The 144179-nt window shown below is 36.9% G+C and overlaps 6 protein-coding genes and 1 long non-coding RNA gene across 18 annotated transcripts in view; 3 read left to right on the top strand and 4 right to left on the bottom strand.

Moving 5' to 3' along the window:
* Positions 1-2056, bottom strand: part of LOC108612092 (uncharacterized) — a 2936-nt gene extending 880 nt beyond the window's left edge. Inside the window, exons 1-2 of the mRNA XM_018004993.2 lie at positions 1894-2056; positions 1-431 (exon numbers count right to left, since the gene is read on the bottom strand). The exon at positions 1-431 is cut by the window's left edge and continues 478 nt beyond it. Coding sequence (XP_017860482.1) covers positions 1-428 — 428 coding nt within the window. The 5' untranslated portion in view covers positions 429-431; positions 1894-2056. The remainder of the gene's footprint in view (positions 432-1893) is intronic.
* Positions 2057-2607: 551 nt separating this feature from the next.
* Positions 2608-3723, bottom strand: LOC108612094 (uncharacterized). Its single transcript, XR_001915750.2, has 2 exons — positions 3468-3723; positions 2608-3132 (listed from the first exon to the last, which is right to left on the bottom strand). It is a non-coding gene; the product is annotated as an uncharacterized LOC108612094 (long non-coding RNA).
* Positions 3724-40806: 37083 nt separating this feature from the next.
* Positions 40807-129728, bottom strand: side-II (sidestep II transmembrane protein). Its single transcript, XM_089465875.1, has 20 exons — positions 128953-129728; positions 116666-117286; positions 78880-79006; positions 74879-74996; positions 72534-72627; positions 72261-72374; positions 71591-71794; positions 70564-70709; positions 68311-68455; positions 62533-62663; positions 61458-61617; positions 56759-56861; positions 54319-54430; positions 54146-54227; positions 52987-53128; positions 50649-50830; positions 48939-49126; positions 48675-48783; positions 47860-48122; positions 40807-41877 (listed from the first exon to the last, which is right to left on the bottom strand). The coding sequence occupies exons 2-20, from the start codon at positions 116904-116906 to the stop codon at positions 41209-41211; spliced, it is 3330 nt and encodes a 1109-aa protein (XP_089322001.1). The 5' UTR covers positions 116907-117286; positions 128953-129728; the 3' UTR covers positions 40807-41208.
* Positions 81692-85592, top strand: LOC108611715 (Polypeptide N-Acetylgalactosaminyltransferase 4). 2 transcript variants are annotated; one of them, XM_018004484.2, is made up of 6 exons: positions 81692-81823; positions 81954-82054; positions 82272-82880; positions 82953-83295; positions 84326-84754; positions 84822-85592. In XM_018004484.2, exons 3-6 carry the CDS (start codon positions 82348-82350, stop codon positions 85482-85484), a joined length of 1968 nt encoding a protein of 655 aa, XP_017859973.1. In that variant the 5' UTR covers positions 81692-81823; positions 81954-82054; positions 82272-82347; the 3' UTR covers positions 85485-85592. The 2 variants fall into 2 exon arrangements, with proteins under 2 accessions (XP_017859973.1, XP_089320042.1); XM_089463916.1 differs by having other exon boundaries at positions 81787-81823; positions 81959-82054.
* Positions 88599-89356, top strand: LOC149269816 (uncharacterized). The gene is made up of 2 exons (XM_089463917.1): positions 88599-88671; positions 88734-89356. The coding sequence occupies exons 1-2, from the start codon at positions 88627-88629 to the stop codon at positions 89274-89276; spliced, it is 588 nt and encodes a 195-aa protein (XP_089320043.1). The 5' UTR covers positions 88599-88626; the 3' UTR covers positions 89277-89356.
* A 4196-nt stretch (positions 129729-133924) lies between the features above and the next one.
* Positions 133925-134859, top strand: LOC108609489 (uncharacterized). Its single transcript, XM_018001209.2, has 2 exons — positions 133925-134115; positions 134182-134859. Exons 1-2 carry the CDS (start codon positions 134053-134055, stop codon positions 134686-134688), a joined length of 570 nt encoding a protein of 189 aa, XP_017856698.1. The 5' UTR covers positions 133925-134052; the 3' UTR covers positions 134689-134859.
* Positions 134860-135603: 744 nt separating this feature from the next.
* mol (dual oxidase maturation factor 1 mol) overlaps positions 135604-144179 on the bottom strand; it is a 19521-nt gene continuing 10945 nt past the window's right edge. For all 11 annotated transcript variants that reach the window (XM_089465882.1, XM_089465877.1, XM_089465880.1 and 8 more), the window contains 3 exons: positions 136978-137409; positions 136339-136909; positions 135604-136272 (listed from right to left, as the gene is read on the bottom strand). In XM_089465882.1, the coding sequence (XP_089322008.1) occupies positions 136230-136272; positions 136339-136909; positions 136978-137409 (1046 nt within the window). In that variant the 3' untranslated portion in view covers positions 135604-136229. The remainder of the gene's footprint in view (positions 136273-136338; positions 136910-136977; positions 137410-144179) is intronic.

Genomic DNA, 144179 nt, shown 5'->3' with positions numbered 1-144179 from the left:
TTCTTGGGGCAACAGCCGTCGTCCTGGTCATCCGTATCATCCGCATCATCCGCATCATCAGCATCATCAGCATCATCAGCACCATCAGCATCATCAGCATCATCAGCATCGTCAGCATCATCAGCATTATCCGCGTCATCCATGGCGTCCATGTCCTCGTCTTCACTCTCGCTGGCCTTATCGCTGCCATTCTCGCTCTCCTTGCTGCTGACATCATTATCATCCTCGCCATCGACCTGCATAAACCGATAGTTCTTCCGTTGAGATGGGGTCAGCCTGTTCCACATCTTGCCACCGGTTATCGCATCAGCTACGTCCAGCCCACGTGCCTGCGCTGCGTAATCTCGCATGAAGTTTACAAACCCATTGTTGGTCACGGGCCCTCTGAGAAAGCTCTTTTGAGCCAACAGAATCGCGCTATCGCCCATTTTCTGTTGAGAAAAATTATAATAAAATCAATAATTTATTAAATTAAATTATATTAAATTTGATTGAATTTAAAGTGTGGAACTAAAATGGATAAGCCAAATATAGATAATAACTCTCGGAATATCACAGCCAGAAGCAGATTCGGAGAATGTTATAGCCCAAAGACCCTATAATTTCCATTGTTTAAGGCGCAAATGAGTAGGAAGGGCAGTGGCAGATAGGGATCTAAGAGTCCCTAGAAGCTTTTCTCTTCAATTGATATGGGCTGGATTTCTGCTTCTATATGAACTCTCCGAATATGTAACATATTATATATAAATATTTCATTTTATTAACGTAAATGCCTTCAATATTCTTATTCAGAGGCATTTGGCTTTGATAAGAATATATAGTCAATCACAAAAGTATTCGTCTCTATGGGCTCCCTATTAAAGTTCGTTTCTGCTCGATATGTAACAATGAAATCAATCGTTTTCTCACAAAATGGGGTAGATTAAATATTTGTACGGCAATTATTGTGCACAATGCTTTGCCTGACAGAGGATTTGTTGTTTTATTAATGGACTAAATTGTGAGAGTAAACATCCCATATGAAGAGAAAGCCTGTCAGATGACTGCAAAAGACGAGAGAGGCACACTTCAAGGCTTACAAAGAAAAAGTCGCTAAAGCCAAGTGGCTTGTAATGGAGCAACCTGTGCTTGGAGAATATGTAGAGGAGAAGTGCATCAGACAGCTAGTTGTAAGGGGCTTCATGCTTTTGATTAAGAAATTGACAAGCAGCGGCAACATTCCCAGCTGAAGATGCGAGAGCTGGGTTGGAGCTGAAAGAGGAATTAACAGCACAGAGGGAGCCTGGCTGATGGCGCACAAGAGGTAAGTGCAGAGGGCGTTGAGCGATTATCATTAGCCGCCAGAATAGTTGCCATTTAGCACGCACAACGAGCAGCAGCATCAGCAGTGGCAAAGGCAATGCAACGTGCAGTTGCAACAATGTTTGAGTAATTGTTTGCTGTTGTAGCAGCAAAGGTAGCAGCAGGAGAAGCAGGAGCAGCAGCAGCAGCAGGAGTAGCAGTGGTAGCAGCTCGACTGATGCAACAAAATTTGCATGCATTGAGCCCTTTGGCCACCCAACCACCCACTCGGCTGCACTGTCAACTGTTGTTGTTGCTGCTGCTGCTGCTGCTGTCTGGTTTGCTGCACGTAGCCGTGCAGTGGCAGCAACTGCAGCAGTAATTGCAACAAACAATTAGCGTCACTTGGATTTATGTTTACGAGCGGCTGCCTCGACATTATCCCGGCAGAGCCAAAGCCCACACACAGAGCACCCTTCACATTACTGTTGATGTTGCGTGCATGTGCAAAGAGAGAATTGATTCAATCACAAACTTTTTTTTGCTCAAAAAAAAAAAAAAAAAAAAAAAAAAAAAAGGAAAAAAATCCCATTTTTAATATATTGAACTTACCTATTTTTTTGTTTTATAAATATTTATCTTGATACAATTTTAGAGCACATATACAAAATTTATTACACAAATTTCCAAACACAAACTAAAGGGATATAAAATTAAAAAAAAAAAAAATCGGTTGTTTGTTTCACGAGCTGTGACTAAATACTGAACTGCTTAGAAAATGAGTTCCGGTAGCTGTTGTGGGTCACCGATAGATAAAGCATGGAGTACTATGTTTTTAGACTACTTATGTTTTAGACTTAAAATATGAAACCCAGCTACTTTGATTGACCTGGTTTCAGTATACCCCGTAGTGACGGTAATGGGAGTTTAGGTTCATGTTTGTGGTCCACAAAATTTAATATCAACAATGCCAAATTGCAGAGATAAATGAAATATACTTTTTTGTTTGTCTTTATATATCGTATTGGGTTTTCTTATATTTGCTTATAATCGATGATGATAATGAGGTTTTTAGGCGTATGTTAAATGCCGTAAGCACCTGGGATTTCAAGCGTGGAGTAATACGTAAACTGAATAGCAATCTTGTCTTTAAAACTTATCGGGATGTTTATGTATATTAATATTGATAAATAATCATATTAAGTACTTAGATCAGCGCTTGTAGATAAGCAAATTCCTTTGATTATCCTGACGAAGGTCTATGAGACACTATAAATGAGTTTTCGATCTATCAACAACTCTTCAGACAAATAAAACCAATTCAACTTCTTCTTTTGATTTTTATTTATGTGTAGTAGTGGACGTCTTAGTGTTAAAATAATGCTAACAATAAAAATAACAATGAATTTTGAAACATATTCTCAGCAATGCAAAGATCATCGAGTGTTCGGCTTGACATTTGAATGCGCTTTGAGTAGCATTCATTATTTGAGCGGCTTCTTATCGACGGTAAGGGGCATTGCTTCGAATGGACAGACGTACAGATTTATATCCAACTGGGCATAAACAGAACAGCGACTGTTGGTTCAATTTGATGGCGATTAGGATTGTTCTTCTTCTTCTTCTTCAGGTATCAGTGGCTCGCAGCTTGTGAGAATTACGGTTGTCTCTGTGCCCTCTTGATGCGCCCCCCATTTGCGATTTAAGGTAGATTCTATATACTTGCAGCTTGCTCGCCCACCTTCGATAGAAATCGAGTCGGCCAATTGGATTTACTCTCGTTTCATAAAGATCAAGCCCAGGTCTTTGTGATCTTCGTGAAGTTAAACTCAAGCTGCCATTCTGATTGCGCTGCAAGAAAAAGTAGAGTAATGGGAATTATATTTCATATCCCAATCTATCCTTGAGTTGCCGCCAGCTAAGCCCGTTGATTTATGAATTGGACGCGATTGCAACATCAACGCCTCGGCCCAACCAAGCCAAGGCAAGGCAAGGCAAGTCGAGCTAAGCCAGGCGCTAGCGATTGCTTGTAATGAATGTTGTTGCACCATGTAAATGACGTCATTACATGGCAGTGGGGCGTGGCCAGGCGTCCAGCTGAAGGCGGCTTTACAGTATATACGATAGCTCGCGCGCGCCTTGATATTTATCCAGCTAAAATGATTTCTATTTTATTTTTCACTTACCTCAGTTGCAGCATTTGTTCGACTTAAAGTGAAAGCATTTAAAAAGAAAAGTTAGGACTTAAAAAAAATATATATTATTCTTTCATAGGAAAACGTTATGAACTATCCGTGTGTTGAATTGATACTAAATATTTGTGAACAAATTCAGTGCTTAGTTGTGCCAAGTGATGATTGATAAATCGTGGGCTACTATGCTAAGAGAAGAAAATTAAATAAAAAACCGAAGTATATATATTTTGTGTATATACCTGTTGTATCAAATAATGATTGAGAAATCGTGATATTCATAGAGAGATTCATAGAGAGATTTTCTATAGTCATCTATCTAGCATTTGTTAGAGCAGCGTTATTTGAGGGCAGCAAGGAAATCGTTTTTTAGCTGCCAATCAGGCATAAAAACAACAGAAGCAACAAGAAAGGCAAAAACTATTAGAAACTCGGTTCGTTTTGATTGGATTGAATTGGTTGGGCATTGTGGTTCGACTTCGGCGTCGGCTTCCGTGCGACGCCGGCGGATATAAGGAGCACATCCTGTGCGAGCGTGTGCTGTGGTCAGTGCCTTGGCCTCAGCTTGCGCTTAAATTATGTGCGAGAGAGAGAGAGAGGAGAAAAACCTTTTCCACTTTTTACACTATGAAGTTTTTTCTGATTTGACTCCTGCAGCTGTTTATTAAAATTGTAAGCCGCAGGCTCTGCGATTAAAACACACACACACACACACGAGGCTCGAAAGGATACTGGATACATGATTCAGCATTCAAGATTTCATATATGCCAGACGGTTTTCTATTATCTGTAAAATGTTATGATTTATTATATGCGGGTTCAAGTTTATGTTTGGGCCATAAATTGTCTGCCCCCAAGGGGGAATCAGAGACGCTGCCGGTTCTTGGCCATAGTCAGAGTCAGAGTCAGTCTTTGGTTTCTCTCTCTCTCTCCCTCTCACTCTCTACCGGCAGCGGTTAGGCCAATTAATTGGCCTTAGATTTATTAGTTTTATTTTTTACAAGCCTTTTTGCCTTGCAACTCTTTAATAGTGAGGCGCGTATGTGTTTTGATTTATTGCGCGAACTATTTCACCCGAAAACGGAAGTTTAGCTCCTTTGGCACGCACACAGGCAAAGCCAGGTAATAATAGTACATGTGTGTGGGTGTATGACTCTCCCTCTGTATGTGTGAGTTTGTTTGCCCGGAAGGCGTGGCATTTGCATATAAATAGATATGTCACCTAAAATATTAGATACATGCGAATTGCCTCGCTTCGCTGAGCCCTCGAGCCAGACAAGTTGTTGCGTGCTCACCCAGCAACAACAACAACAACAACAATAACAACACCAAGGGCGATAATAATAGCAGCAATAGTGGGAGCAAAGACAATGTCTTGACGGTTTCCCATTAAATTAGTCTTAGTGTCAAATGTGACACCCAAAATGCTGCTGACACTCATCTTAGCCATTCATTGTGTCTAAATTATTAACTAGGTCAAAAGGGAGCACGCGATATTTTTTTTTTTATTATACATATTTTTTTTATTAAGAGTCCCGTAAGGAACTGTCACAACTTGGCAGGTGACCCAAATGTGGGAAGAGCAAATTATGGGATAAGCTGGCCTGGTGGAAAAGTGCTTCATAATTGCAATGTCACATCGTAAAACATGAGAAATATAAATAATTGCTATCTGTAAATGTTGAATTGAAACTGTATTTTATTTACTTACTTTGAGTGCAAAGCACCCAAATCAAATTGAAGAAAGAAAAATTTGTCTAAACTCTTGTAATTCTCTTGTAAAGCTATATTATTATTTATATTACCGGAATTACTTTTTCATATTTAATTATGTGAGGTAGATTAAAAATATTATAACTTTCTAGATATATTTTAGAAATTTTTAAATTTTAATTATGGAATACAAAACATTATTTTAGGCATAGTTCAAATTATTTATTTTAAACTCAATGATTGCAAAGAATAAAAAAATAATAATAATAATAAAATAAAACATTATTTCATTTTTTGTGTGATAAAAAAAAAATATTACTAGTTTATATTTTATAGCTAACTTATTAAATTCGTATTTTTTGTTTTGTTTTTGTTTTTTTTTTTTTTTTGAATTTTTGAATTTTTGAATTTTTTATAATTGGTAAATATAAAAAACACCTTTCATAGTTTAAATTCCCTTATACTTTTATTCTTTACATGATTATACTATACTATATTTATTATTCGTTGTCCACCAATTTCTATGAAATGTACCAAAAATCTCTAGACTTGCTAAGCTTATTTAGAATTTGTAATTGAAATAAATTTTACTTTTTGTGCACTCAGTGCAAAACCCTCTTTGACCTTCATCTTATTGCACCTAATTGAATTACTTTTTTCGTTGTCTATTTTCTGCACTTGTTATGCTTTTGGCTTTCAGCACAAATGTCACATGTGCGTGTGTATGTGTGTGCTTGTGTGCGTGAGCGTAATGCATGCTCAATAGCTTAAATTATGCGTGCGTGTGGAATATGCAATTTGAATGCGAAATAGTTGACATTGGCCACACACGGGCAGAGCCACAAAGCAGAACAGAGCAGAGAAAAGCAGAGGACGACCTGCGCGGCACGAGCCAATTGCACAAAATCAACGCAAAAACCTCAGCAACATTTAGCAACGATGCATAAATCATGGCATACTTAACAGTGCACACGCACACACACTACACAAACACACACACAGACACACACACACACACACTATACACATACTATACGCATATAAATTGGTTGGATGTCCTGCTGCGTAACTGGCTCGCGGTTGTTTTGATTTCGTTTGCAACCTTTAATTAGAAATAGTGCCACATTCTAAATGAGCCGAGGCTACACACCGGGCCGCACCAAAAACAAATTAAATATTGAAAAACGGAATAATAATTATGATGGCAATCGAAACGGACTGGGGCTGGTGGTTGCAGGGATATGGGGAGTGCGACCACAGTCATATATGTATATTCATTTTTGCATTTATGCACAAAATTAACTAATTTAAGTGAAATACGAAATATTTGGTTGCATTTCGGTCAGCAGCTACAAAAACCAAACGACAAATTCGTGGCATTGCATTGAATTGCCCGCCAATCGAGTTATAATTGACTTAGTTCCTGCAATATAGAACAGCGTTTGCACATTCAGTATTCAGTATTCAGTATTCACTATTCAGTATACAGTATTCAGTGCGTACACATCAAAACATGATAAACAGATTCATGCTACAGCCATCAATTACTAATTAAAATTGTATAAGTATGTTTTAATTGCCAGCGATTGATGTAGTAGATGTCAAATACATGAATACAAACATAGATTCTTTCTGAGGTATTTATGATGTTAATGCCGATAACAAGGTTTTAATATTATACTTATTAAATATATTATTTTCGATAACAATATTTCAGCTATTGATAAAATTATTATATACTTCAGATTAATTCAATGACTGAGTTTTCAGAACATCCAATGTGAATTGGCATTTGATATCACAGGTAAGAGGCATGAATAGAAAATATAATCCAATGCATTAAAAAAAAAAAAAAATAATAATAATAATAATAATAATTAAAATAATACTTATAATATTAGTAATAATAATGTATAAAAAATGTTTTTCTATTTTGATATATAATTGATTTTGCTATAGCTCTTATTTTTCCCCCTATATTATTAAACTTTTACTTTCTGAAAACAACAATTGAAATGATTATTAATTGAAACGATTTTATTAATTTTATTATGATTTTTTTAAATTTAATTTAATTTAAATAAGTAAGTATAGTATTTAAAAACTTTTGAGCAGCCTTAAATGTCTATTGCTTTAATTCTTTAAATACCACTTTGTTAATAAACAAGTTAGAATAATTTACATGTTGCTTAGCAAAAAACTTTTTCAATAGATTTTATAGTGTTTTATTCAATATTTGCTAAATATTATTCACAATTTCACCTTTGTTATTAATCAAATAAGAACAAGTCTATCTGCTCAACATATTATTAGATTGTATGAATTATTAAAAGACTTTAAACTAACATTGAGAACACTGTTCTAAAATAAGTCATATTTATATATACAATATTTATTATTTTAAAAAATTTAATGATTTTTCTAAAATTTGTCCATATTTTTTGACATGTTTTTTATGTAACATTTTTAGCATTTATTTTATTTCAAAATGCTACTAAATAACTCAGTGAGTTACTCAGTGAGTTATTTAGTAGCATTTTGCAATAAAATTGGCATAGAATTTTTCAAGACAAATTTCGTAGCCCGAGAGCAAGATGAATAGTGACTTGACAATAAGAATGCCTTCGTGACTTCAGCATTCTTCAGCTACGCAGGCAATGCAAAGACAAACGATGAGCATGGCCACTTCAAGTTTCACTGGCAGACAGAAGAATTTGCGCTCGTTGGGGCTGCGGCGTCTGAGCTGAGCTGCAGGTTAATTGAGTAAGAAATATGCTCACAATCTGGTATGGTATCTGAGCTATGAGACAATGCGGAGCAAGAAAGCAATGCAGCTCAGCTGTGCGATGTTGTCTGCAAATGAGGGCTAAGCGATATGGATTTAGAAGCAATGCAGCAGATGCTTTCGTTGCCTAACAAATGCCAGCTGAAGCCTACAAAACAGAAATTAACAAAAGAAATAAGCTTAACATTTCCTGCCTGAATGCCAGTCAACCGAGAGCATATGGAAGAGAACAACAAAACAAATACTAGGAAAATGCCAGCTAATAGCCAAAGTCTATTGTCATAGTTGGTTAGTTCGTGACCGGGGTCTACTCTCGAAAGACATTCCAATAACTGTACAACATCCGGCCGGGCCACACAATGGCAAAAACGTTTCCAATTTCAATGGCGAAATATTTCTATTTGAACATGAAAATATTTTTAGCAGCAGTTAATATGAGTGCACGTGTGCGTGTGTGCACGCGAATGTGAACGTATGACTGTATATGTGTGTGTATATAGAGATCTAAACGACTTTTCACCTGGCAACGACGAGATAACACAATGGCAAAAAAAAGAGAGGTTTAGCCTCTGTGACTGAGCGACTGAGCGGTACCCTAAGTACGAGGAAATGCTGCTTCATATCTCTCCTTATATTCGCTTCATGATTCAAATATTATTTAAGGAGAAATACATGTGGATATATATTTTAAATATATATATTTGTATGTTGAAGTGAAGGATCTCTTCGATAGATTTCTACTTGAGGAAGTATATATAAGATGTTAATTTTAAGAAAAAGAAATGATTTCGTCTTGCTGCAGGATTTTCTGATATTATAACAAACATTTTTTCGCATGTTACATACTCTTCCACAAAAATAATACACCAAATATGACAAAAAAAAACGCAATCTTAATCCACTCGCTTTACAGGAAATTTTTGTCGCAGACAGAACTAAATATAGTAAAAGCGAAAACGAAATGTTAAAACGAAGACTGAATCCACTTTGTTTCTTAACAAAAATATATGTATATTTACTACAGTGTAAGTCTATAAATGCATATAAAAATAAAAATAAAATTGAATATAAAAAAAAAATAAATAAAATTAAAAAAAATGTATTTATCTATAACAATAATGATCTCAATATGTCAAATATCAACTATGTCTAGTCTGGGTTTCATTTGAATCATCGTCTTATAACATTCTCCAATTCACTAACAAATTTTTAAAAGTAAGTAAAGTTACACAACTTTCTCAATTCTACATATTACCATTGAGCAGAAAGAGTACAGACAACCGACTAACAGAAATGACATGCGATGCACTTACTTCTCGGCAGAGGTTGGCTGGGTCATGTGTGTATACATATATGAATGGAACCGGTGACGTATGCACTTGACTTGACTTGCACATTTGTGGCGAAAGGCAGCAGGACGAGGAAGAAGTCAATTCGAGCCGCAGTCAAATCCAAAGAAAAATAGTTATTGTTAGGCAAGAGCAGAGATGAGCAGATAGAGTGGGTGAGAGAGGAAGAGAGATAGAGGGAGAGAACAAGCAAGCAAACCTCTCTAACAAGTTGGCAGCAGTCAGTAAGTAGCTTTATTATGGGATTTTAAGTTATTACACCAGAAGAAGAAGAAGAATAATAAGAATGGAACGACAGAGAGAGAGAGAGAGAGTATGAGCTGAGCGTTGGCAAACAGGCAACTGGGTGCCATTGCGAGCCACTCACATATGCAGCTCTTTACACTTGAGCGAGAGAGGCTTACGAATCTGTGATGATATGCAGCCACAGCTGCAGAAGGCTGAGCATTTCTCAATATGTAGGTTTTCGATAGTTGTGAGTAACCAGGATTAGAATTGATGTTTGCTTTTCGATGCTGATAAGTCAGTGTGAGAGATTACTTCAAAGATTGTTATCCAAATTTCATTCGTCTACAGTTTGAATACCCTCTTGATTAATATTAATAAAAAACATTTTAATCCTCTATTATATATTTTTTAATTGCCAACTGTTTGCTTGCGGTTCTCAGAATTCACTTTATCTCCTCTTAACCGTAAGCTGAATAGCAACTTGTTACGATTTTTTTTTTTTCGCCCGTCAAGCCGATGCCAGTTGAGTTTTAATCCTCGAAAAGCTGTAGCCTAATGAAATTGCACCGACTCACTGCACAGAGTTTGAGATATTGCTAAGAGCTGGCCAAGCAGACCAGCCAGCAGTTAATCCTGCCCGCAGCTATTATTATTATGGCATTTTGCTATTCTGAATATTGCTATTGATGTTGCGGGCTTAGCCGCAAACCAACTGAATTTGCAGTTCATTTTGTCTGCAGTCTTCACTTCACTGAGATATTTTGGTTGCCTTTGGCAGAGGCAAGAGTGAAAGCACCGACTAGGCAACTACCTTGTAATGGAAGAAAATGACATTATTTTTTCTATACATTAATTAAAGAATTATACTTTACATACAAAATAATGACGTCAGTAGACAGTGCTTTATTAAATGATTATTTATATATATTTTATTATTTTATTATAATATTAATACTAACTAAAAAAATGAATAAAATAAAAAATATATTTAATAATTTATTTTTAATGACATTAATATTTTTAATATATATTAACACTAACTAATATAAATAAATTAATAAAATAATGTATTTAATAATAATTTATATGAAATAAAATAAAATACTGAAACGGTTCAGGAAAAGTATTATATATGTTATATATTTTATGCCGTGCTCATAAAAAATATATTCTGGGATATAAAATATAATAAAAATTCAATACAATCTTTGAATACCCTTTTATCATCATTTTGTAAACAAGTTGCATATAAATATTATTAATTATATATTATTCTGGTTTTAATAACAATTTTTAACTAAGTACAGCTTCTTCAAGATAATTTTGTAATTAAACTCCAATTCTATTAATTGAACATCGACTTTACTGTATAGTCTTCTAATTATATTACATTTCTTTTGATGCTCAACTCCTGCATATAGATATGTATCTATAAATAAATATGTATGTGCGTATATAAGTAAAGGATATTCCCCCGATTCACTTTGTTCTCCTTTGCAGGCTATTATTATGATTTTCCCTTTTATGTGCTGTATAGCCTCAACCTATTCTATTTTCTGTTTCATATATTTTTTTTTCGGCTTCCTGCTTTATATTTTCTTTATTTGTATGGCCTGTAGGCAAGGTGCCTGCTGCTCTAAACCTGTATTCTTTGTTGTTGTTGTTGTTGTTGTTGTTATTATTTTGAAGCGCTGTGCGTTGCCTTTTCCGACTTATCGACATAATTATCTTAAAAAATATGAAATTATATATCGCGCATAAAAAATGCCAACATAAAGAGAGGCTGCAGGAGAAGGAGCAGGAGCTGGAGCTCCCTTGTAGAGGCAGACGAAAAGGAAAGTTCAAGACGAGTGCTAGCCACGCCCCCAGCGCCCTTTGATTATGTGGCCGTGATAGCGGCGCTGGGTCGTCGCTGCTGCTATTGTTGTTGTTGTTCTTGTTGTTGTTGCTGTCCTTGTAAGCTGGAGAAAAGTTAAGGAAACTGGCAAGCACTTCTCATTAGAATGCTCACAGCGCAGATTTGACAAGGCAGCTCGCCTAAATGCAGGTAACGTTTTTCACTTTCCCACACCTACAGCTCTATGTGAGTGTGAGTGTGCTTGCTTCGTCCTTTACGCGCAGTCACGCAATTTCCCTTTTCGTGCCCTACAATTGCCGTTGCTGTTGTTGTTACAGCTGCGCATTTTTAAACAAGATTAAAGCGCGCACGTCGCCAGGTTGGTAAAAAAAAAAAAACTCTCGTGACAGGAGACGGCCGGAGTGTGGGGTGTGGGGTGTAAAAAGAAACGGAGATGAAATATTGTTAAAGACACAGGACACAGGAGCGTAGGAGGACGCAGGATTTGCTGACGGCAATTTGTTGACTTGACTGCAAATGTGTCGCATCTTAATGCGTTCTTATTAAATATTTGAGAGTAGCAACAACAACTACAACAACAACAACAATGAAATAGAAATTTGTAAAACATTTCGAACTAGAATTCTTCAGAAAATATATATTGCATAATTGTATGGGAACATTTTTGTTAAGAAATTACGAATTTCAGATTCCATTGAATTGTTGGATTAATTTAATCAAGAGAACATCAAGTATGACAAATTAAAATGGGTAGAAAATCTCAACGTCAAATATTTATCGTAGGTAAAGATATTGTAGGGCATTACTATATTTCGTAGATAACATATTTATAAATAAATTAAAATAAATAAAGTTATGTTTATTATATACTTTAAACTCAAACTGTGAACTTCAATTCGTAATCAGAAACAGAAGGTTAAAATTTTTTTGTAAACAAAATTCGTGAATTTTTTAAATAATTTTATTATATTTGTTTATATTTTATTTTTCATATTTGTTCACATTTTAGCTTACAATGCTTGATCTGAGCCAGCTTAAGTAACTCCATTTCATTATATTTAAAATGTCGATTCGGTCACTTATGTTGTCAAGCCAATACATCAAACATTGTGGGCGTAAATTCGTTGAAAATTCGCCATAGCTTGGATATATATATGCTATATATATATATTGCTTAAACCAATGTACACATAGTATATAATGAATATGTTGCCTTCATTGATATAATTAAGCAACAAAAAATGTCGTAGGTGTGCATTTCATTGATGACCCAAAAGGACATGTTATGCAACTTTATATAAATATATATGTATTTGAATGGGGTACGTTTATATATACATATATGTAATACACATACATATATGATTTTTTATTTCTCACTTAATTTACATTTTTGCTGTCTGCTGCGCAATAAATTCGTTTAATGGAGTTTAAAATCGGTTGGACAAATTTATTTAAAAAGAAAACGCAACAGACTTGGAATACCAATGACAAATACCCTGTAAATATGTGAGTGCATAATCATAATGATGAATGCTGATGAATAATAATAATGAATATATGAAAAATATATAACGGCAAAAATATAAATCGATCATAGCACCAAGGGCTATCTATTGAGCATAGCAGTGAGCCAAGCATACTCGTTTCTGGCAGAGTATTTATATAGTGAGCGCACATTTTAACTGGCAATGGGCGTTACGCTGTGGGCATGGCTACCTACATGACACTGCGCCCATACATTAAATGTAATTATTTCTTTAATTAAAATATTTAGCACAAGAGCAAAAAATAAGAATGAGAGGAGCGAATAAAAAAAAAAAAAACAACTTTGACAGTTTTTTTTCCGTTGGATTTAACTGTACACTGTTGTGCATAAAGTTAAATAATTCCCATTAATTGAAATCATTAAAAATATGACTGTATATCTGTAAAAATCAATCTGCTTTGCGTATTCATTATGCATCTGAATGTTCAATGAACAGAAAATGTTTTTTCTTTGAGTTTGCTGAATAAAGGACTAAAGAAAATACATAATTAAGCGTTTTATGTATTTTACGTATTTTTTGTATTTAATGAATTATGTTTAAACATCTATATACATATGTATACATAAGTCACTTTGCATGGGCAGCTTAAATCTCTTTTCAGTTTCTTCGATGCGAGCACGTGGACATTCTTAGAATCTCTTCCTTATCAATTGTTAAGGGAAGTCGACTAACTAGATTCCCACGAGCTTTATCTGCTGTCCACAACACCTTTAGGGTTTCCGCTTGGCATCTGGGCACTCAACAGTAAATCAAATACAAAATACCGGCACGTGCGTGCCACAGTCACAGAGCAAGTCAGTTGCCTTGACCTAAGCCTAATCAGAAAACTTGCTTTCGTCTCGTTGGTCTTTTCTTGGGAGTAGGGGTGAGGGGGCATCGAAAGGCCGCAGAACTTATGACAAAGCAGTTTGCAAATCCAATTGATAAATTTTTTAAGTTAAATATGGCCATGATAGAAGGATCTTAGCGGCGGCTATCCTTTTAGCTTCCAGCCGCTTCGATTGTAGCCATCTATAAATCACAGGCCCAAAAGCAACTCGGGCTCTAGGTCTGGCTGTGGCTCACAACTTCGACTCCTGTTGCTGCTGCTGCTGCTGCTTGGGCTGTTCCTTCTTCTGTTTTGTGCCAGTCTAATCGCATTAAAATCTAAACGGCAAAATCTTTACTACGTGTTCTTGTTAACTTTTACCAGGTTCAGACGAAAGTAGAGACGACTCTTTTAACAGCGCCTTCTGTTGTGTCTGGTCATGAATAGAATATGATTACTAAATTATGCAGTTAACAGGGTACCGAACTATGAATACGCTCTTTTTTATACTTTATTCAAAATTGTTAGATAAAAAAGTTTATTTTAAGTTTTGAAATGCTTAATAATAATTATATTATTTTTTTAAATTTATTTATATTTAACTTCATTTATCATATTATATTCATATTCATTTAATTATTTATTTGTATATTTTATAGTATATACAATTATGATTTTATAGCCTTATTTCTTATAGACAGAATTATTGAAAAAATAAATAAATAAATAAATAAAAATAAAATAAAATAAATAAATAAAAATTTCGAGTCATACATAGCATATGAACATATTTAAATTTAAATTTTTATATCCATATATAATAATATATAATTGAAATATTTAAAGCGCTTTCCGCAAAAAAAAAAAAATAATAATAAAATAATAAAATAATAAATAAGTAAATAAATTTATATAATAATATATTTTAATTAAATAATTAAATTAAAAAATAAATAATAATAAACATTCAAATCATTAAAATTAAAAATTATTAAATTTAATAAAATGGAAGACATGGGTTAAAAAAATTTACAGATTTATTTATTTATTAAATGTAAATCAATTTCAAAACATCAGTTATATTATATTTTTAACTTAAAATTTTATTTTAAAAATATTTTAATACATATATACTTAATTAATAGTTATAATAATAAAGTCTTTTTTCAGATTTGCATATCAGTATTATTTGACAGTCATACGCTAATATTTTGAAGCATACGCATTTGATATGCCTCAATTTCACCGAATTTCCTTTCCCTTAGATATTGTTTTCAGTTTGATAATTTGTTTTTAATTTTCACGAGAAACTTGGACAAATTATTTACTTATGTTGGCTGCTGGAAAAATATTGATGAATTTAGAGCTGCTGCCAACAGTGAGAACTAAAAGTTTTACAACAGGCGCAAATTTAATTTAAATTTGTTTTTCAGCTTGTCCGTTTGTCACCATAGAATGAGAAACAGAGTGAAAGATAGAGAGAGATAGAGAGAGAGAGAGAGAGAGAGAGAGAGAGTGAGATGGAGAGAAGGATAGCGTAAAAATTACCCCAGGAGAGAATGAGAAGGAGATGGGAAGGTTAGTTAAGGTGCGGGCGGTTGGTAAATGGATTTTCTTTTATTTCTGTATCTTTGTTGCTCCAGACTTTCAGACCAACACCCGCTAGCCCTGGGGGGCTACGAACTTTGAACTTGCCGCAACTTTCTGGTCGAGGGTTGTTTTCCCTTTTTCCCCCATTTCCCATTTCCCATTTCCTCAACGCTGCCCCAGTCCAGCGCAGCATCGGTTGCTGGTTGCCGCATGTGACATCGTTTGATTGCTCATGAAATCGATCGATTGTCGAGACGTGTTGATTGTATTGTTGCCATTGCTGTTGTTGTTGTTATTTTTGGTCCCCCGCAAAAGCGAAAAGGTCAAAAGTTTCAGCTCGTAAAATTTGGCATACAAAATGAAGTCCCGGCTTTATGATGAAATTATTTAAATACGCTGCAGCAGCATCAGCATCAGCATCAACATCAGCCGTAGGAGCAGCAGATGGTCATTAAAAATGCATGCAAAGCTCCCCTGGAGTGGGTGGCTGTTACACCCACAGCGCCTGCCACTGCTTGGCTGGTCTCCCCACTCATTTGCCAAGAGTGTGTGGCCCAGTTTTGTGTGCATGATTAATCACAGTCATAACTGATATGATATGATTGGAGCCACTTTCGTGCCGTGATTCTGTGATTTGTGCAACTGTTCGCATTAAAATCATATTGATAGGCTCTTCTCTCTCGCTCTCGCTCTCGCTCACTTGTCCCAAATGATGGATGCCCCATTTGGCAGCAGAGCTTGTCCCATGCACTGAAATACTCGCATACTCAGCTACTCGAATACTCGCATACTCGGATACTCGATACCCGACACACGACACTCGCTCTTCGTTCCATTCACTAATTAGAGTGACACCCAAGTGTCAACGACATTTCAGGATTGTGCGAGTTCTATTGAGCAGTTGGGCGTGCCGCTGTCGTCACATGTTGCTCAGCTCCTTAGCAGGAGTCGAGCAGCTGAGTGGTTAGCTAGAGTGATTGATTGATTGTTGATTCTCAAATGCTGAAGCGCTTAGATATGCCATCCACTATGCCGAATACTTGTAGCTAGCTGACTTGGCAGATAATCGAAATTAATTAAATGTTTCGTGAGTTGAATGAATTTAAAGCAAAATAGATTTTTATACAAATATATTTAATAAATTGATGCAATAAAAAAAATAAAAATAACAATAAAAAACAAGTAAGAAAGCTCTAGTCGAGACTGCTCAACTACGAGATCCCCTGAACCCTTGGAGTGTTAGCTATTTCAATCATTTTTCGCGTCTTTCACACGCACGTACGCACACACAGGCATACATACACACACACGCATACAGACACAAACGCATACACACACTTACATACACACACACATACACAAACACATACACACATACACAAACACATACACACACAAGCACCCACGCATAAACAAGCATGGGCTGCAGGGTGCGCTTGCTATGAGAACTTAATTGTTTAATAACTTTTTTTGTGGACGTACGATCTTCACGAAACTTTCAGATTATGATTATAACATGGATATGCATGTAATTGCCAAAGCACAAGTCTCTAGTATTTGAAATACGCTTTTTACAAAAGTGAGGGTGAGGGGGTGAATTTAAGGGTGGGGGGTAAATTTTAACAAAAACCGAAATTGTATAAATTGCACATAAGCATACATTAAAAATTTGGAGACTCTAGCAATAAAGGTGTAGAAGATATAATTTTATAACTGGTTTTCGATAAGGTTTTCTATCGATAAAAAAAGATTGGGATGAGTTATCGATTTTTAATGATAAACTCGATATCCGCGCTGTAATTACGAACATTTTACAAACAAGTAAGAACGTTGCAGTCGGGCGTAGCCGACTGCGGAATACTCATTCACATCCCATCAACAATTTAGTAGTTAAGTTTCGTTCTAATACTGTAGAATATACAGGTTTTTCCGATTTGCCACGCCCCAACTGGGCGTAGACACCTCATTTTTGGTCAGTTTTTAGAAAGAGATAACGTTACCCTAACTGCAAAGTTTGAATGCTTACCCTAAAAAAATGTGAAAATTACAGGGTATTTTTCGATATACCACGCCCCTAAAGAGGCGTAAAAATTATTTTTGGGGAATCGATAGAGGAGGCTACCAGTAACTCAACTATCCAAATTTGAAGCTTCTAGCTATTATACTTTAGGAGATATAAACTTTTGCGGTTTGCCACGCCCCCTGTGGGCGGACATATATCCGACAAAACTTTTTGGTCTTGGGTGATCAGTCCGAGTATATATACAAAATTTGAGGTCTCTGCCATCAATAGTGTCCAAAATATAGGAGAATTTAAAAAATCACTATATCTTCAGGTCCGATTTGCCACGCCCCCAACGGGCGTAGACTTATAATTTATCTTCAGACTTTATAGAATCATACCATTAGCTGACGTGCAAAATTTCAGCATTCTAGGCTTACAACTTTAGGAGATACAGTTTTATCCGATTTGCCACGCCCCCAATGGGCGTAGATATATCCGCCATAGCTCGTGATCTTGGGTGGTCAACGCGGACCTACATACCAAGTTTCAGCTTTCTAGCTCTTCAACAAACATGATTTCTGGTATATCGGAAAATGCATTTTCCGATTTGCCACGCCCCTAGTGGGCGGATCGGGAAAATTTTAACACTTTATAAATCGGAGATATACACGAGTATGTGTTCCAAATTTCAAGTCTCTAGCTTCAATAGCGCCGAAATAGATTGCGTTCATACGGACAGACGGACAGACGGACGGACGGACAGACGGACAGACGGACAGACGGACGGACAGCAAGACGGACATTGCACAAAACCAATATACTGATTCACTTTCGTGAATGAGTATAAAAATTTGAAGTCTCTAGCTCTTATATCTTCGGAAATCGACGCGTTCAAACATACGGACAGACGGACAGACGGACAGACGGACAGACAGACAGACGGACAGGGCCAAATCAACTCAGCTCGTCACCCTGATCAAGAATATATATACTTTGTGGGGTCTGCCACGCCTCCTTCTGCCTGTTACATACATTTCAACAAAACCATTATACCCTGATTTCCCATTTTCAATGGGTTCAGGGTATAAAAAAAAACGAGAAGCTCATGGAAAAACTTAAATTTAAAATATTTAAAATCGAATATTAATTTTATATATTACATTTAAATACATATTGTCTACATTATTAAAGCCATGCATATATATCTATGTATTTACTGTTGTATTCTGTGCATGTGATCAATATGCCAATTGGATTCGCATTAGAACTCAAACAAATTTCGATTCTATTAGCCACCGCCCCTAAAAAAAACTAACATTTTGGCATCATTAGCTAAAACACTTTGGGTTCGAGTGTGATAAATGCACAAAAACTGTTGGCAAATGGCGTCAAACATTTTTGTGTTGCCTCCAAACGGCTCATTTTGTGTGCATGTGTGTGTGTGTGTTTGCTATTGCTTCGGCGCTATTAGGCCTCGCTTTTGTTCCGCGACTCTGGCTTCCTCATTTTTGCCTAGTCGAGCTTTGTAAACAGGCCACAAATTAATTGATTGTACATCATTTATAAGGCACGCACTCGCCTCCTCCCGCCCCTCATGTTCGCCCTTGTTGTGTAGTGCAAACAAAAGAAAAAATGAGAACGTTGCGTATACGCCATGTGCCACAGCAGAGCATAAAAGTAAATCAAAACTCAACGCTCAATTGCTATGCAAAGTACACGTAAATATAATTTACTCGAGCAGTTTTGTGTGCTGTTTCATTGGCTTCCACTTCTCCAGCTACTTTCATCAAATACTACGAGCATGCTTCTAGCTTCCTGCCCGACAAAAATGTCAAAAAATCAACACAAACGAAAATTTCTCACACATTTTTATGGCCGCCGTTGCCAATGCTTTCTGAGTATTTCAAATCTAATTTATGACATTGAATCAATTTCAAGAGCGTGTCGTGTGTGTGTGGAGTGGAGTGTGTATGATTTTGTTGTTGTTGTATTTTTTTTTTTTTTTTTTTTTTACATTGCGGTCAGCAACGATTTTTCATATTTTGTGCGAATTTTCTTTTTCTTTCTTTTTTTCATTTTTTTTTACGCTTCGGTTTCGACCTGGTTGGAAGCCCTCGTTTGATGTCTGCTGTCGTTGGCAAGAAATCGCATCCCAGCTTTTGCCGTTCGTCCCAGTCTATTTATTTCTTTTTATTTTCCATTTCTCTCTTTCTCCTGTTTTTGTATTTTTTTTTTTTTTTTTTTTTTTTTAGTTTTGTGGGACTTGGATGTTTTTGGCTATCGCTGGTCGTTGGCCCTTCGTTCCAATGCCAAATTGAAAATTGATGAATGTCCTTGATTGAATTTGATAGGTGCCAAGCACTCAGTGCGGCTATTAATCTCCGCGTAACTTATGATCTGCCAAATGCCCATCGCCACCGACTGCTTCTTATTATTTTCGATTTGTTTGTGTGTGTGTTTCAGTCTGCTTCGGCTGACACTTTAAGCAGACTAGAGCGATTGATATGCGGTGGGAGCTGATAAAATTGTTATTTTATGGCCATTATATTAGGGTGTCTGCCCTTGCAAGCTGGGCTGAAGAAGTCACTGGCGACTGTATAGAGTATGTATATGCATGTATTTATGTAGTACAATCAGTATCAACTCATTATTTTATTCGTTCTCCTTAATGCATTTATGTTTATATATATAAAAGCTTCCATATCTGAATCTACTTGTTTTGTGGGTTTGATATTTTAATATATTTTATATTTTTCACATTATTGTTAATCACTTTTTATATAACTGAGCAATCTCTTAACTCTGAAGAGATATTCTTGCATGTCTATGTTCTTATTGTTTTCTAAGGCATGCAAATAATGGATCTCATCTCCGTTTCCCGTTTGTAATGGTTTGAGAGAGCGAGTGCGATAAAGTATGTTCAACTAGATTTATATGTCTCTTAAAATATATAACAATTAAAAGTAGAACTTATCTAATTTACAAGCAAAGCAATTCTATTGCTAGAGAGTCTAGAAAGAGTCTCTGCAATTTATAGCATCTATATAATATTTTATATATGCATTTTACTTTTAGTGCATTGAGGTTAGAGAACCTCTCATTAATTTAGCTCTCAATATCTTTTCAAGCTCATTTGCTTTACTCTTGATTGTAATTATTCTATATCATCTATAATATAGAGTTTATAGTTATTTTTATACTCCAACTTGACTCGTGTTGCATTAATTCATCTCGCAATTACAGCTCCCAGAGTTTAGTGCTGTGCTTTAAATATTCTCGAGAGTCGTCGACAATTAGACATGTTGGGCACGTCAGGTTTCAATGGCAACGATTGGTGCGATGGGCGGCAGTCACGTGCCGCAGATATTGAAAATTGAATCGGTGCCATTAATGCGCACAAATCTTGACTTTAGCTAACGTCAATGCGATAATGGAAGCAGCAGCAGCAGCAGCAGCAGCGGCAGTAGCAGCTTTACCTGTTTGATGTGAACAGTGGGTGGGGGGAGGTGGGCAGGTGTTGAGACATTGGAGCGACAGATGGCGGAATCTGCTTTGAATTTTTCAACATTTCCGCTTATTATTTTACGTGTCGGATTTGCGTGTCACGCAGCTCCATGCAATGCAACATACATATATTACAGATAGAACGGCTAGCGACTGCTGTTACGAGGGGAGTCTTATAATTTGATTCTTTTTATTACACCGCTAGGCAGGGGGTATTAAATGCCAGCATTTATTCAGTGCTCATGTTTATGCAAATTAAAATATGTGCATTCGTATTCAATAAACTTTTAACACAAATTATTTGCATATTATGGCAATGGTCCAATTTAAATTCAATTTTTATTAGCGCATTTAAACAAACTATAAATTGTAACTGTAACTGGATAAATAGCTTTAGCGCAAAATTAACATAAAATTTCAATAAACTGATTTAAAAAAAGAATACATAAAACTGTTAAATGAAGAATTTATTTAAATAATCGGTCTGCTTAATAATGCAGTTAGGTTTTCATGATTGCCATTAGGTTAATACAATACATAAATAATTGTTAAACTGATTGTAAGCTAATCTAGAACACCGGCAGTTGCAGTTGGAGTATTTATATAAAGACACATTAATTGAGGGATGCAATTGTAACAAAATAGAGATATGTTCAGATTGTATGTTTAGCGTTCATTCATGCTATGTAAAACAGTCAGAGAATGAATTGGCGTCTATAATATTCCAATCAGTTAAGTCTTTTTTCTGATCAAAAAAAAAAAAAAAAAAAAACACAGCTGGTGATTAATTAATTATTTTCTTTTAATAATTTCTACCAGCATTATTTCACCTTTAAAATGTTTCTGATTTCCAATGAAAATCTCTACGAAAATGTTTATTTTGCTTCTGCCAAATTGCACGCTAGTTTATATTTTGTTTAAAAATATATTTGATCGAGTGCTTCAATGGCTTTGGCAAATTTTACCAGTTCAAACTCTTTGTTTTTCTTTATCTACGAAATGTAGAAATATTTACATAAGCAAACCAAACAAACCGAAATTTCTAAGCAACAATATTGCTCTATACAACACTCGCTCGCTCTCTCTCTCTCTCTCTGTCTCTTCTTCCGCTTTGTGAGTGAGCGAAAAAGAGATAGCGAGGAAGAGAAAGAGACAGGGAGAGAGAGTATTGCCCAACGTTTTTATGACTGCAGTAACTTTGCGCCATAAAATAGGATTTCCTACTGAGCCTATTCACAACTTTTCGCATTAGACTTAAGCGCAAAGCTCGCCGCCAGCTTCCGTAGTAAACGCCACTGCTTTCCCCTCTGGCCGTTCTCAGAAAAAGGGGTCAACCCGTGGCAATTGCAAAGACAGCAGCGCCAAGCGTTTTGCCTTCTGGCCCACACACACACACATGGTAATAAAAAACCTATACACATGTGAAATGCTAGCGGGATTTATGGACGTCGCGAATTCACATTCACAGCGCAGCTCCCTGCGTTCAACAACCGCCCCGCCCCGCACCGCCCCACCTCTTGGCCCACACACGTCTTGCGGGCCAGTTCCTAGCCAAAGTTTTGTGTTTTCTCTTTATATTTCCTTCCTTTTTATTTGTTTTTGCTGTATATTTATTTTTTATTTTTTGTTTTGTTTTTAATAACCAGTCAGATAGCGAAAAGAACCATCAGCCGCTTGTGGTCGCCAGCGCTGCGGTTAGCTCCTTTTTAAAATAATAAAAAATAAAATAAAAACAAACCAGAATAACATTAAAAATATTTTTAGTGCAACGAAATTATGGCACTGAGCTACACAAAGTAATAAAAAATATTTGAACTATACTTGGGCACCTGAACTAAATTTATGTATATATGTTAAAGTTTGTAAGCACTCAATAAATTTGCTTATTTCTATAAAATATATGTTTATTATTATTATTATTATTATTATTATTATTATTTATTTATTTATTTATTTATTTTTTTTTTAATATTTCAACTTTGTAATAAAGTTCTCCAATATGAAATTGCCGATATTAATAAATTCATTATTAATGCATTCCTTATTTGTTTGTTTTCCGCTTTAAAATTTATTTTTTAATATTTTTAAAAATATTTTTTTAAAAATCAGATACTTTTTATACAATTGCCAATAAAAATATTTCTTTAACTGTTTTAAAATGTCAAAAATTAGATTTTCTTTTTAACTCAAAAATTTGCAATAATCTGGTTGGACAGTGTGCTCGTTTTTTTTTTGTTTTTTTTTTTTTTTTTTTTTTTTTTTTTTTATGTTTTTAGTGTCGCTGCGTGTGACGTTGACTTTTATGAGCGTTAACAAAAGCATTTTAATTAAATAAATTCGTGCAGAAACAATTTGGTGTATTTGAAAATGTGTTTTATGCGAACGGAACGCATATAAAAAAGGGAAACTCATGAAACGTGTTTCGGTCAGCAAATTGCGTTGAAAACTGATGCAAGGCAAATGAAAAGAAACATCAACAAAAACAACAACAAGAGCAACGAAATAAAGAATAAAACAAAGGCTTTAATCCAATGGCAGCCCAAACATTAAGCATTTTCCTAACAGCCTAACAGACGAATAAATCAACATCGATAATATCGTGCGTCCTTTTTCTTTATAATAAAAATGCTTTATATGTATATGCGATGATGGCAGCTCAGCGTCTCTGCCTCCGACTCCCCACTCCGACTCCGGCTGTGACTCGAGTCGAGTTGGGCAAATCCCAATAAATTGAAAAACAAAATCATTCAATTCAATGGCAGCAAATCAGGCGTAGGCGAGAGAGCGTCCCATAAAAAGGGTTGAGTAGGCGTGGGGCTTGGGGCGTGCGGCATGAGGCGTGCTATTGGCGTTGAAGGGGAATTTCTCTGCATGGTATGCTACAAATAAGACATCAAGCTTTAAAAGGCAGTGAGATAGCGAATAAAGCTTAGCTCGCTCTTGCAGGAAATTTACACAAAAAAAAAAGAGAAAAAAAGAGAAAATAAATAAAGACATATTTTTAAGAACTCTTTATTTTTGATTAGTGTCAGCAAATTTTCTCTTCGCTCTATTATATATATTTTAATATTAATTATTATTTTTATATGTCTCTTATGTTAATATAAATTTTCTTTAAATATCTTTCCGGTTCTATATTCTTATTTATTTTTATTTAGCCCCTATATTTATGTATTTTACCTGTAAATATTCTCTTTGTTCTATAATATATTTATTTATTATTCTTTTTTTTTCATTTTTGTATATAATAAATACTAATTAATTTTCTTTAAATATCATTTTGGTTATAAAGCTTTTTTATTTTTATTTTTATATTTCTCTTTTATTTATGTATTTTACCTATAAATATTCTCTTTGTTCTACAATATATTTATTCATTAATATTTTTACAGTTTTTTATATTTTTATATATATTCATTCAACATTTAATGTTCAAATCGAATAATTTGATTCGTGAATATTTGCCTGGGTCGAAGTTTGCCTCACGCTAACTCACTTTCGCAAAAACCTCTTTCATTAATTTAACTTTTGAACAAATTTGCACAAATTCGAGCAAAAGCGAGCAAATAATACCGGGCCATAATTGTGGTTAGACTTGACCTTTTAAGCCGACGGCTTGCATTTACCTTTTGGGCTTTCAGGGCCGCGCCTGGTGCAAAGGTCATCAATGTCGTCGTCAAAGTTTTCGTCAAGTCACGGGGCAAAAGTTTGCCATAAAGTTAAGTAGCAAACAAATACTTGACTACTGCTCTCCTCCTGCTGCTGTTGCTCCTTCTCCTGCTGCTGCTGCTACTCCTGCTGGCTGGCTGGCAGGCGCGTTGTCCAAACATGAACAAAGAAACTAATTGACTTGGATTAACGCTTCGGCATTCGCTCATAAATCTTTCAATCTACCGGCGGATGCGGGTCATACAATCTTCTTTTCAAGGTTGTCCACGCTTAAACTCGGCCACAAAATTTTCAAATTGAAATTGCAAAATTGCGCATACGCCATGTGTGGCTGGCTCTATATGTGCTGCTGGGCTTTGTGCTTTAAGTTGCTTACAAAATCAATAGGCAAGCGAACCGTATACGCATACGCCCCCTCCCGCAACCAGCATTGCCACACAGCTGGCCTTTGCCATCTCTCAGTGCACGTATCCGTTTTCGTATACGATTTTCCTGCAAACGCTGGCAAAAATTTATTGTGTGTGAAAATGTGTTGACTTCAACTCAAAAGTTCTCACTCCACCTCACGCTCTCTATCTGTCTCTCTTCTCCGCTTGCTTTCGCTCTCGTTCTCGTTCTCTTGGTATGTCTTACGGCTGCCAAGTTGGATTTATATCTGTGTCTTTCGCTCATTGTTTGGTCAAGTTATCGTGCGTGGCGCTTTATGTGCTCTTCGCCCGCTTCTGCTTAATATTGCAAAGTGATTTTCGCATTTTCACAGAGCACCAGCTCAGAGCTCGACTCGACTCGACTCGACTCGACGCGACGCAATGCGACTCGCCTCGACTCGTGTCGAGCAGTCTACAGATTTATGGCCGCCTTTGATGTATGTTTATCCCTTTTCGCTGACTCTGCATTTCAGAAAAGAAAAAACTAAAGCGAAAATCAAAATAAAAACGCGTCTACATGCAAGCCTCTCCCGCTCTCTCGGCAATTCCTATTTCCTTTGGTCCGCTGTAAGCATAAACAAATGATTGCATGGGTAATAGGACGAGGGAGCTTAGTCTTCAAGAAACCGTTGTCCCGCTATTAAAAATCACTTTGAGCATTCGGCCGTAACTCAACAGCAAAAGAAAGCAACAACATGTCAGAGCAAAATATACCAAAAAAAAAAAATGATAAATTGTAGTTTAATCTGTAGAAAATTATGCAAATGTTAAAAAATAACTGATGAAAAACGAGAGCACAAAAAATTATTCAATTTGGCTAGCTGAAATTGAATTACTCTTACCAAACAGCTGAAATTGGCTTTTATTTTGAACTGGAAAAACCTAACATATAAAAAGATCAAATATTTTTCATATATAAAATATTGTGTATTGAATTTTATATTTATAAAATTTAAAGTAGAGAATTTAAGGGTAAACTTGAATCTAGGAAGAATATACTCCACACTAAATAAGGATTTCTACATTTTCTCTATGTTGCTTAAAATATGAATTATTTTAGTACTAAAATAATCTTTAACCATAAAGTCAAGCTAACCCTTTGAAGTTAGTGTACATTAGCTCTTTCTCAAAAATGTTTCTCGGTTAATGCCAAGAAAAAAGGAGATGGACGTCAAAGAGCTGTTGGATAAGGAAAAAGGGTTAACGTAAAATGGTCTCAGTTTTGGTCTCATTATTTGAGCATTTCATTTATCTTCTTGAATTGATGTAAACGTAATGAAAATTGGATTATGTTGTAATCATTAGGGTGGGTCGTTGACCGACCCAAAAACAAAAGCAAAGAAAAATGGGAAAAACGGATTGAAATTATTTTAGTTGCTGTTTTACTTCTCTTTTCCTAATATATATTTATATATATAAATATATATTTTTTTTTCGATTTTTGTTTTTATTAAAGTCTGCGCAATTTGCTGGAGTTTTCTTAACGGAGTCGTAGCATATTTACGTGATTTATGTGCTAGCCATAACAAACCGACAATGTGCCAATAAATCACGCCCACTGGGCGCGCCGAGTCGGGGCTGGGTGGGGGGCTGTGCCGTGCGGGGCCATTCGCGTATCGAGTTGTTCGCCGTTCTGACCGAAAGGTCTTACGACAGCTCAGCCGCGCGCAAATCTAATTGTAAAGTTTTGTAAACTGAGCCAAAAGCCCGCACCACCAGCAAAAAGCCCCAAGACACAAGCCACCATGGCGTCATTATCAATGCGACGGAGACGCGTACGGCGTACGGCGTACGGCATACGGCGTACAGCGCACTTCCTCCGCCAAAGCACAATTTCGTGGCAGCCCATTTGGAACCGCACACAGAAGAGGGCAGGGCCGAGCAGGCACGCCCCCACTTTCCGTTAGCCGCCTTTCACTTTCAGTGGTGTTCGCTCCGCTGGGGTCTGACTTTACGCTAATTTTAAAGCCATCAATTTGATGGCATTTTGAGTGTTTAAAGTGTGTTTTCAACAATGTCTGATATTTGATATAACAATTATATAAATGCCGTATGCTTATGTCAATAGACAAGCAGCCAGAGTCGATAACAAGGCCAGCGACTTAAGCTGCCACGCTCTGCTGTCTCTCCCTCTCTCTCTCTCTCTCTCTCTCTCTCAGTCATTCTTGAATCAAAATAATAGCTGCAGGCGAAAAAAACATTGACTTTCATTCCCTGCGAAAAACACAATATTTTTATTACGTATACGTTATCAAGCGTAGCAAAGGAAATATAATATATATACACATATATATATGTATATATATATTTATACACTTATATACATATATATATTTACTTGTTAGCTCAGGGCTGAGCATTTAGACAATAGCAAATTAATAATTCGAGCTGGCATACAGATTCCATCAAATAATACTCACATGTAAAGGCAGCTATAAATATTTAAAAAACAAAATTAATTTTTAATTAAATACAAATATTTTGCCAGTCAATACACGAAAAAAAAATGAAATAAATTCCCAAACACAATATAATAAATATGCAAATAATTTGTAAAAACAAATGCAGACGGACACGAGACAAAAAAAAAATCAGTTTAAAAATAAAATGGCTGAATCAACAGGATTAAGAGGAAAGGGGAAGGGGCGAGAGCCGAATGAATGTCGATGCTGACATGGAAATGCCTGCACACACATGTGAGCACCGTATTTTATAGGGTATTAGGCACATGTGATTGGCTTAACCATCAACATTGTTGGCCAACTCAAGTCTCAATTATTCAGACATTAGTTCGGCAGCGGGCAACTATTGCAAATCACTTGAGTGGGAATTCGTGCCAGCCCTGGGTGAGAGAGCCAAAATTGTAGCCAGGGTGTCCTTAGTGTCATACTAAAGATGCGCAGCAGCAACAAATCCCCAAATCCCCGCTAGCAAATTTATTTTAATTCACTTTTGGACGCAGCCGTTGCTCGTTTGCCTTCTTGTTTTTTTGCTTTGTCTTTTTCTTCTTCTTCTTCTTCTTCTTTTTTGTGTGAGGCTTTGACATTGCCAATTTCCTGGACTATGGCTACTAATGCCCGCTGCTGCTGCCACGTCTTGGCGGCTGACACTTGGCGACATTGAAATGAGCACTTAAGGCAAATACGCCAAGGGCCAAAGGGGATGGTGCGGGCGTAGGCTGGGGCTAGGCCGATGGCGAGGGCGAGGGCGAGGGCGAAAGCTAAGGCAAACAGCAAACAGAACGCGCTGTGTTATCAAATGTATTTTTATGCTCTTTTGATTTTTATGGGCCTCCGCCAACAACAATAGAAACACGAACAACAACAACAACAACAAGTCTCTAGACAGTTGATAAGTGAGCTGGGGGAATTGAAGAGACGCGTCCAGCTTTGCGTTGCGACTGCCGCCGGGCTGGACACAAAAACCCATGGACAAGCCAAATAGTGCTCCTACAGCTACTTAAAATTAAACAAATTACAACACTGGAGTCGCTTTCGCTCTCCCCCTCCCACTCCCCCTCCCGCACTCGTTGTCTATGTGCTTATGCTGGCCAAATATTTCACAAACTGTCGTCGAATTGTCCTCAAAGCTGTCAGTCGCATCGTCAAGGATATTCGGGCTGTGCCGTCAAGCGCGTGCTCGAATTAAATGTGCCGTGAAATAAATCCAACAAGAATACCCACACACACACACACACAGAGAGAGAGAGAGAGCATGTCCTCCAGCAATTGCTGAGCAACTCCAGTTTGGCAAATCTCTTTTTGAATGTAAATAGATATGTGTGTGTCTACAAACATATTTCAAGTTTATTTTTATCTACAGCAGACGCAAAACAAAAGTCAATTGAAATTAAAAAAAAAAAAAAAAAAAAACAAATAACGTTCAACAAGAAAAACAAGAAACTAAAAGTAATGAAAATGTGAGCAGCATATGGAAATAATTTTAAAGAAACTTTATTCAATTGAAAAACCTCAAGTCATATCACATATTTTCTTAATATTTGCCCAAGTTAAAGATGTTAAAGCATTCGTCAAATCCACACTTCATAATTATTAAGTAAAAGCCAAATGGGAAAGCATTAAATGCCAATGCCAGAGCCAGAGCCAGAGCCAGAGCCGGCATGAAAGTGGGCGTGGCCACTGTGAACGCTGCCACATGATTTACTTAATACAATTTTGCTTAGCCATTGCTAATTTATGTGGGGCCCAGGAATGGAACTCAAACTTGAGCTCGACCACTTAATGCCGCAGCAATGTAATAAAAATTCTGGCCAAAATGATCAAGGACAAAGGACAAAAGGCAGGAGGCAGGCGGCATAGTACATGGCAAGCAAGCCAAATAAATGTGCCGTTAAATATTTAGTTGATTTAATTATGTGGACAGTTAGGAAATGAAGAAAATACATGAGCTGGGCATGGGAGAGGGGCGTGGCCGGGAACAGTGACGGAGGGGGAATGACCATTAAATCAACCCAAAACTACACATAAAATTTACGAGCGCTCGCTCAGCCGCTCGATGGGGCCTGCCTTGCTTACATGGCATGGAATGTCTTTGGTTATCTGTTGCTAGATGCTTATTTATTACAGCTGCCATATGCCATATGACATAATGGGGGAGGGGCAAGCTATTGTTCTTATTGTAGTTGTTGTTGTTGATTGTGTTCTGTGCCTTTTTCAGCTTGTTTTTGTTTTTTTCTCACCCTCTCTCCCTCTCTCTCTTGCCTCTTGCCTCTTGCTTTGTAAATTAATTAAACAAATAAAATAATATGTCAGCAGCAGCAGCAGCAGCAGCAGCAGCAGCAGCAGCAGCAGCGGCAGCGGCAGCAGCAGCAGCAGCAGCAGCAGCAGCAGCGGCAGCGGCAGCAAAAGGCAATAAATACTAATTTGCCTGTTTCAACACAAATGTCATCTTTGTGTAAAGATAACCAAGGCGTGGGCTGAAAATCTTTGCCTAAATAAGTACAGACATATATAAACAGACACGCACGAGGGACTATGTATATATATATATGTGTGTGTGTGTGTAGGGCAAACAGCCTGTTGTCAAGCCAACAACTGCAGCTCTAGTCAGTCTACTCTGACTTGCGGCTGAGCTGAGTACATAGCAATTTATACACACGCATACACATGCAATATATATAGATATATATGCTTAGCCATATCAGTTATGATGGGCATTGGCTGGGTTATTAGTTGCTGCGGTAAACCAGACATTGTTCTTCGACCCGCCTACATGCGATTGGTATTGGGAATGGCAATTCAATCGCAGCTGGCTTTATGTGGCGATGACAGCTTCTCGGCTATTTACACACACACACACATAGCTACTTGCATACAGTTTGTAAGCGTCTTAGGCTTTAAGCTCTTATCAACATTTGATTGGAAAACCATTGAGAAAAACAAAAATGAATATCAAATGTCAAATGTTTTTCTATTATTAAATTGAGCTTGAAATGCGAATAAATATAATGTCGGTCAATGAAATAGGTTTGATTATTAAATTAGCATTCGATACATTTTTTTTACTCCTGCCAGTCGATTTACAGCTTTCATGATGCTGGTATCCAGATTAAAAATTATATATTTATTAAACAACAATTTATTTTATGTTTTGAAAGCTCCAAGTGGACTTAAGTAAGAAATTTAAATAATAATATTTTTTTTAAATATGAGAGGATACAGTCATTCAATTGACCACAGCTAAGATCTTAAATTAGATCCAAAAACATATTAACACAATCCAAAAAAAAAAAAAAAAGTAAAAATATATATTAAAAAAAAATTAACTAAATTTTAAAAATCACATTAAGTCAAAATTTACAGATTTTAAACACTTGTTCACCCAACTGCTTTTTTTTTTTTTTTTTTTTTTTTTTGTTTTTTTTTTTTTATTATAAAAATAAAATTATTATTTACCATAAATTTTTTTTTAACTTTCAAAAATATCGAACCTATTCAGATGCGCAACACTGTTGATGAGGCTATCATATTTGGTAAAAACTGTTGCCTGCAGCTATTGTAAATATTAAAAAAAAAAAAAGGAAAATAAATATTTATATTTATAGATATTGATATATGCTAAAAATATTTGAACTTCTCTTTTCAAAAAAAATCTAAAACTTAAAGCCAAAACATTTTTGTACCCACACACATACACACTCACGCATGTACAGTAATAGGAGTCAAGCGCCAGGCATCGATATGACCACACATTCACACCCACTCTAGGACACACACACCCCCACGCACACACACACACACACACACATGGAGAGAGCCAATGCGCAACGTGTCTTGTGCCAAGGTCGACATTTGGCGATGTGGGCCAAACGTGAAGTGCGTCAAAGGCAAACCGAACGGACGCCCACAACAAAACGCAAAAAGAAGGCGTGGCACACACACACACAGACACTAATGTGGGTGTGGGCAAAAGTTATTGTTGGTAATATCAAGACAAAAAGTGTTTATGATATGAAAAATGTTGACAGCAACTGCAGAATAGATATGCTGCGCCCTCAGAGAAGGGGACAGCCAATGGCACACACACAAGCACACATATATACACACACTCACACTCGCACACAGAAGCACAGCTAGTGGCTTGTATTATTGCGGCCGTTGTGTGTTTTTGTTGTAGTTTTTATCGTTGCTGCTGACTTTGATGAAAAATATGATTATGTCCTTTATGCGAATGCCTTGCAGTAAAAATAATAATAACACACCACACACTAACACACACACACACACCAGCACATACACCAGCACACACATACATACAGCTGCCTCGTTGGCTTCCGTATCTGATGCGCTCTTCATTTTTGGCAACGTTTTTCATGACTTTGTTCTTGACTTTATTGGCTGCTCGTCTTGGCTGCCTTTGGCTGCCGGCGTCAAAAACTTTGTTGTTGCTGTTGCTGTTGCTGCTGCTGTTGCTGCTGTCATATGTTTGCTTTATTATCGCCATTCGCTCAACCCGTAACAGCGCTAACACTAACCATAACAATAACAGCAATAAGTGCAGCCAAGCCGTTGACCCATAAAGTGACAATGTTGCAGGCGAGCAAGCGCGAGCTGTAACGCAACAACCAGCTTCCTTAGGCAGCCACGCCCCTATGCGCACACGCCCACACTCACACACAGCTTGTCAAACGCTTGATTTCACTTGTTAAATGGCAGGTGGTGGTCCACTAACTCCAAGAACTTGAAATATCTAGCTGGAAACACTCTAAACATTTCCCAACAACCTCTTAGGCTAGTCAGATATTGTTTAATTTTTTGTCATATATATAAAAATATAAATATTTTTTATTTTAATAAATTTTTGAGAATTCTTCCAGGAGCTCTTAGCAAAGCCTTGACTTCTATTGTATTATACATATATTTTAGTTTTTCTAGTAGTTGCTGCACATTTCTTTAAAGAAGAGGAGACTTTGTCATGCTTTGTTGCTAATTATAGCACACACACACACATACCACACTAAGATACGATAAGGGTTTTAAATTCCGAGCAGTCATTTGTGAAACCCTTTTTTGGCTTGGCTCTTGCATCACGTGCGCTGCAATAACTTCATTTGCTTTCTATTTGTGTTTCCCCGAAATTTTGTAGATACAGTAGGGTATACACGTTGACATGTCTAATTTGTACTGGTAGAGATTTGGAACACAAATATCTAAGCTTCGCTGCCTCAGCAGTTCACATTTGCCTTATTTATATTATTTATATGTATATTTTCTTAAGTAATTTTTAGCATTATTTAAAATTTGTAATTTATTAATTTATATGTTTTTTTATTATTATTATTATTATTCTTTATTCAAATTGTACATAAAAAATAAATAAATAAAATAAAAAATAAACGCTTCACAAACAAAAAAAATATAAAAAAATAAACAAGAAAAAAATATTTTGTATATAAAATAAAATACATTTTTATATAGTTTTTTATTATTATTATTTTAATTCTTTATTCAAATTGTATAAAAAAAAAAAAAAAAAAAAAAAAAAACATACACTTTTATACTGAAAATGTTTTTTTTTTTAACATTAATCCAATATCATAAAAATTAAAAATATATAAATGAACTTATTGATAGGGAAATGTATATTCAGAAAAATAAATTTTTGAAATTATTTAAGAATACAGAAAAATAACCTAAATCTGAATAAGTGTTCAGATTATACAAAAAAATATTAAAATTGTATAAGAAAGTTTGTAGTGAGCCAGAGTATCTATTATTCTAGCATGCTCGACTGGACCGCACTTACATTGTTTGCTGTTGCAAGTGCTTCCCCTTTTTTTTATAAACATATATATATATTTTTTTTGTTTTGGTTTTAGAGAGATAATTACAAAAAATGTTTTGCGTGCCGCGCACAGCACGATGGGCCGGGTATAATTATGACTCCTGCTGGGGCTTTTCTTCCAAACGGAGATTGTGGCTTGTGAATGGCAGGGGTTGGGGGTTGTTGTGTTCTGTGTAGATTTCAACAGTTGAAAGTATTTCGTATTGTTTTCATTTGCCTTTTTTCTTTGCTCTCTCTCCCTCCCTCTCTCTCGCCTCCCCTCTTCGTTGTTTGTCTGTTGGTTTTTATGCACTGCGCGTGTGTTTTGTGTTAAATTTGTTGCTTAATTTGAAAAGGCAACCCACGTAGATAAGACATTAAAAAGAAACAGATACGACGAGGAGCAAACGAAAATGCGAGAGTCGAGAGTACTTAAGGCAAAAGCTTGTAAGGGTTTGGGTTATGTCAGACAATTGCTGCTGCTCTGCCGACAGCCCAGCTCTGTCCCCCTATGTCCCCCGCTGTCTGTACAAAGACTTGCAGTCAGCACTGTTTATGGAATATTTTTTCAATTTGCTATGCAAATAAATCTATAGCTGGCTCTGGCTACAGATCATGCACACATGTTGCGCTGCCCGCTTCTCCTCCTGCTCCTCCTCCTCCTCCTGCAGCACTTTTGACCAACTGCAGTTTTCATTTTACATTTCGTTTTCTGTCATTTCGATTTACGTTGCGCTGCGGTCTAAAACCTTTACCCTAGCAGTTGAGCACACACACACACACACACACACACACATAGATGAGCATCTCCATCATCCCCTTAGCTCGCTTGCAACCTGATGCCTGGCCATACCTTTGATGGCTTGCCAAACAGTTGGAATATGATTTTTGCAATTTTCGCATGAACTCAACCAAAAAATTAAACTTGACTATACTGCAAAATTGTAAAGTTTTTAATACGTTTGGGGCAGCAGCGCCCACTCTGTATCTGTGTGTGTGTGTGTGTGTGTGTGTTAGGGGTGCTTTTTGGGGGCGAGATTGGTCTTTGGGGGCGTGCCAGTTGCCTCTGTCATGCTTGTCAATCTCTGTCCCAGTCAATGAGCAAAAAATACAGAGCTTTGCAATTCTTTCAGTCTCTCTTTTATTCTCAGTCGCTCTTTCTCCTTCCGCTGTCTCTCTTGTTTAGCGCAAACATTTCAAATTATTTTAATTAAGGCATTTTAATTAACACACACGCATACAATCACAACTGCTTGTTGCCGCCGCTGTTGCTGTTGTTGTTGTTGTTATTTTAATGTTGTCGCGTTTTTGCATAAATTGTAGAGCCTACTTCAGCGAACGCATACCTTTCTGCCGCCCACCCCTCCATCAATGCTTAGCTGCATGTTGACACAGAATTTAAATTTATATTTCGTGTTGCTATGCTTCTTTTTTTCCCAAATACCCTTAGACAAGGTATTGCTCAAAAGTCATGCAACATGTGGATCCAAAATCTGAGCTTTGGTCTATTTCAAGCAGGGCTCACGAATCAAACTTTAAAGTGTGGAAACCTTTACGGATTTATTCCGAGTTGAACGTAGATCAGCCGAGATTTCGGTCTAAAATATAGTCGAATATCGATCGAAAATCGAGATGAATCGAAAGAATGCTTTCCCCTTGATAGCAGCTCGTTCTCAATAATTCTCGATAGTTTGAATTTCTGTCTAAAAAAAAAAGAAAATTGATCCTCTTGCCATTTCTTACTATCGGTTTTCTACTGTGCATACATATATTCATAAGCCATTCATACTCTCGGTCTCGCAGTCGGCAGGGTATCTAAATTTCAGTTGAATTTGGTGTCTTCTCTTTATTGCCGCCCGCTGGGCTTGAAGGGGGCGCTCTGGCTCTGCTGCTGCCATTAGTTCAACTTGGCTACGTCTCAGGCTTTGGGGCCTGTAATTTATTGACGTGTTTCTATATAACGATATTCATATATACATGCATACATATACATATGTGTGTGCACATCTACGCATGCAAGCCTTATAAAATATATATACATACATATATACGTTTTTAGGCCAACATGCGCGCTTAGCCATAAATTGTTTTGGCCAGCATATATAAAAAGGCAAAATAAAAAATCTAAATAAAAACACACAAAGTATGGAAAGAGGCCGTTGCGCTAAATTTCATTTCATGCAGCGCTGCGCTTAACAAAATATCCTTGTCGCTCTCTCGCACGCTCGGGGTCAAGTTGACTGAGTGCGTAGAATGAAATTTATGGCAGACGACCACCCAGCCGGTCTACACTCTCCCTCTCTCTCCCTCTCTGGCTCGCTCTTTCTGCACGCTTGACATTTTGCAGAACCCTTTATAAATTTTGCGCGGTCAAGTCAACGGTTAATTGAGTTCAAATATGCAATTACACATGCGTTTGTCACTTGTGGTTGTTGTTGTAGTTGCTGTGCGTCATATGCTTATAATAAATCAAATAATCAAGCTCTGATGTTTTAATTAGAGCTGCTATGAATATATAGAAAAGGCAAAAACTATAAAGGTTGACTAAGAAATACTTTTATATATGAATTCTTGTGTATATAAAAATTATATATCATATAATTCTAATATTATTATTGTGAACTTAAATCATATGTAACACGTATAACATGTATCGATCAATATATGAAGAAAATATAGATTCAAAAATTTTTTTACTACTAGGGATATGAAGTATAATTATTTCTATTTTGTGAATGTTTTTATTAATTTAATATAAATTTATTTTATATTAAATAAATTATTTATAAATTCTAGAAATAAGTACAGAAAATATTTATTATGCCAAAAATATAAAAATTTTGATATTTAATTCTATAAATGGTTTTTCCCACGTTACAAATCCATAGACTGCATCATAATACCCTTTAGGCCAAGTAGGTAATCGTAATTAGCTTTAAAATGCAAATGTTTCATTCATTAATTTAGCTAACAAAAACTGTGGCTAGTTTTTAATTAAAAATAAATTGAAATACTATAAACCAAAACCAAAATTTAATAATATTTTTTTATATATTTATTTAAACTAATAGCTCAATACTCGAGTTGATTTTATTAGCTAAAGCCAGAAAGCAATTGCAACTTTAAGGCTGCAGCTAATTGCGTTGGCAATGTGACTGATAAAAACCTCATTGCTTCTTCCTCGTCCACTGACGGCGCCTTCTGCTAATGAACATCGATTTGCCCGCAGACTCACGTCAGCTGCAAGCTCTCTCTGTGTGTGTGTGTTGCTGTGTGTGTGTGTGTGTGTGGCTGTCCCACAATCGAAATCGGAATTTAAATTGACTCATTAAAACGAGCAAAAAGCGGGTCGCACGACAATTAAACAAACGCGCGAGCCAACATTTCCTAATGCTTCCCCCATCCTCCAGCACACACACACACACACACCAACTGCCCCCTTGATTGAAGCAACTCCCGCCCGCTAAGATTCCTGGCACCTAATATGGGGTCATTAGTTAATTTGCCAAACGGCTTCAGTTGCCCTTTGCATACCCTGGCCAAAGAGACTCTATTGAATTTCTTATGAGATTTACCAGAGCTGAGAATATTCCCTGATATTCCTAATTGCTTTGCTTCTACACAATACAAAGATTTGGAGAACTTTTGAAAGCTTATTTATCGAAAATAGGAAAAGTACATATATGTATGTATGTGTTTATGTATATGTATTTGTAGGTATATACATATATCTAAATGAATTTAGTTTTAGATATATTTATTTGATTTGGTAAAAGACTTTAAAAATCCATGAAAGCTTCAATTGAGCATTAACTAATACATAACTATATTAACTAATACATATATAAAAACACATTAACTAATATATACATGTATCCAAAGATCATTTAAGCTTACAAACTTGTTTAACTAAAAAAAAATCAAATAAATTGTATTATATTGCTTATTTATTTATTTCATAATAATAATTAAAATTAACTTATCTTGCATTGTTAAATTAAAATATTTGTTTTTTTTTTAATTTATTATAATAAATTTTTATAATAAATTAAAAAAAAAAAACAAATATTTGAATTTAACATTGCAAGATAAGTTCATTTTAATTATTATTATGAAATAAATAAATAAGCAAAAAAATACAATTTATTTTTTACATGCAAAATTCATACAGCTTTTACCAATACTTTTATATATTTTTCTTACAACTCTGAACCAATTCTTTTCTACTATTAAAATAGAAATTTTCCCTTCCAATTCTTTAACTTCTTTATTCAATCAGTAAATTTACTGAAGTTTCTTAACAATACTATCTAAACCTAATAGCAAACTAAAAATAATTCTGTTCTCCCATTCACACATACTGACATATAATTGATTTTTCTGTGGATATGCATTGTGGGAAAAATAGAGTCCCGCTTGAATGTAGGTATATATGTACATATATTTTGTCATTGAATGCATAAACTTGAATGAATTCAGTTAAGTAGAGCATGACTGTTTCGGCTAATCAAGGATCTCTGGGGTCCCTTGGTTTCTGCTCTTTTGTTGTTGTTGTGCGGCGCCGTTGCCACTGTCAAGGACGACGTTCACGTCCTTGTTGCCGAATGCTCGTCACCAGCGTCTGTTAATTTATGTCCTCGTACCCAAAGTTCCAGCCAGCGCGACTCTCATTGAGGTTTTTTGTTTTCTTTTTTTTGGTGCGTGCCGAGCCGCAATCTGCCCGGGACTATTAGATTTTATTGAGCCGCTGATTTATACAGCGCGCTTCAATTCAATTTCGGTCGGACGGCGCTCATGGGAGCGGGAGGAGGGACGTCTAACAAAACTTTATAGTCGGGCCAGAGCAGCTTCAAATGGGAATTTAATTTTCACACGGGCGAAAATCGATAAATGCGCAGCGAAAAAAAATGGAAAAATGGAACCACAGAAAGACAACAACAACAAATACATAAATTACCTGCATAATTTTGTTACAATTTTCGCTATGCAATTTCTATAAAAGCTGCCTTCTCTTTTTTGTTTCTCTCTGTCTCTCTTTCTCCCTCGCTCTTGCTGTCTGTCTGCCCAGTTTTTGCTCAGATAACCGCCGACAAATGGGGCGTGGCACTTGGGATAGGCATTCGCGTCCATTTTATTTACATTTATTGACCGCACGGACTGAGTGTCTGTGTGTGTGTCTGTGTGTGTGTCTGTGTGTGTGTGTGCGGGATCTGCTTTGTATGTTGGGCTAGTCGAGTGGCTGGGATTTCAAACTGTGTAATTTGCAGCACGTGTGAACAGTTTTCTATTAGACGCGCCCGCGATGCCAACACTGGCGTAAATGTGCAACGGAAGTCAGCAAAATCGTAACGGAAGTGAATTGAAGTGGCCCGCTCTAGCCGGGATTGTGTAATAGATATATGGATCTAGATAAATTAGGAGAGCACTAGAGCTAGTCGAGCTGCGAACTTGATAACTTTATATGGGCTGCCCAGCCCAGTCGAGCAGATTGATTAGCGGCAGATTGAGATTACAACCAAATCAATTATCTCTGCATATGATATAATACATGCTATATGAACTCTTTAAACAGATTTCCAACTCAAATTCTAATTAGGGAAATACAAAAATTAGCTATGTGAATGAAAGCAGATGATGTAACATGTAGACTCGTTAATTAATTTTCAGGCTATTTGGAATACAACAATTCGGAAATTATGATTTGTGCTGATACACACTATATTTATCGAGAAATTGAGTTCGATAATTATATAGGCCGAAAAAGTGGCTTTACTACAAATTAAGTAGATTGCGCCACATGTTTGCCTTGGTGTCAATTGGTGTTGCTATATAGGTTAACAGCCACACACACACACACAAGCAAAATGGACACTCATGAGCTAGAGAGCTGAGGGCGAGCTGTCAGCGCGGTTTCCAATTATCCAAAACCCAAATGAATCCGAAAAACTTGTCGGCTGAGGCACATTTCCATGGCACGGCCACAAATCAAAGGCAAGTTTCACTTTTCCTGTCAATTTTGCTACAGTCCAAAAAGTTTCGTGTGGTCAACCACGGCTGGTTCGTCGGTTGGGTGGTTGGGTGGTTGGGTTACTTTTCGAACTGCTGAGCTGGCCAGAAATATCTCTCCTGTCCTGTATAAATTTGATTTGCTAATGAGCCGAGTCCGAACCATATGAAATTTAAAATACTTTTTCTCTCTCTCTCTTTCCCTCTCTCTCTCACTGGCCTTGGCTTGCCTCCTCGACAGCTCCTGCGGCTTATCAAGTGTGGTATGTTGGCCAACTGTGGTTTTGGCGCCCCCAGAGCTGTGGCACGTATTTGAGCAGCGGTTTTAATTGGTCCAGCTGTGGATGTGGGTCACCCAAAATTATATTTGAACGTGTGATAAATGAATAAGAAAGCTGCAACTTTTTGATTGCCGAGGGAGACCCGCAAGAGCTGCTAAACTGAAGATACCTGCTTCGTTTTAATTGATTATATTTAATCAATAAGTTACAAAGTGTTTGCTTAAGTTCTGAGCTCTCAACAACTTACAAAATAGTTGGTATTTTGTTGCATCACAGACTTTGCTTAAACTGAGAGAAAATCACAGATTGCTGAACGTCTTTTCAGTTTGAATATGTCAAGCTGGATTTTTTAAGTATAAATAAATAAATAATCAGTGCAATGCTTATATTTAGATAAATATTAAATTGTAGTCTAAATATGTGTCAATACTTCTAGTAAACTTTGCATATTCTATAATGATATATAAATACAATTTACTTACCCATTTATAATTCCCAACTCAACTAAAACAAAACAATTTTTTTTTTTTTTTAGTAATAATTAATAATTTTATTTTTTTTTACCATTTTTCTTAGCATTCTTATTTTTTGTCACATTTTTGATGACTTAGTTAATTTATTTACCAATTTATATGCATAGATTTTCTTTTTATTTAGCCTAACACACTTTCTTTAAACTTAAAACTCTGTCATTAAATTCTGCTTAAGCGCAATGCGCTCTAACAATTTGCATTATAATTACCTTTTCTCTATATATAAATTTACTTTTACTATGCAGGACATTCCCGATTCAATAAACGGGTACACTCACACCGAATCGAACTGCCTTTACAGTTAGCAGTTGGCCATATCTATATAATATATATAAATATACATACAAATACAACAAAAATCGTAGTCTAAATAATTATTTTCTTTATACAAGTATTTATTTATTTACAAGTTGACTTAATCGTAATACATCTACCTCCACTTTCTTCAGATTTCTTTTCCTTTTGTTTTTGCTCGGAACATTTTCGCTACAAATAAAATTTTTCTACTAAGTTTCAGAGTCTTTTAGAAGTTGCCTTAATTTTAATTTTAATTTTTACTGATTTTTATTTATACTTTTAATTTTCTACACGTCTTTTTATGTTAATGTAATTATAGAGAATTTTCAGTTTATTCGACTTGGAGAGATATAGCCAACATATTTGAACAACCGAATATAGTTGTTGCTTTCTAATTTAGCTTTAGACTGAATTGGAATCTGTTTTAAATGATATCCTTTAATCGATATGGTATCGATAAATTTTCGATTTATTGACTGAGTCGCATTTATGTTCTCAAATATACATACATATACATACATTGATATGATTCAATAAGTAATCTTTGGATATGCGCCTATCGATATTTCTCTTTTGATATTGGAAAAGGATATGCCTTTAAATCTATGCGGAAGATAGGCCAGATGGTCATAATAGAATAGAACTTAGCTATGCACAGCACCTTAACGAGAACAGAACTATAACAGATTCATATATACATAGAACTACTTACACACGTATATACATACATATATATCTATCAGTATATATGTATATAATTAACACGATTAGCTGACCATCTAGTCTAGGTTTAGGTCTAGCCGCTTACGTCTGCTTCGCCATAGTCGAAGATCTTGCGTCTAGACGAATTAGACGCAGCTCTCGGGCACACGCTGGGTCATGAGGCAATCTTTAATCGCATTTATATTGATGTTGTCATCCAAATCCTGTGACGAATTGCACGAGGTGGTTGTTGTCGAGGTCACGCCCACGCCCATAACGCTGCCCACGCTGCCCAGCAGCAAGCTGGAACCGGAGCCCGGCTGATGATGTTGCTGATGATGATGATGTTGCTGCTGCTGCTGCTGCTGTTGCTGATGATGATGATGGCGATTCAAGGTGGCCGTGTGACCCTGCGTATGCTGCAGCCTGCCACTGGCATAGGCATTCAGTATATACCCACCGCCGCTGCCCAGGCCGGGCGGCAGAGTGCCGACGCCGCTGCTGTGCGCCGGCTGCAAATGCGCTGCCAGCGTCGCAGTCGAGGACAGCGATGTGGGCGATCCAATGATGGTGCCACCCATGCCCAGTGTCAATGGCTTCCCGCCACCCACACCGCCACCCATGCCCATCCCCATGCCCATGCCCAGGCTGCCCATCATGCTGCTGCTGGGCGAGATGACGGTGCTGCTGCAGCCCCCTCCCACCGCTGCGACGGCGGCCAGCAGCTGCGCTCGCTGTGCATTGATCTGGTTGTAGGTGACCGGCGGATTCGCCGGATCACTGGACAGCGCTGTAGTCGTCGTCATGGCCGGTGCCTGCAAGCATAGATGTGCATGGAAAAGTTAGAAAAGAATCACTCAACTGGAAAGCTTTCAGTTGCTATGCTAAACCAGCTACAGTCTCTGATATTTGTGCCTGAGTTGCGCCACATTTTGGTAAAGGCATTTGAACAATTTGCCAATGTAACGTGGCTAAATCATTTTAAAACTGTTTCATGCCAAATTTGTATGCACTTTCTCATGGCTGTTGATAAAGTTAGCTAGTTATAATTTAATGTTATTATTCATTTTATTATTCGGCATTTAATAAATCTATGCTAACCACACATTATCGTATCTGTGTGATGCTGTGCTCACAGATTCATTTATATTGTGCTTAATGAACTTTAATCCTATTATGATTTCAAGCGTATTCACATTTTTATCCAAATCGCCCCGAAATGTTGTGAGAGCATGAAAAGCGAATGTTTAATTATCGAAAAATATATTTCTTTTTTTCTTTTATTTTTGGCAGTTGAATTGGAAATTCTAATTGAAAACCTCTCGATGCGATTACCAGATTGCTGAATTGCATTGCTGCCTCCGCTGCTGCTGCTCCTGCTGTTGCTGCTGTTGCTGTTGCAGATTTTGCCTCGATTCGCCTGTTTCTGTTATGTTTGCCCATATTTAAAAATATTTAATTAACGAATTGAGTTATGCCCAATATGGGCAACGCTCCATAAGCCACGCCCCCACGCTGCCTGCTTGTAATTTAAATGTAATTGACATCAGTGCAGCCAAACTCCATTGGCTGCCCCAAGTCTCCCAGCAGCCCTGACTGCCTTTTATCTCCGGAACATGTTTTTTTTTTTGTTTTTATTTATATGCCTTTTGCAGTGAATAACTATTGTAGGGTGTATATGAATATAAAATTCATAAAGATTTTGCTTTATCGGTTTAATTAAAATTTAAATGCTGAAGGTATCTGTCAATGAATTATTACATCGTAAAAGCCTTCTCTTTAAGAAACTATTTTTTCGGATCATAGAGGCCAAAGGTTACTGATTACAGGGTGTCTGCTGGACCTTTCTACTTGTGCATACATTTTTCTCATATGTCAGAGCAGGGTATTTTTTAGGGTAGCCCAAACTGTTAAAGCATTTCAACGTGTTTAATTATTTATTAATTTATATTTTAAATACTTATTTGTTTTGTATGTATTTATTTATTATTTATTATTTATTATTTATTATTTATTATTTATTATTTATTATTTATTATTTATTATTTATTATTTATTATTTATTATTTATTATTTATTATTTATTATTTATTATTTATTATTTATTATTTATTATTTATTACTTATTATTTGTTTATTTATTTATTTTTATTTATTTTTTTTTTTTTTTTAATTTTGATTTATATTTTTTTATTGATTTATTTACTAAACTTATGTCTGGACCTGTAACACTTAATTTACTTAGTGTCAGGCTTATATTTTAGTCAAGCACATTATATAAAAAAACTTCAGCTTGATCAACAAGGATTTTTCGTTATATTGCTTATGTGTGATCTTTGAACAGGGTAATCCTAATATAACTGCATTGCGTATGTCTGGCTTAAAATAGCTCAAATTATTTAATTTCGAAGCAAAGAGGTCTGCTTCTTCTGCACTCGTTTCTTTACCTACAGAGTATGTCTTTATCGAGCACACCCCACTTACTCATTGTTCCTAATTTATCATTTATTTTGGTTTGGCGCTGCGAATGGACTTATTGTTCTGTTCTGTTTCAGCTTTCAGGTTAGATTAGTAAAATGCATGCAGAATATTCCATTTGCATATAATGCAATACTATTCATATACATATGGAATATATATAGTATAGTATAGAGAGATATGGGTTGCTCTCTGGTCTGTTGTCAACATGCACATATGGTCACGAGCAGGGAGCACTCTAATCGCACTCGGAACAGCTTATGTTAATGCCGGCCATCCCGACCAGTCGAAACCGAAATCCATAAATGAACTCTAATTGCAAATTTAATGAAATGAAAACAAATGGTTGAGCGGGCGCTTCAGATGCGCAGATGCTGCTATCCCGCATTTATAATTAAAGCCAACAACAACAACAGCTGCAAACACAATTTCGGAATATTTTATAGAACTAATAAATAGTGCAAACACGTTCGTTGTCCCCAATTTATGCATTTATTAAAATCATAATTGTATATAAATGTTTTATTTGTTTTTGGTTTTTGAAAAAAGATGAGAAGAGAAAAGTGGAATATTTTATATAAGCTTCACACATTGGAATTGGGTAAACGGTGTCAATTGTTTTAGAAATATTTTCTATATAAGATAAAATTTATTTCCGTTACATATGCACAGTTAAATTCCAAATATTTATTAAATTTATGAATGTAATGGCATAATAGGATAATGATTAATCAAATTTAAAATAAAGTAAAGTTAAAGTGCTCTAGTCACGAGCAAACTCTTTTAGGGTTTGAGAACTTGAATAGATTGTTAAAACTAAACATGAAGCTCTTAAGCGTGAGAGGATAGATCCAGGAAGTAAAGCAAACCTGCAATTGAAGCACCTACTAATACTTTTGAAATCATTGGGCTTTTGAGAGTTGCAAGAGACACACAGACAGACGGCAGGGCACACAGATGAATTGTCGCATAGCCAGATCGACTTTCCCTCTGAGCGACATCGCTTAGTCAACTACGTTTCCTGCTATATACCACATTCTTTTTATCAAAAACTTTATTCCCAAAGATAGGATATTTCTCTCTTTTCTCTTTCTCTTTTCTCACTTTTACTTTCCTTCTCTCTCACTCTCACGCTCACTTTACTTCTTCCCAGCTTCTTCACTTTCTGTCTCTACTTTCAATTTCACACTCCCTCCCTATTTATCTGTCTCTTTCTCTCACTGTCTGTCTCTCTCTCTCTCTATCTCTCCCTCTCTCTCTCTCTCTCTCTCTCTCTCTCCCTCTCTCTCTATCTCTCTCCCTCTCTCTCTCTCTCTCTATCTCTCTCCCTCTCTCTCTCTCTCTCTCTCTCTCTCTCTTTCTCTGTCACACACAGTCTGCCGCTCTTTCTTTCCCACCCCTCTCTCTATCACTCTTCCTGTCACCGCCTATCCCTCTCTCGCTCTCTTCCCACTTAACCATGACAAATTTGCATATTCAAGATTTCAGCGCAAGTTTTCCATTGTATTCTTTTATTGTTGTATGAAACTTAAGGCGCACACATGTTGCACATTCAATCACATTCAACTGATTTACGGCCACAAAATCCCGTGCTTGCCCTTCTGCCGCTCCCCTTCAGTCAACAAACTGTGAGTTGAGCAATATAAAAATACTGAGAATATTGATTGATTATGGCTAGCTCGACATGATGTATTGTGTTTGTTAACGGGCGAAATAAGGAGCGTAGCTTGCAATTACCTTGTCGCTCTAGCTCTTGGCTGGTTGCCTGTTGCCTGTTGCCGGATGCCTCTTACCAGTTGCCTGTTGCCTGTTGTTTGGTTGCAATGCAGAAATGCTTGCCGCATTATCCCGGGACTTAGTCAATGGCTTTTATTTATAACTCCCGAACAGGGTGGAAGGGAGGGAGGGGCGGAAGAGTGAGCGGCTGTGCGTCCGCTCTGACAGTTTAAAAGCTTTTTTTAATAAACACCCTTTGGCATGCTTTGGGGTTTTCGGTTTGAGGTTTTGGGGCTTGGGTTTTATTATACCCTGAACCCATTGAAAATGGGAAATCAGGGTATAATGGTTTTGTGAAAAAGTATGTAACGGGCAGAAGGAGGCGTGGCAGACCCCACAAAGTATATATATTCTTGATCAGCGTGACGAGCTGAGTCGATATAGCCCTGTCCGTCTGTCCGTCCGTCCGTCCGTCCGTCCGTCCGTCCGTCCGTCCGTCCGTATGAGTGCGTCGATCTCAGAAGTTATAAGAGCTAGCGAGCTGAAATTTGGCATACATACTCGTGTGTACCATACGCAGTACGAGTTTGCTTTATTTTTTCGATAAATCGTCCGATAACTTTTTTATCGAGAATAATCGAAAAATTGATTTTGTTTTTTTGGCCTAATTTGAACATTTTTAGACCTGGAGACTTCAAATTTGCGTTGTATATAAAGTTAATGGATACAAAGATTTTGTAATTTACAGATTTTGGATACCACGCCCCCTTCTCCCCCAAATCGTAAAAAACGCATTTCAAGTACTAGAGACTTGTGCTTTGGAATGTACACACATATTTACCATATGATTACACTCTGAAAGTTTCATTAAGATCATATGTTTACAAAAGAAATTATTCGACAAATAAATTCTCATAATATTGCCCACACTGCAGCGCAGCCCAACCGCAGTCGCTGCTTACTGCGCAGTTAGCAGAGCGCAGGCTTATGCGTGCGTGTGGATGCATGTGTATGTATGTGTGCATAAAAGAAGTGCAGAATGATTAGAATATCAGATTAGAGGGTTCAGGGTATCTCCTAGTCGAGCAGTCTCGACTAGAGCTTTCTTACTTGTTTTATTTTATTTTTTATTGGAATTTGATGCCCGTGCTGCGGTTGTCCACACTTTTGTTTAGCAATTTGGCAATTTGAGTATTTGATTGGTTTTTCGGTGTAAAAAAGAAAAAAAAAACTAACCAACAGCCCCAATAAATAAAAGTGGAACCGAGAAATTGACAGCGTGGCTAATAATAACCATCAAAATATGAACCTGACACGAGGCAGTAATTCGAGACCCTCAAAGCCAGCAAAAATGATTGCCAAAGGCCGAGCCAATCAAATGGCAATGCAAATGTCAAGGCAATCGTCGAGCTGCTGCTTCAATCACTTTTTGCTCATACTCCAAGCAATTCCTGTTTCGCTTGGATTGCCCATTTTAATTATATTCCACAGTTTGCCGCATCTCATCTAGCTTCCCCTTTCCCCTTTGCACTTGCAAAGAGGCCAATTTAATTCTCTTTTGCCTATGCTTATAAACTCTGACAGCCAACTACAGAAATGACTTTTCGATTCGAAGTCTAGTTGACTCGAGGTAAAGTTATTCAGGTATATCACTAAAAGCTCATTCTTAAATATATGAATTGAAGGCATATAAATCAGAGAATTTTCTATTTTTGAATCGCTTCAAAACGTTGAAGCTCGCAATATCTACAGACAAAGCAGATATAGGTTACCATATGAATATTGCTCATACGCAATGTTGTTCAACTTTATAAATTTGCTTAAATCTAAAAAAAAAACCAATTTACCCTACATAGACTTTATTAAGCCTGGCTTATTGTATTTTGATTATGAATTAATCGATTGATTTTCAGTGCCACACAAATGGTGAAATGAGGGATTGCTATATACACATTAATTTCAGCTCAGTTCCCATTTGATTATTTGATTTTCATATTAGCCGAATTTAATTAAGTATTTAGTGATTCTAAACTCTCTAATCTAATCAATTTATATTCAAAATTAAGTCATATTGAGCTTGTGTTTGGATGAGATTCAAGCACATATTTGATTTTGTAAACACACAATTTATTGTATCAAAAGAATGTTACATAAAATTCAATCAAAAATTTTCTATTTAAACAGCTCGTCCCCCTCGCCTTCTTCTGTTTCCATTGAAAATGAGCTCAGAGTACATAAATCTCATAGATAACTTCAGATTTTAATCAGTTATTGAACCCAAGCAAGAGGCATTTAGTTTATAGCTATTGTTAATTTGAATTATGCCTGAAGCAGAGTTATTTTAGACTTTATCCTAATAATAAAATATATATGATATAAACATAAATATAATATATATGAGATATGTGATATATATTATTACTCCTTAGCTCTTTAGCTTCATTTGGCTTCATTGATTCATAATATTATTTTCATGCCATTTGTCAAGAAAATACATCGCCAAATCTGAGTAGGATTAGCTTAATTACAATAATATTTTATTCCTTACTCCTACAAAAAACAGTTATTGCTCATTTGGTAAAGACGTGAAGGGAGCTACTTACATTGCCATTGGGTGACCATTTGGAAATGCTGCCAACGAGTCCAACAGCTGATGGCGTTGCAGCAGTTGCTGCTGCTGCTGTTGCTGATGCAGATGCTGTAGCTGATGCTGTTGTCGCCGCAAACTGATGCGCATCGCGGTCGGCTGCAGGGGCAGCAGCAGCCACCGCTGTCGACGTGCTGCTGCCGGTGGCGGTGCCGGTGGCTGTGGTGCTGCCGACATTGGAGGCATTGCTGCCGCTGCTGCCGGCGCTGCTGCCGCCAACTGTGCGATTGAAATTTATTGATGTTGTGTTGCCACGATTTTCGGGGGTCCGCGCAGGAGTCCGAGCAGGAGTTACCATGTGAGGATGCGGTTGCGTTTTAGATTGGCGTATACCATCGTTAAAAATATTTACGATTAAAAGAAAATTGCATCCGTTGATTGGATTGGATTGGATTGGATTGGATTGGTTATTGGTTCCGTTTCGGGTGGTTGATGTTGTTGTAGTAGTTGTTGGTGGTCGTATTGTTATGTTGATGAGATTGATTACGATTACGCGTTGTCCGCACAGCAAAAGTCAGGACAGCCGGACAGACATGGAAAGTAAATGTCGGAAAAGTAGTCATAAGAATTTGATTAAAGTTCAACATGCACTATAAAATATCAAAATGAGCCCCAAAAGTCGAATTTTGGATACACTTTAAAACTATCTGAATTGGAATTCGAGTTGAGTGATGAACAAAGTAATTTCCATCTTGATGAATATCTGTGTTAATAACTTTGTTGGCCAACTGCTTGAGCTAGCTGAGCTACTCGTAGAGTAAGGGTACTTACCATATTGTGAGGGTATAACATCTGGATCACGTTCATCCTCGACCAAATCCTCAGATGATTTCGTTTTTATGTCCGTGTGCTGCCAGCGCGGCTTCTCCAGGTTGTTGCTCTGCAAAGTGTCATCAAACATTATTAATTGCATGCGCATGGCAAATCAGCAAAATCGCTAAAGTGGAGAGTGGAAAGTGGAAAGTCGAAAGTGGAAAGTGAAAAGTGAAAAGTGGCAGCAGGTGGCAAAATGAATCCTTCTTGCCTCACACTCACCTTGAAGACGTCGCCCGCTTGGGTGACCACGCCCGCTGCCGTCGCCTTGTTGCCGTGCTGGCGATTGCGTCGCAGATTGTGCACGAATGTAACCACAAAGATGCGTATCGCGATGGCCACCCCAATAATTATGATGGTTAGAACGCTGCCAACAATCACCGGCGACAGCGTTAGCGTCACATCGTCGTCTGTGTGTTATCGGTATTATTGTTGTCATCAGTTATTGTCGTAATTGCAGGTTGACAATCGTCGGTCATAAATCATCGTCAATTTTAGATAGATTGCCATCGGTCGTCGCAAATAACACACATATACATCATGTTGGTGTGAGTGTGTATGCCATTTCCATTCAATTTAACGTTTGACAGTTTTATTTTTAGGCGATTCGTGTGAGCAGCATATGAAAATTAGAAGAATTTAGTAATGTGAACGTGAGTTATATTTATATTACAAGACACGGTGCACAGTGGAGCGAGTTGCACAAAATTGTGGGTCAAATATAATTATATGTGTTTTGAAAGACTGCTTGGCTTGGAAAATATGATTAAATATAATAGTATATATTTGATTGCTTTGCTTGTTAATTGTATTAAGTCAACTGCAAGACTCGACTTGAAATTGGAAAAATAATGCCTAGTTTATCATTATGCCGTTAGATTAGATTTGGGAATAAATAGGATTACTAAGACTATAATTTCAGCTAATCAACGTGTTGAAAATTAATCTAGTAGGGGAATCCAATCCAAATCCAAATAAATAAAATTTGGAAAAATTTGGCATGTTTTTATTAATATTGTTGTTTTATTTATAGTAATTATTATTATTTTTTTTATTTGTTTCACTTAATTTAACTTATTTTATTTAATTTTTTTTTTTTAATTTATTATTATTTTTTTAAATTTATTTGTTTATATTTATTTCATGATATTTATATTTTATTTATTTTTTTTATTTATTTTTCAATTATTTTTGCGTTTATTTTCTTTATATTATATATTTTATTTATTTAGTCATATTTTTTTTAAATTTTTTTTATATTTTTTTAATTTATTTTTCTTTTGTTTAATATTTTCTTAATTTTAAATATTTTATTTATTTATATTTAATTATTATTTTTCATTCATTGATTTTCTAAAATTCTATTTCTCTTTTGCAAGCGTAGTTTTATGAATGCTTTATGCATTGAAAATCAGGTTTGAAGGAATCATACTCATACTCACATAGTTGTTATTCGTCTGTGCAATGGAATAACTAACTACTTCATACATATGTATATATGTATATATAATATAACGATATTTTGCTACTGCTGCTCCTGCTGATGCTGCTGCAGTGCAGCTGGCAGATCTGAAAGTAATTTTGCACACATTTCAAGGCAGCAGAATGTGGCCCAAGCAGAAGTCGGGCTTGTTGATTATGTGAGTACTGCAGATGTGAGTACTGGTACCTGTCAAGTGTCGCCGCCATATGTGGAGTTGCAAGTAGGCGAGCAGACAACAACAAGACTGGCCTGGGATTAAAACATGAAATCACTGAAAAGCAGCTGACTCGGGTGAGCTATGCTCTCAGAGGCTGCTTTTCCGTGTCAAATGCAAGTAGCAGCCCAACAATTCCCATCCATCAATCAAGCCTAGCCGAGTCGAGTGTATTTGTGTGTGTAAGTGAGTGTGTGTGTGTGTTTGTGTGTTTGTTATGTTGCGTGCCACTCACCTGTCTTGTAAGCCGTTGAGCCAATTATGAAATCGGGCAACAGATATGCTGCACTGCGTCCCTTTTGATTGTAGGAGTAAATGCGCAGCCTCAATGAGTTGTTCTCCTGCATCATCATCGAGGTGAGCGTGTCCAGATTCTCCAGCGAGAAGAGCGCCTCCTCCGCGTTGCTCAGATTGAATCTGTGCAAAGATTTAGAGCGTCATCATACACATTACGATTATAATCATTATCATCATTATGTATTATTAAATCAGCATGGCAAATCAACAGCTCTAAGCCCTTAATCATGTGCAATCAAATGTCAGCTTGGCACTGAAACCCTCTCGCATATATCTATATATAAATATAGATACCTTCCTTCTTTTTTGGCAGCTTACGCCTTTTACATTTCTGCCTTGGACTATGCGGCCCAAATCAAGCGAAACCCCCCACAGCCCGCCCAATGCCACAGACACACACAAACCGAAGCCCAAATCTAACCAAGGCATTGCTCCAATCATGACCTCAATTTAAATTTGATGCCTTTTGCCTTGTTGCGGCTTTCACTTGTCTCTTGTCTCCTGTCTCCTCTTTTATTTTTTCTCTTCTCTTTATTTTTTGGCAAACTCTGAAATATTAGGGTTCATTGTCTATATACATTTTGCATCAGTTTTTCATCCCCTGGAATGCTCTCAGCTTGAGGTATTAGAGATTCATGAAGCAATACGTAATACACTGAGCGAAAACTGAGTCTGAATTTATAATTATTGTATTTGAGTCAAAAATGTTTTCTTTTTATTATAAAAATGTTTAGTATATTCCTTAGCATAAATCAAATAAGACACGGAAGGCATACGGAATACCCTGAATAAATGGAGACATATATATTTAACAGCAATAATTTCTCCTCTTTTACACAAATTATAAATCATTATTTATTTCATATTCCATTATTCTTTGTATATATATATATTTAACTTTTTCTATATCTCTATATCTTATACCATATTCTCTCTATATAATTTTCACTCTCCCCCATTTTATAGAGTATTAAGAGTTCATCTCAGCCCAGCAAATTCTAATCTCTTCTTCTTGCTCATATGCCATTTACGTCAACAAACATTTTTACATTGATGAGGACGTTTGTTGCGTTTTGGCGCAATCTCTTCAAATGAGGGTCCTTTGATATTTTTTGTGGAGCTGCTGCCCGCTGCCCAACAACACATCTCCCCTCAGGCCGTTTTGGCATTGTTTTAATAAGCAATATTTATTAAATGTTTGCGGTTTTGCTTCGATTCGTTTCAAGAAAATTTATACATTGCCTGCCGCATAATATAATCTGTGTGTGGGTGTGCCTGTATGGGAGTGCCTGTGTGTGTGTGGGTGTGTGCATATGAATACGCTTCGATTCTTTTGGGTTTGAGCTCGGTAATAAAATGCGCATCTTCTTAAACACGCATTTGACATGCATATAAATTGTTGATTTGCGCTGGCAAAACATTTGGAATGGAAGCAACTTGGCCCGAAGGCCCTCTCTTTTACGCCTAATTACACACTCGCCCCCTGCTAAGAGCAGGAGGTGTGGTCGCTTTTGACTCGCCTCCTGCCTCTCTGTCTCCCTCCCTCTTCCTCTCTCACTCTTGCTGTCGCCACGCAATTGTCCAACTGAAACTGATATTGAATAATATCGCATTCAGGAGGCTGTCAAATGCAGATAGAAGTTCCCCCCATTGTATGGGGATGTGGTGGATGCGGCGTGGGCATGGGAGACCATTATAAATATATCTTTAATTTATAAATTTTATGTAAATAGGCTTCTCTATATGCACATACATATATTTGTAAGTGAGTTTCTATAGATATTCAAGCATTGAACTGTTGAACAAACACAAAACCAAATACAAATAAAACTCTTCGAATCCATTGAGTAGTATATATATGTATATTGTATATGTGTATGCCCTATTAAGTATTCGCACCGTACTTAACTATTCTATATTTATATATGATTATGAAACTCTTTTACTATACTTAAATTCAAATTGTAGGAGTTATGAATTCCTTTTAGTTTTCTCAACTCTTTTTCTTTTTCTTTTATGTTATTTTGATTAACCTCAGGTTATATTTAATCGTATATTTGACTTTTTTGACATATGCTGAAAAGCTGAGTCTTGGGGCGGCCGCTAAGCAAAGTTCCCCAAACGTAATCCGCTTATAAGCAATCCACAGAGGAAAACGTGCTTGCTCTTTATGTGTCCCTGTGTCTGTGTACGTTTGTGCTGGTGTGTGTGTTTGTGTGTGCCCATCCGTTTGTTGTAGTTGTCGGTTTATACGTGTGGCTGATTAATATGCTTACCTGGTAATGCCGGTGCGTGTTGAAAACATTTCGAGCACAAATATTTGCGGCAGGCCGCCATCGTAGCCGGGAATGCATTGTATGTCAACACTCAGTTCGGTGCGATTGAAGATGCTGCAATTGCTGACGCCATTTGGCAGAGCTGCGCCCAGATGGTCGGAATCGGAATTTATGTGGTCCAATGTTTACAGATAGTGCAGCAAATTAACATGAATGAGAAAGCGAGAAAACAGGGAAGAAGAGCAATGAACAGTTGTTCTGTTGTTACAGCGAGAGCCCCAGAGTGTTTGCTTGTGGCCTTAACGTGTTCAGGCCAAAAGAAAAACCCCTCAGCGGCAGATTTACACACAGAAATCAGTTGCAACGGTTAAACAATGCCAACGAATGTAAATAATCTGGTGCCTTTGGTGTATTTATATAAGCGTCGCAGTTGAATATTGAGACTGTAGACAACAGATTTATCACACTCGGCTACGAATACACCTAAAGACTCTCACTTAAATACTTTCTGTACTCTTCGCTCTGCTGTTTCAGCAGCACTCAAACTACTTCTTTTATCGCTCTGAAGCCTGACATGCATCTGTTGCATTCACACCTATATATCTTCAGCTCTCCTAACGCTGCTGCATTGCAAACCAATCAGAACAAAGATCGCAAATGGTTGACTCATTTTTCACTCTCTCCACAGCAATGGCTGATCAGCTATCGCTGTAAGCTGAGTGAGAGTGGGATAGAGAACGTTACTTAACAGAGCGGCCACTGCTGTTGAGTGCGTGAGAACAAAAAGCATGCTATAAGTGATTGTAGACAACAGACTTCTCTCTCCACAGCAATTGTCACTCTGTTAAGTTATTCTTTCTGTTAAGAACAGCCCATTTCCTTACATCGAAGACTGATAATGATGTCTGAGTTATATTTTACACTCTCCACAGCAATGCCCGCTGTAATCTCTGTCGTCCATCTCACTTACTCGCACTCATGTTCATTCGTGCTCTGAGCATTTCTGCAGCTCAAATAGAGATTAAAAGCCAGAGCCATTGCTCCAGAACACAGAGTGTGCAAACTGATATATACAGATAAATAAACGTAGCAACTTTTCATGTGAATATTTAATATTATATTTCTTAATATAGCTGTAGTTGAACTACCGATGAATTACCTGCTAAAACAACTTGAAAGAGACAGGGATGCTGCTGTGTTCCCACTTCGTTAGCTGCCCAGCAGGACAGTGTACCATAATCCTGCAAATATGTCAAGTAAGAAATATATTTATATGCATATGTATATACATTTTTGCACGCTCCTTAATTGGTCAAGGTAGATGGCCTTTACCTGATCTGTAACCGGAGTGTACTTTAAAATGCTGCGGCTTCCATTCACGCTGAATCGTTCACTGCCCACGTCCAGAGTTTCGCCTGAGTTGTTAAATTTCCAGCGAAATGTTCTGCATGTGTTTGTTGGTTTTATTTTTATCATTGTTGTTGGTGTTGTTGTTGTTGTTGTTTGTGTTGCGTTGACATTTTGACAGTTGCGTTGTCAGTGGCAAGCGCATGCAAAAGACAGAAACATCAGTCCAGCCAAAAGGGCGAATGTCACATGGGAGAGAGAGACAGAGGGAGAAAAAGAAAGCCATGTTTGAAAAGTCTTACATTTTTAAAATAGCTCGTTAAAATATTAAAGGTTAAGCACATACACAAACACACACAGTATTACAGTTGACCACCGTAGATGAACAGAGTTGACTCCGCTTCGCACATGAAAAGCCTCTTAAAAGGTTAATTATCTCTGGCATATTCGGTTGGACGCTTTCAGTTTTTCTCACGGCCTTAATAAATTATTTATAACTATATGCAAATGTATATAATGAAATCAATCAATAAACAATCTGCAGAAGCATAAAATTGAAAAGAGAAGAGGCGTAACAGCGCTGTTAAAGGTCAACTCTCATTGCCCTGTTAACAGCCACAGAGCGGACAAAGTGCGCTAAAAGATTGCGTAGCAGAACACCAAAAGAACATACTTAAAGCCAACAGCACCGTTAAATACCATCGCTCGATCCCACTGTAAACATCCAGAGAGCGGTTAGAGTGTGCAAAGAATCAGCACAACATTAAACTTATTTATGTTCACAGAAGAGAGCAACAGTGTTAACAGCAGAAAGATGTTATACTACTTAGGCAGCAGAACTAATCGAACTCTTCATGCTGCTCCTTATGTTAAGTCGTAAATAAATTTAATATCCATAGAGAAAAAGTGAAGTTAGTGCTCAGCTACGCTCTGTTAGCATGAACTAACAGCGAATATAGCATATCTATAAAAAAAAAAAAAAAAAACTCAATATTAATCAAACACAATCTTGCAGCAATTTAAAATTAAGTTAACAGCAACATTTAGTAATAAATTTATAATAATTGTACTATTTCTATTCTCAGTGAAAATGTTTATAAAATCAACTTTCAGCTTCATTTACATTTTTAAAGAATTTTCCGCTTTAATTCTTACTCTACCCAATGATTTGCATTTTTCACGAAATGATACTTTAATTTAAGAATTACACACGAAAAAAAAGCAATGCCGACAAAAAGAGGATTAACAAAATGGCTGGCATCGCTGTCAAGCAGTTAAATGCTGATAAATTAACTTGTAGCCGCCCACCTTGGGCTAGCCCAGCGGCGCGCAGCTAGTCCCTCCGCCGGCCTTAAAAAGTATGCAGCCGTTTTTTTTAACGCTCAAGCTGAGCAACGGCCGCGAGTGAAGCTTGCTGCTCCCACTCACACTGCAGCCCGTCCCGCGTCGCCTAGAGCCCGCTCTCGCAGCTGTACCACAACAATTACACAGGGCAGCTGTGCTGCCAGCGGCAACAACGCGCATATTTTGCGCCAGCTAATGATTAATTATTTTAGCATAAAGCGTCAACTCAAGACGCAGCCACAGACACCAACAAAAGCAACAACAGCAACGAAAATAGCAAGCGCTACAACAACAACAAAAAGAGAAAAACAGAACGAAAAATTGAAATTAAATACAAGACAAGGCAGCTGGACAGACGCACAGAGAGAGAGAAAGAGAGAGAGAGAGAGAGAGAGAGAGAGAGAGAGAGAGAGAGAAAGAAACAGAGGGAGAGGAACGACGCGAGACGAGACGAGCATAAAGTCGCTCGACAGGCCACAGCGGTGCGTTGTGGTGCGAAGGCGGCGGCTGGCTCATTAAAAAAACATTAAAGTGGGGCAAATGTGGCAATGCGAATTAACAGAGTCCAGCAGTGAGCGCCAGCGCAGCTGCCTTCCCTCACCCCCACACCCACCGCCTCGCGCTCCACTCACTGTAGCGGCAGCTGCATATTTAAAATAAATTAAAGTGCCTCACATTAGCCAAGGCGTGGCAAGCAGGGACAACGCTTTGAAGTGCCGGCAAATCAAAATATTGCTGAATTTCGCACATTTCCTAACATACAAACAGCATTTTCCGTTTCGCATACCCACGCAATAACACACAGACACACGCACACCCACACACACACATATATATATATATATATATATATATATATATATATATATATATATATAGAATTACAGCCATTTGTCAATTTAGCAAACTTCCATGCAACAGGAAACCGGAAGCAATTGCCTACATAACAAAAAAAGAGCAAGTGAAGGAGAGACAAAGCCTTGCCAGGGGCGCGTGAAGGGTTGCAGAGCAATGAATTTTCTTTTACTGTTTTTCGATTTTTCTTCTTGTTTTTCTTTTTTTTTTTCCTGTCAAAACTTACCGTGGCGGCGGATCCGCTTGTATCTCGCATACTACCTCAACAGTCTCATCCTTGGAGGCACCAATTAGTATAACACGATCCGTGTGCTTGCAAACAGGTGTATCTGAAAGAGAAGCAAAGAGAACAATGTGAATATGTAATTCAACTTTAAAGTTCTTTAAAAATAAAAATCACATTTAATCAAATTTGAAAAAATTATATTAAATACTTATGATTTATTTTAAATATTCCGTATAGTTTATTAAGTCACTATATACATTTTTAAAATTTTTAATTATTAATTTTATTTTGTATATTATTATTTAAATTTTTTTTATTTATTATTTATTTATTTTTGTTATATATATTTTTATTAGCATAAAATATTGAACTCAACTTATAAAGCACTTTATAAAAAAAAATTGATTAATATAAGTTTTTATATTACAATCTATGAAATACAAAATTTCCTATTTATTTATCATATGCAATAAATGTAGCTTTTTAAATGCTATTTGCCTTATTTATTATATATATTATATTTTAATACTTATTTATTATTCACAATATTAATAAATATCCCTTAAGGCAATGACAATAATTAAATAATTTTTACGGCGTAATGAAATTAATCGCGACTCTCGCGAAATCAATATTACCAAAAATAATTCATACCGTAATCAAGAGAATACATCTATAGCTACATTTACAACAGTAACTTAGCTTGCAAATGCGAAAAAAAAAGGAAAAGAATAATAAAAGAACAAAATAAACAATAGCAAGAAAAAAGCGCAGAGAAAAATGAGGCAACTCATTTTCTTTTGCTTGCCAAGTTGCTGGGGCGTTGATCACGTTGAGGCAAACGCACAAAAGTGATTTAGACAGCTGGGCGGCTCACTCATCAGTTAGGCTACGAGTGGGCAGGGCAGTGCGGTGCGGTGCGGTGCGGTGCGGTGCGGTGCGGGGCTGGGCGTGGGAACAGGGGTTGGCTGTGCCAGTGCGGCAGTCAGTCAGTGTCAAAGGCAACGTTGGGTGGCAACGCGTTGGCGTTCTTGTTTACTTGAAATTAATTGATGTGGCAACATGATTTAGTACTCGCAGGTAAATAAGGCGTTCATAAATGTTAAAGGATTATTAGCTGACAGCACACGTGGCGTATGCGTAATTTCACGTTGTTGTCAACAGAACGCCTTCCACCGCCACCCACCACTCCCTTGTACCTTTCATCCATTGCGTTTAAGACCAAAAACCCAACCACCAACCACCAACTCCCAGAACCCCAAAACCCCCAGCAGAGAAACCAAACGCATTAGCAGTCAGGCAAGTTGAATTTTTGATGAATTGTTTGTCTTAAAAATTTACAAAAGGGCGTAATTAATTAGCCAAAAAATAACAGCTCCGCTCTCTTCCTCTTCCTCTTCCTCATTCCCTTCCCCGGCGTAATTGTTGCTGTTGCTTATTTAAATTACGAGTTCACGAGGGCTGTTTGATCAGTCGACAGCTAATTAGGCAGCACTCGAGACAGCACTTGAATAAGCACTTGTTGCTGGCACAAACGCCCAAAGTTCAATGACATCAAACATAATGTAGGAAATTACATTGCAAGAAAGAGAGAGAGAGAGAGAGAGAGAGAGAGAGAGTGAGAGGCAGATAGAGATGGTGGTTAAGAGCGAGAAAGAAAGAAAGGAATAGCAGCAGAGTCATCGAGAGAGAAACATATTAAAAGCTAGACGGAGAGAGAGCGAAAGACATACAGAGAGAGAGAGAGAGAGAGAGAGAGAGAGAGAGAGAGAGAGAGATAGAAACTGAGCGTAAGCATTTGATTTTGCCTTTGATACTTATCGCAGAGATTAGAAATGTGAGAAGGCAGAAATAGCTGAAATTCCTCATAGATTAAATTATTAATATAATTAATTAGCAAATTAAAAGCAGCAATTTCTATAAATAAACTGGAATTTGGTATTAGTAGTTAAGATAAGCTGAGGTGTTTGTGGAGTGACTTTTCCTCTATCGAACAAGAACTTAATCAAAAGCACAACTAATTTGGCCATTATAAAAAACTGTTGTTAAATAATCATCATCATGCTTTTACTTCACAGGATTTCTTTGCTGGCGCTGAATGCACAAAAATCAACAGACCAAAATATGCAAAATATAAAAAATCGTTGCATAACTTAAGGGGCTGTTACTGCAGACAGTGTTTTATTATGTTATAATTATGTTAACTAACTAATGTTACTTTAAAGTAATTATACGGTGTAAAAATTAAATTATCATTCAAAGATCGTCGCGTTCATATATACGAACGGACGGACAGACAGACGAACAAAGCTGAATCGTCTCATATGATTTATGGTGTCTGCCACGCTTTCTTCAGTCTGTTACATACACATTTTAACAAATTCATTACTAGTCAGTGATGAAAATCTGCTTTACACAGCAGCTGAGCTCCCATTATGGTCTGTAAACATGTTTAAATACTCTTACAAATTAAGCATATACATGTATACATATAGACTTGTATGTGTACATGTAATGCTTCTTTAAGCATTAGCTGCAATTGAAAAGAAATATAAGTTTGTCGCTTGAACAAAAACCAAAATGTCAGCAGACGTCAACAACAGCAGCAGCAGCAGGAGGAGGAGCAGCAGCAGGAGTAGCAGGAGTAGCAGCAGCGGGGCTGCTTTGTAGAGGCATTTAATTTATGGCTCGAAGCAATGCGTCAGTCTAGTTGCATGTAACAAAGAGGAGAAGCAAAAGTGGCATTTGAATTGCTGTTGCAACATGTGTATGGCCCAGAGGCAACAAGAAAAAATGAGAAAAAAAAAGGACGGGCAACAGACTATATATGCCGCTAAATCCGGCTCCGAAACTCATTATGAGTGCGATCAGCAGCCGAGCGAAGGCGCTTGTCAAATTGCTTGAATTAAAGCGCAGCTGCAGCAGCAGCAGGAGCAGCAGTAGTAGCAGGAGAAGAGCTGCAGCTGAAGCTGGAGCTGGCAACATTTCGCGGCCTGTTAAATTGAAGCATAATTCCGCGGCAGCTGCAGCAGCAGCAATGAAATATGAGGCAACGCATGTGGCAAGCATATGAAAAGCGACTGGATTTTCCAGATAAGCGACGCAAGGCTTTGGATGATGAGGGTAAGCGAGGAGGTTTACTGCTGCCTGCTATAGCTGCTGTATCTGCCATTGCTGCTGCTGCTGCTGCTGCTGCTGTTGGCAAAATGTTGTATTTATGCAAAAAGCGGAATGAAAAATATTTTCACAGCCTTGACTTGCAACTGCGCCACATCGAGACGACGCCGTCGACGAGAGCGACAACAACTCAACTCGAGTTCAGCTCAAGAGTTCCAGTTGTAAAATGAAAACGGTCGAGCGCAACAAAAATGGAGGAAAAGAAACTTGCAATACATCAAAAAAAAAAAAAAAAAATTTAAAGGTTGCTGTGGCGGCGAGGGGAGTGAGCTGTGGAGTCCCCGCTGTAGCTTGACAACGTCGCTGTCTCACTCTGTGATAAGAGACATGGGTCAAAGGGTCAGCCAGAGAGCCAGACAACCAGATAGATGAGGCATTCCAGCAAACTGCGCATAAGACCAACTGATGCGAAGCGAAAACAAAAGAACTGAATGGGATTACAGGGTATACGTGACTTATCTATGATTTTTATATACAGGAAGATAAAGTACAGGCAACAATGCTCGGAGAACCCTTTCAATATGTCTAAATATATATTTTCAATATATGAATATGTTTTGATAGACAGGCAAACAAATTAATGGAACAGCTCTCTTGGGTCTTGAAGAGTCTTGCCATTCTTCCATTCATTATATGTAGAAAGCTTTGATGTAGAGAAAAAACAGTGTACAGAGAATAATTCGCTAGGATTAGAGGATGTGGAGGTCGCTCTATATGTCTGACTTATAATTTCTATAAATTAGACCTCAAGCTATTCTTTCAATATATGAATATACACTCTTCAATATGAAAAAGAATACGCCTGAACTATTTATTGAGTCTTGCGCTTACTTAGAATATATGAAGAGAGATTTGATAGTCCTAGAGAGTTGTCATGAATATATGTATGAATTCTAATACATATATACATGACAACCTTCTGGGATTTTAGGGTATATGTCTGTTCTGTGTTATGAGAAGAGTCTTGAGTCCATTACGTATTTGAAGAGAACTTTGATATAGAGACAAACAAAATACGGGCAATAAATCTATAGGAACTCCTGAATATCTCTCTATCAATTTGTGAATGTATATAGGAGAACATACAGGCAACAACTTTCTGGTATTATAGGGTTAATGCTTGATCCATTTAATGAGAAGAGTCTTTCGCATCCACTGATATATCATCCATTGATGATATACAGGAAAGCGAATATACCTGATCCATGCTCCCTTGGCAACATCTTTCTAGAGTATATTCCTGATCTATGCATTGAGCAGACTCTGGCATATCTCTTTATATATGTATGTGTATTTATATGCCCACATAATTATTTTACTCACATTGATCTATGCTCTCTGGCAATATCTATGAACATAGATTTGATATAAAGGTAAAGTATAAGCAACATCTCTCTGGATTTATAGAGTATATGCTCGAGCAGATTCGTGCAGCCTCTCTTTATAAATTTATGTGTATTTATATTTATATGTATGTATGCGTGCGTATATCCTTATATGTCCACATATTTGTTCTACTCACATTTAACGCGCAGCGGCAACTGATTGCTGACCGTTTCGCCTTCGTCGTTGATGGCGCTGCACGCATAATTTCCGGCATAGTGTTTCGTTATCTTCTGCAGCACCAGGCTCTGATTGGAGCGTATGACGCGAGCCGAGGTATTGTGTTCCAAGTGAATGCCCTGTATGCAATAGTAAAGGATATTTATTGTTCAAGCAAAAATATTATTATTATTATGGGCTGTGTGGGAATATGGAATATTAAAGAATGGAAACCAACGAAAGAGAGTGGAAGGCCCAAGCCACTTTTTGAAATTTGGGGCATATTTCAGCCAGATAGTAGCCGTTTTCTTGCACATATACAGACTTTTCTTTATTTTCTGTCAGTTGCCGTCAGTATTTGCCAAACATCTATTTTCAATTAATAGACATCCTTCAACCTGCTGTCATAGTTTCGGCAAACGTTTGCAATTTCAATTTTGCCTGAGATGTGCGATGCAATCGAGTCGAGCTTGTTAGGCCATTCAGAAAGGCGAACGCTACTGATAAACCGATTCAATTCGAAAGGCCAACAACTATGGCTGACTTCCATGTCAGTTTGGGCCGTACGTATGCTCTTTGCTGATTGATTGAGAGGAAGGAACGAGGCGGCGACTGCAAGTGAGCGACTGCAGCCAAAGCGTTGCTTAAATCAATGCCGCAAATCCCAAAACTATTTTGGGAAATGGAATGGCATATGGCGGCGTCACTCTGAACTCCCTAGCCTAGCCCCCATGGCCCCGACGCGTTGTCAGCCTTGGTGTGAAATGAATTGAAATGAGCAAATGCAGCAGGGAACAGCAGCAGCAACAGCAGTAGCAGCAGGATCAGGAGCAGGAGCAGGAGCGGCAGGAGCGCAGCTATACGCAACTAGCCAATGCTATTGACACTTAAACAGAAAATGAATGGAAAGCAACCAAGCAGACAGCCGGGGTCAGAGCAGACTCGAGCACGACCTGAAGCTCAGTTCCTGTTGGCACTGCGTATGGGTGTGTGTGTGTGTGTGTATTTGGGGTTCGCCATGAGGTTTCATTTCCAGCTGGCTACACGCGACTTACATTATGTAACCACAACAGTTTCCGCCATTGAGGATTCGATTGTACGTGACACTCGAAGTAAACATCGTCGCCTTCCTTGATATCATCCGGTGTCAGCGTGGAGCCCAGGCGCAGCGTCACCAATGGAGGATCTGCAAACAATTATAGACAGGTATTAGGCGAGAGCTATAAATTGAGAAATGATTAAGTGTTCATTATAGGCAACGACTTGTCTGAGAGAGGATGGGTATGGGTATATACAATTATCTTATATCTGTATACTTATATATTTATAAACTCTCCCACTTGATTCATCTTCAATGTGTTTTAAAATAAAGCCAGGTTCTCTCTCTCTCTCTTTCCATTCTTACTCCTTAACCGTCAACTGCCTAATACACTGCCCACTATAAATATATATGCCCTTGGCCGCCATCAGCTGCACAAAGAATCGAATTTATATTTTTACGAAATTATTTATAATCATAATTCTTTTATAAAATGTTTAAGGTAAATAAAATTCAATGAAAAAAAATATTTAAAAACAATATAAAATAAATAATTAAATTTTTTTTATATGTATATTTAAGTAACTTAGAATGTATATTTTTAGACCCATAAAAACTCCCATCTGATTTATCTTCAATGTATTTTTAAAATCAGTACAGGTTCTTTTTTTCTCTCCCCTTCTCTCCCTCTCCCTCTCTCTCTCTCTCTCACTCTCTCTCTCTCTCTCTCTCTCTGTGCCTTTGTTTCTTCGTCTCTAACCTTCAACTGCCTAATACACTGCCCACTATATATATATGCCCTTGCTCTACAATTGACCGCCATCAGCTGCGCAATAAGTCGAGTGATCTATTTGATTTAATAGTGCTTGGCAAATATGAGAGCGATTTGCTGCAACGACAGCAACATCAGCATCAGCATCAGCATCAACATCAACAAAGAGTTATGGCAACAACACAGCCTAATGGCAGCTGGCAACTGGCAACTGGGGACAAGTAGCAGGGATCGGTTCGCCTGGCCTGTGGCGCTGCTTGCGAGCATGTGTTGCCGCTTAAGTCGTTTGAATTTGCTTAACGAGCCACAAACTTTGCGACAAACACAGCAAAGCACGGCACAGCACGGCAGGGCAAAGCATAGCACAGCATAGTGTAGAGGACCTTAGAAAGGCTGCGGCCAGCATGTTGAACGTTGAAACGTTCAACGTTCAACGGTTTGAAGGAAGGACGTGCCACGTGCCAACCTTAATATTGTTGAGTTATTGGCGGCCAAAGCCAAACGGCGCCAGTCAAGAGTTAGACGACGACAACGACGACGACGACGACGACGACGACGATGGGGCCAAAAGTTTGCTCACTTTTGAATGGCCTCGCAAAGTTTACTCAACACCCCGCCTCTACTCGCCTACTCGGCTATACTCACCGCGCTTCGCGCAAACGTCTGAGCTCTGAGCAGTCGCCTCGCCAATCAGCAAAAGTGCTCGAAAGGGACCCGCTGCAAAAACTCTTTCGTCGAAAGTCGCGACGCCGTATTTCCGCACACATGTTGCAGGCCATTTTTGTGATTATCATTTACCGTTAACTGCCAGCAAACTGCAAAAATGAAACCAGCAAACTCTCCACCCCTGCAACCCCACCACAACTCTCCACTCTGCCGCTTTTTGATTTCAGGCTATCGATCGAGCCTCCAGCAATTTATGTGCAAATGAAAGTTGTCTTATTATATCACATGAAATGATATATGCGCTGCGATTTGGCTGTTTTAAAGCTAAGCTCAGATGATTTTAAAGGCCAAAATTAGCGGTAAACTATTTGAAACTAAGAGTTCAGAGTGTACGAGAATCGCTCAACAGCTATGATTTGAATTTATATTTAATTTATAAAATAGGAGATCATCAATTAATATTATTTATTTGCATACATATTCCAAGATAAATTCTCTTTGTCGTATTTTTAATCTCAGACATAAATTCCTTATACATTTACGCTTTCCATGCCAATGAACAAACCTTCTTTATATATTCCTTCTATATTTTATTCCCTTGAAATAAACATTTCAAATAATATTTTGTTTTTATTCATATAGAAATTGCTTTCAATATTTATTTCTTCTGTACCAGTTCTCTCTTTATCGATTGCCTCTCTATACCAACGCTTTCTCGCCTTCATTAATCATAGTGTGCCCTATATTTCGGGCAGAAGTACAACAAATACAACAACAAAATACAACTGACAATAATATATTTGTTGTATCCTTTTTCAGCGTAGAGCTTTAAAGTATGGAATTTAAAATAATCTTGGATGATTGGCTGGCTGCCTTCTATATATATATATATATATATATATATATATATATATATATATATATATATATATATATATATATGAAAATATATATATGCGCATATATCATATCTAGAGAGCGTAAGCTGGCACTTCTATTGCTCTGCTCTGGCGTGCGTCCACTTTAAAAATATCAACTCAAATTGCAGCATTGAGAAAAATATCGCGATGCTTTCGCTTCTCCGAAATGCGAGGCACGCACACAGCACAAGCGCCAATGTATCCCAGCCATAAACAACGGCCGAGGGACATGCACAGACACACACACGTACACGTACATACACATAAATATATTGTCTGCGTAGTGCGCTCATGGGAATCTCTATGTCTGTGATTGCATTGCATGTTTTGTTGTCCTGCTGCCTTGTTTGCTGGGGCCACATTATAAATTTTAAAACGAGCGTGTCACATACGCACACACACACACACACACACACACATAGCGCGCGCGCAGTCGCTCTTACACATAAAGAAAATTATACGTACGGAATGCAGCAGCAGCAGCCCTGCCACGCCCCCCTCAGGCAGACTAGCTAGCTGGCTGGCAGGCTGGCATAAAGCATGGCAAATGGCCTTGCCAAATGCCGTGCCTAAGAAGCCAAAACGAAGTTGGCATAATAACTCAGGCATGATGCTGAATAGAGATATCGCATAGAAATGACAACAACAACAACAACAACAACAGCAACAACAACAGCAACATCCAGGATAACAACAAGGACATGCCGCACACAACACAGCACTACACGACAGCATAAGCAACAAATGCGAAACGATGCGGAACATATTTGCCATGTGAGCTCAAATTAGAAATAAGAAAAATAAATAATTGAGATGAAATAGACAGCAGCGACTAGAGAGTGCCCCAGAGAAAGAAATCTTTAAGAGAATTTCACATGTGTATGCGAGAGATCAATAGTGCATGAATATTTTTCGCATGACTATTTGCTGTAAGCACAGCTAGAAGTAGTCTAAGAAGATATTCCCTCCATTTAAAGCATACACATGAAGAATATTTAAAAAAAATTAGTAATGGACTCTAAATAAAAAAATAAAAGAAATAAATAAAAAAAAAATAAAAAGATTTACAATTTTAGCCTAAATATTGCATAAAATTTTATATTAATATTAATTCAAGTATATATTGAATAAAATATAAAATATGTATACAATGCTTATTAAGAAATATATATATTTAAATTCATTTAAATAAATCAAAAATAAATTTATGATTCAAGTCCTAATATTACATAAATTTTATATTAATATTATTTCAAACATATATATAAAAATTTATAAAAAATATACACAAACAATAATTATTCAATAGTATATAAACTGTGTCTAATATAAGGGTATACTCGTAGAATTATGTTCCATATTTCAATTACTAAAATATATATATACATAAACATATCCAGGTTTCTCTCCAAATATATGAATTCCTAATGCTTTCCTCTACTAAAACATAAATCAAAAACCCTTAAAGCCTTACCTAATAAAATTTCATTATGTACATCATTTTATCAGCATCTGCCTGATTAAGACTTAACTCAAGACTATAAAAATGCATTATCATTTTATATTAACTTTTTTAAGACATTCAAATGACTGCAGGGTATTACATGCGCTCAAATTAAAAAGCATAATTTATATATAAATATGCATATATTTTACTAGCTTTAAAAATCAAGCGTTTGCCTGATATATGTGTGTATGTGCATGTGTGTGTGCATATTTATATATGAATATACTGTCGTACGTGCTGATCATAAACTTTATTTGCGTCAATGTTACGAGCAGCATTGCCCAAAAGGCAAAAACAAAACAGCAACAAAAAAAAAGAACAAAACAAACAAATAAAAAATAATTTTCTAAAATATAAAATTTGAAGCCAAGAAGTATGTGTGGCGCATAAAAGATATAATAATAACACCTTATATATACATTTATATACGTTTACATACATATGTATGTTTTGTTTAAAATCAGGCCTAAACAACAACAACATGCTTTCGTGCTGTGTATTTTGTTCTCTTCTTTTCTTTATTTATTTATTTCTTTTTTTTTTTTTTTTTTTCTTGACGTCAGCAGATTGCAGTAAAAATTTAATATTTGAGGAAGTGAAAAGCAAAGAAACAACATTACGTGATGTGCCGCACACACACACACACACATGTGAGAGTGTATGTGTGCACAATGTACACACAGTCGAAATAATAAAATACAACGCGACGTATACGTAACGTGAACCCAAACACAACTCTGGCTTTGGCACTTTACGATGTCCGCAGTGCTTACTTAGCCGTCTATTGACCCATTGACTGTACAATTTGGGGCCAACAGCATGGCCGTTTGGCAGTTGGTTAATCTTTAACTACGATCTGAGCTTTGATTTCAGAGCTGTGGCATTAATAACTAAGAGATGTGGCCGGATATTGAATATATGATAAAGTACAGATAGACGTTGTGAAGCATTGAACATAACGAGATGTTTAAATGAATGAACTAGCATAGTAATTAATGGAAATACGTTTTAATCTCGTCATGTAGAACCTATGAGAGTTTTGCCTATATTTCACTTTTGTCTAGACTTCTTCTTACATAATTCTCTTATTCGTCACAGATTTCTCACAAAGGACTTTCAGAACTGTCTAATATCTATATATATATGACCCTTGCCTATCCTCACTTAATCTATTTCATATGCTATATAACCATATATAACGCAACCATATCTCAACCGTCAATCGTTAAAATATGCTTACCTCACCTCAGCCTGCCAAACTTGGCCTAACGAAATCAATAAGTTAGTCTAGCCCAAGCTAAACTGACCTAACCTAAGCACATCTAATCTAACCCAACCTACCCTAACCTAGCGCAACCTAACCTATATCAGCTATACTTGAAACAAAATTACAAGAGCCTGGCCATAACTAGGCAACGAAACATTTACTTTGATATGATTTTGCTTGAGGGGTATGTGAGTCTTCTGCTTTGTCTTGGAGTAGGCCTATGTCTATACATGGGCTAGGTATATGAGTACGTAAAGTCCTTCATTTAATTTAAGCGCCTGCCATACATTTTGTTAGCCCACATATTTCATTTGGGGCGCTGAAACGCTCCACGCCAGCGGTCTGAATGCGAAAAGGTGGTGCGGAGTGGGTGGGAGCTGGGGACTGTTTTTTGGGTGGTAACATGGCGGCTGCCTTCTGGCCCATAGCAAATTATTCACAATTTGTCATTTGTCTTTGATTTATTTGCATTTTAAAGGCTTTCAACGGCGACGACGACAGCGACGGCGACGGCGACGACGGCGTAATAAATTTCAGCTGGCTGTCTACCTTTCTGCTAGCTGTCGGCAAATTCTTACCTTTTTTTTGGGTTATTTTTAGCGATATACACAGTATATATATATATATATATTTTAGACTTAAACACAATTTGTAATACTTACAAACGACATTCAATTTCCACATGGTCTCCAAATAGAGGCCGTTCACATTTGGATTTTCCGCACGGCATGTTATCGATTTGCCATCGTCGTCTGTGGTGGGCACAAAGCTCAGCTCGGAGCGTGTCGAGTTCTTTGATATGTCGTCCTGCAAAATGTGTTTCTGCATTAATTAAGTTTCGGCCTTAGAGCAAGACAGAGAGAGAGAGAGAGAGAGAGAGGGGGACACCTTACAGGGAGAGAGTGGGTGCGCGAGTGTGGATCTCCTTTACACTAAAAAAAAATGTCCTAAGGCGTTCTGCTCATTGTTTTCTTTGTGTGTGTGTGTGTGTGTGTATGTTTTCTTCTTCTTCTTACTTTTTTTGCAAATTTGTCGAAATATTTTATGTTTGCAATTTAAAATTTATTGCTGTATACTTTGGGTTTTATGTGCCTTGTGTGGGTATTATAAATTTTATAGCGCCAAGCAACAGCAACAACAACAACAACAACAACATATAATTAGTTGTGCTGTTGTAGCCGTTATTCTTGCTGTTAGTTGAACAGGTCATAAAATTGTTCATTTTTAAACGTGTGTGTGTGTGTATGTGTTGGCTGTCGCCCCCTAGCGGCCAGCCACCAAAACTTGCTAAACGGCTGCTAAAGCCGTGAAATATGCACATACAACTACATACATACATGCAAAAGTAAATGCGGCGGGGGCTGGGGGCGTGGCTGGCTGCCTGTTGTAGTGCCACGTTTTCTGCAGTCGCTGCTTCGAGAGGTGTTAATAGCTGAGCAGTTGGCGAAATAAATGGGGCATCATAAAAATGTTTTTGGGCACTCGAAAAGTTCTTCAGACGAATTCAAAATATTAAAAATATATACAAAAAATTCAAAATATGCGTATGAAACACTTTCGGGATTTGGGGGACTTTCTGAATTTTTAATTAACTGAACTGCCCCGCCCCATATATATCCCATAAGCTTTTATGTAGAGCTCAACCCAGTTGACAAGTTTAGTTATTTGAAAAATATTTTGTAGTAATGTAAATAACATGTTTTGGGCCAACTCGAAGTCGGACTCGGACTCGAACTATCTAATTAGCTGCAATACGTAACGAGCGACACGATTGTTGGCCGAGTCGTTGGCCCCAAAAGCGTTGATTAATGTCGTGCTCCATATGAAGTTGCTAGACTTTAGTTTTATGCCAGCCATATTCCCATGTCTGCTACACACACAAAGAGGGCAAACGGAGTGGGAGAGAGAAACACACACAAACACACACATCAAAGCCACCCACAATGTCCGCACATTAGAGTGGAAACTAAGGCACCAAAAGGCATGTAGCAGAAGCATGTCTAAAGGCCAGTACATCGGACTGTTTCAGTAATTCTCTCACTCGCTCTCTGTCTCTCACTCTCTCTCACTCCATCTTGCTCTCTCTTTATGCATATGTGTGTTCGTCCGTCCGTCTGTCTGGCTGCCGTAGACTAGAGGGCGGCCTTTTGCCGCATTACGGCAACTTTATGCCACGTGAAAAACTAGTGAAAAACATTTCCGGCCTTTAAAGGAGTGTAGCTGCAAACGGCAAAGCAATCAGCGCTGGTATGCATAAACGAGTATGCATATAAGGCGGACAGACATGGACATAAACAACAACAGTTTTTCGGGTTCCGGACAACGGCAGGCCCGGACAAGTCAACAGCAGAGCGGCACAAAAATGAATTGCAACAAAATTGCGCTAAAACTCCCATAAATTTGTCCCAAGTTGAAACAAAACAAAAAACAAAAACAAAAACAAAAACCGAAACAAAAACACAAAATACTACAGCAACAACAGCAAATGAAATTGGCAAAAGGAAAAGCGTAGCAAATAAAATGAAAAGCCAAAGGATTGCGGGTGCGGGCGGACGCCGGGGGCGTGGCAGCGGGCTGACAAGGCAAGGCGTTGCTGCACGTTGTGTATTGTGGAGTTTATATCACATTATCTGTGTTTATTCTAACGGTGAGTGCGGAGCGCGGCGAGTGTGAGCCACGCCCAGGGACAACAAGTGGGTGTTGCGCCCCCCTATACCCAACGAGCTGCAGCTGCTGTGTGTGTGTGTGTGTGTTTGTGTATGTGTGCTTGTGGCTTGCCTATGCAAATACAATAACTTATCGTGAGTCAGTCAACAGACCCTTTGGCTGCCCTCCCCCCGCACGCGTTCGGCCGGGTACGCCAACTGCGGTCAGGTGCGCGTCAAGCCTGCTCCAGGCCCCCACCTCTTACTCACCTTTGTGCGTCGCAATTGACGTTTTCCCTTGTACCAGGTGATGATGGCATTCGGACGTGAACCGGACGATTCACAGGTGACTTCGTAGCGTCGATCGGCAATCATTGAACTGGGCGGATCCAGAATTTTAACGGTTAATGGTTTCACTGCGAATAGAGCAGTTTATAATTTATGTAACGGCAATTAAATACACTCTGATAAATTGCTATAGATAGTAAAGTGCATTAAACAGAGATCTTAGAATTACATATACGTATATTTAAATTAATATTTATTAACATATCCCTAACATTCTCAATGTAAACCCACTTTGCTTGAAGCCATCCCATCACCTAACTGTAGCATGTCAAGTTTATATAAATAATGCGAAGCCTTAACAATTTGTATCTGCTCTACGTACGATAGCATCTAAGCACCGTCTCAACTCAAGTGCGGACTACACACCTGCTCTTACCTGTGCATACCTAATGGCCAGCACGAGTGCAGCTGAAAATGGAGCGAGGTTAATGTTAGGTCTAACGCCCCTTCATTCATTCATTTCATTGTAAACGTGGTAATTATTTAATGGCTACTTGGGCGATACATATATATGTATACAAACATATGTATATAGGAGCAATATACAACTTGTTCTTTGTTTATCGTGAAATCATGAAATATATTGCATTGGATTTGTTTATGTTTATACAACAGCTGTTGACTGAATGTTCTGGAAATAATTAAGAGCTTTCCCCTGAAACAATCGTATTTTCATTTCACTAATTGAATTGTTTAGATTCAAAGAAAACTTTTCAGCACATCTAGTTAGCCTAGTCTGAGGAAACAGATCAAATTTGATCTAAACTGCATATAATAATATAAATATGTGGATAAATAATGTGATAAATGATATATTGCTTTACGCCTTAATTACTCAAACTCTTTATTCATATACATATACTATACTATATATATACATCGATATACTATACTATATATATACATCGACAGCTCTATCTAGTAGAGTATTGGAATTTGGCCCACTTACAATGCATGTCCAGTATGAAGCTCTTTTCCTTGGGCTTATCTAATTGCGTATTCAATGCCTGACATGTGAATACGGAATTCAAATCGTTGCGCTGCACCGATGGCCACAACAGTCGATTCTCGATAACATCGCCAGAATTGTGCTCGTTTTGATTGTCGACAAGTAGTCCATTTACGAGCCAGCGGACCTGCGGTTGCGGTCGACCTATCAAACCGAGTCGAAAGAGACGAACAGAACAAAAACAATTGTAGATGGACATGTACATATATATGAACAGAGACAAAGAGAGAGAGAGAGAGAGAGAGAGAGGGAGAGGGAGAGCATAGGGTGCGCAAATTAAAAAGTCAAGTTTTGGCAAGGCTAAAATAAAGAAGAAACAAAAAATATATAACGCAAAGAAAACGAAAGCAAAGCAAATACAAACTTTGTGATATTTTCATTTTCGGTCAAACTGAGGCTTGAGGTTTTTTTTCCGATTTTTTACAGTTTTTTTTTTTTTTTTTTTTTTTTTTGCCAAAGCTTTTAAGGAAATTAACAGGAAATTGTCTAGCCGGTCGAGCGGATATAGTCATGTGTAGAGAAAAAAAAAAAAATGAAAGAAAACTGTATAAAGAAATGGGGGCGTGTTCATTGGCAATGGGGTTAAGCAACGTTAGTTGGGCTTACTTACCGCCCACCACACGACAAGTGATAACAATATCATCGCCCTCCTGCTTGGGACCCAATTGTGTGCCATTCAGTTGACGACCCCAACGGTCCAGTATGATGGGCTGCTCCGGAAGTACTAAAAACAACAGCAACAATTGATAGGTAGATAGGTATATACATGTGCTATAGAGTGTGTGTATGTGTGTGTGTGTGTGTGTGTGTGTGTGTGTGTGTGTGTGTGTGTGTGTGTGTGTGTGTGTGTGTGTGTGTGTGTGTCTGCATTTTGGATACTCACTTATTACAGACAAATTGAAACGGAAGCTCTGTGTTTGAGCTGTGCGAAAATCGACACGACAACGGTAAATGCCTTGATCATGCCTTTTGATATCCTGCAAAATGTCATACGTTAAATTATTATACATGTGTGGGTGAAAGGAAACAGATGATTAGCATACACACAGTCTTAGACCTAAACGCCCACACACCTGCACACCTGCACACCTGGCCACATAATACAGTTGTTTCTGCTTGCAGCCATGTAATTTTCAATTATTCCATGTCAACCAAGTCGCACGACTGCTCTGTGGTCTCTCTCTCTCTCTCTCTCTCTCTCTCTCTCGCTCTCTCTGCCAGGGCACTTGAAATATATATCGTAAGCCTCAGTCCGGGCTAAGCGCTCAAGTTGTGGCCAACTAGTTCTCTCAGCTATGGTTTGGTTCGCTTAATTATGCCTGAGTTCAGTCTATGAATGGTATGTGTGTGTGTGTGTTTTTGATAAATGAACTTGTTCAGTAGAAGAGTTCAATGCTAGTTCATTGTTATTAGCAATCCAACAGGAAATTACAAAAGTCTCGTTTGAGCACTGAACTAGTTCTTTTAAGTTATTTTCAGGATAAGTAGAGCTAGTATGGTTCAAAAAGTTCTTTTTATGTCCCTTTTGCTGCCTATATGCCTCTACATTAGCTATTATCCATGAGCTAGTAAGGGCTATTTAGACTAGTTCCGTAAATAATGCATAAGGTCAATGAATAATGAGTGCCTCTTGTATTCAATTTATTCAATTTATATTGAAGAAAACTGAAATTTTTATATTTAAATCAAAAATTCCAATTTAAATCAAAAATTCCAATCCTCCGCAGGTTTATAATTATTCTACTCTCTGCTCATACTCTTTATTGATATAATCAAACGTATCGTATTCGCTTGAGCGGGAGAATTCTCTAACTACTTGCTGGTAATTTATAGTCGACCTGGCGTTAGGTTAATTTCCCGGCAATTGGAAGGCAATTAAAATTCATTTATAAAGTCAACTCCTCACCCAGATGCCAGCCATTTGTCGCACATTATTCATGGGACTATTTGAGTTATATGTGCATAAAGCTATATACATATGTATGCACATATATACACATATATAAATTTCTGGTATAACGCTTTGCATTATGAAGCTTCATGCAACCGCGAATGGCAAATTTATTGGAGAATCCTTCAGGCTGCCTCTTCGTGTGCATTTCACATTCATTTTCAACTCCATAGTTGAGTACGTGTGTGTGTGTGTGTGTGAACATGCAGCTCGTTAGCCTTCCCAGCAGGTTGTCTTAAGCCAGGAATTGTCCAAGGATTCCAACAGCCAGGAACCGAACCCAAGTCATGTTGGCCTTTAAAAGTCAACGGTTTGTGGCGTCGAGGCGTTAGTTCAAGTAGCTGCCACACACACACACACAGTGTAATGCGTATATGCATGTCTGTCTGTATGAATGAGTGTGTGTGTGTGTGTGTGTGTGCATTGCATGACAATAACGGTAAATCAAGTTATCTGTAAACATGCAAGACATTAATAAACATTTCGCGTGCGCGAGGCAATTTAACAACTTTTGATATCTAAATTTGTTTTCGCATTGCCTCAGCCGCAACCGCAGTCACCGTCGCTGTCGCTGTCGCTGTCGCTGTCGACGTCGCAGTCACCGTCACAGACCCAGTCGCAGCTTTCTAACTGTATTCGGCATTCCGCAATCCGACATTTGTGCCCATTTGCAAAATGTTCGGTACATCCGCTTGCTGTTATTCGCGCTGACTTAATTCTTAGCACGCATTCGCTACGCCAATTGCCATTTGCCATTTTCAGATTTTCCCAATTGGAAAGCCCTTTGCAAATGCTATGGGAACCGCAGTTAACTGAATGCAAAGGCAGAAAACTTTCATTCAATTGAATGCCAAAATGTACAATATATATTTGAACTAGGAATGCGCCCTATATCTATATTATATTACACTACAAATCTATTCATAGATTAACGCTCTTCATGTAGATAAACATTCTATTTATAGAGCATATTCTATACCTTTATTCTATCCACTCATACTCCATTTGCATTTTCTTCTATCCATTTCTACTCAACGCACAAACTTCAATTGAATTTTTAAATTGTTGATAGCCAAATATTTGCGCTCCTTCCACACTTCGTGGAAAGTTTCTTAAATAGTCCAAATGCTTCGATTCGAGTTTTGCTCAAATGCCCTCCCTCTACTGTATGGAATATTTAAAGAATTCATTTAGGTCCAAATCGTATTTTCATTCACACACACAAAATGAAAGAAGCAAACTGCGAGCTGCTCTTGGTTAACCATGGCGAATCTTACCTTAATTTCCAATGTAGCTGGCTGCGAGTCAAAATGAAATTTGGCACGAGAGCCAAACACCTCCGGAGCTGACCAATGTCTGGGCTGCTCAATGGCCATGGTATCGCGCACATCGAAGCTGCAAGGAGAGCACAGATAGGGGAGAGAGAAAGAAAATTATTATTATTATCATGCTGGAGCGTAAATATTTTAGTTGCAACAAAATGAAATCGGGTTGATATAAATTCTGGACTTCACACATAGTAGATATAGATATTTTCGAGAAGCTCGGGCTTCAGCTCTTGTTTTTATATGTATAATTGAGCTTTTGTTATTCTCATTTTGAGAATTGCGAGCGCCAAAAATTAGCCTCATTTATATCTGAACTGCTCATTAGAGAGAGAGAGAGAGAAGAAGAGAGAAAGCGGATGATGCTCTTGCCACGGGCTGGCTGCCAAAATAGAATTTATGGCCCCATAGATAAACATTTTTTCAATTTTCTTCCTCTTGCTGCTGCATTAAATGCGCCAAGTCTTACCTAGGCTAAAACTGCATCGGCAGCAGCAGCGGCAGCATCAGCGCACAGAAGGCCATAACACTTAAGACCTGGCTAAATGCTGAGCGTTGCAGTTTCATTCAAATGGCCATAAAACTGCCTCGCATCTGAGCTCTGCTCTATTGAACTTTATGCATTTGCAAACAAACAGAATATATATTTATATGCATACACTTGTATATATATATATATATATATATATATATATATATATATATATATATATTCCTATTGTTTATATGTACATTCCCAATTGGTTTATCCAATTAAAGTTAGTTTTATTTGTTATTTTCCGCAATCATAAATAAATTAAGTTGTTGCCATTTAAAACAAATTCTTTGTTCGATTTCTCGAAATCTACTGCATTTGTATTGCCGTTTTTCAGTATATTATATATTTGTTTTTCATATATTTGATCATATTTCGCTGACAGAGATAAATTTAATCATGGAGCTTAACAATTTTTAGAGAGTAAATAAAATACAATTTATAAATGAAATGTTGAATTGCGAAAATTACGCTTTTACTTTAATTTAATACTATCAACAAAATAAGAATAATTATATATTTTTTATTTCCATAAATAATTCTAAGCTGCAAAAATTCTAAACAGCTTTTGAGCTTGAAAATTCGATATTTATTGTAGCGACTTTTTTAGGTTTCTTTTATTTATTTATTTATTTAATATAATTTCTTTTTTTTTTTTTTGCTTTTTTTTTATACTATATATTTTTTTTTAATAATAAGTATGTGTTACATATGAAGGAAAGCAATAATTGGTTTCATTAATGTTGGATTTCCTTTCTTTATTAGAAATTTCCAACCTAGTTGATCATATAATATTTGTTATTTGTCTAAATATTAAAAAAGAAAAAATTAAAAATATAAATAGAAAAGCTTTCAATGCATAAAATAGTAGCTGCATACAGAATTAGTCGGGTAATTTAGTATCTAACTAAACAACTTCTATTCAATAATCCTTTATATATTAGCTTATTTACAATTTAATTTATCATATTCCTAGTCTTTAAATAAATCATATCAGATAATAGTTTTTGTTTCTAAATTTATGACAACAGTTGTTGGCTGAGTTGCGGAGGCAAAGCTCTTGCCACGACAATGAGTACCAAAAAAGGGAAAGTCAAGTATTGTGGGGGTTAATTGCATTTGTTGTTGTTGTTGTTGCTGTTGTTGTCGTTGTTGTTGCTGTTGCTACTGTTATGGTAGCAGCCACTTTTTGAGAGCCTCTGCGGCAAGTGGGCCGTTAAGCGCACTTTTGTATGCAACACGCAATAATTTATGCGGGCAGCCAACGACAGCGTCGACGTCGACGTCAACGGCAACGGCGACGGCGACAGTGCAAAATGCAACAACTTAATTGCTGCGTGCCAAGCGGACAGCCGTTCAAGTAAAAGCAACAGCCCGAGAGAGAGAGAGAGAGAGATGGAGGGAGAGGGAGGGAAAGAAAGGCCAGGAGAGAGGGAGATGGAGGCAGAGCGAGCACGATTTAGAGTGAAAACGAGAGCAACGTTAACCCAATTCTGTTCCATTTGCCTTCACTTTCTTCATTTTTTTCTTGTTTTTTGCTGGCTGCCATTTTAATTAAAAACTAAAAAAAAAAATAATAATATAAAAAAAAAAAATTAAAATGTGGCTAAACAGAGTGAAACGTGCTGTGGGACTTCCATGGGGCCTAAGCTTAATAACTGCTTTTTGGGGCCTATGCTGCAAATGTTGATGCCCAAATAATACGCTACGTGAACCCGAGCAAATTGAGCGTAATGAAAATGGCCAACAGCAGATAGGATGAAATTTAAATCCACTGTGGATGTGGTTACGAATGGAGAGTGTTGACGAAATGCTAATTATATAGAAATGTTAAAATATATATAAATTATTTTAGATATTTCATCAATACAGAAATGTAAATATATATAAATCATTTCAGATATTAAATCAATACATAAATTTAAATATATATAAATCTTATTAAATACAGCAACATGTGATGAGCTGAGATGGAATATTATTCAAGTAATCTCTTTCTACAATCTATAAACATAAATATATAATGTTTCTCTCAGCCAAGGCTGATTTCTGATCATTGAAAAAGAAAATGTTAATATATTTATGTTATTTCAGTTTTTATTTTGATTTAAAACCATATCAATATTCAGTCAATGAATGATCATTAATATTATATTTTCTATATTATATATTATATATTACAAATTATATACTAATAGCTTTAACTATATTTTTAAATATTACATTTCTGCATTTCTACTAATTTTAAATACAAAACAAACCTAACAATCTTTCTTTGACTCCATACCAGATCGTATTAAAAACTTTTAAGAAATATTTGTGCTAGTTGTGCCACTGCTAGTTACCAAGTCAGAACTTCACTTAGTATTCCTAGAGCTAGATATAGCACTTAAATATTGCATTTGACAGCCAAAAGGCGCAACGTGGCGCGAAAATGTCGTGAATGCAATTAGCAGCGCAGCTCGAGGGAGTGGGCCAGCTCGACCCATGCACTTTGCGGGGCAGTTTCATATGGAGTTCTTTATGAGCTGAACTGATTGTTGTTAGCCAGGCAACAACAGCAACGAAAACAATGCCAATCTGCTAGCCACAATAATTTGAAGTAGCCGCAAGCTTAGCAACAGCTTAACGGTAAGACCTGAATCCATATAAAAGAAATTCGACATCATTTATCCACATAATTCTTGTGGCTTTACGTCTGAGGTTAATTAGGAAATTAGGTAAATATAATTAAGTTAATTTACTGTGAGCTTTGCGACAACTAAAATACACACACACACACACACGTGCACTGGCATACGCACAAAAGTTAAATCACATATCCAGAGACCAAAGGCCACTTATCAGCTGCCAGGCAGCAGGTGCAAAAAATAAACAGCTTAAGTTAAAGTACACCAAATGCGTGTATTCGACTAAGCCATACCCTGGAATGAAATGGCACATAGTCTTCACGAAACTTGAATACCCTTTTAAACTTATTATTATATTTCAATTTGTAAAACATTTATTATATAAAATTGTAATCAACTTAAATTTAAGCAAAGGCTTCTAGGGCCTTCAGCTTGATTATAAATATTTTGTACAATGCCGTTAAATGAATTATCAGCATTTATTATATTGTCTCACAAACCTGTATACCCTATTGCCAAAATCTGTTACAGGGCATGGCAGAAAATTACTGTAGCATACTTTTGTAGGATGCGGGGTCGCACGATTTAAAAGGCAGCTGCTCTCGAGGCTCGTTTGCATTTAATTAAATGCTTATAAACACACACAGACACACACACACACACATACACGGAGGCAGACAATAAGCCAAATGAGGCTGGCACTCACACACAAAAAACAAAGAGAAAGAGAGCGAGCGCGAATGAGAGAGAGAGAGAGAATGTGTATGTGTGTATGGGATAGTACTCACCTATATAAAGGTATGCCCGCATTATCACGAAACCATAAGACCATATAAACATCATGCAGGGGCTCGGCAATGGGGCAGGGCAGCGACACAGATTTGCCCTCGACGGCATCAATGTCCTTCGTTTTCACTGTGCCGATTGTGGTTTGTGGATGTGGTTGGCATTAGTTGTTGTTGGCACAAAGTCGCCGCCATTTTATTCAGGCAAATTATGTTGTCACGGATTTTTTTTTTTTTTTTTGGTTTGGTCAGCAGCATCGTCGTCGTCGTAGTCGGCGCACATGAAAATAGAAAATAAATGCGTAAAATTTGTTAATTAAATGTTCGTTGCCTTTTTAGCATGCGTGGCTGCTTCCACAGAGACACACACACACACACACCCACACACATGAATATATATGTCTAAACATATATAGCGCTGCGTCTGGGGCTTTTAGCAATTAAATGTTGATGCCAGCTTAATTTCCACGTAATTACAAACGCGTAAATTTATATGAAGCGAGCGCACCCTGCGCTTTATTTATTCATAATGCATGCCTGTGCAAATCCCTGTGAAATACACTTTGAGCCACGCCCACTTAGTACTACCAATGGCTAGCAAAACATTTTACGCGAAAATCTGCTAGCAAATAAGCCAAACAGTTAAGCTTGAATAAAAAAAAAAAAAAAAAAAAAAAAAAAAAAAAAAGTGAAGCCCTAATTTAATTGCATTTCAGAAAAAATATAAATAAATTAAAATTTATTAGTATTTGTATACTTTTTGGAAAAATATTAAATGTATTATTAACTACTATTTAACTAGGTACTAGAAGTAATTCTAAAAACTGAAAATAAAGTTTTAAGTACTTTATATTTAGGCAAACTCCAATGAAAATTATGGCAGAGCGTAGAAAAGTTGGTTCAAAGTTTTGTTCATAATTAAATATGTAATAGGAGATCTATGAAACGCCAGAAGCCACAATTACCTAGCTGAAATGAGCTTTTTAATGACTATGAATCGAATTCAAATGCCGAATAAACTTAGAGTAAATGATGGCAGATTATGAAAATTTGTGCAGATTTTTTTTTTAGTATTTTTGGCTAAGATTTAAAAACAAAGAACAAAAGTAGATATCAAGCCTAGATATTTTTTGCTTTAGAAAATTATCAATTGTATTTTTTATTTTTTACTAAAAATTAATTAAAATAGTTCTATTATATCAATGTTATATTTGAAAATATATAGCAGAAAAAGTATATACAAATATTAAATGAAATAATAAGATAAAAAATGTGGTTATATATGTTGGTGTTGTTATTTAATTTTAAATATTTTTTAAAATCTTTTATTCGATTGTATTATTATTACTTGTTATTTAATTTAATATTTTCTCATATTTTTATATACTAATAGTATAAATACAATTTTTTTTTTTAAATTGTTAATTGTCTGTCTATATAGCTACTGCAGACTGTTTTTAATAAACCAATTTAATGTACATTATTTATTATATATAGTTCTATTTCTACCTTTTTGATATTATCTTGCAAAGCTTTGGCCAATTTAATTCCGATTGTGATAGCAAAAAAAAAAATCAATGAATAATATGCTTAATTAATGCACTTAACAACATTTACGATATGCAATGCATGAATCGATGGCTATCAAAGTGAAGACAACAGTTAACAGATAACTGGTGGCACATGATAAGCAAACATTGAGGGGTAGATAACGCAATACACTGAACAGATGTGCGTGACAACAAATGACAATAATTTAAAGATAAGATAAATACACACAAATAGCTGTCAAATAACTAAATACCCCATTAGCAGCAGCAGCTGTATTTATACTAATTATTATTTCATTGTGCCTAAATCAAAGAATATTTTAATTTAATTACTAGCCAATTTAGATAATTGTATTGGATTGCTAATAATGCTGAAATATAAGTTCTATAAAATCAATGTGAATATAGTAATATATATATGTATATATATAACAGATCTGTTACATTTATATTTGATCATTTTTGTTACCGTTGAAAATGTTTCTAAAATTTTACAATATTTGGCTTTTATTGCTCTGCTGCGCTTTTAGCCGCGACAACATTTTGGCAGTTGAACCAGCCAAAAGCAGAAGCCCAACTGAAAGCCCCAACAACAAGCAGCCGCAGCTGTCAAATGCGGCCAACTGGCACAGTTATATTTGTTTCGTTTTCTATGTGCCTCGCAATGGGGTGTATCTAATTTTAAATGCAACTCGTAACGTACATCTGATTCAATGCCAACCCTCAGGAACGAAATCTTATCAGTATTTTTTTTTTTTTTTTTTTTTGGGTTTGCATTAGATATTCGTCAACTCTTTGGTATATTTTACTTTACTTTCGCACCTCAGATTTCATATCAGGCATACAGTATTCGTGTTATACATATACATATATCTTTATGCAAAAATAAAAATGTCTATTTCACATCATGTGAAAGCAAAGGCCATAGAAAATTGTAAAAAAAAAAAAAAAAAAAAAAAAAAAAAAAAAAAAAAGAAAACACAAAACTCTACTCTGCCCTCTGCCACTACCTCTACCTCCTAACTGAGCTGCTGCTTCACGGCTGCGTTTTTGGCATTGACTTTATGTGTGTAAATATGAAAAAATGTCATTTTATTGCCACAATGCGTCGAAATTTTGTGAGAATTTATTGCGAATACGCCGCGCTGTACAATAAATATGCGTTTAAATGCGAAGCGCGTGTGTGTGCGTGCGTACGCGTGAGAGTGTGTTAGTGTATTTGCTGAGAATTGTTGGTACAGTGGTGTAGACACAGCTGTCATTGAGCTAAAAACGCCCCAGTGTAAACTGAGTGCAACATCTGCAGAATGATGTATAAACATTGATCGTATCGAGCCAACGAAATGCATAAAATAAATTATTATTAACCATAAACCCGGCTGTAACGGCTCAACCAGGTGAGAACTAGACGATATCTACAGTAGAAATTTAATATTATTGTTTTTTTTTTTATTAAAATATAGAAATATGAAAAATAACTGCAATTCTATAATGTGAAATCATTAATTACTATATCTTTTCTTGCAGTGTAGTTGGCTTTATCAGCGCGTCGAATTCATTTTGATAAGTTCGCATTAGTTCCGCCAGATGGCGTAAGCGTCAAAGTGCTCGCATCGTACTCGAAACAGGTGAGTGGAAGTGAAAAGTAGTTGGCAGCTGATTTACAGTTAGTTGGGCCTTGGAACGAGATAGATAGCTCTCTGATTGATATTGAAGAACGATGTTCATTCGGCTCGAACTTCAGTTACTAATAACTTATCAGGCAATAAAAAAAAAAACGAAAATGAAAATGAGTTAGAAAAAGTTGCAATTAGATTAATGGACATCGATGCCACGCAATTGCAGTTGACTCGACGTGTCTGGCCGCTCGGGCCCGAAACCATTCTGAATCATAGCCTCCCAGCAGCACAACGTATTGGCCATGGCCTTAAAGAAGCGCCAGGTGAAGCGGCTGATGCGCAAGCTCATCTTCCTCATAATGATCATCGCCTTCATCTCGCTGCTGACCACGGTGATTGTGGAGAAGCGCCTGAGCAAAGCGAAGCCATCGGAGGAGGTGGACGAAAGTAATTTGGATCCCAATGGGGATCCAATAACGCCACAATTCCGTGCCGCCAATGTGGAGCCGACACGTCGACAAGCCCGTCCGCCCTTTCAGGATCGCAACTCTGTGCGCGATGGTGGGCACGTTGAGCCAGTGGAGACGACCAAGCCGGAGACATTGAAAATGTTTACGCTGCCAACGCCGCTGGGCGAGCGCAAGGACTGGCACGACTACAAGGCAATGGAAGCGGACAAGGCGCGCGTCGGCCTGGGTGAACACGGCCAGCCGGCCAGCGTGGATCCGTCGGAGAAGGAGCTGGAGCAGCAGGAGTACCGCAGGAATGGCTTCAATGGCTACCTCTCCGACCGAATCTCGGTGAATCGCTCCGTGCCCGATGTGCGAAAAGAGGCGTAAGCTCAGGTCGAATGCATTCGTGCTTCACTTACTCAGATCTTCTCTGCTTTTATTTTCTCTTCCGGCAGTTGCAAGACGCGCAAATATCTGGCCAAGCTGCCCAGCGTCAGCGTCATCTTCATATTCTACAACGAACACTTCCAGACGCTGCTCCGCTCCATTTACAGCATCGTCAATCGCACGCCGCCCGAGCTGCTCAAGCAGATTGTGCTCGTCGACGATGGCAGTGAATGGGACACGCTCAAGAAACAATTGGATGACTATGTCGCCCTACAGTGGCCCAAATTGGTGGACGTCGTCCACAATCCCGAGCGACGTGGCCTGATCGGAGCACGCTTAGCGGGCGCCAAGGTGGCCACCGGTGAGGTTATGGTCTTCTTTGACTCGCACATTGAGGTCAATTATAATTGGGTAAGTCAGGGGAACTTGATGACAGTGAACTGAGATGAAAAGGGGAGAACGTGAGTGGGAGAGAGAAGCAAGAAGAAGGAGAGAGGAAGCGAGAGAAAGTGATAGGGCCTGTAAGAGAGAATCAGGCAGAGGACAGTGATGATGATGAAAAGAGCAAAAAGGGTTTCAAATTTGAGTGAAGGAGAGAGGGAGAGAGTAATAGAGTAATAGAGAGAGTGTAAACGGCAATGAGAGAGAGAAAGTGAAAGTGAAGTCGGTTAAAAAACAGAGAAAAAGAGAGATAGAGAGATGGATAATGAGAGGATGAGATGGAGATAGACAAAGGCGATAAGAAAGAGATCTCTCTTTCGTGAAAAAGGATGCGAGGAAGGGAGAGAATCAGGCAGCTCAGATCTAGAGATGATAGTTAACTAAGATGGATATAGCTAGAGCGAGAGTAAAAGAGAGAGTAAAATGGTATAAGAGAGGAAGTGAAAGAGAGAACGAGAGAGAGTGAGATAGAAGGAAAGAGTGAAGCGGGCTGATATGAAGCGAGCATGAGAATCAGGCAGAAGAAAGCCCTGCATTGAAAACATTTGAATACAGCTGAAAGTGAAGGGGGCAAAACTATAATAATACTATAATGAAAAATATAATAAATAATATAAGAATTATTGCTATTATTATATTGCAAAATGAAACTTGAGTAAGAAAGTAACTTAAGTAATCTCAAGCTTTAGTTAAAGCAGGTGCAAGCTAAGATAAGAACTAATTTTCTGCAGTTCCATCAAAGCGCATTTAATAGTTTTAAAAGCCTTATCAATGCTTTCTTATTAGTTAAGCTAACAAACTGTAATATCAGCTGAAAAAGTGAAGCTTTGAACAGTCATTCATTTACAAAGAAGCTTAAAAGCTGTAAAGCTTCAATTTATTTAAATTTCGGCAGGTTTTGATTACTACAGTAAAGCCCACTTGAGCCAGATGAGTCCACAGATTTAGTTGGCAAATAACATATCAACATATCAACATAAGATCTCAATTCTCATTCCAGCTGCCACCGCTCTTAGAGCCCATTGTCATCAACAACAAGATCGCCACGTGCCCCATTGTGGACATCATTGATCACAATAATTTCGCCTATAATGGCGGCTATCAGGAGGGCTCACGAGGCGGCTTTGATTGGCGTTTCTTCTACAAGCAGCTGCCGGTGCTGCCCGAGGATAGCGTGGACAAATCTCTGCCGTATCGCAGTCCCGTCATGATGGGCGGCCTATTCGCGATCAATAGCAAGTGGTTTTGGGATCTGGGTGGCTACGACGATGAGCTGGAGATTTGGGGTGGCGAGCAGTACGAGCTGAGCTTCAAGATCTGGATGTGCGGCGGCATGCTGCTCGATGTGCCCTGCTCTCGCGTCGCGCACATCTTTCGCGGCCAAATGGATCCGCGACCCAATCCACGCAATTACAACTTTGTGGCGCGGGTAAATTGAATAATGAACTGGAGCGCAATTCATGCTGAATTTGGCTAATCAATGCAATCGATTCTAGAATCACAAACGTGTCGCTGAGGTCTGGATGGATGAGTACAAGGAGTTCGTCTATAAGCGCGATCCTGCGACCTACGATAATATCGATGCGGGTGATTTGACGCGGCAGCGCGCGGTGCGCGAGCGTTTGCAGTGCAAATCCTTTGACTGGTACATGAAGGAGGTGGCGCCCGATTTTCTGGTCAAATTCCCGCCAGTGGAGCCGCCCGCCTACGCCTCGGGCACCGTGGAGAGCCTGGCCTTCAAGGACCAGTGCCTGGACTGCTTGAATCTGGGCTCCAACCATCCCGTCGGCCTGTACGTCTGCGCCCACAATCGCACCCATCCGCAAGAGAACCAAAACTGGGCGCTCACTGCCCATCGCGAGCTGCGACGCTTGGACGACGCCTGCCTGGATGTGCAGGACTCGCACCCGAATGCCACAGTCTGGATGTGGGACTGCCACCATCAGGGTGGCAATCAGTTCTGGTACTACGATCGCAAGCACCAATGGCTGGTCCATGGCCATCACGGCAGGAACTGCCTCGAGGCCTTTGTCGAGAATGGCGTCTCGAAGGTGGTGACCAATCGATGCGATGAGCACAATGAGCGGCAGCGCTGGAGGATCGGTCAAGTCAATGACGATCTGCTCGATCGTTTCTTTGAGGGCTTGGACAAGAACTAATTCGAAACGAATAATCTTGGATTCCTGTTGACTTTAGCAGGAGATTTCCTATATTAATTTAAACCTATTTAAAATAGCAACTAAATAAAGTCAAAGTCAGATTTCTAAGCACGGTAAAACCTCAATGCGAAACAGTAGACGAGCTGAATGAAAAGCAGTTCAGCTCTTTCTGCTGCAGCTCGCAAATTGACAGAGATTAGAAATCATGAATAGCCTGACTAAAGATCGATGAAAGCCCATTAGCTCATTGGCATTTGACTCGGTGCGTCCAGAGTCTCAAAATGAACTTTGCCTGCCAAAATCAACTCTTTCTGGCTTTTTTTTTTGTTTTGTGTGTAGCCAGCCATTAGACTGCAATTTTAGGGATGGCGCCGCAACTCTGGCTGTAAAATGGCAATGCATCAAAGGCAAAGATGCACCACGTTGACTGCATTACTAAACGACTTTAAGAGCGGGCTGCCCACCTACCCCTCGCCTCGCCGAGGCACTTTGAAAAATGTTACTCAGGTACAAGAGTTGAATTCTCGGTTTTTGGTTGCATTTTTGTGTCGCCTTTGCTTGGCCTTCACTTAACTACGGCAGCACCGACAGCTACACACACATAGCCAGAGTCAGAGTCAGAGCTGGAGCAGAGCTCGACAGCTCGTGCATGTTAAAAGCTATTTAAATATGCTCTCTTTGAATGCCTTGATTGGCTCCATGCCAGCCCTAACCATTTCACAGCCAGCCAGCCAGCCTGCCAGCCAGCCAGCTAGTCTTTGCTCCGTTTGCCCAAGCTCTGCCATTGGCTTTGGCTTTGGCTTTGCCTCCAGCTTTGCCTGCCAAAAGACAAAAAAAAAATAAAAGAGAAGAGGAGAGGAGAAGAAGAGTTGCGCCACCCACAAAGCAAATCAACTCAGGCTCAGCAACTGCTCTCTCCCTCTCTCTCTCTCTCTCTCTCTCTCTCTCTCTCTCTCTCTCTCTTTCTGCTCAACCTTTTCGCATGAATTAACCCTATAATTGTTAAAGTGCGTCAGGAAGCAACAAACTTAACCGCAATAGCATTTCGAGCACTATTTATTAGAGCTATAAATAAATTGTTGTGGCTAAAGGAAATTTAAGCCAAAAATATTGTCGAATAATAGCAGACGAAGCAAACTGTAATAATCAAATGAAACTTGGAAATTTGGCTAAAGAGAAGCAATTTTTAATCACTCTTAGTTGAATTAACGAACTCTATTAAAATGAAAACTAAAACCGAGTCGAACTCGAATGCAAAAATATTTAATGTTCTTTAGCTAAAAGTGAAAGTTTGCTAAGCTATTTCCTACTGGGGTTAAGCTAACCTAAATTCTACACACGCACACGCACATACACATGTACACTCACATACACACAACCACTCTCAGCTCATCTGCTTGCACTCGCAAAGCTGTTTCGCTGCACTCGCTTATCGCCTGATATTCTCTAGTGTGCCACGCCCCTCTGCAACAGCCATCGCCCAGACGCATTGTTGATGCAATTTGAAATGCAAAACTTTAATGGAATTTGCTGCTGCTGCCGCTGCTGCTGCCACTGCTGCTGCCACTGCTGCTGCCACTGCTGCTGCGACAATAGTTTTGTGCAACTTTTCAGCACAGACAACTTTTATTCGGAATGCATTTCGCCACATACTAACATGCATACATTCTAATGCAGCGCACTCTGCCGGCTTTTAGCTGTACTGTGACGCGATTAAAAACAAAAACAAAAAAAGAAGAAGCAGAAAAAAGCAGAAAAACAACATTGAAACATTTTAATTGATATTTAAGTATGGCCATTGCGATTGCTGTTGGGGCTTCGCTTATGTAATTGCCGCAGCGTCTTGAGCCCTCCAATTAGCATAAATACACACACACACACACACACACACACACAGATACACAGACACATTCGCCACATATACATGCATATATAATTTACCATGACGCAAGCCAATACCACGCCCCCTCTCTACAATTACAGACGTCTCTCTCTCTCTCTCTCTCTCTCTCTCTATCTCTCTCACTCAGTAGGTGTATGTGTTATGTGTGTGTGTATTTGTTCCCTTATGGAATTCGTTGACTTCATGTCAAAATATTTTTCGTTGACAATTACACGTCACCAGGCGCCCACATGAAAGACTCTCGCCGTCTTTGGGTACATCTGTCATTCCTTCTCTCTCTCTCTCTCTCTCTCTCTCTCTCTCACACACACACCCTTTCTCTCTTACACTTTGTAAATGTATGTGTGATACTTTGCGATTAATCGCCGGGCTCATTAGTGGTGAAAATATTTATGAAGACCGCTGGGAAAACGCAACGTTGTACTCTCATTAAATATACATTGAAATCATTCTTTACTATATTGTATATGCATATACATACTATATGCTTATATCCACAAGTATGTACATATGCTTGTATTTGTGGTTTGTGCGGTTTTTAATGGATTTGTCTTGAAATGCGCTGCTGCAGTAAAGAGAAATTAATTTCGATTGAAGAGCTTCTATATATGCTATATGAATATGTGCTTTCAGTGTTGGAAAATAGACAAATACTGCATTTCTGTAAAGGGGATATATATTTGATAGGGCTCACTTTAGTATTAATTGTATAGCATCCCTAATACCCATTAAATTTATACTGAAGCATACTTAGTATCCAGTAAATATGTGTACTGAAGTATACCTAATATATATAATATATGCTAAAGTCTATCTATTTACAGAGTATTCCTGTTGATATACAGTAAATATTAAACACGATCTTCTCAAATTTTAAGATTTATTTTAAGTTTCGCTAGCATTAAAGTTTACTTTGCAATTTTCATTAGCACTCAGATGTTTTCTAAAAAATTTTGTACTTTATATAAATGTTAATGGCACATAGTTTTATGTTTATATATATATATTCTTTTTGCAGTTGCATTTTTGCATATTCAAGTTAAAATTCGATTAGCAAAAATCATAAATCTTCAGCAAAAAGTTTATTAATTTTGAATGCTTCCTGATAATGCAATACATATATACCAACATATATACAGCGCATCTAGCTAATAGTGCCTTAATGCTGATAAGCTTTATATCAACATTTATAGATTGCAAATAATTCTCGTTTCATTTCAGTTGAGTTAAAATCATTTAATGATGCAGAGCGCAATACTTTTAATACTTGCTTTAACGACTCTGGTAAGCTATCGTTAGAATAGCATGAGCATCAAGAAAATAAATATGTGCTTCGCCTATTTTAGAGCCTTGCCAGTGCGCTGACCCCTCAAGATGTGGCACTGATAGCTGACATTAAGCAGTCGGCGGAGCAGACGAAACTCGTATTGATACAGCACTCGTTGCGGAACATCATGGAAATAACCGACTCCATTATTGAGACAAATGCTGTGAGTGCCCGCCAAATTCGTAATTTGCAAGAATTGAAACAACGAACATTGGCAAAACTTCGGATGCCCTCGTTGAGCGACGCCGTTATCGAAGAGACTTTGGATGATCTGAAGCAAATCATTGGATATGCCGAGCTGAGCGAAGAAGAGGGAAAAGCGCGCTTGGCTCAGTACACAAATGGAAAATTCGCCATCATAATTGAGAAAACCTCGCAACAGTTAAACAGGGAAATACAGTTATATACATATCTAACAAATCCCAAGATACGCAAACTGAGCGCATCAGCGCAACAAAGCGAACAGCAGCTAATCTCAGCCTTCAACAATTTGGCCTACGCTGGACTGGTACGAATCGAGAAATCATTCTCCGACTTCTTAGAACTCATCGAGAGATATTAAATAAATAATAATTATTAATGTATAGTTAAATTGATAAATCATTCGAATGTCTAAGATGTACAGCTCAATAAAAAATATAACTAAATCTATATAGTAATTTTTTAGATAAGCAGAAAAATATAAATAATAATAATAATAATATAAATATTGATTTCTTTGAATGGGTTTATATGTATATACGGCGTTGTCCATATTTGATGAACCCATCTGGAAACCCTATATCTATATCTATCGACAGAGACGTAGCCAATAGCCCGTACGGGCTCAAGGTAGTCATTTCAGAGATTATCTATGCAAAAAGTTATGTCAAGAAATCTATTTGAAACAAATAAATTATTATTCAATTCTTATAATTGTGTTTTTAATTTATCCAAAAAAAAAAAAATAAATAAATAAAATAAAATAAAATAAAATAAAAATAAAAATAAAAAAAAATATAAAAAAACATGGGTCCGTCAAGTATGCCTTATAGGATAACCAGATGGCTTCGTCTGTATATACGTATATACTAATATATGTATATTCTTGAACTTATTCGCATATACTACGTCAAGTCCAAAGGGTTATCAACTAATTTTTAATGAGTAGCGGCTAGATGCTTAAATATAATTATACATATACATATATATTTATAAATAATTGTATTGCATTTAAACTGCTTTATAAATTTGTCCATTTAAATCCCAACATATATTCTCCCTCCATTAAATGGGCCTCAGACATGTGTTTGACTTTTTGAGCTGCTTTTGCGGTTGCATTATATAGATCACTGAACAGTGAGTTGAATAAAAAAGAGAAAGAGGCAGCTGGAGTGAACGAGAGTGAGCGAGACAGACTCTGTGTGTTGTGCGTGTTGTGGTTGGCGCAGTCATCGCTGCTGCAATTCACTCAGCATTAAATATAAACTCAAAATGTTTCCAGTGATGTCTAATGAATTACGAGAAATATATGTGAATCAGCTGTCATAGAGCTATCAATACGCAGAGCTATGTTCTCTCACGACAAGAGACAGTTGTATGGCATTTGGTAAGCATTCAGAGAGCTCTGAGCTCCAGAGAAGAAGCAGAAGTCGAGGACAACGAATGAGCAGTCCATGCCGAAGGTCGATGCTCTATTCTGCTCGAAGTTGAAGACAACTCACATTTCTCTCAATCTCTCGCCTCTCACTTCTCTCAGTTTAGAAACGAGCATATTAAAAATAAATAAAACAATATTGAAATCATATTATTCCGCTCCAATAGCTAAAGCTTTTAAGCGCCTTTAAGACACTAAAACATTGCAATGCAACTAAACTCTCAACAATTGTTAAAAGTAGAGAAAATTCCATTTCAAGCTAGCTGGAATTTACCTTTACAATTATTTAATATAACAAAATTACTAACCAGGTACTCGATAGAAAATGCGTTTCATGTGCAATTAAAGCTGCAATGGAATTAAAGCCGAGCTGCTGGCCAAAAATAACCACAAAACGAACATTGCACGCCCATAACAAATGCATGTTTGTTGTACTGTATTTTAAATTTGATCAAATTTCAATTTGGCAAAACAAGAGCCATAACAACTGCAATTGGCTGGGATTGAACATTTTGCAAATGCCACCGAAATGAAATTTGTCTGCAATATGAAAAACACAAAAACTGAATTAAAATCGAATTTAACAATCACAGAAAGAGGAGACTGAAGAAGAAGAAGATGAAGGAGATGGAGAAGTAGTAGCAAAAACAATACTATAAATGTGGAAAAGGCAATGCAGTTATGAAATAGCCAAAGGAATAATCAAATTCGATTAAAACGTCAAAGTGCAGTTGGGTATTAAGTGCAGTGACTAGAAACAAAACAGAAAGACTATCAAATCATATCTGCAAGTGGCGCCATCTGTTGTAGAGATTAGGTCTTTGATGTGACAGCTAAGCATATGAGAGTAGATTATGATGAAGTGGAATGGGCTGGCTATACATAGAAAGAATCAATATGTTGTAAATGTTATTTAGCAAATTACTGAAAATTCAATAAAATATATATATATATATATATATATATATATATATATATTAAGTTTGTCTTACGAAAGCCCAATTTGCATGCACATTTAAAATACACAGAAATTGAGCAGGACAACAAAGAGCAGAAGCCAAAAGTCAAAGAGCTCAACAATGATTTTTATTTGCAGCAGCAGCAACGAGATAAGATAACAATCAATAAGCTGAAAACAAGAAACTGACAAAGCATGGGAATAAACTTGAGTCTAGCTTACATACAATGAGGTTAACAGCAACTGAAAGGATAAAAGGCCGAAGGACGAAGGACGAAGGAGCAGCTAGGGCCAAGCAAACGAGCCAGACCAAGCAAACATAGCAGACAAATAAGCCCACTTTTATAATAAAGTAACAAAAATGCGAAATCTGTGTAGCAGCTAAAGCCAGAGTGAGAGAGGGAGAGAGGTAGATACAGAGCCCCAACCTCTGAACCGACCCAATGAACTCTGCTGGCAGGACTATAGAAAAGTTGATTTTATTCTTGCTGCTGCTGTTGCTGCTGCTGCATCAATTTTATGCAAAATTGTCTGAAAGTTCAGAGGTGTTGACCAGGTTTTCAGCAAAATGTGTTGCGCATATTGAATTTGTTTTAAGTAGCAGCGCTTAAAAAGCAGACCAGCTTCACCTGACTTAGCAACAGCCAAAGATATATTAAAATATAAAAATTAAAATTTAATTTAATTCAAATTCAAATGTAATAATAAAATATTAATATAATAATATATTAATGATATAAATATAATAGCTACAGTACACTGAAGAAAAGTGAAGTCTTATAGCCCGTCTACAAATGTATAACTCTCTCTCTCTCTTTCTCTCTCTCTTTGATCTTCATTATTATTATTACTTATATTATTATTTATTCTTTATTTTTTTTTTTAATTTTATAATATCATATCATATCATAGCTACAAAGACACCTATAATTAATCTAGTTATCCTCATGTAAATTCTTCAAAAAAATCCTTTCATATAATTTTTGTTTCATTTTAAATCAGCCAGCAAATAATCACCAAACATTTTGCTACAGTAAAACTTATTTGGATTTGTCAGAACTATATTTGACCTGTCATTGACTTGATAAGCTATAAAACTCGGCAAAAACAGGAAAAAAAAAAAAACATTTTGTTTGATGCAGCGAGTGCTTAAGCCCAGTTTAAGTCTTTGTCCATAAATCTGGCCACAGAACGGCTTCATTAAATGTGTGTGCGTGTGTGCTGTGTGTGGGAGCTGTTCTTAGCTACTGTGCAGCCTCCCTTTGTGCGACCTAAAAATGCAAAAATCAATACAAGGCAAATACGCTCGAAAAAAAAAAAGCAAACAGAGAAAATGGAATGAAAAGGTAAAACGTGCAACAGCCGAAACAATTGTAGATAGAGCATCGAAAAACACATAACTATTTTGCATAAAATAAAAGTTTTTTGGGTATTTGCCGTGCGTGTGTGTTGAGTGTGCATAGCTGTGTGTGTGTGTATGTTCAAGCCACACTATTGAGTCATACAAAGCACGTATGTCCTTCAGGTCCCCAATGCGGATCTGTGTGTTGTACTTTTGTCTCTGCATTGTTGCCTGTCGTTTGTTTGTCGTCGTCAGACAAAACAAGGCATAAGTAGAGCCCGCAGCAACAACAGCAACAACTACGGTTGTGCAACAATAACCGAACAAAAGTGGGCAGGGAATACAACAGTGAACACAATAAAACGGCACATACATTGACCCAAATTTATGCAATCGAAACTTTAAAGAATCAAATCAAATAACACGACATAAGGGGCAAGTTTTTTATCTCATAAGAGAGCAAGAGAGAGTGGAAGAGCGAGAGAGTGAGAGAGAAGTAGAGCGCAAACTGTGAGAATTGGGTGATATTAAAGCTGACACTCTGCAAACGAGCTGTGAACGTGGAACGTGGCATCGAGGCAGGCAACGTCAAGTCATCCGGGCTTGTTGTTGTTGTATTTTATTTTAGTTATTTGTATTTTTATTTTTTGTATGCCCTCTGCTTTCATTCATCTATTTCTTTTGTGCACTGTCATTTGCTGAATATTCATATTTTTTGATCCCAAAAACTTATGAATTATGAAATATGCATACAATTGTCTCGCTGTCTGCGCACATCAAAAATGGGCGAAGTGCAGCTGATAGGCATAGACAGAGAGAGAGAATGAATGGTCGAGGGAGAAAGTGAGAGCGAGCGAGAGCACAGACTGAAATTCACTTTAGATGACAGCAAAACAAAGAACTCTCTCCCTATATATATATAGATATACTTATATATATTTATATATGTATAGAAATTGCACTATGCGCTAAGCGCGCATTTTTACAGTTAACCGGCATACCTGGCGTATGCGTAATTGTTTGTTTCTCTCTCTCTCTCTCTCTCTCTCTCTGTCTTTCACTGTCACACTCTCTCGATGTGCAATGATGCATAGCTGAGAGCTATTGTAAAATTAGGTGACACAATTTCACTTTTCTCTCATCGCTTTTCCCTTTTCTCTTTTTATTCAGTGTGTGTGTGAGTAGGTGTGTGTGTGTATGTTTTCCACATTTAAAATGCATTTTCTTTGATGGCATTTCAAATGCGTTTCTCGTTGCACATGCAAAAGTGTAAAATATTGTGCATAAATTAAAGTTCTACATGAATATCAGATATGCGATAGAAGCCAGCTGCAGCCGCAGATCCCTAATGAGATGCAATATGAGCCTTACGCCACATGTAGTCTACGCTAAATGCATTCCATTGCATAACTTAGCAATGGAGAGAATATGCCTTTAATAGATAGAGAGAAGTTGATACTCAAGGCAGATAAAACTAGTTAATTTATGGATAATATGTGAATGCTATATTGCCTTGAATTGAACTCCCGTTAAATAAACACAAAATATTATATATAGAAAACTGTGCTAAAATATGAAAGAAATTTTATTTATTTTATTTATTTTTTTTTTTTAATTTTAATATAATTCTAAAAACAAATTCAATAAATCTTTGCTCTAAATTGCAGTTAACTCAATTCTGCTTTGATATTTATTTATACAAAATTTGCATTTAAAAAAATTTATATAAACTCTGCATATATTCTTTAAAGAACTTTTTCTGCTCTGTTTCTTCTTCTCTTCTTCTTCTGCCAAACTCGGCCCCAACACTCTGCTATAACAATGAGTTGTTAGGTCTACTGCACTCTGCTACACGCATATTCTTTCTTGTTTGACTTGACCGGCGTAAAAACCTTTAACGCACTTTAGCTATAATGATATTCATGCTGGGCTATTTCCTGGTCTGCTTTCACAAATTTCTATATACATGTCGTCATTTACTTTTTTTCACTCTTGTTTCTTTGTGACTTTTGTCGTTGTTGTTGTTGCTGCTTTGGTTGCTTCTCTGCTCAGCTGCTGGTTGTTGTGTCGAGTAAATAACTTACAATTGACCTCGTTAGCCGCTGTCTCATGTGAATGCCGCTTTATGGACTCTGTCTCTATGCATCTTACTTATACCACTTCTTACTCTATCTCTCTATCCATCTCTTTCCTTCTCACGCATTGTCTTGCCCACTGTGAAAATGTGTGCCTGTCTGACTCTCTCTCTCTCTCCCTCTCTGCCTGTGTGTGTGTGTGTGTAGTGCACTAAGCCGGCTAGTTGGTCGTATTAGTGCTGTGACCTCTTGACTATATCATTTCCTGCTTTTTTCATGAAAGGAAGCTGCCTGCGCCAGCTCAGCTAATGTTGATCCAATTACGCTGAAAAAAAAGAGCGCAGCATCACTGACAAAAGCGAGATGGATATACAAATATGTATGTATATAAATGGTACATATGTATATGTATATCTACTATATATGGCCTTGTTGTCTGCGCATAAATGAAGGTTTACATGCGACCCGCTGATAAATATAAATTATTGTAATTATTTCTTGAAAAAGTCGACGCTGCAGTTTTTACTCTCTTTCTCTTCTTCTTCTGCTGCTGCAGTGATTTTTTTATTTTTTTTTTTCGAATTATTGCCATTAAAGCGCATCCCTGCCACAGTTCGACTCGTGCTGAGCTAATTAAATTTAAATTACATTTCGTTTGTTGTGCGTGGCAGATTTTAAAAGGATTCCACGCCCAGTGTTGTGCGGCTTGCAAATAAATTAAAAATGATTGTCTGTGCGGCGCTGTAAATATGAAGCATACGCCCCGTTGTGCACGCGCCATGCGCCCGCGTGTTCCATTGCCATTCGTTTCAGCGCGCTGCAAATCAGCGCACATGAAATTTCAACAAGCCAAACGCAATGCTCCCCCAGGACAGACAACAAAGCCACACAACAAGAGAGGGAAAAAATACTTAAACACTCGCTTATACTCACACATGCAACAACAACAACAGCAACGACAAAATAATATAACTTGTTATCTCTGCAGTATTTTTTTTTTTTTTTTCGTTTCGTTTCGTATAAATAACATTTCATATGCCTCGTTTTCGTTTTCTGTGGTTCCCCAGTGTAAATGTAAACACGCTCTTATCAATATATATATATATATATATGTGTATACTTATGTGAGTGAGTGTACACAAAGTATAAATGTGAGGGAGTGTGCCTCTGTGTGTGTGTGTGTGTGTGGGTGTGCGTGTTTGTTTGTGTGCCTGTCAAATGTCATTGCCAGTTGCTTATGTTGCTTTTGGCTAAGCGCACAACAACAACTGCCACACATCACAATGAAATATAAGCATTTATGTTTGATTATTATTTGAAATACTCTAACAATGTGTGGCAACATGAAATAACTGTAAATATGTATTTATATATACTATATATCAGAATTATTAAGATTTCCAGTACTATTATTGCATATAATTTATAACTAGAACATATGTACCAACACATGTACATGTATGTATACAAATATAATATAGAACTCCTGTTAAAAAATAGGTAAAATATAGGTGAAATGATGTAATCTATAGACTAGCGTTCTTCTAAACTAAGTTAACCTTATATGGTCCAAACTAATGAATCCTCTAGCTAACCTGTAATATAATATACTATATTATTTATTAATTATTTTATAATATACCATATTACTGTATATCATAAGAAGAAGAACGTAACCTAAAATTAACTTATTTAATTATTTTTAATTAGAAAGTCAATTTTATTTATAATTTTGCCTGATCCTCAGAAAGGTTGATATAATTTATCATTAAAATACTAAAAAAAATACTCAACTAGTATTTTCTCTTTTTGTCATTTAAATACTAAAATATACCAAACTAATATTTTCTTATTAAAGAAATACTTTAAAACTAAAATAATATTAAAATATACAAATAAAATAAATAAATAAATAAATGTAGTATTAATTTTATTTTCCTAGTATAATCAACAGCATATTTTATTATGTGTGAAATTCATTAAATTTTTTGCTAAAAACTCTATTCCTTTGGTATTCAGCAGTATATTGGTATATACCACATATAATCAATTTTTAAAAGCAATTGTAAATTTGCAATATTTTTTAATATTCAATAAAATATTATAATCTATATACATTTCTATAAAATACGATAAGGTTTATATATTATCATATAAAATATTTTATATTCATTTATTTATTTATATATTCGCAAAAATGTTTTATATTATATATATTCATATCAAATATTTTAAATTTTTATTATTTTTATTTATACACCAGACCATACATATCATACATATATGATCCATACTCTATGGCAGAACTCTTTTTAATCTCTCTTTCAATCATAAAACAAAGTGTATGCCACAGCTGTCATCGGGAACTGAGTAGGCTTTAACCCAACTCAGTTGATTTCCTTAACCCACGCGCTGTGCCATTTCGTTTTAGCTGCTGCCATAAGCCGCAATGGGCAAATGTCATAACTTGGCTCTATGGCAGCAACAATGCTGTCATTGTTGTTGGCCATATGAAAGTAGGTTGAATATTGCAATATTTTGCTTTAAAAATGCCAACGCACAAGTGTTAAAATCGCTCATCATATCAACGCTCACAGCTGCCAGCTGCCAACTGCCACTGCCAACTGCAAAAGCGGCCAGAGAGGCAAAGATCAGGCGCAGAGGCGGTCGCTATTGAACTTTATATGCACAATATATACGTGTATGTAGTTAAAATATATATGTACATGTATATGTGTATATATATGTATATCCAACGTTGGCAACAGCAATTCGCTATGTTATGCTGAGCTAAGCATCCTCTCGACTGGCAGCAGCTGCCACCGATTGTTGCGGCCTTTTAAGTCGGCTCAGCCATATAAATTCTATGCGTGTGTATGCGAGTGTGTGTATGCGTGTGTGTGTGTGGTGTGGCATTGAAATAGCTTCAGCTGACAACAATTGTGGCAAATGTGGCACATCAGCTATGAAACAACAACAGCCTCGTTATTAGTATGCCAGCCGCAAACTTTAATGTGGCAAAAAATAACTAATATTGCTCAAATTTATATAGAACTTTGGCAACGAGTAATGAAAGTTTCTTTTTATTAATAATCAAATAAACAAAAGAAATGCCAGTTAATTATAATAATAATAAAAGCAATTATAGCGGGCATTCCTTTGCATTACTGCGTTTTCATTTCATTTCATACAGAAAACGAAATGAAAAATCTAGGTATTTTTTATTCATATTTCTTTTTTTGTCCTTCTTTTATTATGCTGTGATTTAATGAACAATTCGTCACAGGCAGTCAAGACTTTAAGTCAGCTAAGGTCAAAGCAGCTGGAATGCCAAGTTAATGGCCCGACACCTGCCCGACTGCCAGCTAACTTGGCCAAAACGAAATGAAACAAAAACACACACACACACAGAGAGAGAGAGAGAGAGATTTACTAACTGACATACCAAACATGTTTTTAGCGGCTAGCCACAAAACTCAGCCAGCTCATAATCTTAAATCTACGTTTTATGAGTAAGGGAGAGAGGCAAAGTGAAAGAGACAGATAGAGAAAGAGAGAGCTGGAAGTGAAGGCGTATAAGTCTGGAGCTGCTCCTGCTCCTGCTCCTGGTGCTGCTGCTGCTGCCTTTGGCTTGGCCCAAATACACATAATGATATGCAAATGTGCATGAATAAGTGTGTTGAAGTATGCAACACCCACCCACACACACACACACACACACATCAGACTCTGCCATATAGCCCATTGGTGAAGTTGAAGCAGCAGCAACAACATCAAAGCAAGGACTCTTCCCGCTGCGTCAGCTAGTTAAGAGTTTAGTGGAGTGAGTAATAGTAGTAGTTGTGCCTTAAGGGTGCGGAGCGAGGGGCAGCCAAAGGGCAGGCCATGTTGAGCTGACCGCGTTAATGAAATGTGCAAATGTACCAATTGACCGAGGCACATTTCGCATACCAAAAACCAAACGAAAGAGCAGCAGAAAGAGCGCAGAGGTGGAATGGGAGAATAGAGAGCAGGGGAGCGGAAGTGGGGGCTAGACAGCAGTCGGAGCTCCTTAAACAAGTCGACTGTGCCGCCGCTCATTTAGTCATTTGCATATTAAAAGCTTTTGTCGCACAAAGGTTAAATCTAAAGATAAAACACAATATACCTATGATGCCAGCCATACACATACATATAAATATATTGTATATGTATGTATATGTATATACATTGTGTTTTCTTGCCCCAACTGCTGTTGTTGTTAAACATGCGAATCAAGTCTTTGGCTAAAGTCAGACGGCGCAGGGTTTGCGGATATTCCGTTTGAATGTGCGTGTCGATAAAATATTTTACTTTGACGCTACGCAAACACTTCTGTGGCATTTCCCTGCCACACTGAAATGTTATTATGAAAGAAGAAGCAGAAGTGGGCGTGGGCGTTGGTTGGAGACCACAAATGTTGGGAATTCGCCATTTGGCACATCGAATCACATAGCGAGATTATTAAACATTTAAGATATATATCAAATGAATAATAGATTTTAGGCAATAGTATAAATCTAAAATAGCTTTAAAAGCAAACTTTAGCTTTATTTAAATTTCAGGTTTCTAATTTAGGTTTATTTTTAAATTTAATAAAATATTAAAAGCCTTACAAAAAAAAAAAAATGTAAAAAAAGGAATAAATAAAATATATATATATAATATAAGAAATCTTTTTAAACAATAATAAAATTCTTTTGATATTTTACTTTATATTATATATTATTTTTCCAATTTTAATAGATTTGTACATTTTATAAAAGTTTAAAAAAATTATTTTAGTTTTAAAAAATGATTTGGGCTTATATGTACAAAATGCCGATTTCATAAAACAAAAATAATAAATTTAAATATAAACCTATACCGTTAGAATATAATTAATTTGTTGCTTAAAATTCCTTTAAAACGCATTTCAATTATATAAGCCCAAAGCTCAAATTGGGCACATGAAATGCTCTATGAAACTTTTACAAGATTTTACAACTATTTAGCTATGTGTGTGTGCGTTTAATTAAGCATTATTGTTGTTAGAGCTCGTCTCGCAGCGCAGCGCTCAAAATCCAATTAAACCTAAAATGGCAAGAAGTCGACGGCATTGCCCTTGCCGTCGCCCGTCGCCCGTTGCCATTGCCATCGCAATTTAGCCCGTCTGAAAGGATGCCCAATTCCTACGTGACATATGCACAATTTAATTTTTTAATTGCCCAAAAAACTTGCCAGCGCAGTCGTAGGTAGTCGTCTATGTCACACACACACACACACCCACACACATGCGCACGACTTTTGTAACCTTGAACCCTGACAATGGCTGTGTGCTGTATGCTGACAGCGCCTGAAATTGTAGATGAGGTAAATGCGACTACGACTGCACAGCGACAATTCTTTGACTTGTCTTCTAATAATAAGACAAGGACACTTTTGTTGTTGTTGTTGGCCTTATCTTGGCTGGTCTAGGCGCTGCCTGTCTCACTCTCTCTCTCTCTCTCACTGTCTGTTCCTTTCTTTGTCTTTCGCTTTGCTTTCAACGTTTAAGTTGCGCTTTATACTAATAAGCAAAAGTGTCTAACGTAGCGTAACTAAATGCGAAAGGCAAACATTTCATTAACAAACACGCACAAAAGTGGGCGGGGCTGTGCTTGGGGGCTGTTAGACAGAACCACCCCTACTCGCCCGGTTGACAGTTATGTGTGTAATATTTTTTTCCTCTCAGAGCTTCTCTCCCCCAAAAGACCGACCGACTGTCTTCCTTGTCTAGCGAACATGTATATATTTGTGCACACTCACACACACACACACACACCCGCTCACACTCAGCTCTTGTGTGCCATCTCTCAGCGTAGGGTGTGTTTGAAATTTCATAATATCTTTTATTTCATTCTTTGCTTTACTTTACTTTATTTTAAGCTCTTTGCTTGATTAGAAGGTGTTGCCATAAATGTCCTTTGTATGTACGTACATCTATATGTATGTGTGTGCGCATGCCTATGTGCGTGTGTGCGTGTGTGTGTTTGCTTCAAATATTATTCCAGCTTTTGTGCTGTTTGCTCATGCGTAATTTACATTTGCCAAGTGCTTTATGGCAACAAGGCGGCAAAAATTTAATAAAACTTTGCTAAATGTTCAGCCAACGATTTGTGTTGGGATAGAATCGAGTTGTCCTTGATATTCATGATATTCATGCTGAAAACTTATACATAGCAATGTGAACTTCGCCTAAACTATGAACATGAGCTTCAACAACAGTTTTTGGCAAGGCAAACATTTTGTGTTATTTTAATAAAATATTGTATATGAATATAAAGATGACTCTTGTATAGAGTCGAGCGAGAGGAAGACTTCATTTAGATATAGCAAAGCTCTGCTCTGATTCACTTCCTTATACATATTACATACATATATATTGTAGAGCAACTCCCATACACTAGATCATTTCTAATATTATTACACGTACTTTCTCGCTGACTGAGTGCAAGAGACTTGCATAAAGTGCAGACTCTAAAATCAGCAGCAGGCACCAGCTGCCAATTTAATGTACACCAAATACTCGCCCCTTCGCCCTTTCGCCACGCCTCTTCCCTCAATAGAAACCGCAATGAAAATCGCCGCCAGTTGTGTTCGCACCCGCTGAGCCAAGTTATCCTTACCCAGTCCCTTATATAAGCTACATAAAATTCAAAGTGCTGCTATTGCTCCTGTGGCTGCTCCTGTGGCTGCTTTGCTCCTTTGGCTGTTGCTCAACGGGTGCGTTCAACTTTTACGTATTCGGGCGCTATAAATGTCATATTTTATCTGATGCTGCTGCTTCTGCTGCTGGTGAGGCGTCATCATTGACGCCATCTCCTGCCCGCAGTCTGTCCGAAATATAACAGTATTCTAGCTGCAAAACTTTATTAAAAATTTATATAAACTTAATGCTGGCTTTTGCCTTGCAGCTTTAAAGTTTCATCAGTCGCATTTGTTTTTATGGCTGCCCGGCTAAGTAGACAACGCATTCGGGCCATGCTCATGGACTATTTTTAGTAGAGCTTGCCCAATTGGGCAGCCGAGGGCAGTGGCATTTCTATAATTTAGTGTATGTGTTGGTGTGGCCTATATATGTGTGTCTGGGTATGTGGGTGTATGAGTGTGTGCGTGGGCAACAGCCACAATAGATCAAAGAGTTCACTTTCACCCAGTGACCCCAACGTAATTGGGAGAGCTTTCACATTATTTTTGTATCATTCCAGCAGCTGGGCAACAAGTTTTCCTTTTTCACCCAATTTACTAGGGCTGCATATCTAACGATCTGCCCTTCATTAACTGCCGAAAAGGACCACGTCTGAAATTGTAAATTTAATTTCAGCTAAAGGCAAAAAACAAAACAAAAAAAAAAAAACAAAAAAAGAAAATAAAACTAGAGCACAAACTAGAGAAACGTCATGATTAAGCAAAGCAAATTAATATACGCAGTTGAAAATAGTAAGAGTCCTTGTATATGGCAAGTAGTAAACATAGACAAAGTCGACTTTAAAAAATGCGGGTAAAAGAAAAGAGAGAAAGAGAAAAAAAACATATGAATACATACTGTTCTATAACACTTTGTAAAGATCTGTATATAATAACACTCTCCAGTCATTTTTCCTAATGACCTTGAAGACCTACGAGTATAAGCTAAATAATATACTCCGTATGTGATGAAAATAAAAGGGGTGTATTTGTGATAAGGCACAGCACAGTTCTTAATGTTTTTATATACATCCTCTATATAAACCCTCTTTAATTTCAATGTGTAGAGAGATTATGTCAGTAATTGTCAAAAGATATGTAGATAGACGCCTTCTGAGTATACCCCATCAATTAAGTAGTAGTATAAGATATTGTAAGAGTAATTGTCAAAGCTAGAGGAAGGCATATAATTAAATGAGGTAAATTTAAAAAAAAAAAAAGGTTTATTAGCTCTAGAGCTCATCCTGAAGCATATTTGTCTATCTTAAACTAATGTCTTTTTATTTTTAAATTTAATAACAATTCTGAAGTTTAAAAATTCTTCGACAATTATTCAACTTGACTAAGATTTCGTTAATCTAAACCACTAAAAAAATATAAATAGCTTCCTCCTTTTTTTTTTTTTTTTTATATATATATAAATACTAATATAAAGAATTCTTTAAATTAAACAGAAAAATATTAGAAACATGTTCATGTATATACATATATTTATGTATGTATATGCCCAATTTGTTGTTTTGCTTACATTTCCTTTAATTATATAATATACGTCTACATAACTAAACTGTTTTTTCAGCTCAATGTCATGTACACGCTCTGAGCCGTTCGGTTTAGTTGAGCAGAAGAGCCTTAAGGCGACATGAGTCGACTCATGACAGAGACAAAGACAACATAACAGTTAGAGGTAAAGAGGCGTCAGCAGCAGCAGCGGCGACAGCGGTAAATGACCAAGGTAAAAGATCTAAGAGTCTAAGCCGAAGCAGCAACTGGCAGCACCTGAGCCGAGGCCAAACTGCTCGAAGCGAAACCATTTAGCTGGGTAATATAGTCAGACGATGCGCTCGTAGTTTATTTAAATTAAACCTTTTTCAAAACCAAACGTGTGAGTGTGTGTGAGAGTGTCTATGTGTGTGTGTGTGTGTATCTTTTTCAATTAAGTTTCTAGGCCAACCACAGCCAACAATCAACAACAACAACTACAACAGCCACAAAGTAGACAAGCAGCTGCTCTTTATAATGATAATGATGATGGTGATGATGATGATGTTGGCGACAGCGTCCAAGCAGACGCAGAGGAAGAAGCAGAAGAAGTCTAACAAATTGCAAAATCCACATCAAGCCACACCTTAAGCAAACAGCTTCGACTGCAGTTAGCCCCACCTCAGACTGGCAAGCGCACACAGTGCGTATACTTAACGCTAAACCCTAAACCACTAAAACCAACTGAAAAGAAAACAAGCAACGTCGTCGTCGCCAGCTCACTTTAGAGGGTTCCACTATGCCAAACGTAGCATTTTATTTAAACTGCAGTTAATTTTCACTAAAACATTTTAATTGTATTTTTGTAATCTGTCTTCCACTAGTTTTACATGCGGCCAAAGCAAACAGCCACCCGAGCCACCAGACAGCCGTCGCCTAAGCAATGCACAGTGGTACGAAAATCAACAAATAAATTACGTTTTAACTTGCGGCAATTTGTGAATTATTTACGAGATATTTCTTTGGCAATTAAGCGAGGAATTCATAATATGAAACGGAGCTTCGGATTAATAAAAGGGCTGGAAAAATTGAAGAAACCAAATGAAGCATGCAAACTCGATATGCTTGACTGACCTATTTTGATAGAGATTGGAATAACAGATATAGGAAAAATGAGCTATATATATAAATATATATATATAAATATATATATTACGAATAATATATCATACTGACTTATTTATATTTATATCTTTGTATGTGAGCTTTTGACTGAGAGAATTTAAAAATAAAAGCTATACATACATATAAGCTATATGTTATATTATGTTATACCTTCATAACTGAACTCATCTAATAGAAATTATATTACTTTTTCCATATCTGATGAGAATTTCTTTCGGAATTCAGATATGATTATAATCTCCTTGGATAACAATATAGTCTCCATATAAAATAGAAAATAAATTATACATTTTTATAAATCATAAAAAAATATTTCCTTTATAGCATATATTCTATATCTAAACAGTTTTGATAGATACCTTATTGGGATATATAAAACATATATATAAATATATGCATATTATAAAAAATACATCTCCCTTCATATCTGATCATCATATTAAAATCTGTTTTATTATTTTGATATATAAAACACATAAACTACACATTTAATATAATATTTTAATAATCTCATTATTTCTAAACTCTTTTGATGGATATTGAATAATGGAAAAAAATGTCTTCCTTTATATAATTGCTTCATATATTAAAAAATCAATCAAATAAAATATATTGATTGTACATAAACCCTTCAGCAAGTATTCCTCTTCAGAAATTATATTGAGATATATAAAGAAATACATATTCATTTATTTATTATTCCTCATATAAAATTCAAATATTCTTCTTCTGCTCTAATAGACATTATATTGAGATATAAATAATAATTTAAAAAAAATGAATTATGCATAAATCCTTCATCATATAAAATTCAATTCTAGCTCTTACTTAATCAGAGTTTTTTCTCACTCTCTCACAGCATTTTCGCTGAAATCTTTGTCAACTTGTTTTGGTAGCTGTCAACCACAGTTCGTGCGGCATTTGGCAACGCCTTAGCCTTCATTTCTTTCCTTTTTTTCGCCGTCGAGTTAGGGGCTAGAGCTGTGGCTGGCAATGGCAGTTTTACAGCTGCGGCCAAAACGGCAAAGCCACTGCCATTTTTAATGCAATAAAAGTCAACTTAAAATATGCAAATTACGCTAGTTTCAAATTTGTGCAGACTGCCGCGACTTGCGGCACGGGCCAAAGACACTCCCACCCAACAAGGCCGACACCGCCTTGCCTTTCGCTGGTTTTTAGTGGCAGCTCCATTTTGGAGTTGTTCACCGCCAGTGTCGAGTGTCGAGTGGGTCGGTCATGGTGTGAAATGTCATTAACATTTCTCTGGGCCATGGACTTTTAATTGTCTGGCCGACTCTGTCTGGGGGTCTCTGCCGATTTGACCTGGCCACAGCAACAGCAACAGCAGCAGCAGCAGCAGCGCCTTTGAAGTTGGCCAAAGACATTAATGTATATTAGTGTCGCAATAAATTAAAAGCATTTTGCTGTTCATATTTGCCAGCAGTCTAGGGTCTGCAGCCCGCTGGCAGCACTCAGCAGCCAGTGCTGAGAAACGCACTTAAATCTAATTGCGGCTCAGCCTGTAAAATGGCCATTTAGATGGCCCCCGACTTTAGTTTGCGTAATCAAATACGTACAGGGCTCTAATGTAATAATACATATACAAATCACCTGACACCCCACTCCAGTGAATTCCCTAATGAGCCATATCACATTACGTCCAACTACAAATTCCAAAAGCAGATCCTTGCTATTGTTTGTCTACTAAAAAAAAAAAAACAACAACAACAAACAACAACAAAATCAACAACAGCAACATAAAACACGTGGCACACAAACACACACAAAGAGCTCGGCCAAAAGGCATTGGGACGTGGCGTGCGCCAGCCTTAACAAAGGCCTCAATTCGAACAATGAAGAACGAGAACTTTGGGTGGCAAGGCATTGGCACCTCCCAGGTCTCGAGGGTCGCGCATTTTCCATCACTAAGCCGCTTAGCGCCAGGTGTCAAGTTTAAAAATCAATTACTTCAAAGTATTACAATAAGAAATCGAGCCGCCCAAGCGAACAGCAGCAACTTGGGCGCGTCTCACGACAAAAGGCTGCAAAATGTTTGTTGTAAACATGAAATGCGATTCGCAGGCAATCGATAAGAAAGTGCCGCAGTAGATAAAAACGAAATCCTTCAACTTAATCCCCCAGTGTCTCCACACACACACACACACACACACATAATGGTTGCTAGACACTTACCGAGCACTTCTCGGCGATTCTCATAGTGTTGCAATTACGCTCAACTGCATTGAACAAAGGAAAATTTGTTCTTTATGTGCGTAATTCCATTAAGCAGCTTATCAAATTGCATGCAATTGTCGCAAATTGATTGATAAAACAAGCCAAAACGTTTAAATTGGGGATAGTCGAATGCAATATGCTCGTTCAGGTTGATTAAATAATGGAAATATTAGGACTTCAATGAATATTTTAAGAGCAGTTGAAACAGAAGGACTCTAAGTGTCAAGATTCTTACGGAAAAGCGCTCAAGATATTATACGATACATATAGATTCTATATGAATAATACTATAGTTCCGATATATTGTATAATACTTAGCCCTATAGAATAATTCTAAATACTTAATGCTTTCATTATTCATATATTATATTTTATTAATTATTATTATTATTATATATTATATTAATTTCATAGCGATTCTGTAGAGCTCCGCGCAGCAACTCATTTCCTATAGTTTCTAGTTTCTGGTTTTAGCGATCTGTTACTCCCACAAATGGTGGCAGTCTCATAATTGAATCTTATGCAGTAGAAGCCGGCTATAACTATGCTCAAGGGACCGTCGTTATATCCGGAAGACTCTATAACCATATAAAACTCATTTAGGTTTATCTGAGGACTAGGATTTTCGTCGCAATAACCATACGAACTCTATAAGCAGTCGTTATAGCCGAATTTTACTCCATTGCAATCACTTAGTCATTGGAATAGGCATGAATAGACATCATCTATCGCATATATTGTTTCCAATTGACAAACGAGTAGACAAAATAAAAACAAACAAGATTCCATGTTGATATTCAAATTGCATACAGTCTACCGTACATGATGGATCTCTTGGTGCAACTCATCAAAGCTGGAAAGCGCAATGAGCTCGTGCCAGGGACGCGTTCAACATATGCCGCAAATGCTGATGCCTTCGGCAATTCATAGCCTACTTTCGGGGCACTTGCTTCGCTTAGAATCTATGCATAGAGCCAGGGGCAGCGGGGCGTGGCGTGGCGCGTGTTTTGTACAAGTTCTCAACTTAAATTGCGCAGCGAACGCGTTTTGATGGCACGCACATAGAGCCAACCGCCCCCAACAGCTCCCGCCCAATTTATATATATATATTTATATATATATACATATATATATATACATATATATGTACATATATTTGGGCAGCTGCTCGAAAGCATGCAAACTGCGCGTTGCGTAGCCTTTGATTGATGAAGTTTTTGAGCAGGAGAAGCAGAAGCACGAGTGCCCCGAAATTGTGGGCCTGGCTGAGTGTTAAACACTAATGGCAGCTTAAATTAGATTAGAGAGCTGTTTTCCTACTCGCCTCTACCTCTTGCACTCCCCCTGCCCCACCCCACGCACTGTGAGTGTGAAGCGTGACCAGCGCATTTGCCATTTCCGCTTCCGCTCGAATTTGAATTTTATAGCATTATTTTCATTTTTGCGGATGGCCATTTATTTAAACTATTTGGCGAAAAGAAAAGAAAAAAAAACAGCGCGCTCGAAAATATTTCTGTATTAAATATCAACTCGTAAAAATCGCACAAAAACACATAAATAAGATTTATTATCATAGTTGCCACGCATACAAACACTCTTCCATGCTCATTACGTATACGCAATGGGGGCTGTTCTTTAGCGCTGAGTGTTAAATTCAACGTAAAAATTACGCTCGAAATTGGGCATTAATATTTAATTAGAAACATTAAAATACACTCTCCATAGAGGATATGGACAGTGGCAAAAATCTAATGCATATTAAATATAATTAATTAAATATATATGAAATCAAATAAATGTTTAAAAATGTTAGGTTAAATATATATGTCAGAAATCTGAAGCAGATTAAATATAAATATATATATTGCAGAAATCTAAAGTAGACTAAATTTTATAAATAAAAAATAAATAAATAGAATATTTATTATATAGAATATTTATACAAATTAAATGAAATATATATTAAATTTTTTGTTGCTTAAATTCTGGCGATTTTTCATGTTTAATAACGCGTTAGTGTATTTTGTGCTCTCTACTTGCCTTTTTTTTTGCATTAAAATCTAACAAAACTTTTGTTTACTTTTCTGCTTTCGTGTCAGCCAGCAGAACACAAATATTTTACTCTCTGTTTTGTTATGTTATGTTATTTATTTTATCCTTTTTTTCTGTTTTGGCCACGTTAGCTGGCTTTGTGTGTGCTTGTGGAATTTCATGGTTACAAATAGTTAATGTACAGTTAATTATTACATAATCACTCGGCCGCACGACACGGCTAACGGGCATACACGTTCCTCGAACTGGCTGCCAAGTCCATTGACTCGCTGCTATTATATATGTGTGTGTATTTGTATATATAAAATATATATATAGTGCTCACTCCGGCTGACATTTGCTCGCGCTGTCAGCCATAAATATTAATTAAAATAAAAAAAGAGTAAGAAAAAAATAGAGCACAGGCACGAATAATCAACAAAAGGGTTGACCATTTGACCCGCAACATTTCCTGTTACTTCAATTGCTATTTCATTCGGGCTAAGACGCTGATGGCCAGAGCCAATTATAATGAAATTGCGGGGCGTGGTCTATTTTTAAATTGCTGCCTATAAATAAGCAAATAATGTGTGGTTCAGTCTCCATGCAAAGAGCAATCCTAATAACCTATTCTAGGTCAAATACAAACCTAAAGAGTAACATATAATAATCGGTTAAAGTATCCAATACTCAATATCTTCATTAATTTGTATATTTAAAAATACAAAAACCACGTAGAAACACACTTAATTGAGTAGAAGGCAATCTATTCCAAATTAATTAATTTTAATTTCAAAATATCTATAAATATATACATATGTGCACAAGGAAGTAATTTCATTCAACGGCTTAACCATCAATTAGACTGAACCCCTTTGGCTAAGAAGTTACGGTAATTACTTTATTTCTTACCCATTGTATAGGTGACTTAATGAGTTTGTTAAAGAAGCAAAAGTGGCACGTGGGGCAGCTCTATAAATTATTTATTTACTCTTGATCAGGGTCGACAGACAGCATTATTTAGCCCAATCCGCGTAAGTGTTTGTTCGTATTTCCATTCGTCCTACCCTAGGAATTACCTTCAAGTTAATCTCTTATTAAGCTATATGTTGAGGGCAGAAGAAGACGCACGTGCGGGAGCCCTATAAATTATATATTTACTCTAGATCAGGGTCGACAATCAATCTGCCTAAGTGCTTGTCCGCATTTCCATTTGTCCGAACTTTAATCCATAATTAGTCAGTTATCTGAAAATCTTGAAGAATTCTCCACACTCGATATCTTTACCTATTCAAAGTAAGCACACAAATTATCATTAGACAGCGCCTAAAATATAGTACAAACTCATTAAGCTGGGTGATAGGCTACGATAGAACGAAGGTTAATAATGAACTATTCATGCACGAAATCTCATTATAATTCGTTAGAAAACACTATCGATATGTATATAGAGTAGAGTTAAAAAATGTTTGCCACAACAGCTCGATCCAGGGCTCAGAATATCTTCCAGTCGGATACTCCTTATAAAGCAATTATGGCAGCTTCTTTCCCTTCCATTCTTTCCTTAACCATCTTCCTAATTTAGCTAAATGAGAGCTCTCTCAACTACAAATAGTTATCCGAAATATCAATCATAAAACATTTAACATTAATTTTCTTGATATTAAAAGCTGCCGCATGATTTGCCAAAATCCACTTGCCAATGCCTGACCACTGCATGAAGTGGCGCAATAAATTGTTTGGCTGACAAAGTCTTGAGCTGGCAAAGGCGCTAAACAGCAGCAAAAGGCAAGTTGATTGAAAAGTTGTTGGCCAACTGGTTAAGGAGTTACCTGGCTAACGTTGTTTAGCTGGAAATTGTGCTCGACTCCCTGTTGGCCCTAAGCTCAGCAGCAGCATCAACAGCAGCACACACACACACACACACACACACACAGAGGTAACTTTTAGCAAAACACTTTGCACATGTTTTTTTGGAACGTTGCGAGCTATTTGACAAAAGTGCCAGGCCAAAAGCTGGGCTATTTATTATGCCTGGCACTTTGGACCAAACACACACACACATGCACACCTATACACCAACACACACACACACACATGCATGCAAGTGGGCAACTGCGTAAATCATTTCCACTTTATGCGCTCTGTAAGCCAGACAATGTCAACAAACAGCAAAGACAGAAGACGCTGAACGCTCAACGACGTGGGCGGGGGCGTGGGCGTGCCCAGATGCGCTGGCAGTGGGAGACAAGCATTATAACGCATTAAAAAGTAGCTGCAGAGTTACGAACGAGTGCGAAGAGGGTTACAGCCCGGCAGAGTTCTGCTGCTGCCAGCAAACGACAATCTCTAGCCAGCCAAAAACTTTGGCCGTTTAGAAAAGTGTCAAGCATTTTATCACACCAGGCGAAAGTCCACAATAACAGCAACAGCAGGAGAGCAACAGAGAGAGGAAGAGAGGGAGAGGGTAGAAATAGTCAGGCCATAATAAATCTGCAGCAAGCGAACAAGAAACGTAAGGCATTGCAGCTAAGCATGCGCCTAAAACTATGCAACGTGCAACAGTAAACAGCGACTAAGTCAAGTGACTGTCTGGCTGACTAACGGACTGGCGGAGTGACGGAGTGACGAACTGACTCACTGACTAACTGTGTGAGTGAGTGACCAACTGACAGTTGGCCATTTGCTAAGTTTGTCCGCACAAACCGAAAAACTTGTCAACATGTTGAGTGCAGCCGCCTCGGGGCCAAGTCGTCGCAGTTGCCCGCACAAACTTTGTGGCAAGCGCAAAATATAAAACAAGTGAAAAAAAATGTGTTAAAAATAGGTGAACAGTGCATGCTTGAATGGCTGATGCTCTACAAGCTGCTAACTATATTTGTGCGCAAGAAAAATAATTTGTAAAACAACTTTAGATATTATGAACCAGATTTAAGTCCAGAAAAAAACAAACTCTAATTGTTTCTATTCATTTAATTATTTTTAATTTTTGTAAATTTTATTATTTCAATAATTTGTTAATTGTTTATTTTATGTTTTATTTAGTTATTCATTATATTTTTTTTTTATTATTTTATTGTATTATTAATTTTTTTTAATTTTTATAAAGCTTTTCGGATTTATTTATTTATTAATTTTATTTTATTATTTTATATTTTTTTTATTTATTTATTTTTTTACGACTTTTCGCTGTATAATATTTTAATTATGAAAATATTTCATATGTAATCAATGAAAAAACTAGATTTTAAGTATTAAAATAACAACACTATATACACATAATAATTAAATGTATATTTGTATAATTCATAAGCTGAGAATAATTTACATATTTGCTAGTAATATTAAAGCAATTAAAATAAAACATTCATTAATTTGCCCCAATTAAGCAAATTTATTCGTAATATGCTTTACAAAGGGCATTTCATTTTTATATAATTCAAATGTCTACCATTTAGCATCTTTACAGGGTATCTGCAGCACCAAGCTACTAAAAGGAAACCTCAACCATAAACAAGCAAGAAAATAAAAAAGAGCTGTCATCAAAAATGAGCACGTGTTTGTTATTTGCGCTCAGGTTTACCTTCATTTTTTTTCCAACCATTTGCACAGTTGCATTCCTGCGGGAGCAAGCGTAGCCATTGTGCTAGCCCGCATCGTGAGTGGATTTTGGGTGTATTCTTTTGGCACATAAAACAAACAAGAGCTACATCAACAACTTATTTGGGCACTAGCTAATTGCATTTCAGATTAACAAGCAAACAATGGAGAGAGAGAAAGAGAAAGAGAGAGAGAGAGTAACTTACTAGACGTAGAGTTAGTTAATAAAGCTGAAAAACCCTGCACTTACAATAGATGGTAATGAAACCTGATATGATATCAAGATTTATATAGTACATAATACAGTAACCTTTCAAGCTAAGATACAGATATAAATCTATCTCTATCTATAACCCCTGCTGCTCATTATACAACTCCAGTAAGTGGAATTAATTTGTTGAAGCTAAAATCACAAAGCATTACGAGACTTTAAGAATTTCTATCGAAATACGTAAAGTTCTTTGCCTTCGCCTGTTCTTTGGCTCCCTTGACAGCTGACGGGCTGAAACTATAAATCTTTGGGAAAATCTCTGGCCCTCACAAAAGCCTGTCGGAATAGCTAATAAAATAAGTTGACGTCAGTTGGAGGCTGGTGACGAATTTTCATTGAATTTTTAATTACCGCTGAGATGAATTGACAAGCGGTTGGCAGGTGTTTCATGTTGCCCACCTGCGGCTTTAATTAATTAAGAGTGAAGCTACAGATTTCACACACAAACACACACACACACACACACACACACACACACACACACAGAGAGAGATGGCACACGGACAGCCTGTGCGGCAGGTTAAAAGTTTTCCCTTTTGGCCCGTCTTGGGAAATTTTAAAACGAGCTGAAGCGGAAAACATCTGCAGGACATTTAAAAGAGTCCTTCGGTTAAGGTGTTTCTGTAATTTGATAGCGCTATAAATTTGCGGCTTGCTGTGACTTTAATGCCTCGGCTCAATTAACGACTGCAAATACCCTTTACCAAGTGCCAATTAGTCTACAAAGTTGGCCAACAGGATTTGGCCAGCGAAGTATCCTGGGCAACGGGCATACCCAGTTGTCAGTGATTCATTTTTGGTTATAGTTGGCGAGACGGGACAAAAAGCAAATTACGTCGCTTATCTGCACAATTTACGTGCTCGGGCACAAAGGACACTGGCTGCCTGGTTAGGTCCTTCGTCTTTTTGTCTGCTGCATTTTGCGCGTCTTTGTGCGCACAGAATTTGTGAATTTCACGTCGAGCGGCAAATTTCGCCAACATCAAATGCAGCGCGTGCCTCTCGAATTCAAAAGGATTCATAGCGCAAAAGCCCGACGCCGCCCCTCCGCCCCCTTACCATCTTAAAACAAAAGAGCCAAAAATGCGAAAACGCCTTGAAGCCAAGGAGACAAGGATGGCGAACGCGCAGCACAGTTCGCATTACAAAAGGACGACGCATCGCTGCAGACGCTTAGAAAAGCGCAGCGCTTGTTGCCCAAAAATGTTCATACTGAATGAAAGTTTTTCTCCCTACATTGTGGAAGCTCTCGCTCTCTTCCTCTCACTCTCGCTCTCTATATATGGTGGGGCATATTCGTGGCCGACAGAAATTGCTTATCGATAAATAAGTATTTTTTTAATTGAGCTGGGGATATTTTCTTGAGTAAGCTGCATGACAGTCTATAGAGATGCTAGCAGCATTCGATTTTACTCTCTTCGCAAAGGCGATAGAACTCTCAGCTAGTGAAAGCTAGCCAAATTCAGCAAAGCTAAAATAAATTAGAAGTCGAACTAGTCTCAGTTTGCTAGGGATAGAATCTGTTGATAGATATGCAGAAAAACTGCAAAATTTTTGATTAATTGTTAATTGGAATTTCTAATTTATATTCATTGCAATTCCAAATGTTAATTAGAAATTATTACGAGTTTGATGGCTTACAAGATTAGCTTAAGTTAGAGAGGCTGGTGAAACCCAATTATTACATATAAGCAGACTCCGCTGTATAGCGTAAATTCTGTAAATTCTGGTCCCCAGCCAAAGTTATATGAGCAAACTTATATGGTTAAAGTGCCTGCCGGGTATACCGACCCTTCAGCGTCGTTATAACCGGACTCTACTGTATTTGTATATTATTATTCAGGTTTAATAATATTCGTATCAAGTTCATGTGATTGAGAAATGTACATAACACTAAATTACCTTTCAAAAGCTCTGTGGCTTACAGTCTTAGAGTCACTGAAGCTGTAATTGCTCTCATTGCAAGTTCGATTTTAATTTAACTACAGTTCAGCAATTGTGATTCAAGCATCGTCAGTCTACCTACAATGCAGTCTATGTATTAAGCTCTATGTATTAGCTCAACTAAATTTCTCGGTCTTGCAGTTCAAGAGGCACAGCTATGCATATCGTAAGCAAGTCGTCTCTCAATAACAACTTCATTTCCATTTCAACAGCGCATGGCAGAGCTGTGCATACCCGATTGCAGCGTAGCAACTTGTTTTCCATTTTTAAGGTCTTTTCTATGCGATGCCAGGCATAGAAATTGCGACTTATTGTATGAAAATAGGAGTCTGTATATGTATGTGTGTGTGTGTGTGTGTGTGTGTATATAGAAAGCTACCAAAAAACATGCTACAAAATTGTAAAGAGCCGCCCGAAATGAGTTGCCAACTGCTGCCACTGGCAGCAGCAACAGCAGCAGCAACAGCAACAACAGCAACATCAGCAACATCAGCAATAGCAACAGCAACTCCAATGGCATATGGAGTATGGGCCAAAAAGCTGGGCTCGCATTTTTGTGACTTTCATGTACCATAAATTATTTTATGTTATTATTATACAATACAAACAAGAACAACAGCCAAGGGGTTGAGGGGCCCAGGCGACGAGCGCCGCGTCGAGCAACAAGCAACAAGCAAATGGTAAATTTTACTTTTATTGCGATTACGCTGGCATCTTGTGTATGAGTATGCATTACTCATATTTAACGGAAACGGGTAGCAGCAGCAGCAGCAGCAGCAGCAGCGCCCAAGAAAATACTAAAACAAGACAATGACAGCACATAAACTGAGCTGCACTTACAGCTGGGACATCAAATTTAATAGACATCATTTCAATGCGATCGATGCGCAATAATAAATAAACTACAAATGTGCATTAGGTGAATGCTCATGAATATAATTGGATAATCGAATGAGAGTTGAGGGGAATAACAGTGAAATGCGAAATATGCAGGGGAATAGAAAATAATTTGGGCAGTAAATTCGAATAGATTTTAACTCGATTAAGCATCACTAAATTGCAGAGTTGTATTAATATATGTGAATCAAATATTACAGCAGCACTAATCTTTTATGGATGAAGCATAGCGCTTACTATCCATATTTCAAGTCATTTCATATTTATAATTTCTATTATTAATTATTATTTGTTATTTAAAAAGCAGCATAGATTGCCTGTGAATCTCTTTGGAGTCAAAAGTAATTAATGAAGTAAGTATATGTTTAATAGGTTAGGCTGGATATGCTAACAGCATAGAAATAAGGCCAAGAATTTCATATTTTTAAATATTGGAATATATATTGTTCATTGTTAAAACAATGAAAAAAAAAAAAAAATCAATAAATCAATTATAGACAATTTCCATACAAAATCAATTTCTGAATCGTTAATTTTCTTATTCGTTCTTAATATTCATCTTATTTAGCTCCTTTTTCTAATATCTGTAACAAACAATCCATAGATTTTTGTCATATCCCTTTTTACTATGGGTAATTTTGAACAAACCAAACAAGTGCTCAACCTACTACTTAAGATGGAAATATTAGGGACAAGTGGCTGCGATTTTAGTATGATATAAAATAAATCGAAGATCATATTTCAAGTGAATTTATATTACGAATACGTTCTGTTAAATCTATAAATTTTTCTTTATGTAATAATAAATATATAAATAAATATTCTAAAAAAATAATATAATAAATAATTTTGATCTGTTGGATCTATATATTTTTGTTTTAAATAATAATAATATATAAATAGGAATATTAAATCAATATTTAAAAAAATGTAATAACTAAATAAAAGAAACCTAACTCAATTCCTGACAAATTCTTATAGCTAAATTAAATTAAATTAAATTGTGAACTATTCATACAAAATCGATTGCACATGAATATGAATATACTCATATGAGCGCATACTCATATTCAACTCATCTGACTATTTTGCCCCGGCAATGTCATGTACTTGATTTTAAAAATTCCATAAGCGTATGTCTTCTGCTAATGGAGAGTTTAGACGGGCGACTGGCGCCTTTTATCGCACCGTCGCGCTTGCAAAGGGCCAGGATAACAGCAACTGCAGCAGCAGGAGCTGGCAAAGAGCAAAAACAAAATGAAATCATAAATGCCCGGACACGTGCCAGAGCAGCTGCCACGTGCAACGCTTGCCAGTTGCAACTTCTCAGTTTTCAGTTTTCAGTTCTCAGTTCTCTCAAATGGCGCCATTTGCGAGCTTTTGGCAACGAGGTGTTAAAGTTCTATTTTCTATGTTATTCATTTCATTTTATTTTTATTTTTTATTTTTGGCAATGCTCCCGCATACTGAGTGAGTTGGTTAAATATTTAAATTTATTTATTGGCGACCCATTTAAAATAATCAAGAACAATAACAACGAGCATAAGAGAGCGCCGAGCTGAGACTTACCGTGTGCTTCCTTCCCAAGTCCAGAGCCCATGCCCATGGTCATGCCCATGCCCATGCCAGCGCCGTGGCCAGCGGCCGAGCCGCCTCCTGCAGATCCTCCGCCGCCGCCGCCACCGAGCATCGAGTGCTGGTGCGCTAATGTGAGCGGCATTACGAACGCCGTAGCCACAGCCAGCAGAGCCATAAAAATTTTCCACATTGTTAACGTGGCCATTTGACTTTTATTGCACTTCATTTTCATGCGCTGCTCCTATTTTCTTTCTGCACTTTCTTCGCTGCCTCCGTTTTTTTTCTGTGTGTGTGTAATTTCCTTTGGCCAAAAGCTGCAGTTAGCTTTTCTTGTTCTTGGCTTGTTTTTTCCTTCCTTATTTTTTTTTTTTTTTTTTTTTTTTTTTTTTGCTATGTGGAACGCTTGTTGATTTTAATTTGATGTGACTTAAGTTGGATTTGGTTTGCAGATTTTGCCAGCCACAGCTGCAGTTTTGGCCCGTCTGCTTGCCAGTTTATGTTGCTCTCCCTCTCTCTCACACTCTCTTTCTCTTTTGACTTCCACCTGCTGCAACAACTACAGCTCCTGTGCCTAGTGGTAGCACATTTCGACTCGCGCCGCGCTGCCAGCAGCTATAAGAGAATAGAGAAAAGAAGAAGAAGAATATGAAAAAAAAAAATTGAAATGCCATCAATTGAGTACGCTGAAAAGTTTTGCCGGGGCAGAGTAGAAGCGTTCTAAGGCGGGTCAGGGGTCTTGCAGCTAGTTAAAAAGTTGTGAAAGTTTTCGTTAAAGTCAAATTGAAGCCGCAATTATCGAGTTGTAAGACGCACACACACACAACGAGTGTATGTGTATGTGTGTCTTAGCCTGGGGCAAGTTAGAGCTAAGCCACATTGGAAATGAACATTTTTAAGCAACTGTTCAGTTTGTCAACTTGTTGAAAAAGTTTTCTACATTCCTATTTCTTAAGGCCATCAACTTCTCAAGTTGTTTAAAGATCGTATGTATATGTTCTGGGCATAGGAAATATATATATATATATTATTTACAGTTATTTGAGTAATAGAAAAAGCAAAGTATGTTTAAGAATTATTATGAAATGAGGTCAACGGTTAAAGTTCAGTTTCAATGAAATACGAATATTTAAATATTAATATGAGAGAAAAAATGTGAAATTATGAATTTCAAATTAATGTGGAGAATGGGATCTAACAAAAAATGTAATTATGAAATCCTACATTATATTGCACTTAGGGCCTGAATAAACTGTCAGCTGCTTATCAATCTTAATTAACTGTACATAATATATATACATATATATACATATATATACATATATACATATATATACATCATATATACAGTCTTTTAGCTTTTAGTCTATGTGCTCGCATTTATATTTCGGTAATACAGTTTGGCTCAAACCACAAGATTTCAATAATTCTATAGAAACTCAGCACAAAAAGTTTTCATCTCAATGACATAAGCAATGAGACTTTCATTTCTGACTTTAACACAGTCTCAACATCAATAATATTTCGCATGCTTTTCAAATCCCAACTCAGCCAGCAGCTGAGCTGCCTTTGTATAGCAGCCAATAGCATTCGCTATCGCATCGTCATCGTCATTGCCATTGCCATTGGCATTGCCATTGCCAAGTAGCTATGCAGATAATGTCGCGACGCCGCAGCAAACAAAAAATTTACAATTTCCGGCAGGAGTGCCTTAACTCACCGTCGCTCGATAAAAAATATTGCCGTGAGCGAAGGATATTCAAAAGGGATGCCAAGGAGAAGAAAGCCGAAAATAGAAATAAATAAATAACTAACATAAAAATTAAGGTACCAAAAATAAAAATGACATACGACAAGAAAAAAAAGAAAGTGAAAAACCAGCAGATAGGTAGAAAGCCACACATATATCTTTCCGTTAAGGGAGAGCAGAAAAAACATGAATTCTATAAAAATGTTCAGATGCAAATAATAGTGATGATTTGCAAATATAGAATGAAAATGTAGCTCACTGCAAACGTGCAAACGTGGGAACAACAAAGAACAACAGAAGCAGAGGAGGAAGAAAAAGAGGCAAACCCCAAACAGAAAAAAGGTTGTAAGAAAAAGGTAAAAGAAACGCTGACAAGCGAAAGGTAGCGCTAATAAATAGACACAAAGGCTGAGGCCACGAGGAAGAAACTCGCAACAGATACAACACGCCGAAAGGGCCAAAAGGTTCACAATGGCATCGAAATTGTGAATGGGTTGCCTCAATGGTTTCTTGCAGCGAGATGGGTAAGCGTCGGAGTTGAAAATAAGAAAATTTGCCGGCAAATCAATAGAAACGCAGCCTGGGCAATTTTTAAGTTTCACCTGTCCTTTTTATCTTTTTGTGCCAAAATACTCTAACAGCTTTATGGATTATATCACTTTGTTAGAAAAGAGGTAACAGTTCTTTAAAAATATTTAAGAAATTTAAATAAATAATTTAAGGCCCTTATTATATTTATATGAGTTAAATATGCTTTCTGATGTTATAGATATATGCATTATAGCTTACGGAATATTAAGAAAAAATATAAAAATAATAAACAAATTTAGATTTCTTCACGCAATTTTAGAGCTTTCAAAATAATTTATAAGCAATTATAATTCCATTGTTTCTTACTTTATACAAATTTAACATTAATTTTTTTAATTTTATATACTGGAATTTATTTAATTGTTGGAAAAATGTGTTCTAAAATATTTTAAGCAAAGTTAACATTTTTTTTTTTTTTTAATTTAATAGACTATTATTTTTTTGACATTCAAAAATGTTTTTTAAAAATGTTAATACATTTTTTAGCGTAAATTTTTTTTTATTAAAGAAGTCAATTAAACTGTCAAATAACGGTTAATGCCCAATTTATATAATCAAAAGACAAAGAGTAGAGTGCATAGAATTCGTGTTCGTTTCTAATTTTGTTGTTGGCACTTCTGTTTCTATTGTCATTTTGTCAACGCGTCCGCCGAGTGTCGTCACTGGAATAGAATGGGCTAGGCATGGTTTGGGTTTGACTTTGAGTTTGGGTGGATTGCTGTTGCTTCTTCTACTGCTGCTGGTGCTGTTGCTGTTGCTGTTGCTGTTGAATATGGCGCAATAGATGCGGGAATCGTTATAAGGGAGAGGCGCTTAATAATGATAAGAATGTAAGACATTGCAATAAGCGGCCAAATGGCCGACAGATAAGCGACGGCACGGCCTCAACAATGGGAAGGTGCCAATGTGAGTGAAATAATAATGCCCCAGATGATAATAATGATGATGCTGTTGATAATGACATTGTTAATAATGATGTTGCTGCCTTTGCCACAGCCACTGCTGCTGCTCCCACTCCTGCTCCTACTCCTGCTTCTGCTACTGATGATGATGATAAAACTAATGGGCCGACGACAATTAGGTATGAGAAATTTGTTTAGGTTCTTTAAATATAGTACAATATGAGAATATGAGAATAAAAACTGAATGGACAGCTTCAACTACACTTGAGCAATTTGCGCACAGTCGAGTGCGCACATTAACCCAAAGAACAAACACATCCAACAGCACACAAAGAGCACAAAACAAACACAACAACAGAGAAGGGGCCTGAGCAAAATCAACATGGCGTACAGGCGCCGGAAACGGAAACGTCGGCCGGTCGAGCGGGCCAACGGACCGAGCGACACATACACACACCAGCATACACATTTATACAAACACACCAGCTTAACGACCCAGCGACCGACCAATAGACAAACATTCAAACAGCAACAGGAAAGACGGCGATGACCAAAGCAATGCAAAACAACAAATGCATTATTAAATAAAGACGAACTGTGCATGCTCTACATTGTGAGAAGTTGGAAATAAAGGAAAATGTATATACGAAATAATGAAAACCTAAAATTCTCTCTCTCTCTCTTTAAATTCTTTCATATATGGATTTGTAAATATAAAAATATGTATAAATTATATATAATTATATATAATTATGAAGTATGTAATTATATTATATTATATAGTTTATTTAAAATTTATTTAATTTATTTATTAGTATATTATTTATTTAGTTATAAGTCATTCATATTTACTTTATTTAAAAATTATTTATTTTATTTTTTATTTATTCGTTAGCATATTAGTTTTTTATTTAATCAAGTATGTATTTCATAAACATATAATTTATTTACAGATTTTTAAATTCATTTATTAGTATTTATTTTATTTAAAAATTTTTAAACTATTTATTAGTGTTTAATTCATTTATTTAGTCAAGTATGATATTGGTATAAAATTTATTCATAATATAAAACATAAAAAAATATATATAATATATATAATAATCATTTTAAACATTTACTACTCAGTCGCTGACTGAATGCACAAATAGACATATTTATATATAATATGTATGTATATATGCACATTTTCTTATGACTATCGTAGAATTTCTACATTTTAGATTTACAAATTTTAATCAACTCTTATTTAATCTATTATGAAATGTATAAAGAGCAAGATTTGATAAGAATTTATAAGTCAAATCGTAGTCTCATACCTCTGTATGACATATGCGAGTAATAAATGCATATATTGCATATAAAAATCTTAAGAATTATTGTTGAATTCAACAAATTTTAATATTTGACTTCTCAGAAATGTAAATTTTTTTATATTTTCTAAACCAAACAAATAAATGCAAATTGTAGAGTAAAAGCAATTGCAACATTTTGCTTTTATTTCAAAGCAAAGGCTACAAATGCAATTATCCTGTTATACTCTATGCTTTCGGGTCAAAAGGAATAGTACAAAATGGAAATGGGAAAACATTTGATAGACACATTTTATTGCATGAAGGCAGCCGCACACAGCCAAGCCAGACAGCAGCAGTGGCAGTGGCAGCCGTAGCTCGTCTCGTCTAGCAATTGCTACTGACATGCACTCATATGGCATGCACATACATGTGTGTGTGTGTGTGTTTGCTTGCTTGCCTAAACACTCTTGACAATGAGCCGTCAATAGCTGCCCGGGCATTTCCTGCTGCTGCACGATGAAGAAAAAATACTAAAACTTAACCCAGCTTCACGTTGTAGTTTATTATTCCCGCAAGTCTCATGCTTTTCTATTTGCTCTAAATAAATTTTTATCATGTGCCACAACTGAAATGTTTCCCCCACTCTTTCTCTCTCTCTCTCTCTCTCTCTCTCTCTCTCTCTCTCTCTCTCTCTCTCTCTCTCTCTCTCTCTCTCTCACACTCTCTCTAGTGTGTATGTGTGTGTGTGTGTAGTCCATCATGCCAGGCTGCTAGCATCATTCTGAGCATTATTCATTTATTCATTCACTTCATTCACTCGCTGCTGGCGCTGTTTCTTATGGTTTTTGTGGTTATTGAAGCGATCATTCGGAACATGCACAGCATTTTCATGTTTGTTATTTTCGTTTCTCTCTGTCCACCACTCGTCCCCTCTTTTGCACCCTCAACTTTTCTCTCTCTCTGCTTTTATTATACTGCCCAACCTCAGAGCAATCCGGCCAAAAACTGTTGGCTCCATTATTAATGGCCAAAACGTTTAATATGCGAATTTAAGAAAATTACTTTCATAACACGACATTAATGGTGACATATAAATGGCATTACTCACACCCCACCCCGGACACTCCTTATTCCCCCTCTCTATCAAGCTCACCCTCCCTCTCTCTCTCTCTCTCTCTCTCTCTCTCTCTCTCTCTCTCTCTCTCTCTCTCTCTCTCTGTGTGTGTCTTCCACTCCCTCTTTGGCGTCTGAACTTATAGCGCATATATCTGATTTTTAGTGTCGATGAGATTTATCGCTCCAACGAATTGCTACGCTGTGGACACAAGCGGAAATCTGTGCGCGACATCCGATTCGTTGCTTGACTTATGGTCAAGAGCTTATGCTTCATATATATGTATATATATGTCATATATATGTATATATATTTGTGCCGCTCTCCCCTCACATTGGCCGAGTACTCGCTTATTTATTGGACTCACTTATGTCTGTGCGACACTTGCGGTCAGCGCCAAATGAAATGAAAACGTTTTTCACATAAACTTAAAAGAAACAGCAAAAAAAAACAAAATAGCAGAAAAATATATATAAACAGATTTATATTGATGCTGATGAAGCATATGTGAGCTATCTAAGCAGAAATCCGTCATAAACGTTTATGTCCTTAATTCATTAAGCTGAGCTTTTGATAGTTTTTACTCACAGCCTTTAGCAGGCCTTTTTAGCAGGAATTGAAATACATTATTTTCAATTAATAATATAAGGAATGAATAAAAAAAATAAGAAAAATATTAGTATACATATATAAATATATAGTTATAAAGATATGCATAGTTATATTAATAATAATAAGGATTAATATGAAAATAAAATAAAAATATTAGTATTTATATATGCGAATATTTGTTAAACAAAATTAAAAAATAATTAATAATATTATTAAGAATTTTCTTCATTCCCAACCATTTCATTTGTTATATATGTAGTCTCAATTTCGTTTTGGATTATCATTTTTACATTATTTTTACTGTTTTTTGGTTTTCCATTCTAGTCTATTTTCATTCTTATATATACATCATATACATCTCTAATTCTCTCTTTCTCTTCCTCTCCCTCCCTCTCTCTCTATCTCTCTCTCTCTCCCTGTCTCTCCCCCTCTCTCTGTCTTCTTTTCTTTATTCTTCACTTAATTCAACTTTAACTTCAAACTTACTTTGCCAATATCTACAAATAATTTCACATTTACACCATTTACTCAGAGTTTGAGAGAGTCATCAGTTTACCGTTACTTTTATAATACACCAGCGTTACATTTACTGGTTTTATTGTGTTGCGTTACTCGATCCTAAGGGGTTTTGTTCGTCCTTTTAGCATTTAGTACAACATTTCCAATGATGAGCGCTCGTTTATTAACGAAATGAAACATTTCGTTTGCTGAGCAAGACGAAAAGTCTGTTGCGAATATATGTATATATAAATACTATATATATATATACTGTATGTATGTACTTATTTGCGCCTTTTATGAGGTAAGTTTGCCAAGCTGGAACTGGAGCTGGAGCTGGAGCTAAAGCTAAGGGCCGACGTAGTCTAGGGGCAATTTTTGGGACTGGGCTGGCGACTGTACGCCGGAGGCCGAAGGCGTGGCGTTTGCCCATTGCTCGAAACTCATCTTGTATTTTGGCTTATCTGCAAGTTTGATGGATTTTTATCCTTTTCGTTGGACGAGGGAGCCAGAGAGCTGAGAGCTGCCTGCCAGACGCCTGCTTATGTATTTTTATTATTATGCCTGTGCTCAGCTACCTCCACCACTCCATCTCTCTCTCTCTCTCTCTCACTCATTGCCTTAGTTTGTTTGTGTTGCTTTGCTGCATTTGTACTTTTTTTTGTGCTGTTGTTATTTTTTGTATATTTTTATTATGGCAGCAGACACACGCAGTTTATTTATTGTGCCTGTATTTTCTTTTGGTCTTTTTGGAGTTTTCCATCTCATTCGCTCCCTTTCTCTCTATCTTTCTCTCTCTCTCTCTCTCTCTCTCTTTCTCTCTCTCTCTCTCTCTCTCTGTCTCTCCGTTTCTTCAGCTTGGCATTTATTTATATTCGCTTCCTGTGTTTTCGCCGCTTGCGTTGTCGGCGCATTTATAAATATAAATGAGTTTTGCTCGATGAAGGTTAAATTGAAATTTACTTTGTGCACAGCCATGGGTTCCCATTTTTTTAAAGAAGCAGTCAACCAGCCAGGACACGCAGTCCTTTCGCATTTATATATACCCATTTATACATACATAAATAAATGTGTGTGTGTGTGTGTATACATGTATTTGCACATCTTTATGTGTGCTGTGCATGATGGAAACCTGCTGCTGAAAAGTTTTAGACCTCTGCATTTCCGCCTTTATGACTTCCCCCCAATTCATTTCACCATTCGCTTTCTTTTCTTGTGGTTTCATTTTAATTTTGATAAGCAAATGCGGCGCATCCTTTTTCAGACTGTTTCTTCTTCTTGTTCGTTTCGAACGTCTTCTTTTCGTTTTGGGTGTGAAAAGTTTGTTTGCCTGGCTGCCTTTTGTTTGGCCTTATCATTTGTCAAAAAGAGCCACAAACGAATGCCTCAAATTGAATATTTGCATAAGTTTATTGAAACAGGCGAACTTCGCATTAAATCAGTGTCGATGGCGTGGTGTGTGTGTGTGTGTTAAAATAGGGGACAGGTATATCAGCACCTTCTCGCTGTATATTTATGTGTGAGCTCGGCATCTGTTTGATTTGGTTTATTTGATACTGAAGGCTCTTGGCTGATTGATTCCTTTGGCACATTTTGAAGCAAACCCAAATAAATTAGCAGAAGTTTTACTTCGAGCTTGACTGAGACTTATATAATATCATATCAGCATATTCTCAGCTATCTTATAACACGCTCTTAGTCAACTAGATAATGTTACCAGGAAAGGCTTATAAAGCAGTCTATTAGCTAATTCTAATTTAAAATTGGATATTCAGAAATGTTAAAATTTTAGCAAAAATATTTTTCCATTCTCTTTCTTCTCTTCTTTCAAATTTTGTTTCAGTTTGATAGAGCTGCTTAAACTTTCAACTAGGAAATAATAGAAGAAATCTTTACAAACTATATATAATATTAATGTTAAAAAAAAAAAAAAACAATGATAGATTAATGAATGCTAAGTTTTTATATGCCCCATTTTTTTATTTATGTTCGAATATACTAATATCGAAAGTATATTTTAAGTAAGCAATAAAAATATTGTATGGCATAATTAAAATTGAATGACTGCATCACACTTACACGCCCACACACACACACACACACATATACACTCATACACTCATGCAGCTCTCCAGGCGCACTTGAAATGATCACAATTCCAGGCAAAGGCACAGTTTTCCATCTGCACACTCATTTTACTGAGAGTGCCACACACCCATACACACTCACACACCCGCACACTCTGTACACACACAAAAAACAAAAAAAAAAAACGGGGTGCTCAAGTTTTATGCGCCCTGACGGATTGTTGCTTTCATTTGTTTTTCTCGTTTTTTGCTTTTCCTTTATTTGGCTTTTTTCGCCAATTCATGCTAACCGCTGTTGTTGTGGGTGTTGCTGTTGTTCAGATCGATTACCGTTACAAGTGCCAGATACTTGAGCGTAAAAACGCAAGCGCACGTGTCTACAGGTTCATCTCCCTCTCTTCGTCTCCCTCTCTCTCTCACTCGCTTCTATGCCCTCTACAGTTGCCGGTATTGTTGTTGTCTGTCATTAGGAAGATTGATTTCGAAGCGTGGCGCCTTTTTCCACCATTGTTGTTCTGGCAGCCAGAGCACGCAAAGCAAAAATACTGAAATACTAAAATACTCAACCCCTACACACTCACACACACTCACAGAGGAACGCAGCGCCCGTACCTAATCTTTTTATTTGGTTTTGCTCTGTCAAGCGCAGATCATTTTGATTATATTTACCGTTGTTGTTGTCAGGTAAATACAGGTGAAATACTTTTCATTTCATGTGAGCACACGTATAAACATTTATGATTCGCTGTCTTTCAAAAACAGAATGGAATTTATATAAGCATCCTTCATTTTCACATCATCTAATATGTTTTTCAATCCCACAATTGGAATTGTTCATGGATACGACATTTATCAATTTTAATTTTATATTTATTTAATTTTAGCAATCGACAATAGTCAACAATTTTCATTTTAATATTATGTACATTTAATGATTTAGTCCATTTTTATTTTTTATTATTTTATGTTATTTTAATTGAAATTATATAGTAAACAATTTTAATCTTTTATTTATTTAAATTTAATGATTTAGTCAACTTATTTTTAATTTTTTTTTTATTATATTTTTTTTTTTTATTATTTTTTCTTTTTTTCTTAAACATATCAATTTTGATTGTAATTCATTATTTTATTCTATTATCCTCAACTTTAAAAATATATGCAGCACAAATATATGAATATATTTTTTACAGTAATAAAAAACATAAAAAAGAAGGGAAAAACATAATTAAAATGAAACATATTATACTGAATTAAACTTTGAATTGCATTAAACTTTTTCTAAGCGGAGCACACACAGACACACGCACTCCAAACGCTCACACACACTCGCACAACTGGGAATCGTGGGGACACCTAAAAAGTACATTAAAATCACATTAACCCGTCAACGCTTTAAGCTGCGTATACGTAACTTTTGTTTATGCGTTTTGCTTAATGCCCAAATGCGAAGTACACAAAGCGCACGCAAATTGGTTTTTCGGTTTGCTCAGCACTTTGATAAGCCAATGACGATATATATATATTTATATATCATATACATATATATATATATATATACATATAAACACAGATATGTATGTGTGTGCGAACCCTTTTCTATACAGAGGCGCAGACAGTTAAAACTCTCAACTACGTTGCTACGTATCAGCTGGCAGGCGTAATTGGCTTTTCGCTATAAATTTCAACAATTGTTTGGCACGCAGCACGCATCATGCCGCGACCCCGCCCATTGCTAAGCATCGCCTCCCCAGCAACTGTGCCGCAAGCTCCCCAGGGACACTAGGCTTAAATCGTGCGGATGTTTAGGGATGTATGAGTGCCTGTGTGTGGGTGTGTGTGTGAGTGTGCTGTGAGTGTGTGAGTAAATTGTCAAAATTTTGTGGACATTTGGGCGACACAAGCAGCTTATCAAAAATGCAGCATGCGAAGCCTGTGTAACTGTAGCAGCCATCATACACCCTCACACACACCCACACATACACACAGCTTCAGCTGCTGCTTTTGGCCTGCTCGTGCGTGCTTTGGCCAATTGGTTGGCCCGGTCATTTGTGTAAGTCGAAATTGGTTTTTTAGTTGTTCCCTGTTTCAGCCTCATTTTCATATTCCAATTGTCAACTGAGGCGCACAAAAACATAGGAAGAGAGAGAGGGAAAGAGAAAATGAGAGATAGAACAAGCGAGAGGCTGCTCTTTATTTATTTAACTAATTTATTTACATTAACTTTAACTAGGCGCCAACTAACTGCACGAAATGCTTTCAGGTAAACAGCAGCTGCAGGAGGCAGCCGAAACAAAGAGACGACAGCACCATCTTTTCCTAATGAAAACCTACAAATTTAATAAACAACCGTCCTTGGAGAGTCAAGAACAGCGAGTCGCTTTTTCGAGAATGTTGAAAATAAAAACAAAGAAATTTTCTTTGCTAAAACTTAGCTGTAGCTCGGGCTAGGTTTGCTTAGTAAATGCATACATATATGGTTTTTGAGTTGAATTCTAATGTAATGTAATAGTAAATTTTCTTTCATTATATTTATAATTTTGTTTTAGCTTTTTATTTTTTTTTTTATTTATTTAACATTTTTTTTTTTTTTTTTTTTTTTTTGTAGCACTTTTCTATTTCATTTTATTTAGTTTTGCCTTTTTTATAACCATTAAATAACATTATTATTGAAACTCGTATGTACATATATATTTATATTTTAATATATTTAATAAATTTATTTTTTTATGTATATTTTTTTCTATTATGTAACAAATTTTCTTTCATATTTATTTATTAATTTATTTATTGTTTAAAAAATATTTAATTTTCGACTCAAATTTTGCAAAAAAAAAAATTATATTTTCCATATGTTTATTTTTTATTTTAACTTTTATTATGCTAACAAATATAAATTTAAAAAAAAAAATGCAAATATATTAAATTTTCTGCAATCTCTCTGAAATAGTAGTCTATATTAAAATTTCAAGTGGCCTAAAAACGTGCACAACGGAAGAGCATTTGAATACGGTCTTAGACTAACTTATCTAGCTTCCTGCAGTTAGACAACACACTTTGAAAATATACAGCAGAATATATATATAGAATTCATACATATATTTCTATAAAAGAGAAAAATAAAATAATAAAACAAGTAAATAAACTTGAGGCAAAAGTTTTGCCAACTTTTTGGCAGACAGTTGGCGCATTTTAAGTTACGGCAATCGACACAGCGAAGAAGGCGGCGTAACGGCACTTGGGTGGAAAGGCAACGGGACACACAGGAACAGAGACAGGGAGAGCAGAAGTGTGCGAAAGTGAAAAATTGGCGCAGCGAGACAAGAGCTTAAAGTACCGCAAATTTTCACAGACCAAAAAATAAAAACAGACTCTGAATATTGAGCAGACGCTTTAAAGCAGCTGTTGGCCATATATAGCGCCAAAACTTACCTGGCCAACAAATTGAGTTTTGGCCTGGCGAACTGATAATCCTTGAGTGGTTGCTGCTGTTATTGTTGTTGTTGCTGCTGCTATTGCTATTGCGGTTGTTTATTGTTGTTATTATTGTTGCTGGACTGTGTCACGCACAAGGGCAGCAGTGGTTTGGCCGTTCACAAAACATGGCTCAAACTTTTTGGCCACGTGACCAAGGAGTTAAACCGGAACAACAGCTAGAACAAGACACACTCACTCACACTCACGCAGAAACACAGGTCGAGTTGTTGTTGTTGTTGTTGTTGCTAACACGCTTTTAATATATGCCAAAAATATAGAACAGAGCACAACAATTAAAGCAAGTGACGAAAGTTGCCTAGAGTCGAGTGGGTTTACTTCACTTCACTTTAGTATAACTGTAAACGAAATTCAGAACACTCGCCTCACTCATTCTCTAACTGTAAATACATCGAGATATGCCCCTGCTTGCTTTACGCACACACATTTGCGACATTTACCGTTAATGCACTGCAATGGTAATCGGTTTGGCGATATTTGTTTAACCTGAATATGAGTTTTGTTTCTATTCAACAAACGCTTTGATAATTGTAATTTTATTGTGTCTTCGATTTGCGTCGTTTTGCCGAATTCACCGTTACGAACGAACACGATTTATGCGCGAGACAAGCGACAGCATTTCTGCATACGTTCAGTACACTCCGACGGCTGAGCTTCAACTGAAGCTAGAACGGACAACAGCCGCTTCGTTGAGCATCGTTCAGACCAAAACACGAAGCGTGTGATACGTGTACGTACTACGTAGGCAAACGACCATACGAGAGGACGACATGGCACGATGGCATGAAACGGACACAACAATACGAAGTGTAGAAACGAGCAGCGAAACTGCTGAATACGAGACGATGTAAAGCAACGACGACGAGAGACCGACCAGGAGAGAGAGAGAGAGAGAGAGAGAAACTGCTAAACAGCTGTAAATACACAGGCTAATGTTAGGATTGAGCGGTGTTTAGTCTGTTAAAAGATAGGCAACGGCAATTGCATTCAGCAATTTTTTTATGCTTTCTGAGCTTGATCTCTATGATCAGCAAGATTTCTAGTGAAATTGCACATTATATTTTATTATTAATTTAGCCAAATATATGCCTAACTAGGTAGCATTTACCAAATAAGAGAACTGCTGGAAAACACTGACTATAGGACAAAATATTCATTTATAAACAATATGGAGCTTATGATCATTAAATCGCCACACTTAACAGCGCACTTCCGCTTAACATTGTGCTTGTTGCGCTCCGTATAAGACTCGTATGCTTCTCTCGCACATTGGAGCACTCGCCAGTACACAGAAAGCGCCATCTAGCAGAAATATCTGAGAGTTTCATCTATATAAGAGAGCGAGCAAAATAGGCATAAAAAGGGTTGCCGTCTTGGCTAGCTGTTAAGAGTCACTGTTAAGTTGAACTGTTGAAATATTCTGAATAACTGACTATGACTATTTTTATTATTTAAATAATCAAATGAAATAATTAATTAATTAAGTACACAAAATCAACCCATTTTGCATTTAAATATGGCATAAATAAACAAATATCAGTATACTTGCCTTTAGGTCTCTGTATTTAACTATAATGTTTGAAGATATTTCCATCTCCAATAAGCATTTCTTCTTATGTGATAATCAGCTCTCAACTTTGAGAACTTTTGCCTTTCAAGCTTTTACACACACTTAAAATCAGAGCACCGCAATGCAAGCCAATTAACTTGAATGTTTTCCAACACTAACATACATTCATTCATGTGTGTTTGTGTATAGCATATATATCTGTTTTCTTTTTCTGCTTCTTCTCAAGTGCGCTTCTTTATTGCCTTAGTGAACTTACACCAATACCACTCTGCCTCACCCATCCCTTCAATTGCCGTCCCTGTCTCTCTCATTTAGTTCCAACTGCAGCCGATGCCGCTGCAATCACTCAAAGTAAAAATTGTCATCAAGTTTCTCACAGAAGATGCTAACAGAAAAAATGGCATAAAAAACAGTTGTAAATGCTAGTGCTGTGAATGAGGGACTAACAACTACCCTGTAATTGTATTGATGCATTTGTGTATTATATCTGTTTATTTATATTATTTATTTAAATCGGTTTGTATTATATATTAAAAAGAGAATCACATTTAAGCTTACAAGTGTAAAATACCCTGTATTACAGGGCCTGTACAGTTAGAATCGAAATAGTAATTATATAAAATATAATAGAAATAATTTGAAACCAAGCAACCCTATATTTATTGTATGGTATTCTAAAGGAAAATAGTAGTAAAACCAAAAAACGAATTGCAACAAAATGTTCAAACACACTCAACGAAATTGACTTAAATAAATAAATGGCATAAAAAACAAAGACAAACACATGCACTGCAGCAGCAGCAGCAGCAGCGAGATGGAGAGCGAGAGTGTGAGAGAACATTCAAAGGGCATGGCACACATACAAACAAACAAACACACACACGCACACTCATCCAATTGCCTGACATCAAATTTACAACTAAGAAATGGCCGAAGCGTAGCTTAGACAAAGAGTATAAGAGAGGGGTTAGAGCTTAGCTACTGCTGTTCCTCTCTTCCTCATTCCATTTGATGCACTCGATGCAGCAGCAGCAGCAACAACAACAACAGCAGCATCGGCAGCAGCAACAATGACAACATTTAGTAGCTCATCCATTTTCATTTGTATTAAGCGAAAAGCCAAAAGTGCCGTCAACTTTTCGCAAGCACTGTCTCTCTCCATTGCTCTCCCCCTTCCCCTCTCTCCCACTGGCGCATTACTCAGCAGAGTTTGCGTTCGCTGCTTGACAAGAAAACTAAAAATTGCAGCAATCATTCCATCCCACTCACCCACGCCACTCACTCCATTGAACGCTGTCACCCTTCCACTCCCACTCCACTCCCTTAGGAACCAGCCAGCCCACCTATTCTGAGACGCTCGTTAGCGCAGCTGCTGCTGGCTGGAATTTATCTTATTTTTCATGCCATTCGCCATTTTTTACTTTATATTGTATTGTATTGTTTTTTTTTTTTTACCATTTCCCGTTATTCTGTTTTGTATTTCTGGACATATTGTTAGCCCAATGATCGATGCAAATTGATGCGTATTGTTAATGGAATTTAAAGGGAGATAAATAATCGGTACAAGATATACGTATATCAAAAGAATTCAGTTTCTGGCAACCCTAAAAGTGTACTACATTAAATATGCGAAAATTTCCATATTGAAATTCGAGATATTATTTGTTTTTTTTTTTTTTTCCTACATATTTCTTGCAGATTTATTGGAGCAGCAAAACAAAACAAAGCAAAACAAAACAACAACAACAAAAACCCCGGCCGCAATAAAAGAAGTGCAGCAGTCACTGCAACCAGGAGAAGAAGAAGCAGAAACAGCTTGCCAGAGAAAAAAAATCATAAATAAGAGCCGCTGCAATTTGTTTATATTAAAATGGAGAGTCAAAAACGCGTCCTAAGGTCCGGGTGCACAGATTTTTCGCATTGCATTTGCCAAATGCTAACTGCCAACAACAATCAGTACATTGAGAGAAAGAGACCGAGCTTGCTCTCCACTCTCTCCTCTCTGCATATTCCTACGCCTAGACTGTCCCGTTGTTTTGTGAATTATGCGCCTTCCGTTGCATGCGGCGGCAGAAACCAGAGCCAAAGCTTGCTCAGCTTTAGAACGTACAGCCGAACGAGGGGGAGACAGAGTGAGTACAAATAAGGCCTTGATGCGCCTGGCTGCATATTTTTAAAGTCAGCAGGCAGCGGGCAGTCGCCCAAACAGTCGCTCTCAAACTCTAACGCTCAGCGCCTGCCCACCACTGCACTTTACTGTGTGTGTCCTATGTATTATTTTTACAGTCGCTCCCACAACAAACGGCGCTCGTTTTTGTAATAAAAATGTCATAAATCTTGATTTCTGCAACTAAACCAAAGAGCGTACGATAACAACAGGACTCAGTCTCTGTGTGCTTGTGTGTCTCTGTGTGTCTGGCAATATAACTGTCTATTTACAGCTGTGCATATGAAGTACATTTTATTTGCTTTTATTTATATGCACACGTTTGAACATAATTGATTTATATTTGTGTTTTAAAAGGAGTGTGAGTGAGGGAGAGGCAGACTAGGAGAGAGAAGCTCCTCAAGCGCAAAGCTTTCTTTCTTTCAAATGAACTTCCATATGTAAAAAGAGAGTATTCTAACTCAATTATAAGAGAAAGAGAGACAACAGCATATTTGCACTGATCGCTTGCTCTTAAGTGGTATCTTTTACCAGCGTCCAACTTCGTTAAAGAGGGAAAGCTATACGATGTCTTATTTATACAAAGACGCAAGGATAAAGAATTTAGAGCTTTAATACACATATGAAAAAGTTGAACTAGGAAAACTAAATTGAAGATTAAACCTTGAAAAAGTACATTATCATAAATCTTTCGCACCGCATACTTTGAGTAAATTATAATATAGACAAAAATAAATTAATTTACTCAGAAATAACAAAACATTTACATAATAAATTAAAATAAGTCTAAATTATAATAGTATATTATTATTATGATGAAGTTTTAATAATCCTCTAAGAGTTAAATCCCTCCAACTAAATTTGGTAATAGGATCTTTTCTTAAGGGAGACATAAACTAATCGTTTGGAGCACTTTGAGTAAAATATTTATAATATTTTATAATAGCTAAATAATAAACATTTTTAAAATTAGCTATTACTGGAGTTCTTGATCTTGACATTAAACAATCTCAAAATGTCTTTGATAAGTCATTAAACCCTAACCTAACCAGTCTCAACCAAAGACAATTAATTGTATATTGAGTCATTTCAAAATGTAAGTAACCAACGATATCTAATATCTAATCTAGTAAATATTATATTGTATTATACAAAAGAAAAAAAAAAAAAAAAAAAAATAGATCTATCAGCGAAAGCAATTAAACCACTTGAGTGATATGACCAAGTCATAGAGATAGATGAGCTCTTTAAAAGCGGAGACTCGTTTCGGGAGCTGCACATTCTCCGCCAACTTTTCAATATGAAAAGTTTAACTCTTTGCCTACTGCTGCTCGTCTGTGGCAGCTGCCTGTTGGGCTCCAATGTGAGTTGGGGAACTGCACTCACACTTTGATATTTTCTCTATTAAAAAGACTTTTCTTAATTTCAGGCCAACACTATCAATGACAACTCCGTCCACTACGAGGAGGTGGAACTCTATAGCGACGATGGCTTCATCAAGACAATGGAGAAAATTCTAATGAAAGTTTTGACGACAGTTCGCGGTGTCAATTGCACGATAAAAACCGTTGCTGATATTTTGATAGCAACCACAAAGTATGTGGACTCTATTGATGTCTGTGGCATGGCTGTGCCCAAAGAAGTGGCCAAAATTGTCAAATGCTGCAAGGACATCATCGCCATATGCGAGGATATCATTCATCTCAACAGCACCATTTGCGCCGCCGAGGAAAATGGCAAAATGACGTCCGGCAAGTGTTTCTGGAAGCTCTTCGAGGCCATCATGAAGTTGACCCGCAAGCTCAACACAGCCCTCAAGCTTATAGCCAAGCTGCCAGGAGACACAGAAGCCTGTTTTGTCGATGCCACCAACGAGGTGGTCGAGAGCTATGATAACTTTTTGCCAAATATCAATAAGTGTATCGACGAGATGTAGAACAAGTATACGATATGTGGATACTGAAATAGGAGAATATAAATTATTTTAAATAAAGCTAGAAAATACTTATTGTTAATAACAATAGAGTTATGTAAAGCTGCAAATGTTTGTTAAAAAAGCTAAAAGTTTTTTTAATAAAAAACCTTCCAGAATAATAACAAACCATCTAACAGATCATAAAATGATAATTGTAATAATATATTAAAAATAGTTAATTTGTTTGAGGGGTGTTATCTTGTGTTATCTATTGTGATATATTATATATATATATAAACAAATATATATTGGTCATAGCTAACCAATTTCAAGAGTGCACTGGGGTTTTCCCATATATAAGTTGATAAGAAGTCCACATATTAATTATCTACATAGCTGCCTAATTTATATTATTTCTAATCACAATCGAAAACACTATCAATGAAATTAATTAGAGCTCCACGTAACATAAATAAATAGCCATGATAGAATAGAATAGGATATATATAACTTCTATGGATTAAATTCAGCTAGAGGTTATAAAGGTTATGCAGTTGAATGTGAAATGTGAATTACATAAATTGATGATATGATAGTAGTCTGAAATTATTCATAAAATAGTTTTCCCAAAATCTCCATTATAGTTTAAGTCTATCACAAGCATTTTCCTTATCAAGCTGAAAATGTGATATGTGAGTTACATAGCTGAAACAGAATGAATTTGAAGGGCTTTAAATATTATGTACTTTGTATAGAGTATTAATGGTGTAATGAATAGGTATTACGTATGGGTATTAACTTTAGGTATATTCGAAATGATTAAGATAAAAATAATAAAATGAATATTCTTACATGCGCAATTGTAAAAATTGATATAAATTTAGGTACAGATCCATATATATTAAAAACATGACTCTATATTCTAGTAGTCTTGAGTTTAGGTCGTTGCATTTCTTGCTCTCCATATATTTATACTTTAAAAACATCGTCACAACTTAAAAACTTAGTTTAAACACGTTTTTACATATATAAAATAGTAAACTAATCGTTACATACACTGGCATGGAATACATTTTACAATTAATAGAAATATATATTTATGTATCTATATCTTCATTCGTATTTATCGAATCGTATAGATTTACATAGATTTACAATTACATACATATAACTAAAATGCACGCATTCTGTGTCCGTCGTGTGGCAGAAGATTTATCTTATCTTATCACAAGTGAACATCACGTCTCAATGATAGCTTTACAAATTACAATTTTGTTTAACTTAGATATAATAGAATAATTTAATTAAGCTTAAGTTGATTTAAATTTGTATATAAGTACGTCAGGTAAATTATGCAATCTTGTCAATTATTATAAAATTTTAGTTGTTTTTTTTTTTTCACTTTTCTTCTTCCACTTTGTTTTTAAATTAAGAAATTATCACAAATTGTTTTGTAGAGTTTTTTTTTCTTGATGTTTTTGTTTCATTTGTTTTGTCAATTAGAATTTGTTGAATTGTCAAGAATTCGTTAAGGACTCGCCCAGGATGTGTGCTCCAGCACATTACCAGTGATCCATGTCGCGTACGCGTTCCACAGGCGGATTACTGGGAAGAAGAGGAAATATATGTTATTTACATATTGAATAAATATAGTATTTAAATCGAAATTACGGCAGCATTCGGGCCATTGCATGCTTATGCAAAGGTGATATTTGCACAGCAGCGGAGGCTATGCTGGAGCCCGAGTCCTGTGAGAGGGTGCGCTGCATATGGTGCATGGGATGAGCGCCGACTGGACCGCCGCCCACAAACTGCAGCTGCTGCTGATGATGATGCTGATGCATTGGATGCGACGAGGCTGAATGCGACGTGTGCGGCAGCTGTTGGGCGCGGCGGAAGGGATGACGCCAAGGACTCTTGGGCACATCGCCCTGAAATGCCTTGTTCTCTACGCCGTTGCTGGAGACACCGGCGGGACTGCCGCGTCGCGGCGCTGTGGCATGCGGCTGCATATCACGCGCCTTGGAGCTGAGGCGACGCAAGATGCGCGAGCCGAGACCAGGCGGCTCCTCCAGACCGCGACTGTTGCGCGACTTGCGATAGCGAACATCGCTCGACTCCTCCAGTATGACATGGCGATCGTAAGGTGTGCCATAGTAGACTTCCAGCACAGTGGAGAACGTATGCGGCCAGACCAGGTCAATGATGGAGATCAGCACGCCGGCAATAAAGCAGAGAATGCCTGAGAAGGGAAGATGAATAAACGATAATCGAGCAAGCAAGGGGAGGGAACCGAAGTTGCCCACTCACCTGCAACCAGGACCAGCCAGAAACACCAGCCAAAGTGGAACTCCAGTCGTCCGCCCTCCAGAAATATGCACAATGGCCGCTGCGGCAACAGGCAGTGGTAGCCCACAGCTGTGCAGACGAGCAGGGCGCCCGTCAGAGCTTTCAGATAGGCCCCATAGCGCGGCACCGCCAACAGCAGCAAATTCATCAGCAGCCACGAGGCCAGCGAGGCCCACAGCATGATGCTGGCAAAGTAGCCAGCGGCACGATACTGACCACCCCACGAGAAACCCTCGCGACCCAAGCTGAAATACTCGGCCACCGTCAGTATGGGAAAGGGCAAGCCGCGCTGCAGAGCCAAGTGATAATTAGCGCTCATATCATTCGCTCCCTCCCAGCTGAAGCGTTCGTTGTAGTCAATGTCGGGCTGCGTCCAGTTGCCGATGGGAATGGCTGTTGAGCAGAGAGAGAGAGAGAGAAAGAGAGAGGGAAAAACATATGAGTAATAGCTATGTTGTGAGTCATGTTAAAGTTACAGAGTGCTTAACAGAGCTCATCTTAACATAAAATGTTCATGCAAATGAGTCCATGTTATAATTAAGCGATGATTTCTGAGTTTCTCACAATTTTTCATAAGGCAAACTAGACTGGACAGGAGAATGACAGTCACAGATTATGAGAGCGCTTTTAACATCACATAGCTTAATATAATATGTTAATCCCACTGAATATGACGAATCTACACAATCTTAACAAAACAAAAATATTTTTAGCTCTGACTATACAAAGAAGAGGGAGCGATTTTATTTTTATCAAGAATATCAGAAAATAAAATAAATAAATATTATTTGTAGCGGGTTTCTCTGTAAACTGTAGTACATTAAATAAAACAATTTAGATCTGACTAAAAAGTTGAAGGAGAGCTAAATTGGTATCTATTTTGAAGAAGGCAGAGAACTATAAATACATAAAATATTAAACAATTTTACAGATCTTTACTTTGAAAGATAAAAAGAATATAAATAGTAAATAAACTATATTTTAATTATAATCAATTTAAGAAGATAATGAGAGAAACTTAAAGAGGTTTTGCCAATTTATCAAATCTTAGAGTAAAAGTGTATATAGTTTACAATGCTACATCATCTTATTTCTTCAGACAAATATGTTATGAACAGAAACATTTTAGGGGGAATTTTAAAAAACGTTTTAATTCTTAAAACTTTTCCACTGCTTATAAAATTAATATTTTCTATTAGCTTTTGCTTCCTATTATGCAAATTAATAAATGTTTGAGCAAAAAGACCAAATTCGATGGAAAGCTTACGAAGAACACACTTGAGTCATCTTGTATTGCGGTTTATAAATATTCTGTTTATATTATTTTAATATTTTAACCGACCTGTCACTGAAGTCTTTTTGACTTTCGAAAAAAAAAAAAAAAAAGATAAGAGGAATTTGCCGTCTTTTACTTCAAGCTGCCGTTAGAGGAGATCGTCTTCTTTACTCGTTTTCTTTGACTTTATTCTTGTTTATTTTTTGTTATTATTCCTCTTCTTTTTACTTCTTGCATATTTTGTCACTCGGTGCCAGACACTTTGGCAACGCGCGCGTCTCTACAACAAACAACATACCGAACAAAATTAAAATCATATATCATTTCAGTTTTAAGTTTGGAGTCTTTGGTGACGATGATGATTATGATGATGATGCTGAAGACCCCTTTTAACTGTTAAAAAGTAACACCAAAACAGCTTTAAAAAAAAAAGAAGATTAATGGCTTGCATAAACCCAAATGCTTTCAGAATTAAAAGCACAAATTGTTTGAAAATCAAAGAGCGTGGGCCGCAGCCCAAAAGATCTTTCAAAGTTTCGAAAGGCAAAATCTTTAAATTAAACCGATCACTGATTAGGTTTCGCAATGGTGCGGCTGATCAATATATATATGTATATGCATATATATTTTTTATATTTCTTCTGATCTTCTTCCGATTATTCAACTCATGTCGCACTTCAAGCTTAAATCCAATTATCATATAGTCATAACTTTGATATTCAAATATAACTTTATACAACGGAAGATTGCAAGAGTTTTTTATAGGAGCAAAGCAAATACAAAATATTATTCATAAATTATGCAAATGTAATGCTAAACTAAGTAAAGAAAAAAAGCAAACAAATAAAAATTAATTTTGAAAATCAACAACATATAGAAGAGGTAGGTTTGATTAGTTTAGCAAACTCTAGCATTGGGCTATACAGAGAGCCTGGAATCTACTTTTATAATTGACTATTACTTATTTGAATCCCTCTCGATCACTCACTCATTCTCTGTATATTTCCTTATTCTCTTTTTGTTGTTTGCTCAAAATCTGTTTCTAAGTATAGAATAGGATGAAGAACCCTCTTTTTCCCGTTTCAGTGGCTCTCTCATTTTCGTTCCGTTTCTGTCCCTCTATCTCTCTCTTTGTATTTTTCGTTCCGTTCCCGTTCCTCTCTCTCTATCTCCTAGCTTCTCTACCTATATCTCTCTGTTTCAATCCCTGTGTCTTGGTATGTCTGTTTTTGCATCTTTCAGAGAGTTTCTATTCATTATCCCTCTCTCTCCTATATGTTCCCCCTCTTTCTCGTTCCGTTTCTGCCTCTCTCTGTTTCTAACTCTGTATATCGGTTTCTCTATTTCTCATCCATCATTTTTATTCTATTTATTCGCCCTCTGTCTTCGTTTGGGTCTCCTCCCTCTTTGTTACTCCATTTTCCTTTTCTTCAATGTTTCTGTTTTTCACTTTTTCTATTTCTTTGTCTTTGTATGTCTGTTACTCTATGTCTCCCTCTCAAATTCTAATTATTACTCAAAGTCTTTATTCCTAATCATACAATTAAATAATATTGTTGCATTCTTCAGCTAGAACTTTTGAAATATCCCTCGCGCGATCGCACTACTAAATTGGTAGCTGTTCGAAAGCGCGTGCGTTGTTGTAAACCGGAAAATGTTGACGAATGTTAACAAAATATGCAAACATTTGTTGCTGTTGCTGTTGCTGTTGCCATTGCTGTTGCTGAGCAGCAACTGCAGCAATTGATTATGCGATGTTGTTGTTGTTGCTGCACTTATAGGCCGCTCACTCGGCTTGGCTTGTGCTTAGCGATTGCTGCTGCTGCTGTTGTTATTGTGGTTATTGTTGTTGTAGTTATGTAAGGTTAGCTTGAGCTAGCGTCGAGCCATTGACAATGAATTGCGAAGTGCGAACGAAGCCAACGAACGTGCAACGTGTGGGCCGCAGCCCGCCAGCGCGACAAGCTGCAATGCGTTGCACACACGTTACGCATACGCCGCGTGGCCGTCACTTTGACGCTTTGCAGCTAGGCAGCCGAGCAGCTGCAACAATTTCCGGCTGCGACAGGAAGTGAGTTTTTCAATTGCTTCTCATAACTGCGAAGGTTGCGAATTTGTTGCCGCTGCTGTTGCAGTTGTTGAAGGTGTTGCAATTGCATAGTTGTTGTTGCTGTTGTTGTTGTTGAACAGTTGGCATGCCAGGTTGCGGCCAGGGTCTGCTTGTCAAATGAACCGTTAAATTGTAGAGCCTATCAAGTTGTTGTCAAGTGGCCATTCAAGTGCGTGTCAATGGGCTTTTCAGTTATTAATGAACTACAAAAATGCCTTTGACAAATCTGTGCTATATACCCAAGTGCCGCAGTTCATTAAGAGTATATCCGTTCCCTCTGCTCTCTATTGTATATATACATATATATGTATGTTTATACCTTTCACATTTGCTGTATCATGCGCCTGCCCCTCGAGTCCGATGAATATCTGTATTATAATAACGCTCTAATCCCCCAGCAACAACAATTAGCATTGCAAATAGTTCAACAAATTGAACCGGTTGAAGGCAGAAGAGGAAGAATAAAACAACTCAGTTGCCAAACCCAAAAGCAAAGCAAAGCAACGTGTTGAATTGCGATTAGCCACTGACTGGGAAATCATATCAATTCGGCAGTTTAATGAATTTTTATGATCGATCGCAAACGCAGACGCTGCGTAGACAATTTTCGATTGGATTTTCCTATTTTGGGCGCAAACGAAAACCTTGGCGCGAGTTTAAGGCCGACTGAGAATTGGCTGTCGACAGCTTTTCGATTTGGCGTGACGTTTTGATGTAATTGTCAATTGAAACGAATGTAAACATATATATGTATGGAGAGACTCGTATATTTTGTTCAAATCTAAACAATATTGGAATTCGGACATCACAATTGGCAGACACAAATTTTATAAGCGGCTTACGCGGCGTATGAGTCACATTACAAATGATAATCAGTATCCGTTTCTTATGAGCGTGGGAATTAGGTTCGCAAATGCTCGTTTGAAATTCATCAAAGTCATGTATAAGATGTATGAGCAGAGTGTGAATGAAACGTTGCCGTCCTATACCCTACATTAATTGGCACCAATGGGGCATGATGAGAGCAGAAGATATAATTGGGTACATAACAGAAGCAATCATGTATCTAATTACCCAACGCTTGTTAAATGAAGAAAAATATGAAATAAATAATACTTTCTTTTTAGTCGATAATTATCGATAAGTAGCCATAATTCATCGAATATTAATATCATCGGCAATAGAATATTTTTAGGTATTGTTATATTATTTATACTATTAAAAAACTTTCTCAAATTATTATTTAAATAATTTATTTAATATAATATTACAATCTATATTCATAATTTTTAATTAGTATTTTATACACTATTTTTTTTTTTAATTTTTTTTTTTATAAAAGAATGTGAACGTTTCTTTGCTAAAAATTTATATATTGTAATTTTATGTTATATTTCCAAAACGTTTTTCTCAAGTATATCTAACCCTTTGATCACTTCAAACGTAACAAACGAGATAATTTCTGATTTAATCAGCAAAAATAAACACATGTTAAAACAAAACAAAAAGAAATAAACATATAGCAAGCGCTCTCATTAATTAACAGTTGCCAAAAACTTCCTGAAAGTTGTACTACAAAAAAAAAAATAAATAAATAAAATAAAAACAAAACAAAAAAACAGTAAATAAACATCGTCGACAGAAAAAATAATTAGAGGCAAGCTAAGACCAACAACAAAAAATTACCATATCTGCGGCAATAAAATTGATGTTTTCCTATTTGACGCTGCTTGTGGCACAGCGCGAGGCAGCAAAGCAGCTCGCGCTTAAGTACATACAGCAAGGCAACAACAACAATAGCAGACATACGCATAGCAACAACAAACAATAAATAATAATTGTTGTTATGACTTTTCATAATTGTGAAGTGATGATTATGCTGATTTCTGTATGTTGACTTTGCTGCCCCTCTCAAGTGGCAAATGGCCAAAGGGGCGGCTAGAGGGAAACGCGGGTGGGAGTAGGCGTCACACACACACAGACAGGCACAGCATACAAAATTTGGCAGCAGCTGTAGCAAAAATGAATTAATAATCAGTTTTTGTTTTTTTTTTTTTTCCTTTTGACAATAGACCAAAGGCACACGACAAAGCGACAACAACAACAACAACAACAGCAATGATGAAACACTAGAAACTTTAACAACGCTTCCGAGCCGCCTTCTCCTCCTCTATGGACTCTGCGTGACAAATGTGTGTAAAAATAAATAAATGTTCCGCATCTGTCATCGTTTTGACAACTCTCGAGTGCCCCATGTCCAAATTCATAGTCAATGCTCGCAAATAGAACTTGACGATTTTTTAGAAAGAAATACAAACAAAGAAAAGTCAAACAAAAACTAAATAAATATTTAAATAAAGCAGTATTTTAGAATTCATTTAGATAGCGTGGGCGTGTTCACTTTAAGTGCTTGGCAATAAATAGAATTTGAATTTACTCATTTTTTTTTTTCTAAATTTGAAATTAATCTACAAATATCTAAAAATAGAAATCTCTATATCAGGTTGAAGATTAATTTCTATAAAGAACATATATATTAATCATGTATATAGGCATATTTCTCTGAAAATCTACAATTAACCTGTTGTTGCTTAGGAATATTTGTTCACAAGTATAACCCTTCTATGCAATTCTCATTAAATTGAAATGATTTTTGCATGCTTGTAGAATATTATTTTTGTCAATATTAAACTGTGGCTTGAAAATATTTTTAATTCATTTTTCATTTTTTTTATATATATATTTATTTATTATTATTATTTATTTATTATTATTATTTACTTATTATTATTATTTATTTATTATTATTATTATTATTATTATTATTATTATTAATTTTTTTTTTGTTATTATTTATTTCTTTTTTCTTCTACACTAGATTTACTAAAGTATTTAAAACTATTTTAAATGTTTCAAAAGTAGATCAATCCAATTATATAGCAATTAAACTCTGCAATCTGACTTTTCCATTGAAAATCAATTTCTGCTATACAGTGTGTATTTTATCATAACCCTAACATTTTTCAGAACAATTTCCATAAATATTTTTCATATTTATCTCTTTGTTTGTTTTACTCTGCCGTACATATAAATCCTTTAAAAATTCTAAGCCATATTGTTCAATTAACATCAATCAAAGTTTCAGCGTTTCAGTGTTTCCCCAAACGTTAGACAACTTCTATTGTTCACTTCGATGCATTATTGTATTTCGAATGGTGAAAAAACTCGTTTGCTTAGTCATTTGACTGTAGCTTGGCAATCAATAGCCTGGCTATATAAGGTCTCAGCAATTTACGGGCGCCCGATCGGAGCCATTGCAACTGAACTGAAGCCAGGTGCACAATATAAAAAAAAAAAAAAAGACCAAATATAAAACTCTAAAGAACAAATGCCTCCAAATATGGCGGCTGATGGAGCGTGACACACACCCACGATGTGCAAGGCAATGCAATATCTAACCTCCTGCTATATATCCATAAACATATAACAAAAAGTGCAGCTAAAACAACTTCAATAAAGCCAAGAAAATTGCCTCCAAAAATACCAACATAAATACCAACATCATCATCACAATCATCATCATTACAGTCATCATCGTTGTCATTATGATATTGGCAATAGTAATGGCTTAGCCGCAATCCAAATTATTACACACAGACATATGATATTAGGTAGGTGAATAAAGACTTTTGACTTGACATTGCATTAAAGCGCTTCAATTTCAATTTCAATTTTAATTTGAATTCAATTCGAGGGGCCATAATTAAGTTGTCAGCT

The sequence above is a fragment of the Drosophila arizonae genome, chromosome 3 (genome assembly GCF_054131065.1).
Source record: "Drosophila arizonae isolate 15081-1271.41 chromosome 3, UAZ_ARI_1.0, whole genome shotgun sequence".
In the NCBI taxonomy this organism is placed as follows: domain Eukaryota; kingdom Metazoa; phylum Arthropoda; class Insecta; order Diptera; family Drosophilidae; genus Drosophila; species Drosophila arizonae.
This window is presented reverse-complemented; position numbering and strand designations above follow the sequence as displayed.

Bases quoted from the DNA above. Each gene is read 5' to 3' on its own strand.
- LOC108611715 (XM_018004484.2), top strand. From the start codon at position 82,348: ATGGCCTTAAAGAAGCGCCAGGTGAAGCGGCTGATGCGCAAGCTCATC. The intron at 83,296-84,325 runs GTAAGTCAGGGG...TTCTCATTCCAG, and splicing joins TTGAGGTCAATTATAATTGG to CTGCCACCGCTCTTAGAGCC. The intron at 84,755-84,821 runs GTAAATTGAATA...AATCGATTCTAG, and splicing joins ATTACAACTTTGTGGCGCGG to AATCACAAACGTGTCGCTGA.
- side-II (XM_089465875.1), bottom strand. From the start codon at position 116,906: ATGAAAATGAAGTGCAATAAAAGTCAAATGGCCACGTTAACAATGTGG. The intron at 54,431-56,758 runs GTAAGTTTTGAC...AAACACATGCAG, and splicing joins CAAGCGGATCCGCCGCCACG to AACATTTCGCTGGAAATTTA. The intron at 53,129-54,145 runs GTAATTCATCGG...ATCTGGGCGCAG, and splicing joins CTTTCAAGTTGTTTTAGCAG to CTCTGCCAAATGGCGTCAGC.
- LOC108609489 (XM_018001209.2), top strand. From the start codon at position 134,053: ATGAAAAGTTTAACTCTTTGCCTACTGCTGCTCGTCTGTGGCAGCTGC. The intron at 134,116-134,181 runs GTGAGTTGGGGA...TCTTAATTTCAG, and splicing joins GCTGCCTGTTGGGCTCCAAT to GCCAACACTATCAATGACAA.
- LOC149269816 (XM_089463917.1), top strand. From the start codon at position 88,627: ATGATGCAGAGCGCAATACTTTTAATACTTGCTTTAACGACTCTG. The intron at 88,672-88,733 runs GTAAGCTATCGT...CGCCTATTTTAG, and splicing joins TACTTGCTTTAACGACTCTG to AGCCTTGCCAGTGCGCTGAC.